This window comes from Argopecten irradians, chromosome 4, assembly GCF_041381155.1.
Source record: "Argopecten irradians isolate NY chromosome 4, Ai_NY, whole genome shotgun sequence".
Lineage (NCBI taxonomy): Eukaryota > Metazoa > Mollusca > Bivalvia > Pectinida > Pectinidae > Argopecten > Argopecten irradians.
Window position 1 is genome coordinate 27,641,617 of NC_091137.1, and position 127,136 is coordinate 27,768,752.

The window sequence follows — 127,136 nt, forward strand, 5'->3', positions numbered from 1 at the left end:
TCAGTAAAGAGACGAGAAACGAAGTACAGTGTATTGTCAGTAAAGAGACGACATATTGAAATAAGTTCAGTTGATATATTATTAATATAAGACCTAAATAAGAAAAAATAGAGGACCTAGGACAGATCGATGTCGTACTCAAAGCGATGTGTTCATGATTTTCTAAATACAGCAACATGGAATGATATAATTCTATTAGCTGATGTGTGCAAGAATGTTTTGGTAAAAATCCTGATTATAACTTGTAAATATTATTTTGGTTGAAAAAATGTAAATATGTTGTTGTGCTTTTTAAAGTAAAGTATAAAGATTTAATGGTCTGTAAAAGTTTTACACGTTTTGGTGGTAGAATAAAGCTCTATCACCAAACATGCAATAACAGTTCAATATTAATATATAAATACTACCTGCATTAGAGGGTGACAGTGCCTAGTGTCACCCCGAGGATATCACTGTAACCCGAGGCGAAAGTCTAGAAACAAAACTAGTTTTCATTAAGTGTTTGCAATCTATTGAAACATTTTTTACTGATTTTAGCAAAAGTCGAACAGTCACCGTCGGCAGTAGAATAGCATACCAGCTTCTACTTAGTAGCACTAACTATCACTGCATTATGGAAAAGAATACTCACAATAAGCATGTAGTGAAAATTCTTGTTATCATGTCTCCTGTGTTTGTTAAAATCTTAACGTTTTTTTGAATCTCAATGAATTTTGGTTTCGTCCCGTCGTCTGTTTACAACATTAGCAACGTCAAGAAGACGCTTCAAATCGCATGTCTTCCGTTCACCTAATCACCGACGGGTTCATAAAAACCAACATATAGCACTTGGACGGTAAGCGAAAAAGCGTAAACGGAAAGCTCCGTCCTTAATTTGAAAAAAAATCAAACAACAGACTAATTATGCAAAACTATTACTAAATAGATCCAGATAAATTTTGAAGCGTCGCTTAAAAAAAACAAAGATGGCGTCGAAAAAAGAAACGAGTGCGCATCTTTTTCGGGCGGTTAATATTTTGCACTGTCAAAAATACACTATCACCCGTTGCTAGGGGGTTGCTACGAACGTGTCTATTGTTTCCTATTGTTCTAATGTTACCTGCCGTGTGATAGTGTAAAATACCAAATATCTCTCGACCAATCATAATGCAGGATTCTCACTTGAGGTATAATAATGTCTAATGTTAAAGGAAATATCAACCTTTATCGTGCAATAGTAAGGTTGATATAGTTCAACACATTGTTTAGAGCAGTTACGCGTCCCGAGTTATTTATTTAAGTCATCTGGCATAGGTCTTACTCTAGGGCACTGGGTGATCGGGTGGTGTAGTGGTTAAGCCGCTCGTCTTTCACCTAGCCGGCCGGGGTTCGATCCCCGACAAGGACGTGAAAAGGTTAGGGGTCACCTGCCCGATCACGTGGTTTTTTCCCGGGCACTCCGGTTGCCTCCCACACTAAGACACCTCGCGCGATTACATCCGAGCCATTGAGAGTGATTTGCATAAGTTGTATAACTTGTTTCGTAATCGCTGTGAAAGAAATAAAGTTATATATATAACTGTTGAATAAGCTTTTAATTATTATAAATTATGTGTTCGGTTCAATTGTTCAAAACGAACAATGATAAAAATAAAGTAGAATATGTTATCAGTGCTGTAAGATACATAATGTCAGTTTATGTCAGTTACAATAGGTGACTGTAACTTAATTTGACATTAAATGGAAATTTGGTGCTGGAACATAAAGACTTTCATTGATAAATGGAACAACGTAAGATTTTAAAACACATGTACATGGACAAATATTACTACTTGTTAACCCAAATGTAACATTTCTTGTTTTATATTACAACGATAAGTCAGCAAATAAATGTATGTTTTACAGTCTATTTGTCGACGCAATTTTAGGTTTTTTTTTCTTTTGATAATATCGGCTAATGGGAAGATAATGTGATATATACGAAACTAGGTGAAAGGATACGATATTCAACACTAGATCTAAATTATAATAAAAATTAATCTTGCATATTTCTATTCCATGGTATATATTTGTTTCACACGTTTAACAACAGACTTTCACTTCACTCCGTATATTCCATATCAAATGAAAATCTTCACAACTGAGTGACCTCCCTTTGACTACTTATATCATAGCATCAACTCCTAATATAAGTGCATTGACATGAGCTGATTAAAATCATACATTCAGTGTGATATGATAATGACATCGACACGTGTTACCTGGTATATATTCATTACTCATTAAGCATTGTGTTAAGGATACTATACGGCTAATTCTGTAAATCTACAAAATCAAAAGGTACAGTATCATAATCTTTACATAAAAACAAAATTCATAATTTGATGGATTTTTTAATGTTATTGATGCAACTAACAAAACTTTATTAAGACTTCAAATAAAGATAATATATATCATCACATTAACAAATCATCAGACGGCTTTTGTCAATAATAGACCACTCTTGCAATTATTTATTCTGCATTTTAGTGCGGAAAAAGAATAATACTTCCACATCTGATTCTATAGTCTGCGAATTTTAGGTTGTAACTAGAAATATAGGGTTATTACCTCAACATTTCAGATTATTAACCCAAAATTTATATTTATTATTCAATGGTCGAATTTTTAGAAAATAACTAGAACTTTTGAAATAAAAAAGAGAAAGGAAATGACACCAGTATATTTCCGTACGTCATTTCATAAATTATTTCGGTAACAGAAATAATAAATAACAGTTTTAACCGATATATTGATAAAATATACTGATTGATTTGCTGTATTTACAATTTTAAAATATTACATCTTCAAGCTAATCCCAAGCTCAAGGTCACTATCTCGAGGTCTATATGGACCTTCGCCATGATCTTATCTTTTTCTTACTGCGATCTTCTCAAAGACTGAATCCTATCATATTCTTTAATGATCATTTACATGATCAGATGTCCTAAGAAAAATCACATATGATTAACAATTTTCTGCCCTAGAATTGTATGAAATAAATATTGATTGTTTTATTTTTTAATAAGTTTTATAATCGACTTCGTATATCAATATTCTCAAAAACATCACATAAAAACGCCTGAAGAATTAAGAAAAAAACAACACTTTCTTTTAAAAATGCCAATGCACGATTGTTAATGTAAATCAAAAGCTACACCTTCCATTTAGGTTTTATAGTCATCCATAAAAATAATATATATTAGGTAATTTTAATGGTAAATGAAACAGCCCTCTCGACCGACCACCAGCACAAACCATATACATAGCAAGCTTGGGGCACCAAAAGGTTATTTACCTGAGCAATATTCACCTTAACATGTCGAGTGAATACATTACTGGCAGAACCATTGCCAGTCATTGACGCGAACGCATGAGATGGCAGCTTTCTATAGTAGGTTCTCAAAAAACTATTGACGCGATGAAGGATGGTTTAAGTTATACAATCCACTTTATCATCGACAAAATAATTTTCTGATGCAGTATATCATGGAAACGACGTAACAAGGGGCGAAAATTGTGAAAAGGTAATTTATCAAATTTCTAAATCATTAATCTTAACTGACGCATTTTCTTAAAATCGATTTTTAAACCTGAATTTCACATTCATGTTAAAAGTGTAGACAACATATTTTTTTTCAATATAACTGATAACGTTGATAAAATAAACAGTAACAGTTTGCCAATAGCTTTTGATATCATATCAGACCTTTTTTCGTATGATATATCTGACATCAAATATGTAAAGCCTATTAAGAGTTTGACAATTTATCACTCTCGATGACACATTTGATTATATTAGGTTGATCTATATAATATGTATTTCCACAGTAATACTGACATCATATCCTTCGTTTACACGCTACAGGTCACTTCATAAGGATGACCGTCACTTTGAATATGCAATTTATGCAGAATGAGGTTATTTAAATTGCTAGAATGACTAATTTGTAGATTGTAATAGATGCTATTAAATGCATATAAATTTGATACCATCAAGTGCAGTTTTGGAAAAAAATCATATGTGTGAATTTGAAATATCGGATGATATAACGAATAATTGTTTATAATGATACATTTTGTACTTGATGTATAGCAAATGCGGTACTTTTATTTAAAAATATCAGACAAACAAAGTGTTATGGACATGTAGATAGGGATATACATCACACGTGTCTTAAGCACACATAAGCTCTGTTAGACAAATTAGCATTATTTTATATAGATCTGATGGATAGGAACAATTAACTCATCTGTTTAAGATGAATATATAAGTACATCTGTATCAACTAATTTCCTTCTTTGGTGAAACTAAAACATACAATGGATGACTAAGTACACAAGTTGTAAGTAATTAAACCTTTCGTCCTAAGTTTATTGATGAATCTATCTATGTTTAATCAAATGCACTTCATTTACAATGCATTATATATGGTAATATTTTATATGCGGAAATTAAAAGTAACGGACAACATTTTTTTTTATCTTTTCCTATCTTTATATGTATTACATTTGTGCCAAGTTGATAATATAGTGCTGTCTACCATAAAATATAGATAAACAACGGACTTTGGTTCAATTTTGTTTTTAATTGCTTTCCAAATATATTATCCCAACAAATATATCTACCCATGAAATACTTTGAAAGCTCTAAAACACAAACTAACCACAAACATTTTATGACATTTATGAAATTTCGTCTTTGTTGTTGTTGGACCAAATTACGACAAAGATTAATAGAGACTTACATGGGCCTGTCAGGTGGACAGGGATATCTCAACCCGAGTGAAAGATTTTGGCTGGTCAACCCGAGGCTTGCCGAGGGTTGATAGTCAAAATATTTCACGAGGGTTGAGATTAATAGAATCTTACATGGGCTTGTCAGGTGGACAGGGATATCTCAACCCAAGTGAAAGATTTTGGCTACTCAGCCCGAGGCTTGCCGAGGGTTGATGGTCAAAATCCTTCACGAGAGTTGAGATATCCCTGTTCACCTAGCAGGCCCATGTTTGATTCTTTTTCTCCCATACTTTAACGAGAAATGGTGAAAATTCAGTTGATATGAACGTTGCTGTGCGTAAAAATGGTCGCCGCATGTATTGATGACGTCACTGTCTAGCGTGTGTGAGCTGTCTTTTCCCCATCCCGGTAAAAGACAGAGTTACTGTCTTTTCCCCATCCCGGTAAAAGACAGAGTTATCTTTTCCCTAGCAACTGCGGGACAACCCTGTCAAGTATGGGAGAAATCCCTGTCCACATGAGAGGCCAGCGAAAGAATATTTTTCTCCCATACTTTAACGAAAACTGGTGAAAATTCCGTTGATATGAACGTCGATGTGCGTAAAAACGGTCGCCACATGTTTGATGACGTCACTGCCTAGCGCGTGTGAGCCAACTATCGGTGAAAGACAGAGTTATCTTTCCCCTTGCAACTAAGGGATAACCCTGTCAAGTATGAGAGAAAAATACACTTTGAATATTTCAATATCATTTCCAGGGTAAATCTAAAATAATCTAGGAACCATTTTAGAACTCATCACGGAATAACAAGTTTCTATGATAAAAATCCTTCGATGTCTACACATTGCCAATCAAGATTTAAAAACATGCTCAAACAATTATCAATGAGCTTGAGTTAACACACAAGGCAGGAAAATATATAAGTATCAGTTATTTTGCCGAAAGATGTATTAATGATTAGTTACCCATAAAATATCGTACGAAATTTCTAGCATTAATCTATACTAGTTTTAACATAGGTAGTCTGGGAATATGAAGACCAGAACAAACTGTTTGACACGAAGAGTATGGACATCACTTATACCTTGTATCTTCATCGCATTCCTAGTAGTTTTTGTCGGTGAGTTAATTACATTTGTATTGTGATGATATGGTTATGCTATATATAAACAAAATTGATTTAACAGTTAGCTCATTATCCTCTTTTATGTAACATTATACGATCTACCTTTCCAAATCTATGGAAAATACATATTTGTGCCATATCTCCATAAGATAAAAATATATGTTCAGATTGATCCTATAAATTATCTCCATATTCATTTTCTTTGAAACCGTTACGCCGTAATATCAATATATATTAACCAATTAGAATCGACTTTACAGATGGCGATGTCAGTTTTTGCTTTATGGGCTGATTTTAAGCCAATGGAAATGCTTGTTATATGCATAGGCATATTGAACTATTCTGTATTGTTCTTTTTGAAATAATTGAGTTACCTTTTTGTCCTACCGTTCTATCTCTACCGTTTAAAAAAATCTGAAGTACAGTCATTTCCCTAATGCAAACAATTATGATAATTGATATACCATGCTTATTGTTATTAACGTTTTATGGTAATTATGGAAAAGGATCATCTATGCATATCATAAGAAGAAATAATTAGCTTTTGCATGTATATGAAATTGATCTTTTGTTACATTTCAGCCTTCACTGGACATACAATAAAACATACAATCACTTCATTTAGCAAAAGCAAGCTAGAAAAATTAATTAAAGTCAAGTCGCATACAAACAAAATACATAATTTAATTGTTGTTAACAGCGTTTCCAACACGAAACAGAGACAACTGAGAAAGATTGCCGATATACAGCAGGAGTTAGAAGTTTTAGATGACAAAGCAATTTTAGTACCACAAAGAAAAGGTCCATTTATTAAAGGTACAATAAAATATATTACAAAATATGAACCAGGCAGTATTCCTAACACAAAAATTCAAAACATAATAGAACGTAAAGCCAAAATAAAAATGAATGACAGAGACATTGTTTCTTCAGTGAAAGTTTCCAAAATAACTAGTGATATATCTAAAGGCTCTCTATCCCTACATGGCAATCAACAAAATTACACGAATTTTGGAAATCCCGAGGAGACGGCTAACTCACATCGCATGGGTAATCATACCGATAGCAATGTCGGCCGTATAACGAATTCACGACAGGCTATCGGGAAGACGGGAAATGATGTATTATCTGGAGAAACAAACCGTACGTATTATGCTGGATTAATCATCTTTTAACATTTTCCCATACTGTACAATTGAATTTTATTTCTAGTGATCTTTCTAATATTGGTTATACCTAATAGCATTATACTGCATAATTTACCCCAGGCTGTAGGTGATCATTTACTATAAGATATCATTAGGTACGTATTCATTCAAGAAGAGTCTCCATTTTTCTTCGATTCCAATAATTTATATTTTAACTGAAAGTTCATTAAATCATAAGTAGACATATGTGTCCTTTCCAATATAATGACATATATGACATGAAAAGCAAAATTATATTGATAAGGTATGTTTGTAAAAAGATACTAATTTTAATTAATGTGGATAATCAATCAATATGTATATGCAATGATGACTTATTTATGGTGTTGTTCCTAAGCAATGAAATACCCAATTTCAACATTAGTATTACAATATCTGTCGAGAAAGGCTTTGAACATAGAATTATTTTAAAACAAAACATGCCTTCAACTTGGAGTGGATAACGTGAATACCCAAAATTCATTATTTAATGAAAATGGTGCAGGTCGAACCCGGCCTGGTTTGTCCTGTGGCGATCCTTTATAGTATTTGCTATCTTTATAGAAAAGTACACATAGTTTTTACACACAAGTGATATTAATATTACAACAACCGGTGCCTATCATTATGCCTATATAAGACAAAATAACAGAATAAATTCTGGAGAATTCAAATGTTGTTTTTTCCGTATGATTGCATTTTATATATCACCATTACAGAAACTATTGGATATACCATTAACGTTTTTCACAGTCAAATGCATATATACATATATCTACATACATTAGATGTCTCAAAGAATGAGTTTATGTACTTTGTTATTGTATTTTTACTTAAGGTACTGTGACATTTACTTTCTTTTTATAACGACGAAACAGATTCACGAGACATTTGTGACCGTTATAGCTCTGATATACCTATGTGATATAATGTCTGGACATGGAATAATAACAGATGATTATGCATTGGTAACATCTATGTAGCACACGATCAGTACAGTTCAGTAATTGGCTTTTATGATATTACATGATTTGTCAGCAGTGACTGAAATCTACCTACTAACCCAGGTTATGATAAAATAACTCGGATTGCACTATCATCCAACATACAACGTTCCTATCATCAAAGAGAGAACGGAGATGTTTGATAAATAGTCTTCAAATCTTGTTCCTGTCTGTCAGGTGGAGGCTAACCATTGGATTGTTTTTTATTTGACGTAATGTTTGAATCTTAATTAATATAATTTACAATTAGCCGTAAACAATACAATACACATCAGAACAAAATACGACTACATTAAATATCACATACCAGGTATATTTAGTCTATGTGTCTGATTTACATACTTTGCGTTACAGCTCAAACAGTTGTGCTCCTGTTGACCTATCTCCGAAGCGGGTCAACCCTTACAGCTGACATTATACAACAGGTTCCAGGAGTGTTCTACGCTTACGAACCATTAAAGCGTTACGTAGCAAATGATACCGGATATTTATCATTGGATGGGATTTGTTCCATGAATAATTTAACCTGCAGGTAAATGTATTTATACATCTTAAAGAAGTGTGAGTTATAAAATAAACAATACATGTATGACAAGTATATGCACTGTGTATTTAAGCAAAACAAAATCTTTCCAATCGAAAGGTGTGAAAATCAATTTGTGATCATCTTCTAATGGGTAGTTCCTTATATGGTAAAATGATCCCAATTAAATTAAAAGCAAATGTGACGAAAAAAGAATACAAAATTACTTCCATCCGGTTATAATTAAATAGCTAATCATATTTGCATGATGAAACAAGAAATAAAATGTTTATGCATTTACATTTTTTTGAGAAAAATGTGATGTTTAGTAACCATACCGTCGGTTTTTTTCCATCTTTTCAGACAACCTGTGCTACTCTCCGAACTACCGCAGGCATTTGTAGAAGATATAGTACGTTATTATGGATGTGATCTGCAACATCTAACAGGAAACTTCCTTTGGAGTCAAAGCAGTAGTTCGGTGAAGCAATACAAAGACTGCATCCGTGCCACAACACAACTCAAAGCAGATTCTCAGTTTTGTTTAAATCAGTGCGTAAGGTCGACAAGATACTTAAAAACCATTCGTCTCTCTATGGATGTTGTGGAGATATTAATGAAAATAATTCCGAAATTAAAAGTGGTCCACTTACTCCGCGATCCACGTGGAATGATTTATTCAAGAAAACGCGGAGGATTTGTAAAGAAGTGGATGTCCATGACAACAGTAGCCCAATCAGTATGTCGGAGGTTTGAAAGAGACATCGAGATAGCAGCTAAACTAAGACGGATATATCCAGGACGACTGAAGACATATTTGTATGAACAAATTGCCGAGCATCCTAAAATAGCCTCCACGAGTTTATTCAAATTCCTAAGTTTGACAGCTCCGTCAGATTTTGATGCATGGTTACATCATCACACTGCCGCAGGATTACAAGGTCATTATTATGGAACAGTTCGACCGAATTCTACGGTTACCGCCAACAATTGGAGACTGCGTATGCCATACAGTGAAGTCAGGGAAATTGACAATGAATGTTCAAAATTTTATAATTACACTGGAATTCTTAAAGCTGAATATGAACATTTACTCAGAGATTTGACTTTGCAATTGCGTATACCTAGCCCAGAATTCGGAGATTTTCTGTAGTACAAAATCCTTTTTTTGTTTGTTATCTTTTAAAAATATTGTCATTTCGTTGTGCATTTTATGTCAAAGAATCTTATTTTTGTTGTGTTACATCAAAATAAACGAACACTTTTGTGCGTTTCCTTTTTATATTTGAAACTGTTTTATATCGTAAATTATAGAGTCACTTTTTATTACCATGCATCTGCAATTCATGCTGACCTAAAATGACAAAATTTCCGTGTAAGAAAAGTATTTTATGTTCTTAAGGGTCAGTTCAAGAACGACGGAATTTAATTCAAGAAGGAAATGGAATAAACACGATAACCTCCGCACTAACCGTTCTATCTAACAATTTGTTTTAGTTGTGAAATCTTCACTTTCATGCGTTTAAAATATAATAAACACGAACTTTTAACCTCGCCTACACACTTATTAACCGAGACAAATTAATTTAATTCTTTAATTCTGTTCTTTGACAAGTAACGAATGAGAATACATGCATGAACAATTTTTAATTTAGGGCATCTGACAAGTTAACATTAAATATTTAGTCATTCTGTACGTCTCCAATGTATACATGTAAATTTCTTTACGGCTGGTCTCACTAATCTCATCAAATCAATGTGTATATCACCAGGTCTGTACAAACAACGTTTTTATTCACCAGAGGTAATTTTATATCTCTGTTTTATTACCTTTAACACTGATGGCCATATCAGAATATGAAGGTTTCTTTGTGGCGATGAGCGAAAACAAAAAATGACCAATGTCACTGGTTGGCCACTTTTTATAATGACCTCGATATAGCAGCGGAAATGTAGGGGTCAACGGTAGATTGTCGACTAACTTCTAATCCCTATGACCCTTAAAAAGGTAAATTTACATACATATTGGCGACGTTCATAATTAATCATTTAATCACACAGTCGATTCAAGTACCATTTAGTGGCTTTTTTCTTGTTCGTGTAATTTTGGACACTTTCGTTTCGAGTTTGATGCGATATTTCTACCTGGTGGTCCTACCTTCAATAGCCAGTCTCTTACCGCAATGCATCGCATACCTTTTCTAGTATAACAAGTAATGTATTCCGAACTTCTAGTATAACAAGTAATCTTTTCACGACTTCTAAAAAACATTTTATTTCTTCCAAACTTCTAATATAGCAAGTAATTTCTTCCTCACTTCTATTGTATCAAGTAATTTCTTCCTCACTTCTATTGTATCAAGTAATCTCTTCCTGACTTCTAGTGTAACAAGTCATCTTTTCCTAACTTTTAGTAAACAAGTAAAATTTTCCTAATTTCTAGTATAACAAGTTATTTATTCCTAACATATATCATATCAAGTAATCTCTTTCTGACTTCTAGTATCACTAGTAATCTTTTCTTAACTTCTAGTATAACAAGTAATCTCTTCCTGACTTCTAGTATAACAAGTAAAATTTTCCTAACTTCTAGTATGACAATTTATCTCTTCTTAACTTTATGCAATTATGGGGTAGCTGTCATTTGATGCATTTTGACTTGACTTTCATGATCAACACAAACTTTTAAACAAAAAATGACAAATAAACATTATAATATTCTATTGCTTGAATACTTTTATTAGCATACATGCAGATCAAATTTTGTTTATGACTCGGAGTAATGAAATTCTATAGGTAAAATGTGCTTTATGGAAGTAAAACTATTGTTCCATGTAAACTGTAAGTTGACACATGATTTGCCCTATCATAGATTGAAATCTGTTCAGGAAATACCGACCTACCATAACTGACCTAATCCGACAAAAGAACTTAACTTGAAAAATCAACTAATACATTGCCTTAATTCACATTAATCAGGAGATATGACGAGCGCAATCATGTATAAACGCTAGACTCCGTGCGTGGAAAGCATTAACGTTTTCAAGTCGTTAAAAACACTGCATTCATACGTATGCCATACTACCCATGGAATAAAGAGAGAAGCAATGACTAAAGTTTGAAGTCGATATAATGTATACACGTTAGAAATAATTATCTTTTTGTAACAGTCCCTTTTATTTGGTTGCTATGGTGACATCAGTATTGCTAAAAGATATTTTCCATACATTTGAAAATACATGGGCTGTTTACCAATATTGTTGATGCAAAAGAGTGAAAAATCATTTTGAAACGAATTACTGAATTTCCGTGAGAGCTAATAATCTTTGGAGTAAAGGGGTTAAAGCAGTATATCTTTATTTTGTATGGTTTATATTGCGACGAAATATTTGTCGGGCAACCCCTACAAAAATCTGTAACGCCATCATATAATCGACATGGACCATTTTCAACACAAGGCATTCATTTTGTGTAACTTGACCATTACGGGATTTTGTAACTGAAGTATTAAAATTATTTGGTACATTCAGGTCCAAGTATACTGCATTGTATAATTTGTCACAAGAAGCTACGTATTGTCTTAGATTTTTTATCAGATACAATTCATCAGTGTCGGAAGGGGTAAAACAAAGCGATTCTGTCATGATAGAGCTTCTTGGCGTAACTCATTATAACAAAAAATAATGAAGAATGAGAAATATAAACAAAATCTGCGTTATCACTGCATTTATTTTAATACAGGCAAAGCATCATATAAATATACAAATTATTTACAAATTAACGCAGTAACAATCTTCCTAGATGAATGAATATAAATACAGCTTATTTACATATTAATAATGTACAGACATAGACAATATGGTGCCTAAATACAAAAGCAATGCCTAAGAAACTTTGGCAGGCTAAGACTAATGAAAGCAACACGTGATAGAACGTTAGCTGATGAGAATGCACTACACAGTGATATTCATAAAGTCAATAAGTGTACTCAAAGTATCACCAGAAAATATCATGATTTTAAACGGCCTACATTTTCTTAAAACTTAAAATGTAATATCCGCTGTCTAATTTCCCACGCCAAAGTTTAAAGGCAACTACAAACGGATCGCGACAACTCATATCGCTGTCTAGGTAGCTAAATCATAGTGTTGACTATTTCGATTTAAGTTAACTAATTTAAAGGCTACTCAACAAAATCTCGTTTGGAAAGTAATGTCACCGATTTCGATAGATTTGTAAGCATCACTAATTTACACAGCATCTGAAACGTACCTTCTCGATAGTGGGGATATTTGTAGGCAAAATCAGGATCCTAAATCCCTATCTGGCGAAAAGTTATCGAGATGTTTTCTTTTGCATATTTTCTTAGAAACGATGTCATCTTAACATAAAACATAACTTGACTGAATACAACACATATGACATACTTTGACAGATAAAAACTTACAACATAAAATTTTAACTTGGACGTTAAAATCTAGCGTATCATTTAATTAAATGCATAGCAATTGTTACCAAAACCATCAATTAACTGTCATTAAAAATTTATATTGAATACACTCTCAACGTCTTATATACACATGAAGTTAGTTTCAAAGTACAGATGTATAATCAGGAAATAACTATAGACAGTTTTAATTTTAATATGTGTTTAAGATATCAATAAATTAACGATAAAATATTCATGATAAAAATCTTCAATATCATGCAAACTACATCCATTGCATGTTTTTTACAAACTTATATTATAATTAAATTACAGCTTTACTCCTCAAAGAAATAACATGTTAACTGCTGCCTTACAATGGACGGGGAAATAAGGTCTATATACTGTATTTCACTCAGGAACAGTGTGTCTTTCCTCAGAAGTGCTTAGTTTGTTTTGCTTGAAATATTAACTTGGTCAAGTTCAGCTGGACAACAGTTTCAGGGCTCGTACTGCAGGAATGACTTGGTCCAGTCGCTGTATGTCTACAAATAGCAAGCACCATGCAGTCACCATTACCACTCTTCATATTAGCAGTTATCATTATATCGATGTATATTATGTATAATATTAATTATGTATATTCATTCTCTACAAAGAAGCGTATATTCTGATTTAGAATTTGATATTATATAAGACATCAAAAGATTGTTAATTTATTCTAACTTACCTAATATATCCATGAGCTTGTTCATTATTTCTTTGAATGCAGGGAAGAAATTTTTATGCTCATCTAACCTTCGGATCACTCTATAAATGAGGAGTAAAATAAAAGTAAGGTATTTTCAACCCATTTTGATAGGAAATCGCAAAACATTCATACTAATCATCATCTAAAATGGTGATTAAGGAGATTTACACATTTACGCTTTCTTTATACTATTCATGCAACTCTTTAAGTAATATTTATCAAAAGAAAAGAAACTAACAGTTGCCAAAAATTGAAAACTAAGTACAGAATGTTCTAGCAAAGATTTTGACCCTACCCGTTCAATAATTATTAACTTTACAAGAGTTTAATTATAATTACAGAGATAACTATTAATACTAACTACTAAATTCTAAGTTCCTAATTCCATATGTGCGGAATATGAAAATGTATATAATACATGCATTCTATCTGTCAGTAAGTTACAGCTATTCTGCAAACCTATATTCAAAACATACCTATTGATTTAATTTACCAACTCGGCGAATTCGATAACAAATACCGTCTTGGCAGGAGAAATAGTACGTTGGGAAGCTTGAAATGAACTGAACGGATGAATGACAAAGCGTCAGCCTTACCAAATTAAAGGATCAAATGAAGTTAAAGAAAATACAAATAATTCGTGTACTTTTTAATTATCAGTTATCCTTATATTGGTTTGGCGGCTAGTTTATCATAGAAGGTCGTATTTTATAACTGCAAAAACGTCTTTAAAATCAAGGATGCAACTCATGTAACCCAAAGAAATATTTAATAAGAAAGGAATTCCCCAATTTGCCTTATTTTCATATAACTAAATTAATGATAATACGTATTAGTATGGACAAGTGTAAGTTTACAGGATAGCACTGCCCATCAATCAACAGAATAAGTCGGATGCTAATTAGGAGATTCTTGTAAAATCACAGGTGCCATATCTGCTCTGCATTAAAAAGTCCTCATTAATCACGTACATCCGACTTGTGAGGTCATCTTTATAATTATTTGTGTCACTGACAAAAATATCTATTTTTTGTGTAATTATCATTGTGACATAACATTACATCAATAACCAATACTTCATTTTATTAGAAAATTATCCTACTGTGTATACATAATCTATATTTAAGTTTTACCAGAAATGTGTGATAGAGAATGATAATCCTTTATTGACTTCATGAATTAAGATACCTAGATAAATAACACTTAAGCCTTTATATTTTGTATCTGAATAATGAAGATTTCTTGACAAAGAAGGTCCCAGCTCTTATATCTTGTGGCATTAAATCGTTAAATTAATGTAACATTTTTGCTTATTCTCAGAGCCCTACTATTTGTAGAAATAAACAGTATTTTCGTGTACTGTTAACCACTTTCTTTTCGTAAGATACAAAAGTTAGCACAATTTCTTGAGGGAGAGAGTTCATAACCTAAATAACATATTTTGCGAATAATTGTATAGACGCAATTTCGAAATGCAATTATATACTAGAGTTGTCAAACCGGTCGGAATTTGCTAACCGGTTATTCGGAAAATCTTCCAATCGAGTAACCGGTTAAACTTAACATTGCAATAAAGAACAACAATTTAAGAAGCTGTTATACATAACAAAATTAATCATTTAATGTATTTGCGCTACAGCTTTAGGTAACAACCGAGACCATCTCGCGAAATGACGGACATGTTTTACACAGTATCTTATAAAATGTACTTAATAACTACATCAATATAATGTTAATGTTACTGAAAATGTCTCATGTAAACTTTAAGAATCAAAGTTACCTTGCATAATTTTGCATTATAAGATATAACGAATCCATGCCCTGAAGTACTTCAGGGAATAAAACCTACACCAGATTAGAAGTTTAATGTTGTAAGTGTAGGATAGTCTACGACCACTATATATCTTAAAACTAATTAACCAGAAGTTAATGAAATCATTTCACCATTTATGCTTACATTAATGGTTTCAAAATACCACTTAAGTAAAGACTTCATACAGTTAGGCTAAGATAGATCCCTCACCAATTAATCAAACATGTATTTTATAAACTTATAACGATTACAGGTTGATGATAATGATCCTAGAGATGAATAATTATATATGTTAATATAAACTGTAGAAAAAATGAAATTATGTTCATGTATGCAAATTTATATAATTAAACCTTTGTTAAACATTCATCGTTCCTGTTGCATAGTTTTTAATATACATGTATTGATATATCATCAGCATAATGAAAGATATCTGATATGTGATGTACCATGCACATACTACTAGAGAAATAATAAAACGCTTGTATAATGTATTAATATAAACATTAAATAGATGAATAACGTGGAAATGTAATCCCAGTTACTAAACAAATCTTATGAACAGGGATCTTATAATATAAACACTACATGTACGTATCATATAAATAGCAGCTACGAAGATCAATTTCTCGTATATTTTAGCATTAATGTGATAACCACATATACTTTGTCTATACAATTTAATTATCAATGGCACACATGAACACGATAAGATTTGTCTTTTGGCCGTCATTTAATCCTTTAACAGATTAATGTGTCTATAAACATCGTATGTATGGCTTATACAATACGTTACTTGAACTACATGGTCTGACTACAATAGACAGATGTTCTTATCTTAGAAATAATGAGTGTGAAGTCGTTGGGTCGATATGAAGCCATCGGTTCTAATGAGAATATATTCATTGTTACGTGATAATTTCATGACAAAATTGTGTTACTCCCAAAATCAAATGATCTCGCAATGGAAGGAAAAACGCAGAAAACTTTCATTTTACAACACGTAATACAAATAACACGTAATACAAAAATGAAATCAACATGAATAAATCTACTCCTTAGAGGACAATTGAAATTGATCACATGGTTTGTATCCCCTGTTTAAATCATAAAATATGATGAATGTCAATATAGATATATAATAGTTATGAATTTTAAAACTGATAAATTGTAAAACCTCTTGTTAACAAACTATAAACTTTTATGAATGAGAATATAATAAACTAACACTCCTTTGAGAATTCTCGTAATACCAATGAACGTCATGTCCGGGAAAAATAATAAGGTCAAATGAGGATTTGACTTAACAAGAACAAAACATACAACAAAGCAGCAGTGAAGAACTCTGGCCTCGTGTTTCAAATTGAATATATCTGGAAAGGATAGTGATTCAAAGTGAATTGTGTACGATAATAACCAATTGTCTTTCGTCAATTATGTTTAGCATTGACAATAGAATCGTCCAAGTTATTTGAACATGTGACACAACAGCCGATCAGACCGACATAAAGATCGTCTGAATAATGCGCACGTTACAGCTTACCTTTATAAGTGAATCAAAATAATCACAAGACTGACAAAAGACACTCAAGACACTATGATGACATTTTTTGAAAATGAATTACCATATAGCAAAATACGAAATTTTGTTATAGTAGCAATAGTTTTGATTAATTAATCAGAGACCAACAAAACTAAACAAAACGCCAAATACGTGTAAATGAAAAGCTAATATTTCCTGTCCTGGAAGGGTAAAAAAGACCACCAACGAAATTCTAACAGCTCAATGATTTCCATATAAGTCAACACCTTGCCATAATAACCAATCCTTTGCATTCATATTAAGGTAATGTGTACTTTAAGAGTCACAAGCAATAAGTCAATCAACTCCCTTCAAGCCAAGACAACATATAGCATGTTTGGCTTAATCAGACTAGGGAGATGTATGCAAGATTCCGTTCTGGCGGACACTTTCTACATGTCTTATGGTTCCGGGAAAATTTGGAGACATGTATTGCTGTTAAAAGTGGAATATACATTAGCACTAATTACAGTGAGCCGGACATGGAAAATACATGCATGTGGGTATCTGTATCACCAAATAAGAGTTTGTATATACTAAAAGTCAAAAGTATTCAAGGAACTTTTTGCATGCAAGTTGTGGAATTATGAAAGACTTCTGTGATTGTGATTCTCAACCTTCATCACATAACCTGATTTCTAGCTGTGCAAATATACAGGTAGCATAAAATTATATAGATTAGATTACAAACTAAATTGATTTAAGAAAAGTGTATACTGCTTGTATTTTTATTGAGAATTTGTCAACATTGTTTCTTTATTGTAAACAATTCAATTTGATATAATTATTCTAGAAAAATATCAAATTTTTGACACACACAAAAATAGCATACAGAAAATTGAAACTTATTTCTATTTACTTTTTGAAACCAAATAAAAATGTATTCCAATTTTCATTCTGAAGCAAAATATATTCCAATTTTTGAGTGACAAATTAGAATTCAAATGAGTAATATTTAATTTTTTCATGTTCTAGGGAGCTTTCTGTTCAAAATTATATTTAATTTATCCGTGATTTTATTATTTCTCAGAGACAATACCAAGACCATTTAATAGGATTGTTTTCAATATTTTTCTCAAGAAAATAAACATCCATACAGTAATAAATTTAATTTGTGCAACAATTTGGTTATGTACATATTAATTAAATGCCATTTTCTTTTGATGGTAAGTAAATGTAAGAAACATGCGTGATTCTCTTTAAAATAGCACAGCAGTATACATTTTTATATGGAAATAATATAAGAATAATCTATAATGAAATCAACAGAAGGACAATTACCCATTGTAATGACTCATGAATCTGTAGAGGAGGAATGAGGGAAAATGAGACAACAATATATAGTTAAGGAAGTGTACGTGGACTATGTACTACCATAATCTCTCCAACATGTAATAATTCAGGGTCACAGTATATAATTATCTTCAGGTACTGTAAACCAAATTATCTTTATCATGATTAATAATTAATTTTGTTTATGCCTTCAATCTCACTTTGACAATTTAATCCCATGCCGTATAAATAAGAATAAATGAGACTGATATTTACAGAAAACACAGACTTGAAAATATTTTTTTTGCGATTCGCACCTTAAATATATAAATGAATTAATCGTGAACAAAGATCATCTGGTTTACAGTAATTTTTTCACTAATAGTAGATAAACTATGTAATATATTTGATCTTAAGTATAAGAGTGTTCTTTCACATTGATTACTTTTTGAAGGAGGTAGCAGATTCTATATACACACAGAATCATATAATATACACTCAGAGTATATATCAGTGCCAAACCAAATCCCACATTCAAATATGTAATTGTACCTCAAGATAGGTACTTCGAATTTAGAAAACAAAAATATTCATCCGTAAAACATGTAAATCTCAAATATTTCAACATGTCTTAAATTGATTTCTATTTTTAGGTGAACATAAAAAAAAGAAAAAATATGAGTTAGAATTCATGATTTGGAACAAAACGGAATTTCTTTTTCCAAATTATATGCTGAAATGACTTTTGACCAGCAACACTCTTAATTTTTCAACCCTTTGGAGATATCTCCAAAGGAAGTCTTGGTGTTACAAAAGAACTTACAAATAGGAAGTGCCTTATATAATGATTATGAGACTTTGGAATGTTGAATTGCTGATGGTATTTCTACTACAAAAATATCTATTTAAAGGCCTGCAGTACCCAACTGATACACATTGATTACGTCAAGACCCTGCATTGAATAATAAAGGTAACTGATCACTTTCTCAAACTGTTTCTTTTTATCATTTGGTGCATTATTAGCTCTGGCAATAATGATACATACTTGCTAAGCAATGCCATCTTTCAAAAAAACATCTTAGGAACATTGAAATTTCTAATAGAATTGAAAATAATTGCTTATTACTTTCATTGTCTTTTTCAGTCAATACTGTCCCAGGATTCTGAAGCTAAGACTATAGAACCACACAATTTATAATTTAAGTAAAAACCAAATTACTAAAACTGAAAGACCTAACAGATATTAATTCTCAAAATTGCATGTGCATAAAAGGTCAAAACAGTCTGAATACCACAATAAATAACAAATTTACATACTAATTACATGTAAATGTTTACTGAAAATTTCAAACTACAATGTTTACTGAAAATTTCAAACTACACAGCACATGCAATTTGTCCCTAACTAAGATAGTTAAAGGCATGCAATAAAGGGAGCATGCAGCACAAGCACAAAACATTAACGGTTGTTAACCGTTTAACAAGATTAAAATTAAAGGGATTGCAAAACACATCAATCACTAGTTAATAGCATTACACACAATCACAACAATCTTAATTGAGGAATTCCCCATTCAAATAACAGAAACTCAACCACTTCAGAATCTATGTCTCAAGATTAGAGAAATATCTAAATTGCTTTTGTTTTAACACTTTAGGACCGAGCAATAACTGAATCTTACCTCTTCTAATATGACTTACTTTAATATTTTAAATGTTTTATTAAAATGTTGAAAGCTTTCGCAACAGGAATACCTGCAATACTCTTTTACAATATATTGACATCATTTTCCAGAATTTCTAAATATAGTGTGTTACTCACCCCTCTAGATCCTCAGTTTGAAGCAATGCCTTCAATTGTTTGCTGGTCGTTGTAGAGTGAGATTGACAGAGGCGTCCAACTGCATCAACAATGTCTGTGGATTTTGTATCTTCATCTGAAAATAATTTCAAATATGCATTCATCAATATGTGTCAATGACCATCACATCAAGTGATTTGCAGTCTGCTAGCTAATACTACCCGGTACCCATTCAATTCAGTTTTTAATTCAGGACTAGTTTGCAATTTTAGAACATTAGGTTTGTAGCAAGTTTTAGGATCTACTCTGGTGAAAAGTCAAAATTTTCTATTGGCTAACTTTTTATATATAGATATTTGGGAATAGGAATTCATACTTAAATTAAAAATGTCATCAAATTGGTCATAGCTTAAAATTTGTGTATAAAAATTCTTCAAGCAAAAGATATATATTTTTTTGACATAATTTTTATATGGTAACTACAAATTGAGACAATTACTTTTTGAAATTTTGAAAATCTTTAACTTTAATAAAGGTTGGTTAAAACTGAGGTTCTCACCTAAGCCAAGTAGTGTCTTCAGAGTATTAAGTATGTTGTGGACTTCTCCAAGTTTTGTGTAGATCTCATTCATTCTAGGGAAGACTCCAGACACAGAAGGCACATCAAACAGTGTCTGGAAGTGTTGGACGATATTCTCCAGGACTGGCCTCGATGGACGTTCCTTACCATCCTAAAGGTGGTAAAAAGTTGTATGTTACATATCAAACAGTTAAGCAGCATATAATCTCATTCCAGAGAAATTCATTCCACACAACATATCAGTTATTCTAGCACAAATTTATTACTTTGGATTGTTCAAAAGACTATTTTTAATGAAGTTTGACTGGAATTAAACCTCGAGATCAAGAATAATATGAAAAATTGAGATATCTTTGTAGTGTACAACGAATTATCCAATTATAGATTGTTTTCAGACATTTGTAAAAACTGTAACCACTGACTGTAAGGTATCATAAACCAGAATAAATAAGTTATCGATGCCCAGATTAATCCCAAAGATTAACATTAACATACACAAAATCATTACGATAATAATATAGCATTTTTCTCACCTTTTCTACTGTAATGCCATCATCATACACTAGTTTGTCCACAGCAGAAATGATCCTGGGGACTGAAGCTGTACCTGCCAGTCTGATCTTTAGCCAGGGAGCTATTCTTTCTCCAAGCTTGTTCAGTGAGATTTGTAGTTCCTGAAATAATGACCGAGTTAACATTGTTATACCTATGGATCTTATCTATAATTACCTAGCTTCCATAAGAAACTCCTTTAGAACAAACCATTACAACCCGCAAAAGCTCCTCATCCAAGTCATATTAAATCATATCAATTGAATTTATTAACCAAATTTAAAGGACCACCACCTTTCCGGAATGGCTTTTTATTTTTAAAATGGGAATGAAAAAGGAGAACGATAATTTTGTAGAGTCACAAAAGTTATCAACTTAACTTTAATACTATATGTATCATCACCTTCTGAACAATTTGATTAAAACAAATGAAATCTTAATTTTCATAACGCGTGTCTTCTTATGTTTCCTGCCGTCATGCTAAATACCGCACGGTAGTTGACTATCACTGCACCAGACGACAAAACAACGAAATGTCTTTCCACTGTCATAATATATTACACAGGAAATCTTGCATATATTTGGTTTTGTAACCTCAGCTTAGGCCATCGGTATATATTTTCAGGTGTTATTACTGTTTTTTAAGGAACATTTATGTTTCACATTGAAAAGGAAGTGGGCCTTTATTGTTTTTTAAATCAGTTATCAAAAAGCCTTCTATAACCTGTTCATCACTGTTTTTTTTTTTTTTTTTTTTTGTGTATTCATAGAGTTCATTTGATGATCCAAGATTGAATAAAGCAACAACTCATCTCTTTGATCCAACTCTTGTGAGATGCTTTCAGATAAACTATCAATACTTAGACCTCTATACCGTATTCATCAGTAAGCCCAACACTCTCCACCCAAACCTACATCTAGTCCTTCCTGATCCTGTTTCCATCCCTCAAGCGTGGACATGTTTTCTTGAAGACGTTTCTCAGACAAAGCATTTTTTCTACGTGATGGACTAGTTGATCGTCGTCCTCTCTTTCCTTCTGATCCTGAGACAATATCCTCCACACATCTGCAGAACTATTTACAGAACAAAATATAAGACATGAATAAATCAGATACATAAAATTATATGATTCATGGTTACATATATGTCTTTTCTCAAATCATTAATTGAAATAATTAAAAGTAAAATTATTAGTGTATGATGTAAAATAAAAGAAATTATGTATATTAAGATATACTTGACCACATTAAAAATCTGTTCTAGAATAGTGAAATGAATATTAAAATGAAATCAATGTTATTTCAAAATTCATTTATAACAGAAGTAAGTATATCTATATGTTTCATGATACTTGCCAGAAATCTAACCAAAATCTAATGCACAGATTTTAAGAGCATGTGTTATACCTGTGACCATTTTCATTTCATGGTAAAAAACAATTAACATGAATTATTTTCACAACACCTACCTGTTCATATCTCTGTGCAGTGTCAATCTCATCTCGTAGTTTCTTTATACTTGGTAGGACCTGATCTAAGTCATCCGCCTCCAACTCACAAGTGATGTCCTGTTAATAGAGCAAATACTAAAGACATCTTTGTTAGGTTAAAAGGATATCAGCACCACCTCTTCCTTGACATCATCAAGGGATTGATCATAGAGGCATCTACAAATGTTCTCTGGGGCAATTTTAAAATACTGGTCATAATATTTTGGCAGCATTTTTTGTTCTAGGAGCTTGTCTTTCATTCAGAAAACAGACCAATAGTCATACACATGTAAGTATACACAGTGCTCCAGATAACTTTTGAAGGCCTGGGTAAATGTACTTGCAGTTTTGAAAAGGGAGGGGTACAACTTTGACTTCTGTGCGAACCCAAAACTTAACAGAGATATATGTTTGGAAAAGTTATATGGTTATAGTGTAAATTAATCGCTGACAAGCTGCTTCAGTAGAAATTGTGTAATTATCTATCTGAAACAAGAGCACAGAGATGCAGACTTTTGAGCACAAGTTGAATTCTTTCGATATCACTACATTTCTTCTGATTTTATTTCTCTAGATGTAAGCACTCATAATGATTGGATTTTGTATTACAAATATTTGCAGTGGTAATCAGTACCCGTTCATACAATTTTTAGGGGTAACTGACAGATTTCAAAGGGTATTTTACCTGTGTACCAGGTACTCATCTTAACTGCAGCACTAAATTAAATGCAAATCAAACAAAATTTAATTCTATACTCCAAGGATTAATAAATGTAATTTTTAAAATTAGATGATAAAAGAGTGCAACAAGTTCCAAATCAACCATTATCAAATATACAAAGGGAAATAACTCTTTCAACACTAACAATTCTATCTATTGTCCAGCTTGCGATTATCTGTTCAGCCATAGGTAAAATATTTTTCATATTATGTGGATCTATCAGCGATTGGTAAAATAACAGATGTAATGGTTAAAAAACAACTAGATTTCTGATATTAGATGCATGTATGTATCAAGTCATATTACCCTGAGCTAGTTTTGACAGATATACAAACAGTGAAACTTTGTTTTCATCAAATAAAGGAAGGGAAGTAACTCTTTTAAAAGTTGTTAAACAAAACAAATTTCAACGAAAGTGAAAATTGAAAGTATTAGTCTGTAAACTGTGCGAGTTCATGAAATTCTGTGTAAACGAACAAACTATATTACCCTGAGGTAGTTACGACAGATATCGAGAGGTAGATATTCAACATCCTCCATTTTTGTGCTGTAAGATTTCTTCAGTCGGTATGGATCTTTAGATGGTTTTTCTCCAGGCACACTGAAAGATTATCAATCATCACAAATTTACCATCAGCAATTTTCTACTGAAGTTTAAGGTTTTTACCTCAAACAAAAACAGAAAAATTATGTTCAAATGGTCAATATCTTATTAAAGCTTTGCATCCTGTAAGCCAAGTAAAACAGAAAATATGTTTAAATTATAGATATTGAAGACTGTACTAGTGACAAACCTTATGCTGTGGATAGCCAATAATTTCTCTAATTTCTTAATTCTCAGCTGTGCCACTCTGTAATCTCCAACTTCAGGTCTGAAAATTAACCAAACTTCAAATTAGGTGCTCTCACACTTAAGTAGAAAATGTTTCCTATTAAAACACTAGGAATAAAATAAAACATTAGTCATTGTTTTTCAAAGATTGATCGGTTGCCCTAGATAAGTAGTACCGGTATTTAGTATAAAATTCACTGATAGGCAGCTGACATATGAAACATAGAGGAATTCTTACTCAACCGTTACCCAATTTTGTCATTTGGTTTAGAAGATTTCCAAATTTTATTGAAAAGAATACTTTGGCATCGTACATAAATGTATGATAAACCAGCCATATTCCATTTTTGATAATGGACAACACAAAGAGTAATTTATATAAGTAGAAATCACCTTGACCCTAGGTCTAATTTTACTAATTCTTTTTCTTCCTCCATCTTTTTTATCTTCTTATTTGCATCCTTCAGCTGTTTCTCATAGGACTTCAAACAAAACAAAATGAAACATTAAACAATGAAAAAATAGTGGAATAAAGGATTTTTGAATATTTTGGCCATTGTTAGCACATTATGTATTACAATTTATTTTGACGGGTGTTGTTTTGTTTTTGTATATTACAGAGTTACCTCCCTTGCAGGTATGTATCCACCAGCATTTTAAAGATGCTCCACCGCCGACAGAGCATAAATGACATTCATCATTTGAACAATAATTGGTGTTTAACCGTTTATATATATGCCTAATTAACACAAAAAATAACATGAAATAATTTATTTCGCCTTTGGTGCATGCGCAATCTTTACTTCATTCCATATAAGATATAGTGCCACAGAATTTTTTCGGGATGCAATTAATTATTTTTCATTTTTTTAACTTTAAGTAAAATTAAAAGCTCAAACTTTTCAATGGTGGTAATGGTGTAAAGTAAGTAACTTTTGTAACTGAAGAAAAATACTAAATTGTCTGCTCCTGTTTTTGATAGTGAAGAAATACCATTTGTCAGCGGTGGAGCATCTTTAAGTGAAACTCACATACATAGTTTTCTCAGAAAAACAAAGTGTTACGATCTCGAAAATATGAGACACAATCAACACTTACTTGTCAGGACTGATAACTAATATGCAAATACAGAATATAATCATATTGTAGGAATTCATACACAGTGGTACAATAATCCATGTGGAGAAAAAGGGCGAGCCTATTGAGAACATGTGGAAAAGAATCAATTATTAAAGGATATACAAAGTACATATTGAGATGATCATTAAATCAAACCTTTATTAGAGCTTTCAGATTCTGGGAGGTCCCTGATGTGATTGACTGGAAAGGATTCTCATCATCAGATTCCTGTGGGGCTGGCATACTCACTCCAGATCTACTTAATTTAAATTTAAAATATAACACATGTAAATCAGATACAGTTCATGATGGTATTCACTTCTAATCTGCTGGAGATACCCAGTAATTGAAGATATTCATGCATCAAAATATGTCATCTATTTTATCTTGAGATATTTTTTCTTGAATTGTCCACATGTGTTACATATACTATCAAAGTAAAAAAATCTCCTATTTTTGTTGACTGTATTTGCTTACAAAATTTAACAGAACAAGCTTACAGTAAGTGTTCAAAGCAACACACGTCTTTTTTTAGTAACAATGACTTTTGTAGTTGACCTTTTGACCCCAAATTCAATCCCAAGCTGTATATTCTCATATGCTACCATTGTATGAAGTTTGATCAAAATCCATCCATTAGTTCTCAAGTTATCATCTGTTGTACACAAATCAGGACAGACAGAGAGACAGACGTAACAAACACTATAGTCCCCTCCTGTTTCACCAGCAGACGGACTAAAATAATTAATATATGACAGTGGTCATATGCGAATAATAGGTTACTGACATATCACACTGTAGGTAACTTCTCGATAAACAATACTATGATATTTGTTTGACTCACCTGTGAAAGTCTAACTCTTTCTGTAGTCCCTGAATTTGTTTTTCATATGAATCAATGACATCTAACAACCTAGAAACACGGAAATAAAGATCCTTGATAGAATACATATAATGTAACACAAAAAAAACCCAACCAATTTACCAAAAATACAAACTCACAAAATATGCTATAAAACTACTATTTTCAAACACAGTTTATAAAGACTAGTCAAATGTTTTGAAATCAATGTTGTCAGTATTTGTATAGAGTGTATAAAATAAAAGCTCTTTACTTGTCATCCATGGTGTTGTGAGCTCTAGACGTCCTCTTTTTGAACTCCTGGAAAATTTGTGACTGTCTACTGGTTCTTTTGTCCTCCTATTTATTACAGAAGTAAAACTTCTAATTTAGTTCATAAATAAAATATAAAATATGTCCTAATTATCTATTCTGTACAGGGTGCAGAAAATTTTAAATGAATATTGAGGACCATGTTTGGTATGAAATAAGGTGAGACAATACTACTATATTCTCTACATTACACATCCAAGTACAAAATGTTCAATCTATACTGGTAAGCCTTTTAGTGAAGCAAATCACAGTTACTGTAAATTATTAATTATTAAGTATAGTTATACCAAATTTCCAATGGTATTGAGTTTCTATACAAAGTCAAGTGTTATTAGTATCAACTTATTCATTCCTTAAGATTCATAATGAATTGTACTGGTCACATCATGAGAGTGGTTAAATGTGTTATCAATGGTATAAAAGTTTGATAACTGGTAATTATCTAATGTACATTAACTAGATAACTTATATTTCTTTTTGGTATACCTCTTCTGCCATGCGCTGCATTTTCTGTTTGAGACGTTCAATCTCTCGTTCTTGAGTTTGACATTTGTGCTGTAGGTGTTTACATTTGGCATGAATGGCATTCTTAGTGTTGAGTAATTTTTCCTCTTCGTCCACATAAAATGATGACCTCATGTCTTCACTTTGTTCCAACTCCTGATAGATAAATAAAACATATAATTATGTACCGAGCTTGTTGGATTAGCTATTTAATCTTTATATCTTATAACAGTAGTGCTACATCAATAACTATTATTACTTAACTTGATTTAATCCGTATTGTAGGCTAATAGATAAAAAATAAAAGTGTTCATCCTGAACTTTGTCCTTGTAATCACCCAATAAAAAATAAATGATCTGAGGGAATATGTTTTATTGTGAGTATATAAACCTATCAATCAGCTGTCTTTTGAATGCAAAGTGAAGAAATAGAAGGAAAAGAACTATGTGTTTATCATTCTTTTTGGTATTACAATTCATATACAAGCTACAACATCATATCATACAATTCACTTGTACGGTTACCATAATTGTATGCAATATGCTTACAGTACAAATTATACACCAAATGTGGTATACATATTTTGCATAAGGGACCTTAATTGTTTACTTACTTGCACTCTTGTTCTTGAACTTTCCAATAAAATTTTCAGTTCTTTCATTCGACTGTGATATTTCTCTGCTAAAGATGTCTGCTTTTCCATATCATCCCTGTAAGATAAAGAAAAATTATTGTAAAATAATTACAAGGGCTATTAGAGCTAAAACATACCGTAATCAATTCATTAAAGGGACATGAACCTTAAATAATTTGTTCTGTATGCTTAGATATGGTTTTCAGATGTTTATTAAATATTTTATTACAATGATTGGTTATCTAAAACGACAGGAAAATGTGAGGAATACCTAACTCAAAATGATAAAAATAGACCGTCATATTCTATTTTTGAAATACAAAACGAAAGCTGGCCGATCGAAGAGAGGTTAAAATGTACAACAACCTTGCTGACGTGACAAGGAATATTAGTTTTCCACATTTTAAAATTATTTTCTAATTTACAATGGTTGACTAACAAAGTTTAAGCAATATTTGTTATAAAACAATTTGTATTTAGCTTAAGAATGATAAGTCAAAAGTCAAACAGACTTTTCATTCGATCATGACAGGGCACCGCGAAGGGAGGTTTCTGACTATATTATTGCACATATGTACATCATGCAAGTATAAAGTGGGGAGTTGCTCCCGTCTCTTGCATTTTAGTGATCCAGTTATATTTACATACTTTCCCAATTGCGCACGTAACAGACTCTTGACGTACACTGTTTTCTATCAGAATTTGTTTGTGTTTGCTTCACCCACGTTTTTGACCCACCATTTTGTTTACATGCATTTAATTTGTGCAGTGCATTGTGGGAGGTTACTAAAGTTCAACACTACTATACTATTGTTACAAAATTTGACCGGGTCGGTTCAAAATACAGAAAGATGGAATTTCCATTATAATTAATTTTATTTGTCACATTTGCACAATAACTGATATATATTACTTAGTAAGACACGTCTTAAATATATATTTTACTCAAATTTACATGGTTTATTTAGGTTCATGTCCCTTTAATATTAAATACCACTTTAAAGGTATTAGACCGATATAAATCTATTTTATCTGTGTTGTTTAGAAAATAATCTTAGATAATTGTCTATGATAATAATACCAATAACAGTAATAACTTAACTTTAAGTTATTGGTATGAATGAGATCCTTGATTGAAATAGACTAGCTTTAACTTCTTCTTTTATAGATAAGAATAACAAAAGAAAAAAGGCATACTTTAAGTTTTTAACTTTTGTTGATATCTAAAGAATCTCCTTGATGGTAAAAGACTTACTTTAACTTGTTGTTGGTGAGAATAAGATCCTGGATAAGTGTCTGCCTATGATCACAGTCCACCATCAGTGATGTTATGTTCTCACGTACTATTTTACTCATATGTGTATCCAAACTAATTGTTTTTCCTACAACAAAAACAACATTTCATTTTTAATACAGGTTAAATTATTTTCACTAATTTCAAAATTGAAGCTAGCTCAAGTACGCCAGATTTCATTTCCTATTAAACAGACTTTCTCAATCAACACTTTTAAAAATTTATTTTGATGGATAAATCTTATCAATATTAATATGCCAGACACATTGAAAATTTTGTTTATGTTTGTGAATATTAAACAGGAGAGGATAAAATGCAGAGGCCAGACACAGGATCTCTGAATACTAGAATGCTCAGGAGAGGAGATAATGTAGCGACCAGACCAGGATTTGAACCCAGGACCTCTGAAAACTAGCAGAATGTCCTAACGATTGAGCTACCTAGTCAAACAGGATTGACCCAGTCCAATACTGCAACACCTATTCGGTCTTTGCATATTACAGAGTTAGCTCCCCTACGGGAAGGTATTGATCGATCATTATGTCATTATTTTGTGAGCATAATTCACGTTGTTATTGCAAAAAATTATGACGTTGCCCTCCCAAACACATGACGTCATAATTGCAATCAATACCTAAACACAAGGGCAGATAACTCTGCAATATTCAAATACAGTATATACTGACCTGCAAGAAGTGTGACATCAGCTGGATGAAGAAGCTTTATCCCGGGAAGACCAGCCTGTTTCAGTTTTTTATTTAGCTCTACCCATTCTTCTACTTCATTCTAAAATTAAAAAAAAAAACCCACAAAAATTGTACTATCAGTTTATTGTTACAATATATATGCTGACACTGAACTTAGCTTGTCCCTTTAATTGATTAGATCTAGACTAATCCATGATTCTTATCTACCAGCGATACTTCCCATTGTCTCACTCTGAAGACTAATATGATCTTAGCGGTCTTCAAAGAAAAGAAATATCTACTTAGAAGATGTTTCAGACAGTTCATAATCAAAAAAGATTCCATAAGCAGAAGAGCTAAAGATCTAGTGATCAGAACTAAAAGCTAGATGATCATGAGGGCGAATTGAGTTAGGATATCCTGTGGAATTGAAGGAAGTAACTCTGATGGACAAGAATGATTTAAGTAAACTTAAAACTCATTCTGATCTCAGATTATTCTCGTGCAGGAATTTTCTTTAATAACTGCAATTTTTTTTTTACATCAATTCAATTTCTAATGCTATATAATGGTTTTGTTATGCTAACAACTTAACATAACCATAAACATGCACTATTACTAGTTGGGGACAGTATATGCAGGATAATTCTGCATTGGAGTAATAGTCCTGTATTTGAGGGATAATTTTGTTACTCAAATGCAGGATTCTGTGAAATGAAAATGGATAAAGTTGCTTTAAAATTTTTTTATCAAAAACGGGTGTCATAATTTTTAGAAAGCCATATAACTGATTGAATAATTTATGTTTTTTTTGTACAAACTATTGAATTCTATTATCTCCCCTTGTGACAAAGTGACAATTTAAGTGCTCTCCATAGACTACAGTGTATAACGTTAACCATCAGGGGAATTTAGTGCATTTTACCTGTGTTTTATTTCTAGCCCCATAGTAAGTAATAGAGGTGTTTTTGTTTGTGAACTTTACAAACATTTAGATAATGAAATTTGTTTCCATTTAAAATAAACAAATTTATCAGTGATCATTTCACAGAATCCCGCATTTGCGAAACAAAATTATCCCTCTAATACAGGGCTGTTACTCATTTAATGCAGGACTTTCCTGCAATACGGGAGTATCCCCAACCTGTTAAATGAGTGTTAGTTTTCTGTTTTGGAAGACCACAATATCGTTGAATTACCATTTTCTGATGGATAAAATTTTTTGCTACTTCAAAAATGCATAAGTTAACAATGCTGCATGGATATCCTCTACTCCCATAACATGAGAGTCGACTGGTCAGCCGTTTTTTTATCGGACGTTATTTTGCTGACTGTCGACTCTCATTTCCGAAGGCCTATTTCTTTGATGCAGCTTCCGACGTCAGATGAAGGCGGAAGGAAAAGTGCAATAATATCAATATTTCTTGCTCTAACAGTGATAACATTGATGTGTACTTACAGTTTAGGTATTAATTATCCCATTTATCTAGGAAACCCATAATTTGTGGCCTCATAAAATAGTATTTTAGCGGATTAGATATGATGAATCCCTTCTGTAACATTTTGACCTAGTTTTAAATATGGCGGCTGGTTACTACAAAAAACGGAACGTGAATTCAAGCGGGCAGAATGCAAGTAAAAGTAAAGGCAGATCAAGCGTTTTGGGGACTTTGCAATTCGTTTTTTCTATTTACCGGGCGGATCGCTTTCATCATGAAGTTTTGTCTGGGTCATGAAAGTTTACGTTAGGAGATGTAAATATTTGTTTTAAATGGATTTTACGGCTGATTTTGTCAAAAAAATTGTTGATTTATGAAAAAGAGGTAGGTATTTGACATTGATGACGATTTAAATATGATTTAAACGTTTTATATTGTCACAATCCAAACTTTGAAAATGTTACCCTCAGCATCGGGTAAATGGCCTATCGGAAGTTAGAGGTTAGACACGACGTAATGTTCCAAAAGTGTCTCGTCGTGCTATATTACCTGCAATGCTACATGTACATTATATACTGTATCATGTATGTATTTATTGTATGATTATGAGTCCAGTGTAGAGGACCTCAATCCTGTACTGGAAAATAAACTTAACTTAACTTAACTTATACCTCTAACATTGTTGGAGTAGGATATCCTCTTAGCTCTGATAACAATCACAGGGCCATGTATAGTTTCTATATGAAAAAATAGCCAGAAATACATATTAAATGTTATTTTATATGTATTTCTGGCTATTTTTTCATATAGAAACTATGGATATCCTCTCAGCTCTGATAACAATGCCAGTCTGTCAGCAGGCAAATCAGTCGTTGACATACAAACCTGGTAGCCTTTTGTGTCAGCGTAGTCATCTGTTTGTGACCTCCAGTCCTTCTGGATTTCCTACAATGAAAAATAGGTCCAAATATTACGGAATATGTTATCATTCGCTGTTGTATCAACTATGAAAGCCCTTTACTAAATCATGACAATATAACCAAAACATGCCCATACAAGAGATTTCCAACTTTTGAAAAATCCGCGGGATCTTGGTATAACAATACATGTTATGGGGATAACAAGCAATCTGTATGAACCATAATGAGTTATTACTTTGAAAAGTACTTATTTAAAAACATGCATTATCAAACTTTCAAAACTACGACGAAATAATTGTTTTTGTTTATGTTTTTACCCATCGCAAGGAACTCCGGCCCCCAAAGTCCGCCATATTTGTTTACAACTCCGGACTTAATATAAAAATGAATATATTCTTTTTTGATCAGAAAAGCATTCTTTTAATAAACAATATAAATATTTTGAAAAGTTCTTTTCAATGAAATCCAAACATTTTTTTATTATTGTGAGTTATATTAAGATTAAATGTCTTCAGCTCGGTACTGGTTTTTAACAGGTGCCCGGATGTTGTGTAAATAGTTGCCCAGCAGCCGATTTTAGGATTGTAATCGAAAGTAAGAAAATATTGATGGTGCATCTTGTAATATCTCGTGTTTCAGAGCTCATGATATATATATCAATTTTGAATTCAAACTATAGTTTTGTAGTGGATTTATGTTAGCCTACAACTGGTTTTGCTCCGCAAAAATATGAAAGTTACATAGGCCCAGCATGTCAAATACATTGTACATCACCTGATGCTGATCATTACATAGGTATTAAGCACACTGATAAGTCAAAGACCCACTACAGCGGGTCTTTGACTTATCAGCGCGCTAAATACCTATGGATCATAATAAATGTTTGACATGTAGGCTAAACTGTCGCCTGCTACATGTACAATATTATCAATTTCATACTCAACAACTGATATCTTTATTTGCAGTCGGTAAACACCCCAAACAAGTCTTTTACAACCGCCTATATAGCCGTAAAAACAGATACATGTACCCTTGATGGACCAGTATTCGTCACGATATTAAAATATTCTCGGATATCAACAAACCAGCAAGAAATAAAATGTACCAATTTTATCAACACAAATAGACTATATAATATTTTGTCTTACTTGTACAATAAGTTGTTTATCAACTCCTTATTTATCTATCCCGGTACGGAAGATTTCTACCCGCCGGTCGCTGGGTGATGGCCGATACTATAGGGACCTATTTTCGTCAAGGGGGCTGTTTGGCTTATTGAGAAAATTGAGATAATTCCAAAAAAATGCTGAGCAGCAGGCGCTTGTGAGATCGTGTTTAAGCTGAAAATTTCTTGTTGTTACATCTATTTTAAGTCTTTAAACCTCTTGGTCATGGAAAGTGGCGAACACCTCTGTTTACATAGAATAATGTTATGTTTTCAACAGTACGGCACCAAAAATTTCGGGTATGTTGAATCGCCAAAATAATTTGTAATAACCCAAAATCTGGGCTATGAATCACATGATCAGACATGTGACTTCCGGTACTTTGTTGACATACTGCTGATCAGTGCATGTGGACAGTCAATCGCTGACGGTAGGGTTTTAAAGTTTCATTTAAAATTGACTTAAAAAAATACCTTCATTTTGGGGTATATTGCTACATTGTTTTTATAAAATCACTTGGTTATAGCACACAACCTTTTTTAAGCAAGACAAATTTTCTTTAATCAAATCTGCTTTACCAGACGACACTCTTTATGAAATCATAGTTCATGAGATATAAGCAAAATTGTAAACATGACGAAAACAGGTCCCTGACAAATTTAGGGCACTTGACCATACATGTAATATACATTGTACACCTACATTGTATGCAAGACAATTACACTGATTACATATGTAAGTCAACATGGTGTACATTACAGTAAGCACACTGACATTTTCTTAATTCAATAATTGTAGACGTACAGGTAGCAGGTGTTTGTATGAAACCTATATGGCCCACATCATGCAGAGTCAATGTAGGCCTAGCTACTCTTAGTTTGAAAATTTGGGCTCAAAACATTTTGAGTTGTGAATTGGAAGCCATACATGTATGTGATTAACAATTTATATTATGTTTTGAGTATCTACACAGCTAGGCCTATATGTCTAAAGTAAATACAACATGTACAGTATACAAATGTATGTATATGACTACCTTAATTACTAGTTGCATCATTTGTATCCACACAATTGTTTATATTTTGTTGTTTGTTCCTATATATACTGACAGGTGAAAATCTGAAAATGTCAAATCCAGATACAGTTGCTAGTTGGAAGCTTCCCCTTCCTGATGGAGTACATATTATTGAATTTGATCATGGAACAACTTCAGGCAAGCGAGTCATTCGAGTAGATCAAAAGGTATTTAATGCATCCATAGGTAAAGTGATGTGGTTTACACTATGTAATGCCATCAATTCATGAGTCTCCCACTCTTTTTGAAGTTTATAATAAGTTTTCTTCTGAATAATTTATTGCAAGTACAAAAGTAATTGATTTCATATCAAAAATAAGAAATGCATGTATGCACTATAAGGCTTTTTTTTGATATATATATGTATATACTTCTGTTTTACAAATTTAAAAAAAAAAATTTCAAGTTTGATTTACTATAAGGTAAGAGTGAAAATTTACCAAGAAAATGTCATACAATTTTGGCAGAATAAAATGTATTAGACAAGACCTGGTTTGGACAGGTTATACTGTGAGTATAATGTTATAAAAACTTAACAAGAATTAATCTTGACAGGAGCTGATGAGAAAAGACTGGATGTTCAAACTAGTGGGGAGAGAAACCTTCCAGGTTGGAAAAACCAAATGTACCATTAGTATTGAAGCTGTTAGCGGATTTGCCTATGAATACACATTGGAGGTGAATGGAAAACCACTGAAGAAATTCAAAGAAAATCAGGGGAAAATCCAACAGTCTTGGCATGTTGTAGTAGACGGGGAAATCAAAAGGATTTGTCTAGGTATGTACAATTAGTTTTCATAATAAAAATTGTATATGACATTGCGAAAAAATTTAATACTATACATTTATTGTATTTGGGACCATATCTTTGTCGTATACCAGAATGTTAAAATAAGAGGCTGCCTTTTGAGGTTTTCCTATAAGTTTTAGGAAGTAAACTTATAGCTGTCAGCACGTATAGCAATTAATGAGAAATAAACGAAAGAAACTTGATGAACCAGCCAGGCTAACCATTGATATCATGAATAGTTTCGGTAGCAGTTCATTGATATTAATAATCCAAACATACAGAAACAATTCGGTTTGAAATGTTTCAATGTTGAATGATTGATAATACAAACTTCCTTCTCCTTACAGAAAAGGACACTTTAGATGTATGGATGGATGGCCAAAAGTTAGAAACAGGAGTAAGTATGAATAACCTATATTATATTGGTATATTACTAAAGTATAGTTTGTATGTGCATTAGAAGTACATCCATGATTCTCAGGCAGTCAGGGGTTAATTACTGCCACTGTTATTTATATCAAAGTTAAACTGAAGGCATGCATTTCAACTGAAAAAAACCCCAAAAAACTGACCAATCACAGGTCTACAATGTCTTTCTTTGAAGATTGTGTGGTGACACCCAACTTCAATGTCAGCAGCAAAGGAACAAACAACCTCTTTCATCTGTTGTCGTACACAGAGCCTTCAGTTTTGCTATGCCATAGTCCAGAGGTGTATATAATAACAGTGATAGTAACTCAGATCTGGTGTTACAAGGGCAATAGAAATATAGCAGCTGTATATTGATAGTGTACATGCAGTTGAAAATTGATACATCTTAAACATTCTAGTCATTATTATAATTGATATGTAAAGTGATCATATATACATGTATATTTCCATAAGTACCATATACAAATGACTGAAATTCAAAAGCTGATTGGCACTAAGACAGTTTATTTTACTACAACTAGGGTGAATTTCAAAGCGATGGCGATGGAGTGGAGACACATTTTATGATAAATGAAAGGATGGCTGGAAGAATAGTTGCAACGAGTAGCGGAAAGAGGAGTAAAGGAATCATACACACACTGTTTGTTAATGACGATGAAATACGGGAAGCCACAAATGAATAGATCTGATTATCACACAACATTACTGCAATGTATACAAATGTCATATAACCAACCAACCCTTGAATATTGCTCATATAGAGTAGATGAAATTCAGTATTGGTTGCTGTAATTAAAATATTAAACTTTTTAGGGAGATAATTTAAAAAGTATTAAGGGGAGATAATTTAAAAAGTATTAAGTTTAATACAAAAGATAAATAATGTTGTTTGATGGGGGTTGTCGTCCTTGTTTGGGTAATAACTGAGTCTAAGACGCAATAAATAATCATATGCTAAGGCAAAGATATTGAAGATATTATTATTAAAGATATAATATGAATCTTGCAGGCACAACTTTTCAAATAATACCAATCTTACAAGGGAAGATATACATGTATGTGTAATATGCAAATAGATTATACATGTAGGTACATTTTGTGTCTTGATCCTGGTTGTTCCTAATATGTCACTTAACCTGATTGGCTGATTCTATTACAAGTTTAAAGTGCACTTTGACACTTTTTTTCTACTTTTTTTCATTGATAATTTTTTCACTTTTATTTAAAAAAAAGATCAATTGCTAAAATTCAACCTCCATGGATTGTGATATAGAACTATAGCGTGGGAAGCAACAGGTGTTGTGATGTTTTTAAGATTAAAAATATACAACTCTTCTGTTTTTTGAAAAATTTGATTACCATTTTTCATGTATTCATTGTATATAGTTGATGGTTGTTATTTATAAGATAGACACATAAGCTATTATCATTAACAGTTATTTATATTGTATATTTATATTCATTTATTTGGTTGTTGAGTATAGGGTTTCGATATACCATTAAAAAGATAAATACATTGATGTTTATGTAGTGTTAAATTCCGTCCCACTTTTCTACCTTAGCTTGAAGACTCTATTCTTCAGAATCTACATGTTAGATTTAACTCCACATGTTCAAACATCATCATTGACAAAGATATATTATTGTAAGCCTCTGACTCTCGTTATGGTAACATATTATTGTAAGCCTCTGACTCTCGTTATGGTAACAGAATACATATCCTGCCAACATTTGCACCTGTGATTGCCAAAATATACATGCATGGGTTTGTGTTTCATGTACATATGATACAAAAGTTGTCCAGAAAAATACTTGTCTATTAAAGCAAAGTGATTGATGGAGTTTGTTTGGCTGAGAGATCATTTTAAAACTATTCTTCTGTAATGCTTGCTTACTTTATTTTGTTGTGTCTTTGATGTTGGTTGCAATTTCAAAATTTTATAGTTAAAATAACTCTGCCTAGTCGTTTTTTGTTGTTTTTTTTGTATTTTCAACATTATAATTATTTTGTTGAAATCACAGAATTATATAAAACAGATAATTTTATTATTTTGAGTTACTTCCCTTGGTCCAAATTCCCCAAGATAATGTAAAGGTGATCCACATAGATACATTTGTAACCGTGTAATTCTGTTGTTAATAGTTACATTGAAGACTACACTTAAATTTGGCCGAAATGTTTCCGATGAATGATACACACCTGTGACCTGACATTTAGGATGTACTCTGTCTAATCAGATGTGATGCATGCATGTTCATTATATTTTTTATAAAACAATAGTTTTATTTAGCATAATATGTGTAAATGGTTATTTTTCTATTTGTATTGTACATATTTCATGCTTTGTGATCAGGGTAAGTGCATTTATCCAGTCGAACTACTAAGAGTTTTTGTTAACATTCCAGGATCAAAGATTTTATTTGCCTGTTTGCTCATCCTGTATGGATTTTTCTCTTTTTTTTTTTTCTGGTTCTGAAATTTTCACAAAAAATCATGATTCACTAACTATTCGAACATTCCTTGTTATTTCATGCGTATATACAGGAATCCACTTTCCTGTAGTCTAATTCTGGATTATTACAAATGCAATATACGTGTATATTCTTTATCAGTGTTTTAAAAATAAAACTTGAGTTTTATCACATGAAACACCTTGAACACATACCGTATTGAGCCTTCATTAGCTGGAGTACAGCTATTACACAAATACCAAATGTGATGACCTACAATGTATTTATTTCACGACAATGGGACAGATTGTGTCCCCCGATTTTAGCCTGTCTATATATCTCCTATTAATATATTCATGAATGTGTATTTATGATTTTAACCTTTTGTAAGAGCACTAGCTGTACATTTAAGTTGTAATGCTATATGGATATTTATTTTCATTATGTGTACAATTTGTTGTTACCTTTCTCCTCCACATGAAAATGTTTCAACTTTGTGATATTAATTTTGTATTATCTTAAAATGTAGGATTATATTGTAACGTGATCTGTATTTCCTTAAAAGATCTCTTATTTTTTATATTCAATCTGGTTATTTACATCATATGGTACTCCTCTCTGAATTTTACATTTTATCTAATTTTGAAATTCACATTAATAATATGTAATTAATTATCAAGCAGTTATCAAAATTACACATCCCTTATGATTTCGGATTACAAGGAGTATTGTCCATGCTGCCTTATAATGTTGTATACTTGACCCAAAGAAATTATATCTATTTCAGCATTTTACCTTACCCGGAATAAAAAAACCTCATGTGACTAAGTAACTTTTTACACATGTATGTAACACTGAACATTGTCAACACTATATCTAAAAATAAAGATTAATCGATTGTTGCAATTTGACGTATGGAATGTTTCTAAGATAGAAATAAAAGAAAAGAGTGATTTACTTACTGATATATGTAGTAAATATTCAGAATTAAAGAAGTTATGGTATCACACTTTCATTTCATATCAATAACCAAGAAACAGGTATTTTACTGACACACAGTTTAGAACTTAATTGTATATGGGTTAAGATGTGGTAAGGTGGTATGGTCAAATGTGTGTGCATGTTGTGAATGGTTATAGAATTTAGTGATCACACAGATAAAACGAGTGCTGAGAAAGATTAGTGAGCAGACGGATGAAATGAGCACCATTATAAACAAAAATTAGGATCAGATTATCATGCAGTGGATGAAGTGAGGGATGCTGAAATAGCATTGGATGAAGTGAGGGATGCTGAAATAGCATTGGAGATGAAGTAAGGAATGCTGAAATAGCATTGGATGAAGTGAGGGATGCTGAAATAGCATTGGATGAAGTGAGGGATGCTGAAATAGCATTGGATGAAGTGAGGGATGCTGAAATAGCATTGGATGAAGTGAGGGATGCTGAAATAGCATTGGATGAAGTGAGGGATGCTGAAATAGCATTGGATGAAATGAGGGATGCCGAAATAGCATTGGATGAAGTGGGGGATGTTGAAATAGCATTGGATGAAATGAGGGATGCCGAAATAGCATTGGATGAAGTGAGGGATGCTGAAATAGCATTGGATGAAGTGAGGGATGCTGAAATAGCATTGGATGAAGTGAGGGATGATGAAATAGCATTGGATGAAATGAGGGATGCCGAAATAGCATTGGATGAAGTGAGGGATGCTGAAATAGCATTGGATGAAGTGGGGGATGTTGAAATAGCATTGGATGAATTGAGGGATGCTGAAATAGCATTGGATGAAGTGAGGGATGCTGAAATAGCATTGGATGAAGTGAGGGATGCTGAAATAGCATTGGATGAAGTGATGGATGCTGAAATAGCATTTGATGAAGTGAGGGATGCTGAAATAGCATTGGATGAAGTGAGGGATGTGGAAATAGCATTGGATGAAGTGAGGGATGTTGAAATGGCATTGGATGAAGTGAGGGATGCTGAAATAGCATTGGATGAAGTGAGGGATGTGGAAATAGCATTGGATGAAGTGAGGGATGCTAAAATAGCATTGGATGAAGTGAGGGATGCTGAAATAGATTGGATGAAGTGAGGGATGCTGAAATAGCATTGGATGAAGTGAGGGATGCTGAAATAGCATTGGATGAAGTGAGAGATGCTGAAATAGCATTGGATGAAGTGAGGGATGCTGAAATAGCATTGGATGAAGTGAGGGATGCTGAAATAGCATTGGATGAAGTGAGGGATGCTGAAATAGCATTGGATGAAGTGAGGGATGCTGAAATAGTATTGGATGAAGTGAGGGATGCTGAAATAGATTGGATGAAGTGAGGGATGCTGAAATATAGTTATCAAAAGAGTGAAGTGAATGCTGTAAAAATTAAAATTACAAACTTGTTTTTTCATCTTCCTTTCCCAACATTGTGTGATTGTGTTACATTGAAAATTGCATTCAACAGTAAGTCTATGTCGCACTCAAATTGAAAATATATATGTGCCGTAAGATTCATACGCACAAATCAAGAACAGCTTTCAATATGTTATTCACCACAAAAGCATTACCATCAGCTTGGTAATTTCACTACTTACTACTGTACAATGCGTGAGTTTTAATTTGACAACAGTAAACCTCCGGTTAATTCGAACTTGTAGATAGTTCGAACACGTAATTTTTTTTCAGGAAAACTGTGATTTTTCAGCTAGTCATAGTTCGAACACTGACTCTTTATAACAAATCCTATTTCAAATAGTTTGAACATGTCAAATTATGATCGTAAGAGTAAGGATTTTTGTCGGCATATCGGAAGTCAAATATAGTTCAAAATGGAGTTTTGGCAGTACTGCCAAAAAACACTAGTCTACAGTGCAGTAAAATTAATACACAGGGTAAAACCATGAAGCCAAGTTTTTGTCTAAAGTGTTGTCAGTAATTATTGACTTTTTTAGATATGTTTTTATCCTAAAACATAGAGCATAAAAACAATAACTATTATGATGCATAGATCTGTTTCGTAACTAATGTCTATAGAGCATCATACATGTGCCTTCGAATGATTTTCAAAATTTTATTGATCAAAACTTATTGTTTTCAATATATTACTGAAGAAAAAAGCCATGTCAAAATTTTCGTCCAGTTATGGCACATATAACATACAAATTCACCAGATAACAGTTTGGTTATGTGAGCTACTAGTATAAATCTCGCCTTTATCTTACAGGATGTCCTGGCGGACATTTGTTGAAAACTAGTCATTCATAGAAATTATCTTATGGAAATTCTAACCTAAAGACAACAGACACTATGTGTACAAACCGACGAAAGAAAAAAAAAACACCTTAGTCCAATGTTGTGACAAAATTAATACCAATCCGTTGTGTAAGGTCTGTCAAAAGAAATGATTGTGATTATTGTTATACTTGGTGTAACATGAATACTTGAACTTTTGATAAACTGTATTGTCACTATTGAATAAATGTGTATGCTGGTCAGGCAATTAACTGAATATGCACTTGTGTATGTTTTCATTAAATTCCAGTTAATGATAAAAAGCGAGGAATGCATACAATTGAGAGTTTATATCGGTCTATAAACAAGAAGCAGAATTACAGTGCAATTAAAATTTACAGTAGCCAGGAAATGGAAAGTCAGTTGGAAGTTATCCAATAGTATTTTAGAACTGCACAAGATAGACGGCCTGATTCCTGTTACCAACATTCGTGAGCTTGGGAAAGAACTATGTATATATCATCGGAGAGGAAAACCTACTGAAGTTGATTTTTGTTGCGAACAGATTATTTAAAGATGCTCCACCGCTGACAAATGTTATTTTTTCACTTAAAAAACTGGAGCAGACGATTTGGTATTTTTCTTCTGATACAAAAGTTACTTACTTTACACCATTACCATCATTGAAAAGTTTGAGATTCTAATTTTACCTTAAGTTAAAAATATTAAAAATAATTAATTGTATCCCGAAAAAATTCCGTGGCACTATATCTCACATGTAATGAAGTACTGATTGCGCATGCACCAAAGGCAAAATAAATTATTTAACATTATTTTTTGTGTTGATTAGACATATGTACACGCGATTAAACACAAATTATTGTTCAAATGAGGAATATCATATATGCTCTGTCGGCGGTGGAGCATCTTTAAGGGGCAGGCGGTACAACGTATATAATAAGGGTGACGATCAAAACCCGACATCTTGTATTTAAAAAGCCTTTCGAAAGGTTGTCGACTCAATCTGCTGATGAAATGCCTATGTAAACCGTGTGAGAACTTTATATTCAGAATTGGAGAAAGCCTTTCACATGGATGTTCCGCTTACCAAATGCTAATGAGTGGTGAGACGGATGTCGGGCATCTTAGTACCACCAACATAGACACATTGAAGAAACTTTGTATATCTACTAGGATTATTAAAAAAAGAAAAAAGAAAACCTTCGTCCTCCTTCAGGAAATGTTAATGAATTTGTATATTAACTCATTGAAAGTTTACTTAACTAATGATGCAAAATTATCACGATAAACACTTAGTTTATATAACTATAACTTAAAGAAGTGTACTTAGAATTAGAAAATACCGTAATGTGAAATGTGTGTATTAAGGATGTCAATACGTTTGTGTTTAAGGTATATAATTATGTTTTCTCTGTACATTGTAAATGTGAAAGAAAATGAGAGTGCATTTTAAAGAACAGGAATGAAGAAGCTCCAGGTGCAATACTTAATCTCTGTCGTTATAGGTTGATGTGGGGATGTCAAATGGCAATTGTGGAAGCAGCGAATCCAATGGATCCGCGTCATAGAATGGCGACCAAGACAGATTTTGATCCTCTGAAACTTCTAATCGAAAAAATGCTTTCCAAATAACACATGAAGAAGCTAAATATTAAATTGCAAATAAACAGGGAGGGATAAAAACAATACAGAATGAAGTTGCAAGTACAATACGTGTTCGATATTGTCTAAGAGAGTGCGGCAAACGTTGATAAGTGTGCTTAATTTCGCGATTTGTTAGAACCTTTCGTAGTAGTGAAATTTTCGCGATAAGTAGAACTTCAGGCTCTCCGCAATATATAGTTTATAAACTGTTATAAACAAATAATGTTCGATGGATTTTTTGTTGTAAAATGACAATGCCAATATAAGTGTAAAATTGCTCTCGCGTGAATCTCTTTGTTTTCGGTAATGAGATTACTGCAATTGAATCACGCCATCATATCAATTTTAAATTAGTATGGCAGAATTAAAAAGTTTATGCTCACACAATGACTAAACAATACACACAATGCTGATAAAATTGTATTTACTAGATGTCAAAATCTTAAAGATGTGTAATAAAGCATCAATAATAGAGTTCCGTCAAAATCGATAAAGTTAAAAAGACAGAATTGAGACTGTAAAAGCTCCAATAGGAAACAGTTGGTAATCATAGACAGTCAGTGTTGGGGATAATGACAACGAGACAACGAGAACGAAGAATTGTGGGTAGCTCTAGTGGAACTTTGAACAAGATGGAATCAATATGAAGGAAATATACATGTACCCCGAAGCAATTTAAAGCAATGGTATGGACTATAACAATGACCTGCAATATAGAATGGAAACAGGGAAGTGGATGCCATGGATAAAAAAATATATGAGAAAAGGCAAGCAACAGCGTGGAGACGATTAATAAAATAAAAGGGAGACAACAATAAAATGAGGTAGAAGTGTACATCAAATTCTACAGTGGACAGATAGCTAGAATAAAGGTGTTTAGATCATTTTCATGTTCAATTTTCTCAAACAGTTCTAGTTGAATTGTTCCATTTATATCGTGTTGGAAAGTAGGTTTGATGTAAACGCTCTTACCTTGCTAATAAATGTCTACTCGGTGTCTGCCATGTTCTAATTTCTCCATTGCAAGACAACTTTTTCGGGATGTAATATATTTTTCTGTCGTCATTTCGTCATCGTCTTTCAATTGTCATCCTGTGCATCTTCCCGACATTTAAAGACGGTTAATGGACAGTGGATAGTTATTTTGTCAGTTGTCATTTTGGTGTAATTTGCATGGTGTTTTGCACTGTAAACATTACACACATGTTTAGTTCACGGAGTTGTCGACGTCCTTGAATGTCGCTGGTGCGATGTAAAACAAAATCAACCCATCATGTGAACTTGACAGTATACCTGTATTCAGTATTAATGCTCTCTAGTGGTTGTGTAACTGGCATTTTACACATAGTTCAACATATCCAAGCAGAATATTTGAACGAATTGTGCACGTTATGTTCACGAATCGATACACCTACCAAGAGCACAAATCTTTTAGAACTCTCTGATATAAAATACACACCAGTTACAATCAGCAATAACTATCAAAACAAATAACGAATATGGTTCTACAGCCTTCATTTAGTTTACGTAAAGTTAAAAGACATGTATCCTTTTATGTCGCGCGCTTCTGAGGCCAAAATGTTTTGATTTAAAATCTATAACAATATCAGAAAAAATGATATATTTGAATGTTTTTCAACGGCTAATTACACTGTATTAAACGATGCTGATAAAATATTTTTATTTGAATCTTCAATATAAATCTTCGAGATAGAAGAATCAATAAAATAAGAGGCGAGATATAGAAGAATATTTTATAGGAAGATTTATAGAAAGGTACAAATGTAGGTTTGCATTACTCACTGTAATAGGAATAACATTGCAATGGGAATAGGAATGTAAGGATAAGAATACAATGAAAATATGTATTTCGTTCACATATTTCGAGTGTAGATAAATGGATATTCAATATGATATGTTCAAGGTAGATGTTCTTATTGACAAAATAATTATTTTCTATTATATATTCTAAACATAACCTGTAAATAACATTTCTTTATTCAAATACTATTTCTTATTCATGGATAATGAAACAATTTGATTTTATAAATAGTTGACACGAGCAAACTTGTTATAGATCCCCTTAGTGTCTGAGAAATATACATTTTCACGGATGTTAACATTTATGACTACGCCGTACCGACACGTACTTATATCGAATCAAGAAAATATTTCCAAGAAAAACCACGAGACCTGCTAACAAGACAAGATGGATGATATATTGCCGCTCGCAATGTTAACGTAATTGAAATAAGCCGTGTGGTGACGTTCTGTTATTTCACAGTCACACTACGCTTAACAAGTGTTTTCGCTTAGTAAACGAGTGAATTCCCGGTGATATACACATTCTCTGTTTCGACAGCATTACCTTTATAAATACATTAGATATGGAGGTTACCTTCATACCATAACGTACAAATGTAATAGCAATTTTCATAGGTTCAAAATGTTGTTGGCTGGTTGAATAGACTTTGGCTTAGATAGCAACATGCAGACACACCCAGATACCATGATATGGAAATTTGTATGCAATGAAGTGCATGTTTTAATGTCTGTACGTTTCGGGAGGCTGTGGTATATTCGTGTTATGTCTCATTGTTATTGTGTTACTACTACCCTCTTTAGAGCACCATTTCAATGGAGTACGCATGGACAACAGCAAAACCGACCCTGTCACATTATTCTGATAGCGGACAAAACATTTATCCCAATTCCAATGTGGGAATGAAAACAATGGTTTTCTATAGTTTGCTATTTTCATTTCCCGTGTAACCATCATTATTTTGGAACTCGCCGATGCTATAGTAATTAAGTATTAAATGGTTCAGCTCTCTGCCACAAATCCAATTTGCTTACGTCCTAGTAAACTATTAATTAAGCCTATTTATAGTAACGGTTTGTTTACAGGCGAATCTCTTTTCCATTATAATTTTATTTTCTAAGCTAGATAAATATAAACTTTTTTATTATTTTACATCGATTGCGAAACAATTAAGTTATACAACTTATACAAATCACTTTCGATGGCCCGGATGAAAGCGCGCGAAGGGTCTTAGAGTGGGAGGAAAGCGGAGTGCCTGGAGAAAACCCACGTGATCGGGAAGGTGACCCCTGACCTTTTCACGTCCATGCCGGGGATCTAACTACAGCCGACTAGGTGTAAGATACAGTAACAACAACAGAGTTCCTCGTAATGAATCGACAATAATATTTGTTTCATATCATCGAACAATATCTAAAAACTACATACATTTCACATACACAATATTTCAGAAATAGCGGGAAAATAAGACATCGTAAAATTTTTAAAGGTTTGATTGTCTACTTGGTCGACAATGTTACAATTTTCAATATTGTCTTAAAAAGTACATTTGTGCAATAATCATAACTACCAATAAAGTTGAGGATGAAACGCATCTGCTATACATTACATGGAAAATTTTATAAAATAGTTAAAAATACCAAATCCCACCGCAGTGCTATCCCTAATAATTGATTATTTTCTTCTTGTGAATATTCAGTAAGACTGTGAATTATGATAATTTTATTGTTTTATGTTTTCCACATACTAACAATAGTAAACAGAAGTCACTGATGCGTGGATAACACATTGACAATCACGCAGATTCATGGTTGTAAAAAGCTACACATTTTGAGGTCATACATCACTTGTATTCACCTGACCGCGACCAGACAGGTAAATGTGAAATGTAAATTTATTTTTATCTAATACGCACTGAATTGTTTTATCTAATCGCTACAATATATACCTGTATAGTAAATAATGAAGTAGATATCCATGTACTTATGGTTTACCTGTACGGAAATGTGGGACGAGGATCTCGCACGGATACAGAAATGACAATATATGGACTTACTAAAACTAGAATGGATGTGTTTAAGAAGTTTCTGTGTTTAATTATAATACTGACATGTATTACTCCAGACATTGAGTGCATTGCTGAGTATAAGTCCTGTCGGGATGTAGCTACATCGCTGGGAAGTAACGCCACGGATGGGGATTATGTACTCTACCTTACTAAGACGTTAGGTGTTTCTATATACTGCTCAGGTAAGTCTGTTATCGTCACACGTCTTTCCAATTAAATTAAAACAATCCTATACATTTTAATTTAGGGTAATTACATGACCCACATTCTGTTGTAAAATGCATATCTAACTCCTGTGTTAAAATAGTGTTAAATTAGGTCATCGTTGTCTCGATACTTATCTGGATAAAAAATATGGATAAAACATAGTAGATTCATTTCATATAATACACATAAGTGTTAATCCAGAACGTAATTAAATATCATATATATTTATAATAAATCCTGCAGCAAAATAACACATAATACCATACAAATGAAATAACTTCACTAACGCGAAAATTAATTTCATGCCAGAACGATCACCAACATACAGTTATTATATTGTTGGCCGTGACTGGACACGTGTTTCGTGTTAGCATGGACACATTTGTATATCTTTACCATAGGTTCACTGAGCTGTTGACGGATAATGCCTTGTTCGTAGTGGTTTTTATTTCATAAATGGAACATTATGCAATTTAAAACAAAAACACCCAAGTGGCAGAGTAATGAATAGGCATATGTCTACTAGAGCATCGCCTAACTAGGTCTGTACCTGATACACATCACAATGCCAGTGACTGACCAGAGAGATTAAGCAACCTCTAGCATGGCGAGCATTTATAAGTTGTGTAGCAAATCTATGACAATATATATACCTTCTGTCCTCTCTAGACTTGGCTTACCAACGAGATAGAGACAATAGCAGATAATAATAAGGTTAAAGAAATCCTGTATGACTACACGAATGCCCATTTAACCAAACCAAACTTCGATATTTTAGTGCATACTTAATGATGCTCCACCGCTAACGAATGATATTTTTCTTTATCGAAAACAGTAGCAGACGAATAAGTATTTTTATTGAGTTGCAAGTCTTACTTACTTTACACCATTACCACCATGGAAAAGTTTGAGCTTCTAATTTTACCTTACGATAGAAATATCAAAAATAATAAGTTGCATCACATTCCGTGACACTAAGTCCTATATGGAATGAAGTACTGATTGCATATGTACCAAAAGCAAAATAAAGTATTTCATATTATTTTTTGTGTTAACTAGACATCTATATACACGATTAAACACCAATTATTGTTCGAATGATGAGTATTGTTTATGCTCTGTCGGCGGTGGAGCATCTTTAATTTTGCGATTTACCAAAATACTTCTTTCGCGTCGGAGTTAATTTCGCGATGTATTTAGAGTTTATTTTATCACAAAACGTTACGCGAGGTAGAAACTTACTTTCGCGTACTAAGAGAAGATTTTATAAAGAAATAAGTTAAACATTCCAAAAGAGCAAGCGTCTTCTGCTTCATTAATTACCCGGCCGTACAAGTCTTGTTGAAATTAAGGTCATATTGCAATTTCAGGCATACTCGTACCATTATACCATTTTCTGCGATATTTAAGTGGATCTCATATAAATAATATGGGGCCGCGGTGGCCGAGTGGTTAAGATGTCCCGACATATTACCACAAGCCCTCCACCTCTGGGATGCGGGTTCGAATCCCATGTGGGGCAGTTGCCAGGTACTGACCGCTGGTCGGTGGTTTTTCTCCGGGTACTCCGGCTTTCCTCCACCAACAAACCTGGCACGTCCTTACATGACCCTGGCTGTTAATAGGACGTAAAAATAAATAAACCAAAAGGATCAGAAATCGTCGCCATACTCTTCATTAAACCATAAGTCATCGGATATCTTAACCTGACACATTGAAGAAACTTTAATTTTCACTCTGGGTATTGTCACTATGAAATTCTACGAGTCTACAAAACGTATTATACAATGCATGGTAATGGAAAACGAGAGTTTAGTTAAAGCGAGATATAATGTGTGATTAACCGACTGATACACTCACTTATACTGTAAAGTGCCGAGGCAGGGGCTCTAACCTGCCGAGCGGTCACCGTCACTCATCCACACAACCACACAAGCTGGCTAATGGACTATACGGCTGAAATGCCCATATCCATGTATCTACACAATAAATAGCGAAAAAGTTGCCAAGTGAATATCATGCATGACCAAAACCAGATTAAAAAAGTAATATCTTTGTCTACAAATGTTATGTTACAATTGTGTTAATCATTTAATAATAGAATGTCATACATTTTTATGTGCTTTACATGAAAACAACATAACCGTTATGAAACATTTACACAATGGTTTAATCTCTATCTATACTTACGTTTGACCCTTGATTGTACATATTTATATATGTTATCATCAAATGTCTGTGTGTACAGATATGGAGCAAGATACGTGTATGCACCATTTAAGGTGGAGAACTCCCGTACTATTGACAATATAAACTTTGACCGCGACTGTAACAAGTCTTTGTTTACGCATTTGGCGTTTTGGTATCAAAGTTATATAAATAATGAAATAGTAATCCACACTCTTAGATGCTAAATTTACTATGTCTGATGATATCGGTTAACAGGTTCACGTATCTATACCATAGAATGAACGTCAACAGTGGTGAAATATGCAATATTGATGATGATGGATACGCATACTATCTGATGCAAGGGAATATGGATATTTTTTATTGCAAATGATCGAGCGGAAAGAAAAATCATGACTTAAACTATTCACATTTCATAAGATACATATACTGTATTGCTATGTATTGTTAATGATAATGTTATAAATCAATCTAGCATAACTCATTTCGGAACTGTTTTTAGTTTTATTGTAATTAATGTTACTTTACAATTAATAAGATAATTAAATTTGTCCACACGTTAACATATTAGACCTTTGATTTACAGAGGTTACATAGCCTCAGACGTATTATCAGATGTGATGAATAACCTATCGTATTAATAATTAATTCGACATACTGTACGTGTGTGCGATCTGTCTTGTAATTAAATAAATATAATTCGCGTCGTTTATCTTTTTCATATGATTAATGTATTTTTTTCCGAATAATAGCACGCATAGGTATATACAGGGAAGGTATCCCAATACACTTTGTTTGGTCTAATGTCGTTTATCTACCGTGATATCTGACAATGTAAATAAAACAAAATAGATAGACTAAAAATAAACCTCTATATACAACAAAAAATGCATTTTCACATGCCGGATTCATCTAATGCATGGCGAGCTATATTAGTGTAAAACATATGTGCAATGTTTACAGAATATTATCATCCTCTTTAAATTTATTATTATGAATAATATGCTTTTGTAAGGTTATTGCATGACGTAACAAGTTTTTTAAGATGCTGTGCACACAGTTACCGCGTCACTAAATATCAATGATCCGTTATTTATGGGTTTTTTAATGTTGACATAATTGTTGAAAAAAGGGCTGGTTTTTTCCTTTATATAAGACCTTAAGACGCATGTTGTTTTTGATATCAACAAACAAGATGTCATTTATTTCTTTTGCCTTAGCGCCATGCATTTCAACGTTGTGGTTATTTTTATTTATTTAGTTTTTTTAATCTATAAGATCTTTAAATTTCATAAACGAATATTTTCTTCCTATAACAACCCCCATTGTGTTAGGATTGCTTTCCTCGTCACGTAACTTAATGTCATAACAGGACATATATTTATGTTTGATGCTCGTAATTGTTTGCGTTTTCTACATATATATACGTTAGTAAACGATTATTTCATGCCATATATAATACAAATAATGAGGTAAAGGTTTCAATTGAATAGTATATATTTAAACAACAGAAATAGGAAAAACTATCAATAACAGCTATATCTTAAACATTTATTTCTGTTTGACTTTTTTCTGAATGAATTGTAATTTATACATCTAATGACCATATACCAGACCAGTTGAAATAAATATCAACAGATGGTTGGTTTATGATGCACTGTAGTGCAGGCAGTTCTTTCCCTTGACCAGAACCAATGAGAATTTGTAATGGTGTATTTGGATCATTACTTGTGTTAAGCCCGTTTACTGTGTTTTCTGGGACGGATAAGAGATGGATCCTCATATCGTAAAGTCAGACACATAATTCAAATTACACACTGATATTTTTGTCCTATTTGACATACCGGTATTAAATTGGTGTCTTAATGGCATGTACCACTGATTATAAGATCTCTTACTTATGATGACAGTGAAATTAATTTCGTCACCATAAGCAGAATAAGCAGAAATACAGAATTAAATGAAATTTGCCGTTTGAGAAAACGTTTTGTTGTCATAACAATAAACAGAAATTATCCGCTAGCATGACATATAATTATTTGATACTGCATTAATTCTGTCAACAGTTTTACTATTTTCCTTCTATATAATGCATACAATAATTCAGTATACTTGAACAATTTTTCAATTTTTTATAAACGATGAATTCAATTAATAGATTGGTTACAGTTATTCGTCATACAGTTTTAAAGAAGTTTTTCTTATTCGTTTTTAATTATTTCAGTGATTTTTTTAAATAGATATTATTAATAAACCAATTGATATTTCAGGTTTTTCAAATGGTAACCCAAGAGAATACCTAACGTTACAAGCTGGTAGATTAAATAATTTTGCAACTGTATATCCAAATATTGGTAAGTTGAAATCAAACTGACAATTTTATTATCAACATCTGAATACCTGATACATGTAACCAATAATTTTTAGTGTTTTTTATCCAGTGGTTTAATTTTCGATATTTCAGGGAAAAGTGAAAAAAAATCGGTGAAACAGTGGATACTTGTACCGTAGTTGAAAACTTCACATTCTCTCAGATTTAATCAAAATTTGATTTTGAGGTCAATTATGAAAATAAAAGAAGATGAAGTAGATAATAGTTGTCTTTTTAGATAAAGATTATAGTGAAAATGGTGCGTCCATAACTTCAAAAGTTTGTCGTAGTTTCCTATACTAGTGGGTATGTTTTCCTCTTTTTTGTGTAACATACAATTTATCTATGATATATGTGTTAAGAGAGTTGTATGTTTACTACATTGCTATGTATATATAATTAGGAACACAGAACACATCCTCGTGCCGTGACACTGACCCTGTCCAGCCTTACCGACTCGGTGGTCGTACAGAGTTTAACAAGATCCGTCTCGATCTAGTCACCCTCCATGTACTGACCAATGACTTCAGCTTCAGCGTACAGTCAGGGAGAAGTTCTGTCAGGTAGGTATTATCTATGAATATCTTTGAGTTCACTTGCTTTTTTATCATTTTGGTTAAATTGTCTGATCGCTTTCTGGAAAAGTACGTGTACATGTAGTTTTTGTTGAAATTATACTTTTGTTTCATTGATCAATTGATCGGTATTCCATTAAGGATTTAAGAGGCCCCAATCCACGCCAAAATCTATCAAAAAATATTGCAAAATGTTGATCAGTTTAATGAAGTTATTTGCGTTTTTTTTGTGTTTTTTTTTTTTTTTTTTTTTTTTGTTATAGCTGTGGAAACCGCAGAAAATCCAATGCGTTAAATTTTATCTAAACCCAAACTGACGATCACGAAAAAACACTAAATGAAAAAAACATGAAAAAAAACAACACTAAAATGTATGAAAACCCACTAAAATGTATGTTATCCTTATTTATTAGATACGGATATGCTGGTGACAAGTTCAGTGCTTTCCCAAGCTGTTCCCCCCGCGGGACCTTTAAAATCGACCTTACAGGAACGCCATTTACCATTGCCGACAATATGCAATGGACGTGGCAAGGTAACTTCACCGGAGGAAGTACTGTAAAAGGAATGGCACAGGTAACTAACCACAGTAAGTATCATTTTCGAAAATAAAGGTTTTTATGAAATATATACATAGAAGGGGAAAGTAAAGAGATAATCATGGATCGTTGTTCAGGCATTTCATCGGCTTGTTTTCTTCTTGTGATCGAAGCTATGACTATTCGGTTTTAATAGTAGTGTTCAATTGTAAAGATGGGACAAATTAACATATACTAATATTTTCATCGATTAGCTGTTAAAACTATTTAATGATTGAAGATGACAGGACATAATGTAAAATATAGCAATAAATTGGTCACATTGCAAAAACAAAAAGCAACTGTCTTTTTTATAAAACCTTCCAATAAGTAAGTATTGTCCTCAATAGTAATGTCCAATATTGTTTTGTTGTCAAGGTTACGTGGGCTGTTTTAATGACGCGGGTGATCGACTACTGGGAGGACATTTTGAAGATAACCAGCAACATATGACCACAGAACTCTGTATACAGCGCTGTAAGACGCTTGGATTCTGGTTTGCTGGCTTGCAAGTAAGATAATTGAAATTTGTAATATTACAATGAAAAAGAGAGATTGCGTTGAAAATGTGTAATCAACTAATATCTCCCAGAGTCCATTGTGGCCTCCCGATTTCAATATTTTGACTTCGGGGACCGCAATGAACCCTGGGAGAGATTACAACCTCTGCCCGATTGGCCGCAGCATTTAGCAAAATTATTGTTCATATTTAGATAATTTGGTAGACATTTCCGGCAACTAAAATTGACACATTTTAATAAATTGGTGCTCTGGGAAGGCAGTCTGCTTGGATTACTAACGCCATGTTGTACTATATAATATATATCCTAATAATTTTCTTTTTGTCTTGCTTCATCACAAGAACATCACTGTGTATTCTTATTTTGGAATGGCTACAACTCAATATATGCTCTTAATATATGTCAATTGCGACACAAAAATTGAGTATATTGTAGTTTTCTTTTCGAATGTCTTTAAAGAAATGTAACTCTAAATGTAACTGCCCATAAAATAGAAATAAGAATATTGAAGATAGAAGCACCTGGTTTAATGTAAACCATGATTTTCCTTCAAGTTCCGGACTCAATGTTTTTGTGGTGACAGTCATGACCGCCATGCGAGGGCACCTGAGGCCGACTGCAATGCGCCATGTTCAGGAAACTCTAAGGAAATATGCGGTGGGACGTGGAGAGTGTCAGTGTATGGCACAGGCAAGTCTTAAAAATGATTCCCTCAAGCTTTTTTTTCTGAGACCTGTCTGTTTTGTTTTGAAATGAAGAGAAAATCATTTTCTAAATATATTTTGCATTCCCATATTCAATGAAAATTACAAAAATATTATATTTTGGGAACAAACTTGTTCATTGCGGTGTCTCGAATTTGTACTGGAAAACTTGACAACGATTTAATTTCCTCATGGTTCTACATTACTTTGTGACTGTAACCATTTCGCAGTGATTGATTTTCGCGATTTTCAATCGCCTTCGAATACACGAAATGAAGACAATTTAAAGAATCCTCTTCAGTATCAACATACTTCAATATTTACAATATCGATCGTGTATGCTCGATGTGTTTTCTAAAATACATCTCTGAGTAGGAGATATGTTTAAATAGTTTGTATCTAAAATGAGTTTGACATAACTCATCCTATTGAAAAACAGTTTGGGGTTTGTATACTCCAACGTATATACATATGTTTTGTCAACATTTATTAATGTAGTATTCAATTAAGAAAAGACGAAAGAAATAGACTTTACTCCTGAAATGCATACCCGCAGATATTAACTCTATATCGGTTTTAAAGGTTACATATCTACACACGTGAGTAAAAAACACAGTGTAGAAAGTGGAGAAAACGTTAATAAATAAATAAACAGTAAGTGTTATATACGATATTTGTAAATTGTTTGAAAAGGTGTGCGGCAGATCGTCGATGGTCGATGTGGAGGATTTCCCGGAGGATGTTTCCCAGCTCTCACCACTAATCCCACAGTGTCCGTACTAGCATTGCAAATAGCCCCTTCTCATCCCTGTCTACAACCGTAAGTATCGTGTGATATTATACCATGCTGTACTAGCATTACAAATAGCCCCTTTTCATCCCTGTCTACAGTCGTAAGTACCGTGTGATACTATACCATGCTAACATTACAAACCCGTAAAGTAATCTTCGGTGTACTAACATTACATATAGACAGCCCCTTCTCATCCCTGTCTACAGTCGTAAGTATCGTGTGATATTATACCATGCTGTACTAGCATTACAAATAGCCCCTTTTCATCCCTGTCTACAGTCGTAAGTACCGTGTGATACTATACCATGCTGTACTAGCATTACAGATAGCCCCTTTTCATCCCTGTCTACAGTCGTAAGTATTGTGTGATATTATACCATGCTGTACTAGCATTACAAATAGCCCCTTTTCATCCCTGTCTACAGTCGTAAGTACCGTGTGATACTATACCATGCTGTACTAACATTACAGATAGATAGCCCCTTCTCATCCCTGTCTATAGTCGTAAGTATCGTGTGATACTATACCATGCTGTACTAGCATTTCAATTTTGAGTTAAGAAACAAAACATTGTGATATATAGGAAGAGTGACATTAAATCCACCAATATCACATAACTGGAAAGATAATTTTTTAACACATATATCATGAAAAACAATAAGATAAAGCACATGCGTATAATAATATACTGAACCACGCTTTTTGACTCTCAATTTCAACGGAATTCACATGTTACAGGTATTTGGACTGTCTTTGTAGATACATTAAACTGCAAATGAATGCTACTTGGCTATGTAATCGACATTTGTTTGAATATCTAACTTTTCCCAGTAAGTTTTATAGATCCGATTAATGTTCATTAGCCCTCATGAACTGTTGCCTATCTGCATAATTTTAGTTACAAGGTAGTGAAACCTAGCTGGTGACATTCAACAGGCAATGGCGTTGCCTTTTTTAAATACAAACATATGTTGCGTTTAATTCTTGTGCTTCATCGTTACAGAATCTTGCCATGTAGAAATGAGGGGAAATGTATTGCCACAACGGCTTCGGGGTTTAAATGTTTGTGTTATCCCGGGTATACTGGTACGATTTGTGACATGCCAGACCGTAAGTATTAACTTTACACTATTTGTGTACATTTATATACTATTAGGTTTTTATAATGACATTGTTGAATATTATGGAAAAAAAACAAACAAAAAACATAACGTTTTTCAAAATGAAGACCTTAGCGTCCATCTTGCATTTTAGATAGACAAAACAATGCTTTAGAGTCTAATATAACATCACTTCTGGGTACTATCAGCCAAGTACCGATACTAAAGGAATATTACTCGAATGATTAGAGATTGGAAAAAACGAGTAAAATTGTTTGTTTGGATTACCTACCATAGAGGTTGTTACAACAAATGCGACATGTCCAGCCGGGATGGTTGCGGAGCGGTGTACGTGTAGCCAGACATGTTCTGGAGCAGCTTTCAAAGGGGACACATGTAAAACATTTAGAGCACCAGGACTAGTACAGGTACTCACCTTGTAAATGACACTTAATTAATAAGAATAGCGTCTATTATACAATCTATGAAATTATTTTTGACGAAAACTTTCGTCTTGACGTCCTTTCATTATGTCTATTTTTTTTTTATTAAAATTACAAATTATTATTGAAACGATGTCACTTTAAAAAAGATTTGAACAAAGGTATGTTAAGCAACAAATAGAAAAGACGATTTCATCACACATTCACTACATTGGTCAAAAACGGATTAATTTCAATACCATCTTTAGTGTTAAAGAAATGCAAATTGCGTTACAGGTGTGTCTATTAGTCACATGCCGATAAAATCTAGGAAAAACATAGTGTGTGTTGTGTGTGTGTGTCTGTGTGTCTGTCTGTGTGTGTCTGTGTGTCTGTGTGTCTTTCTGTCTGTCTGTGTCTGTGTGTCTGTCTGTCTGTCGTCCGTCCGTCCGTCCGTCCGTTCGGATGACTGGGTATCGGTTTCCAAACTAAAAAATACAATTGATGGGTCAGTTGTTGTGGAAACTTCAGAAAATTGTCAATGGATCAATTATGAAGGCTTACGTTTACTAAAAATACATTATCTTCCATCAAAGTTGTTTCTTGTGTTTGTTTCAGCCGTTGACGACTTGCAGACCAGGGGATGGCGATCACATTATCATGTTTAATGTAGAAGGATCAGGCATGGTCAAGTGTCCTCCGGGTTCTAACCTCACAGGATGTACTTTCAGAGACAGGTAAATACTACTGGTATGGTCAAGTGTCCTCCGGGTTCTAACCTCACATGATGTACCTTCAGAGATAGGTAAATACTGGTATGGTCAAGTGTCCTCCGGGTTCTAACCTCACAGGACGTACCTTCAGAGACAGGTAAGTACTGGCTTGGTCAAGTGTCCTCCGAATTTTTATGTTATTACGCCTTTCAGGTTGAGTTCATTTTTGCTTTCCTTGTTTATTTTGAGTCAAGGATCTCAAAGTTGGTTTACAATGGAAAAACAAATTAATAAATCAAAGATTTATTTCATTCAGGAAGACTGAGCTTGCTTTAGTTTTAATCCTAAGTGAAAGTATAATTCCAAAGGATAACTACACCTTTCGAAATACATACATAATTTAGAACATACTTTATGATGAGTTGGCTTTAACTAGTCTTCCTCAACCTTTACTTGAACTCATTTGGCATTGATATTGTCAGTGTGGTAGAGATTCGTCTATAAACTAATATCAAAAAGGTTTATTCTTGGCTTTATATTTTGAATGATGTTCTAATCATTGTAAGAAGTCAGAAATGATATCACTTGTGTAACACTTAAAAGAGTTTTTGTAGTATATGTAAGATAAAAACAATATTGATTAAAGAAAATATTTATACTTGAGACTGTTTTAGCCTTTGTTTGATCTTGTAGAGGATACTACCGCCCAGGAGGTAACATGTTTACGACAGATACTGGAGAAGCCACTCAGATCCGATACAACACCGGTACCTGTAGCTTATTACATGACTGTCCGTCGTGTACCCTTCAGGCCAGGTGTAAGAGTGAGTTTACTGATATTTTGGAAATCACTTATCTACAAATTAGAGGAGGCAGATATTTTGTCCCATCCGTCCTCCATTTCTGACGCCACGTTATCATTACCTGAGACCACTTGGCTGTTTACGTTATAGCGTTGCAGTAGATTTCTTGCCCAGCATTGGCATAGAAAATCGTTCCAAGTCATATTACCCTAGTGACCAATGCTAAAATGTGTGAATGGTGAAGTCACTAGTTATCAGACGGATTGTGTGATGAAATACTGCATACTAGGTCAAGAAAAAAGTAATATTTTTTTCAGATAAATTGGTGTTTATCATCTATAGTCTTGCTGTTGGTCTGGGCTTAGAGGTGTCACATGGTATCAAAATACGTATTTCATAATAAGTATAACTTAAATATAAGTTTAAACCTATTTTATGCCCCCACTAACCTTTTGGTACCTTGGTTGTTTACCATTATCAAGACGGGCGAATCAACTGCATAACTGAATGATTTATTCCTGATTTGGAATATATAAAGCACCTTTTAGGCAAAACCAATGCACTTGCCGGACTTTTTGCATTTTGTGTTTATATCAAGCAATACTTTTAATGAATGGAATCTAATTTTCAGAATATGACTGTGGATGTAAAAATGGAGGACATTGTCACATGGTCACCGGAGAATGTGTCTGCACGCAGGGCTACTATGGAGACAAGTGTGAAAATTTTGATTATTGCGGCTATTACGAAACTCACAACAATGTAACAGCTTGTGGGATTGGAGGTAAGAATGTACTAACTGAGCCACAGGGGTCTGCGGGTTAACCTATCCGATATTTCCTAGACTAGATCCCGACATTTTCGTCACTAGACCTAACATTCTGTTAGATACCAAATACTTACTGCAATTGACATCTTTATCTGGCTTTGGGCTATCAAAACTTAGTGTGTTCATTCATTAGTATCAGTAATAAAAATGTGTTGTTTCTTAGAATTAGTTTTTATATGTCTTATTTGTAACTCCTATAGCCATCGTTCTTCCTGTAATTAACACATAAATCGAATAATTTTTTTGACTTTTGTCATAGGAACTACATATCTAATATAGAAATGGTCCTTTGATTCGGCCTTTGTGGTGTTAAAACGCCTTGGTAGAATCTAAAATAATAAATTAACCCTGCCAAGGCGTTATAACACCTTATTGACATCAGCAAAGGTCCATAATTAATAGATATTACCCAGAATAAGATATGAGATAGTATGGTTTTAGTACTGCGTGCAGTACATGTAACTTTTGTTTGAAGAATTAACGTCATATTAACAGCTATGTTCATGTAAGGACGGCCTCCCAAGTATGCGATGTGTTGCGTGTATGTTGGGCGAAGTGGGTGTTTTGGGAGACTGCGGTATATTCATGTTGTGTCTTCTTGTATAGTGGAACTGTTGCCCTTTTTATAGTGCTATATCACTGAAGCATGCCACCGAAGACACCAAGCAACACACCCCACCCGGTCACATTATACTGACAACGGGCGAACCAGTCGTCCCACTCCCTATATGCTGAGCGCTAAGCAGGAGCAGAAACTACCACTTTCATAGACTTTGGTGTGTCTCGGCCAGGGGACAGAACCCAGAGCCTTTCTCACAGGGGCGAACACTCAACTCAAGGCCAAAAGTGAGGCAGTGCCAAGGAAGGCATTAGGAAAGATAAAGTCAGTTAGGAAAAAGAGAAAAGATAAGATCCTAAATTTAGTCGCCTTTTACGATCATGCAATAGAGCAGCAGGTACAATTCTAACGCCCTACCTGCAGGGCAGAGTACATGTAACATCGTTTACTTTACCGCAAAGTAATGATAACACATATCTGTAATATGAAATGTAACCTAATTTTGACAGGTGTATGTAGCGCTGTTCCTCAGGATGAAATCAAAGCTTTTGGTGGTGACAATGAAGGCGACACATGTATTTTTCCATTTCAATACGGCGGAAATTCGTATGGATCCTGTGTTCGAACGAATCGTGTAAGTCTACATTTAGTAAATCATTATCTGGAGATAGATTAGGCTTAGTCAGTTCCTGTTTAACAGACCTGGAAAGACAATGGTCATTGTCCACTATTATAAAATACACTTTCTAAAATTATCTTTTTGTTCTCATTGTAGAAATTATGTCTTTGTCCAATATTTATTGATTATTTAATATTTATATTTATTGCGACCTTTTATGATTTGTAAAGACAAAGCGATACAAACAACTCTTTAAAACGAATACGTACCAATCTATTAATTCAAAGCATCAGCTTTGAGTATTGAAGTTGATCAACTAATTTTATTTTTTAATAATAATTATTATATATAAAGCCTGATTGGTAGATTCTTTTTCTTTATACTATTAGGAAGATAAAATCCGGAAATGGCGCGAAAACCCAACGTTATCATTACGTCACAACAGAGACGTCGACGTCGCGTATTAATTTGGAAAACAATAATCCATTGGAAAATCAATGAAATCGTACGTTTAAACGTATTTTATCTATCACGTATTCTGAAATATTAGTTATAAACATTAATGTCACTATTTTTTTAAAACTTTTGTTAGAGTCTGTGATATATTACTCGTATTCTTTGTTCCCAAGGTGGGACCTCCATTTGCATGTGGAGCCAAGTTTGATGGTCAGAGAGACGGGTATGTAGATTTAGGTCTGTGGAGCCCTGGACCCCAGTATACTATTGCTGCCTGGGTGAGACCGGATGTAGCTGATACTACTAGGCGAGTAAGTTATTGATTTGGTTTTCTAAATAAGAAATAATAATAAAAAAAATAGAAAATGATCACAGTTTCTCATATCAGTAATTCTTATTATTAATACGCAAAATCTACCTTTACTATTCCATTTTCTTTTCGTTCCAGTTCTAAATCTCATCTCATAGCATCTCGTAGAAATGACATCTGAATTGCAAGCCATAAACATATACAAATAATAAATAAGTATACTCAATTGGTTTTCCTCATCAAAATGGATATTTGAAATCTAAAAATAATCATTTTAACATTTTTTTGTGATTTATGAACTATATATTTCGATGTTGTATAAATCCAATCCACTGCACTCAACTTGTTCCCTCCTTCAAGACTATTGTTGGCGGAGTTGGAGACTGTAACGACTTCGGGTTGTACCATTTCGAGAATTTTTGGGCGTATTATCGTGGACAAGGCGCCGATAGCCAGTGTACGCGAGGCCTATCATCCGTTGATCGTATACAGACCGGCAAGTGGTATCTCATAGCGTCCATCAAAAATAGCACTCACGTCACACTCTATGTTAACGGAAAACTGAAGTCGATTCTGGTAAGGTTTTTAACGTATGGATATAATATTAGAAACACAACACAATCGTATGTTATCTAACTGTATAGGCTTTTTATCGTGATATTTTGTATTTATAACAGGAATCAATCTATTTTTTTAATTTGGTTAGACCACTATATCAATTCGTTGATGAATGAAAAAAAACAAATATTTGCAAAGAGTCGCAGTTTATTTGATTATCTACTCGATATAAGGCTAGATATATAAATATCATTTAATATCTCGTTATGAAACAAAGTAGTGACGTCATATCATAAGTAAATATAGAATTTTGTAGGATCCGGCTGCCTTTTGCCATATAAGGAACACTGTACATCCGGGTCATATCATATGCCAGAGATCAAATGTAATTGGCCAACGCAGAATAAAGTTTGGCCTCTGTTCAACACTATAAAATTGTTACATATACATGTATAAACGGTCACCAAATAAATCAAATATTCAATTTACAATAATATTTCATCTAGGTTAATATTACGTAATTTAGTAAAAGCAGTGATTTATTCAAAAAAGTTTAATATTACAATTAAACGCTACTAATTCTAGGTTGGTTTTGTAATATACATGGGTACTGCAACATATGTTTTACATGAATAATATGACACATATTTTATTCATATTCACAAACATGACCATGTTCTTATGTAATGAACAAATAATGGAATAAGTTATGTTTTCCCCAGGCTAGTCCAAACGCACTGCCTACTACGGGTGGATTGTGGATAGGAGGTGAAGAGTGCTGTGAGCAAGGGAGATTCAAAGGCATGGTCAAGGTGAATATACTTTACAGTAAAACCCCCACCCGTAAAGATTGTTTACTATATAACATGTTTTTCCATTCAATGGGTCCTTAATGTGATATCGAAACAACAAGTAAGATGCGTTAACTGTAAAACTGAAAAACACAATACGCAAAAGGATAATAAAATAAAACACTAATAAACAAATGATGTTGTGAGTTGATCGTGTTCATGTACGCCTTATATGTATTACAAAATATGTTCCGACTGATAATGATTTTCCTTACTTTTAGACAGTGAAAATTTGGAAAAGAGCTTTGTCACCAACCCATTTAAAAAGCAGCATGGATTCGTATGGAACAGCAAACTCAACTGTAAGTCAGATATTTAGCCAAACACACTTTTTGTGTTAATTTTTTTGTTATCAATTATAGTCGAAATTGAGACTAACACATTCAATAATTTTCCATTTACCACAGTGTTAAAGTTTTGGATTGTACAAATAACAAATAAAACTGCTGAATCAAATCAATAATCGTGTTCTTTATCTAAAGTCTATATTCTCTTAATACACAAGATATGGGGAAAGTAAGGTCTTTCAGCTCAAACTCGCACTAGATTGACATTTTGAAATAAGGTCTATTTCCGCATTAAAACATTTTGAAATTATTATGTTTTACATATTGTTAGTTTGAAACTAAATTTCAATATTGATTTTTTTCAAATAAACATATGTATGGTTACCTAGTGATTATAACTTGCCAGAAACATTTCACCCAAAATTAACTAGTACGCCCTGACAAAATGCCACACACATGATGGGCTATTTCGAAGGTCTGTTTTCATTTATTTGTTTGTTCCCTAAAGCACTTATTTTATTGTTATTGTAACGCCTTTGCAAATCTGTATTTGGTGTCATTAAAATCGAAAAAGGTTTCGAGATAAATACTGTTTTATACAATTTCTAGTTTTTTTTTAATGATTGCTTTACAGTCAAATACCAGTACTTATACGATCAACAACGTTTTGTAAAAGAAAAAAATCCATTTTATATTAAAAGTTTTATAATAAATGATATATGATAAATACTGATAGATGGAGGCACAATTGGATGGCCTGGTCGGACACTGGGAGTTAGGGGAAGTAATACAGCCGCCATGTGTCGGTGTTGATCACGGCGGAGAGGACTGGATCCTGGACCGCGCCAGTACCATGATCATCTCTGGTAAGCCTGAAATATAGCTTCTTTGTCGAGAACATAATAACTTTATTCCGCGACTATAACTGTCCCTATAACTGTAAGACTTACGAATTGAAAAGATATATTAACTGAAGACAATCTACTGTTTTGTTTGGTTTTCATTTAGTTGAAAGACATTCTACCATACAGAGATAGTTGGAAAAGAAATTGGGGTGGGAAATGTATGTATCGCATATCTATTTCGGCAATGCTCTGTGATATATGGCATATGTCTTAATGGTATATTTCACTAGTGCTTTGTAGTATATGACTTTTGACTTGATTGTAATATCGCCAATTCTCTGTGATATGTGACAAATGTGTTTTTTGTATATCATTAATGCTCTGTTATTGATGATGAAATCGTAACTATACTTACAGGGAGTCACTGTAACATCAGTCAGTTTACAATACCGGAAAATATTAATGTCCTGGTAAAACCATGGAACGGCACCACAGGAGGCACACTGCAGATCCAGGCCAAAGTTAGTGTCGATTGTTGTCTATTCCGTCTTTGCATAGAGTTTTCTGCCCATGCGGACAGGGAGAAATTTTGACGTCATTATTTTATAAGGGAAAACTACGTTGTTTTGCACGGCAAAATATGACGTTGAGAAATTATATGTATCTCATGCGCATAGAGAGGGATTTTGACGTCATCATTTTATGATGAAAACTACGTTGTTTTCAAGTAAAACACATGACGTTTCACTCACAAAAACATGAAATAACAATAAATACTTACCCAGCAGGACATAGAGATATATATGTTATATACAAATGCAGATTATAATTGGATGTGTAACATACTTATTCACGAAAATGTTACCCCGCAATTACATCATTATATTAAATTGATTATACACTTTAAACATTTATTTTTAATTCGTATTCATTTGAAGGTAAGACTGATCGCGATAACGTAAAATAACGTAACTGACATAATTTTATATTAATAGTATACATTGGACATGAAAATGGAAAGAAAATATCATGCTGTTAACATCCGTCAACTTTTATTTTGCTTTGGACTTCCTGTTTGTGTAACGTTTAATCAGATAAACGAAAACCAGACTGAAAAGTTGATATGATAAAATGGGTTTGAATTCTTCTTTAAAATCTGCGTTGATTGCTTGCTTTAAAATGGGATTTTAATGTTAAAATCGGGACTTTAAAAATAACCAAATTAATCAGTATTGGAAGTAACTTAATATCTATAAATATAAAAAAAAACTCTTTCATTTAACATTTGTTGTGTACAGAATATTCTGATTGCTGGCACTCTTAATGCCCGCGGTGCAGGATACAGAGGTGGAAAACGCCCTGGTGAAGGTGAAACAGGCCAGCAAGGGGAATCATACCCAGGTACGTCTCGGTCTGTTTTCCATATATTGTATGTTAGACTGAAACTGATGACCAACTGTTAGCGTCATTGACATATCGTAGAGCATGTTATTTTCAAAATAAGCTCCTTTGTCTTGCAAACCCCTATGTTTTTGTAGCACCAGCTGCGTTCATTATGTAAAAATGTAAAACTGTAATGATAGTGTGTAGCGCTTGGAATTTGCGGGGTCAATATATTCTTTGAACTTTTGTTCCAAGATACGTTAATAAAGGTGAGGGTTGCAAAATCCTTCCACGCTCAAAGTTTGCAGTGTTAAAGGTCTAGGTACATAACTACTTTATATGTGCTTTTTATCTATTCTATTTTTTTACAAGCATTAAGTGCCCAAAATGATGTTTTCTTACAATACCCATGGGTATATGGCAAGGAGACGCCTTTTTTATTACAAGATACTTCATTCTTTATTTTATGCCCATTTATAATGATATCTACTCTATCTTAAAAGAATACAAATTAAGATTATCAATTCTCCTTATGTAGATAAAAAATGTCTTAAATTGAATTTAAAATGCAAAAGAGGGAAATATTAGGGTAACATTCGATTTTCAAATATAGTATGTTCAATCTAAAGAGAACACCACCACCACAAACGGTCTTAATCTTAATTTTGACCGTTCAGAGGGCTACATGACAACCAATCTTTTTGAAAGTGATAACATGTTATTTAGCATACCTCGTAACCTCTATATAACAATTGTCTTTTAATTCTGACAATATTTCAATTTCAGACAATCAAAGGCCTCCGTTTTATTACCATGGCAACTATAGCATATGTATACTATTACAGAAGTGCTCCGTTACTATCTGCAATCTCTATTTTCCAATCACTCAAAAACTATTTTCACAGATTTTAATTTCGAAACTAATTTACAGAAAATGTCATGAGAGTATTTTAAATGCGGGGTGAAATTGTGGACAAAACCCATAACATGGTGAAAAGTACAATGTCCCGTTTTCGTTTTGTACCAAAAGTGTTACGAAGAGTTTTTAAAATCACAAATGGAAAAATTATTGTCATTTTAAAGGGACAACTTGTTGTACTTTCGATATGCAAAGTTTCAAAAAAATTGGTCTGTGGGAAGTTTCTATGGGATTTTAATCATTTGTCGTTGGTATGTAGGATTCGCAAGTTTCAATGAAACCGCGGATGTAGCGAGCATAAATTACCAACGGAATTAAACCGCTATACAGTTAGAGTTTACAAATGACCATTATATATTTCAGGTTTAGGTAAAAACAGCATAGACAGTAATAGAGGAGGAGGAGGCGGTGGACAAGGAGGTTCCAGTTCATCGAGCCATCGTGGTAGTGCCGGTGGCGGAGGAGGATATGCTATTACAGCGTCAGTGTTTAATTATATAGTTATAATTTAGAATAGATACAGTTCAAAACGTCCATATACTATCCTTTTTATTTCACTAGCGTCATAACAATATACACAAAAAGTCAAGTTCGGTATGTTTCTTTAGAATTTTCTTGAAATTTCAAATACAATCATAACAAATTTGTCTTTTAGTTTCATTAGTTTAACGTCATATTACGGCAAGGGTCATTTAAGTGTCAGGTGTGTTGGTGGAGGAAAGCCGGAGTACACGGAGAGAAAAAAACAACGACCAGCGGTCATTACCTGGCAAATGCCCCACACGGGATTCGATCTCGCAGCCCAAAGGTGGAAGGCTTATAGTGATATATCGAGACGTTTTAATCGTTCGACCACCGACTCTTGCAGTTGGTTAGCGATATAAGTAAGACGCTACAATAACAACAGGTACATATCAACTTATTCCGATTTCAGTACATATAGAAGAGTTGGTACTAACGCTGGAGAAGTGATGGGCAAGCCAGGTCAAGTGTACGGTGAAGTTACACTCAGCGATTTGTTTATGGGATCCGGAGGTGGTAGTGGCGGCAGTTCAACAAACCTCACGGTCACCCCCGCCGGTAAATAGAAAACAAAAGATAAATAATTGTTAATCTCATATTCAAACAATAAGTTACATGGTCATTGGATATACAGTAAAACACGGCTATAACGAACCTTATAAAACCAAAAAATCAATTCGTTATAAGCATAGTTCGTTATACAAACAATGCAGACATATTATTGGAACCTTGATGGGAATGAAGATCACTACGCTATAACATGACCATAAAGTCGCAATATGCATGCTCGTTAGACACATGTTTTGCTATATATACTAATATATATATCATAGTGAGAATAGCGTGATTTTTTTTATTGACTTGTGACCTGAACTTCAGTTTTGAGATTATCTATTTCCTCGATACCACATAACCCATATGTGCAGATTTATTGCACACGACACCTTCTACGAAATAAAATTGGTATTAGTTGATTTGATTTGCTTTGATTATCACTACAATTAATTGTAGTTGTAATTATGATTTCAAAGAAGAAAAGAATATCACATTTTTTCGTCAAATTAAAATATGTCCATTATGACGACGACCATTTATCAAATATGAACCTTTACTGGGTCCATATGGAATTATACGACCTGGAAGAATTTTTATATTAGACATGAGAATTATTTTAAAATGTTTGCTTCGTGCTAAGTAATATGGAAACGCATGCAGAATGGCTTGACTACATCTTCTCAAAAAACTCTGAGCCGGTGTAGTGTGGCTTCATAATAGCAATAGTTTCTGAAATTGAAACATCAAATCTATATGCTAAATTAATCAATGAGATTGGTGGAAAATGTCTAATACATCTCGATATCCAATTATTTATTTTAGATCAAAAAGTGATTAATGTCAGCTTATTTATCTTATCACCCAGGTGGCAGGGGTGGAAACGGTGGAGGTGCAATAAGTCTCAAAGCAGAATTGAATGTCAAAATTACTGGACGAGTCATAGCAGCAGGTGAACGTGGACAGGGCGACCTTGGATATGGGTAAAAAAATCAGAAAAATATATTTGTAGCTTTAAAATTAGAAACCGTATTCGACAATATTTAAAGACTCATTGGGCGACAGGTAACAGCAGCAAAAACTGAAAGTATGCCTAACTTAAAATGAGAAAATGTTTTCGTTTAACGATGTCCGTTGATTTAAAGTATTCAGAACATGCATAGAAAGCTTGGGAGCAAGTGGATATTGGCGAAGAACGTCAGCTATAGGTTTTCTAATAATTTTGTATATAGAATATATGACACAATCTTAATAACCAAAAAAGTTTTACACACGAATAACAGAAAATAGCTTTTAGTAAAATGAAATATTTTGTCGATCTGTATTCCGCAAAGATATATTGTATCTAGCGACTTTTTTAGATGGTTAAATTCACCATACGAATAATGTAGCTTAAGACTTATGTCACATCAAAACGAATGCTAGTTTTGAACGTAAGCTAAGATTTCTTTTCTATTATTTTAATAATATCAGCTGGTGCCCATCTCCCTGTAAAACCTCTACAACCGAGAGAAGATGTTTTAGCCTTAACAGCACCGCTTGTTGGGACGAGTCAGGGGCAGGAGGTGGAGGAAGCGGGGGCAGTATTTTCATATCAGCCAAGTCCGTCTTTATCGGTAATAAAAAGTCAAGATTTAAGGAAATGTGGCAGTAGCCCTCCACCTGACATATTCATCTTTAAAATTTGTCCTCTCAGCTGGTAGTCTTTGTTAGAATGGACGCATTTTCGTGGTATATGTAACGTGGCAAATGGTGTCTGTGCGTCTGAGCCAGTGATAAAGGAAGAACCTTTCATTATAATTCACCAGATTTGTGATGAGTGATGAAATAAAGGGACTTTTATTTGACAATGTTTGCATTTTACATAAATTACATTGTATAAATTTCGTGTCTTTCAGATCAAAAGAGGGTTCGTAGTGTAGATGGGTCGGGTGGCTCAGGAGGAACCGCCCCTGGGGGCAGAAACGGAGGATCGGGAGGAAGTGGTCGTATCCGAATAGAGTATGTCACCTACGTCGGGAGCAGCATATATGCCAGACCTGGCTCCAGGGTCTACAGTTCAGCAACTCTTCAAAACGAGTTTATGGTAAATCTCATCATACAAAATAAATCTTCATGAGACTGCAAAAGATATGCGTTTTATAATGAATATTCCGTCTTTGAATATTACATAGTTAGCCCCTGGCGGGTAGTTATCAATTGTGACGTCATTACTTTGTGAGCACAATTCACGTCGTTTTCTCCGAAAATTATGACGTTGCGATCTCAATCACATAACGTCACAATCAATACTTATGTGCAAGTGCAGATAACTCTGTAATATGCAAATTCAGAATATTACTATACTGTCGTAATTCTGGGACTTGCTTATGTCATTGAGAGGTAAACTGTGTCCAGCAACAACAAAACGTTAATGAATACACACACAATTACGACTTTAATTCCGTAATATGAAAGGAACATAAAATTATTTTGATTAATTATTTGTGATTTGCTTAATAAAAACGCGTTTCGTTATCATATGAAACTTCATAATTATGGTAATATATTATTTTAATATTTGATCACATAAACATAAATTTCGGTCCCAATATACATACCAGTTAGATTGGATATATAGTATATAACATATTTTATCAATTAAATTTTAACAATCAGGAATATGAATAAGCCACCAACACTCCATGGTTTTACAGGATCATAGTCAAGCTGGTCAGAAGGTAATTAATCTCGCGTCCACACAATATGGGAATGAGGTTTTCCGTGGATGTTTTGTGGATAACACTACCTACAGGATGTTATCAGTACGAATGAGCCTGTCGGCTGCCGAAAGCAGGAGTATGACATGGGCGAAATGCATGTCGAAATGCAGGTAATTATCAATAACACACATAATTATAATGAAATATCCACAACATTAATATGTATGCTGTAGTTAGCACTGTATTAGATTATCGACGTTCATTTCATAGGAGATTTCGGGTTTCGGTTTTTATTTTTGCGAGTTTTGCCGATACCGTTTATCACATAATTTCAACAACCCACGTTTGGAACATTAAGTTTGTAAACAATCTAGCGGAGGTCGCTATTTTGTCACAACGTCCCGCCATTGTTTACTGATGTCACCAATTAATATAACAATAGATTTTCAGCCAAGGAAACGATATCCAGTTTACCAGTGGCATATGCAAATTAAAGTACTACATGGACGACGAAGTCACTAGATATCGGACGGATTATGTGATGCAAATTTTGTGCAAAGTATGGATAATTTTGTATTTTACACACATTATCTACTAGCTGCTAAAAGCAAATTTGAACTGCAAAAGTTTCGAATATCTGCAGCATAAGTCATTTCATTTTGTTTATGTATTGTATAATTTTAATGCTAATCATATGTTAAGCTATATGAAAATAATGTTTTGATAATGGATAGGATTTTACATACAGTATGACTTGTGAATGTCTTCTGACATTTCAGAGCGAAAGGCTACAGATATTCAGGCACAGAATTCTACAGTGAATGCTACTGTGACAATGTCCTGAAGATGGAACTGAAACGACCAGATAGGTGTGTGTAATATTTATATTATCATTGACTCTAAAAACTTAAAAAGTTATAAGATGATAGATAAATGATAGTTAACGAATTCCCGATGTATATCGCAATGCACACTTTGTGGATGGTTACAACGGTCATCAACCATTAGCACATTGGTGCTTTGAATATCGCTAAAATCGATAAATTTTATTACAATTTTTTTACATTTTGCCAGAGAATGTGACACATCGTGCAGGGGAGACGCTTCACAGATGTGTGGCGGGACGAACCGAATTCTTGTGTTTGGGCCGCCCCCAGGGATTCCTGCTATCGGTCACGCTGGTGCGGTATCTAAATGTGAGCCTTGGTGCGTTACTGCAGATCAGTATTCAAAAACTGTAAGTTGCTTTACCTTTTGATGTTATTCAAATGTCTCTGGCATTGTGCAAGCATATCATTCTATTTGCCGGCTCGCACCAGCTGTACCGGTACAAATCTGTTGTATCTATAATGGAACACGAAAAGCCAGCAGAACCGAGCAGGTACAAGTTGTTCTTTTCTTGAAGCGTACGACTGGAATATTGATATTGAAGTTTTTCATCGAAATTTCGTTTCAATTAAAAATCGTAATCGATTTATTTAAGCTGAAATTTGATAAAAATATACCTCATTTCATTTTGAAATATTTTACGTGTTGCTGTTATATCCGTAACTGTTTAAATAGAATACAGTCAGTTTTGAATTTGGAGTGTATCTTTCATATGGGTGCCGTCATTTTTGAAACGTTCAAACGCAGCACTCAATTACGCGGCATCGTATCAATTCTGTACAGCATGTAGGGATCCGAAATCACTCAGTCTCCTTTCAAAAAACAAGCATAGACCCATAAATAGTCGGTTATATATATTTTTTATACAACAATTAGTACTTAAAGGCCCCTTGACACTGGATGAAGACTCTACTACGACCTCCACGACCTCCACGACCATTAAGATCGTACCGAGATCTTGAAACTTATTGAAAACAATCTTCAGTGTGACTGTTATAACGACACTGATACGCTCCTACCGTGCACAAAAGCAGCTTTGCGCCACATTCTTTACGTCAACAGTACGTTCTTGGTACGATAATACCACGACAAACCATGCTGCCAGTACGATATTATACGACTAGGCCCGGATGCTGCTACGCTCTAGAAGATCGTATCACGCTAGTATTCCGCTGCTTCCACGAGTATCACGTTTGCGCTACGTTATTTCCACGACTTTGTCAAGACCCACCGACGTTTACTATATATACGATGTCTTTGAGCCTCTTCTCTCAGTTCTATTCTTTGCTGAGGAGGAAACACCTTAAAATGGGAAATCAAGCTTTGATGCACTTTGCGCTATTGGAAGGTATATTTTAAGCAGGATGTGAGTTGGTCACTGGCTGCAACTAAGTTAAGGCTAGCGAAGTTGCAGGAGGTACTCTGTTTTAATGTGACTGCAATGACGGTCAAACGATAAATGATGGATGGCTTTGAAATAGTAACAACGTAAAACGGTCGTGAGGGCCTCGTCGTGAGAACGCACCATGGTTCTCTTGATCGTAGTAAGGGCGGGAATTTCCGTAGGAGGCGCGTAGCGTAGACTTGTAGCTATCGTAGTTAGAACGTAGTCGTCGTAGTGTAAGCGTCAAGTGATCGTAGTTCGAACGCCAGACCAGCGTAGGGAGTGTTGCATCATAGTTTTGACGACCAAGCCACGTGAGTCCTACTACGCTGCACCCGCTGCCACTACGCTCCGTCTACGATGTCACTACGGCCCTTAAGCACCACGACTTCGATACGTAAGTTTTGAACATGTTCAAAAATAGTCGTTGCACAACCACGCTCTACCACTTTATCGCGTGGAATGACGACCTACCTGCCAATAATACGCCCCTTAAGACCTCATCAACGGTGTAACGACCTGCTACGATCTAAATGATTTTCTAAGTCGTAACGCGGTCTTCGTCTAGTGTGAAGGGGGTATAAACGGAAAGATATTTGGTTTCTAAAGTACTGATTTTCATCTTCCTTTACACCAGCCGAAATGGGGTCAGTGTTCCATGAGCACTGAGTTCACGACCTCCTGGCAGATTCATTGTGACTGTCCCGCAGGATTTACTGGCGTCGGCTGTGCCGAGGTATGGTTACCGTAGTACTCAATTTTAATATTAAGAAATTATAAACATAAGCTTGTGATGACAACGAGTTGAAATAAAACAGCCAAATATTACAGTTTGGTAAATTACACCAAATTTAAAACCAAATTGCCAATCGTGTCAAAATGAATTTGTTGATCTTGATGATTTGAAATCATTCAATAGTTCATTTAACTTATTCATACTCGTTTAGTAAGTTTAAACATATATCCATCAATTACGAATAACGTAAATATATTTTGCGAGGTCCAAATGGTGTTAAAACGCCTTGGTTGAAAACAAATATACCAGGGCGGATAACACCATATAGACCGAATCAAAAGCACTTGCCTTTCATGTTAGGTATGAAGGTTCTTGGACAAATATCAAAATGATTATATGAACTCACTTCAAGAAAGGAAATGCCCATTGTGCTCAAGATTTGGGCAATACAGTTTACAAAGACAATTGGCTCGGTGTTTCTTAAAATGGAAACACCGAGACGATATGCTTTATATCGATTTCAACGTGACAATAAATTAGCCAATGGGAAACAGTGGTAAAACCAGCAGGACATATCTTTTATATAACGATATTGTTAGTATATTCAGTATGTTTTGAATGCCATTATATACATAAAACATTCAACATATTTCAAAACATATCAACTAATGTTTCGTACCTACGTTTAGAGAGCCATATGCCACTATCTTATGTTAACAGACATGCCCGCAATGGACCTGGGGCAGTGCCTGCAGAGGAAACTGTAGCTGTAATGAGAATAACACAGCCTCATGTCTGTCGCAGACAGGACAGTGTCAGTGTAAACCAGGATTCTATGGTGATCAGTGTCAATCCGCCTGTCCGGAGGGACATTTCGGACCCAATTGTTTGAGTAAGTCGTTCTATATACATTTTCATGCAAATGCACAAAAGTTAAATTCAGTTCAAGTTTTCCTAAATAAAGCAAAAACAAATCAGATCGGTCAGTTTCTAGTGGCGATTCACATGAATTTTATCATAATCTGACATAAAGTATAGATTTGAATACGAATGATAGCTCATCTGGTCAATTTGAAATTTTGTTGGTTTAAATTGCTATAAGAAGTAATCAACTTACACAACATTAAATGTTAGTGTTATTCCAACAGACATTTTCATTTTCAGTTTCCTTTCCATACAAATGGTAAGATCTTTTTGTGACATATTTTACAACATTGGTGCTTTATTTTGGTGCTTTGTAGATTTGTGTAACTGCACGGGCGCCACTGATTGTGACAAGGCTACCGGGAAATGTCTGTGAGTAGAATTAAATATAATACTAAATACATCGAAATTAACAAGTCCTCCCGCAGAATGTCTGAAGATCAAACGTTATGATTAAGTCAAAAAGTCACCGAGGAGTTTTGACATCCGTTGATCACAATGAAGCCATTTTGTTTCGATAGATACGTATAACAGATACTAGTTGTTGAGCAATGGATAATTCTCCAAAAGGATGAGTGTCAATTTGGGCCCTCTGGTGGCCATAACCGATAAACATTATTTTTTTGTTTACAGATACCCGGGGGTTAGGACATCATGATATGACGTATGATTAAAGTCAGGTCGGAGTTCCTTGTGACTTATGAGGGGGGTTAAACAGGACGGGCAATCTTCTGTTTTGTCCCGTTTTGTTGGAACCAAATTACATTTTTGAATGTTTTTTTATGAATTATAGTGCATTTATATGTTAAAAATAACACATTTTGGAAAATATAACTTAGTATAAAAATAGGTCAAATTCTGTAAAATGCTTATTATGTAAGAAAACATTGTATCTGGTACCATAATATACCAGAAAAAAAGTTATATATCATATTAGATTGCATCGAACAATACATTTTTATATTATACACTTAGGTAAAAAATATTACATTGTGGATGAGATGGAATTGGGGAGGGGGAGAAGGGGGGAGGAGGAGGATGATTTTTTTATGTTTTAAACTTTGAAACACCAATTAATGTATTGCTATGTTTAGAAGTAAGATAAACTGACTCGAATGGTATTATTTTTCTGAAATAAATCGCATTTGAGAGAATGTAATTATATATAATACAATGCATATTTAAAACATTAACAAAATCATTATTGCATTTGAAAATTTTATAGAAACGTTTTTGAGCAAGTATATGACCCTCTGAATACATAAGCAAAACATTTATTGGTGTTCTAAAGTTTCAAAAATAAAAATCTCTCACCTCTCCTCCCTGCTCCCCCTCCCCAATCTTTTCTAATCCACATTGTTCTTTGCCTAAGTTTATAATATGCAAATATATTGCTCAATGCAATGTAATATAATGTATATAGTATTTTGTCAGGTATATTATGGCACCAGATGAGCTTTATTCTTAAATAATTGACATTTATCAAAATTAGGTCACTGTGACCTATTTTTTGACAATAAGATATATTTTCCAAAATCTTCGAATTTTAACATATAAATTCATTATAATTCATAAAAAATAATCGAAATATATAATTTGGTTCGAACAAAACGGGGCAAAACAGAAAATTACCCCTCCTGTTTAACCCCCCCCCCCCATAACTCACAAGGGACTCCGACCTGACCTTAATAATATGTCATATTATGATGTCCTAACCCCCGGGTATCTGCAAACAAAAAATAATGCTTATCGGTCATGGCCACCAGAGGGCCCAAATTAACAATCATCCTTTGTTATCTATTTTTACTCATAACCATTTTGACCTTCAAATACTTTTATCTGGTTGTATTGATCGCAATAAAGAATCTTGCTCATTGTACAATCGAATTTATACTTATAGATTTCAAAACACATAAACATCATCAATGACTTTTTTTACTTGACTTGTAAATATGATTTAAAATAACTGTTAAAAAATAAAACAAAATTATCCTTATTTACACATATAGTGTTCTAAAACTGACCGAAGCTACATGTATGCACCAGATTCGATAGGTTTTATTATATATTACATATCATTATATTTATCATACTATTTAGAATATATCATTGATACATTTATCTCGTATATTTATTTAAAGTAATGACAAGAGTAAATCTGTATCAATATCATTTCAATTTTCTACAAAACTTTGTATCTATCACTAAAAAACATGAATGCAGCAGTCATGGAGAATTACTGAATCCTACGGGTTGATGACCACCAGCTTATTAGCAAACATGGATTTTCTGGTCTGTATCCTGAGGGTGAAGGTAATTCCATCATGATTACTGTGTTCTCATTTCTTTATTATTATACTTCTTGAAAAAACAAAATTACTGGCCTTGTATTGATATAAAATCTAGTATTGTCATTTCTGATGATTTTTTTTCTATATACACTTCCTGAAACTATACTGTTACACCATTAAAAAGTGTTCACTTAATTTGTATACATACATTTAGTTAGCAGGGAAAGAACTTACACAGGTAACGCCTATTGTTCACAATCCTTTTCAATTTAATTGAAATAAAATTTTGTTGAAAAAATAATCAATATATTGTAAACCGTCCTATCGCTTCAGTGATATGTTACATTGGTAGATGCAAACCCGGATGGTATGGTCACGGCTGTAGCTTTCCTTGTCCGCCGGGAATGTGGGGACGGAACTGTTCAGAGCAATGCGATTGTAACCACGGGTCATGTGACCCAGTTTATGGGACTTGTGACTGTAAACCAGGATACAAGCTGCGTAAGTAAAACGTTTTAGTGTTTCGAAATTATGGAGAATTATAAAATCATGTGTATGTTTTAGGCTAGTCATTGTTTGATAGTCATTTTGCTCTACCAATAATTATGTACATTGTAACACCGAAATTAGTATGCAATAATTCTTTCTGCGCTTTACGTTTCTTATTATAATGGAAGTTGAAGAATAAATGATCAACCAGGTCATCAACTTTCAGATAATATGTATTACAATAATCATGAATAATAAAGAGAATTTTCCTCGTAGAATTCTGTGCAGACAAGTGTGACCCCGGGGAGTTTGGACCCAACTGTATGTTTAGATGTGACTGCAATGGCCAAAGCTGTGATCCTATGTCTGGCGTGTGTGATTGCGATAGTGGCTTTACTGGTCATAAGTGTGACCAGGTCAGTATCTTTCGTGTATAAAAATTGACAAGGTTCGGAAATAACTGCACTTGATATTTCTCGGTTTCATAAAATGATGTTGTATTTCCCTAATACGCTGCCTTAATTTTGGAAAGTACATCGTCTACAATTCACATTGAATAAAATACAGTAGAGACCTTCAGAAGGAGGTTCTTCTTATATGTATTTTCCGTACTCCGTACGCCCGGAATACGTCCTTATTCTCATTTATGGTGCTGAGCTGACCTAAAATGTCAATTTCATAACTGTTTGAACAAAAAGAATTCACATTGAATAAAATACAGTAGAGACCTTCAGAAGGAGGTTCTTCTTATATGTATTTTCCGTACTCCGTACGCCCGGAATACGTCCTTATTCTCATTTATGGTGCTGAGCTGACCTAAAATGTCAATTTCATAACTGTTTGAACAAAAAGAATGAATGTTAACATTATGATAATGAAGGTCATGTTTTTCCTTATCAAGCCTTGTCCATACAACAAATTCGGTAAACACTGCCAGCAGACTTGCAACTGTCTGGCAGACTTTGATTGCGACCATCAGACGGGAGCTTGTATTTGTGGATCAGGCTATCTGGGGGCCCACTGTGATCAGCCGTGCCCACAGGGAACGTGAGTCTACTTGTTTTAAACAACCAGTGGTTCTGCTTTTGTTTGATATTTCATTAAAGTTGTATTTCTGGTAATTTTCACTGTAACGATATATTGCTTAAACATTTGATATTTGAACATGCACATGTAACTTATTAATTAAGCTCCCCAAAAGAATATGTCGGCCTATCAGAGCGCCGAAATCTAGGGATCATATATACCTGGTTTTGAATACAGCGCCTTCAATCACCGCCATGTTCAGCACTTTCGGCTTTTGTCGGCATTCCGAATCGTACCACGTGACTTATGTCCACACGTCCTGCACGTGGTGATCCAGGTAACTAGCGTAAGCGCACATGTGTTTGTTTACGTTTTCCTTCTGGTTAATATGAGCAAATCGTGCTGGTATATGTCCACAGAGCGAGTATTTGAACCATCTAATTCACACATTGCCGTAATTCAATACTGTGTGTATCAAATTTTGTAATGTGCAAGCATTATTTTCTTTGTAGATCCAGTCTGCTGAGGTCGACCGTATGTTTTGTTTATGAAAAAAATTGTTGCGTTTGGTTTCACAACTCTCGTGTTACTTCGAGATAGTCGCGACGATGTTCGGAAGAGTTCGGAATGATTCGGCATCTTTCGAGCTTATTTTTGACGTGTACACGTTAAAAAAGATTTTCTACTTCTATGATTAAAGATACTTCCAGTGCTGCAACTTTATAAAAAGTGGTAAAAGTAGAAAGTTTAAACATACCAACGTACCAATCGTGGCATAATTGCTCTGCAAGCAAGAGTCACATTGATTTCTTTGAAAAAAATATCGATCAGTACCGACTTTAAAAGACAGAAAACTCAGTAAAATCCAAATACAGATACTGATTTAAGGGTGTGTAACGTAAGAAATCAGGGTACTGTTTTACAAGAGTAAGAATTGATTAAACGGAGATGTTGGAAAATAATAGTTTGGGTAACATTAGGCATCCAACCCGTATGATCGGTTTAGCAATATAAACGAAGTAATTATTCTACACGTTATGTGCCATTATTCCTATTTTAAAATATATTTTTCATATGGAAACATCAAGCTTCAACCAACGATTTGTTACAGAAGATGAAAAAATATTTAATCGTTGGTTTTATATTTAAAATATCACTGGGAATGATTTATTGTTGTATAAAGTATAAAATCATTTATGTGATCATGCTAATAATACTTTGGGAAGAACTTCAGTTTTGTTATAAGCAAACATTTTTATCGACTTTACTATGTGGAATGACACCTACAAATTCAAAAAATGTTTTGAACATCTTGTTAAAACATGTTTTCGACGAGGTTTTGTACAAATTATGTTATCAATATTCTCCTGTGATTTGTATTACTAGTATTTAAGGTTTTTTTTTTTTTTTTTTTTTTTTTTTTTTTTTTTGTAATTATTGATGCATTTTAATGTTTACCATTTTGTGAAGGTATGGGGTGAATTGTCAGAAGCACTGTCCATGTCAGATGAACCAGACAGAGAAATGTGAGACGGACACTGGACTATGTACCTGCAAGCCAGGCTTCATTGGTGATGACTGTTCACTCTCCTGCCCTATCGGGTTCTTTGGGTCTGGATGCTCATCCACTTGTAACTGCCATATCAACGCTCAATGTGATAAGGTGCTTATACGGGAATATTTTGCAATATTTCGAAGGTGATTTGTTTTATTAAAAGAACATACAGAAAAATCGCCATACATTTCCTTGATTTATCAGTTTTAGAAAACTCAGAATATGTGATATGGCTATTATTTACCCATAATCAGCTATGTAATAATGATCAACGGAAATATAAGTAAATAAGTCAAAATTCTGAATGCGAATATCATTGATGAATCTCATGGTAGAATAATATTTGCAAATAAACAGTAAGCATATCATCCAAAAGTCGTTGAATAATTTTCAGGATATTTATAGTGTAAATGGCGTTTGGCATAAAATCAAACAATTTGATTAAAATAATTAATAGACATCTTCCTTAATATTTACGTACTTACTTTTTGTAAAAAAATCTCTATTATATCGTTATCAGGCTTTGTACTCATAAACTTGAGAATGGATAATTAATTTTTTTCTATGTATAATGATTGACCATGCTTTATAAATATGTTTCAGTTCTGATCAAATTTCGTTTTTGTATTTTTTTCTCGGATTGCTTTTTCTTTATTTCTTTAAAGGTTACTGGGGCGTGTACTTGTCCCCCTGGTTGGACAGGGTCAGGATGTGAGAACGCCTGTCCGGACCCTTACTACGGCAACTGTTCAACATCCTGTTCTAGTTGTAATATTGGATTCTGTGACAAAGCCACTGGGCAGTGCCGTTCATGTCCGGTATCTATATACACTTTATACTTATTTTTTATTCATAAGCATGTGATAGACTTAATAGCTATTTTATATTCATAACTATGAAATACACTTAATAATTATTGTACATTCATAACCATGAAATACACTAAATACTTATTTTATGTTTATAACCATGAAATACACTTATATACTTATTTTATATTCATAATCATGAAATACACTTAATAGTTTTTTTTATATATTTATAACCATGAAATACACTAAATACTAATTTTATATTCATAACCATGAAATACGCTTATATACTTATTTTATATTCATAAACATGTGACAGACTTATTTAATATTTAATATCAGTTTCTGTATAATTTATATTGTTTCAGATCTAAGGTCAGTACTTATATATTATGCTTGTCATATAGTCTCGGCCACCCTATGACATGATAATTGTTTTATTATTAATCAGTTAATTTAAACACATTTTGTACTTCTCTCTTGAGACACCAATTTTGATATAATTAGTCATTATCATATTTTTGATACTCAATTATCAGGGACCTACCTGTCAATGTTCCGAAGGTTTCTATGGAAACAGATGTCAACAACAATGCAATTGTTTCCATGGACATTGCTCTGACACTGGAGATTGTGTGTGTAGTCCTGGCTGGCATGGAGATTTCTGTGACCAGCAATGTCCTACAGGTATGTACTATGGAATATTGTGTAAGAATACGTTTGTTAAGGGTATGTGCGATTCAAATCGTTGTAGCAGGCAAGAGATTATTAATGTTTTCCAGTCTTCTGGAAATTTTATTGAAATTATAAATTTTGAAAAACAACACAAGCATATATCTATACCAATGCCAATTTATAACAAACACAGAGAAAAAAACCAGTGTATGCAGCAATGAAAGAAATGTTAATAATGATAAACAATACATTAATTCAAAACAAAAACACTTATTATATATAAACCTAATTCTCCTTACAATGTAAATAATGTTATCCATAATCGTTTAAAACAATGAACAAATTTCAAAACTTTATTGACAGACCACTACGGATCTGGGTGTAATCTCACATGTCACTGTGATCATGGGCATTGTCACCAAGAAATCGGTACCTGTATCTGTGATCCTGGTTACCATGGTGATCATTGTGATCAACCGTGTACTGTAAGTATCTACTATGATCAGTTACATCACGTTAAATTGAAGTGTATGCAGCTTTTAATGTTTATATTCATATTTGATAATGATTTTATGATAAAATTGATAGATTTGACATCAATAATGAAGTAACCGCTGTATGAATAGCCATTATCCGTGACCACTTACACGCTAATTGTAATGTCACAATGATAAAGACGTCAAAATAAGCAGATGTCAGTTCACGCATTGGTGAACGCTAACTGAGTTTGGTAAGGTTGCATAGTGGGCTTGCAGTAAAATGTAAATATATGCATTTGTTCGTTCTAACCTTATCTCTATATAGTTTATTCTTGACTATTATGTATTAACAGTTCGGGGCATTTAACAAAAACTATGATATTGTGATGAGAACCCAGATTTCTGCAAACATTATTGGTCAACAGCTCTATACATTTGGTTAAACAGAACACGACCTACGGACCTAATTGTCGGCGTCAATGTCTTTCCTGTGGTAGATTCTCCGACGGCACGTGCGACCCAGTTTTAGGACACTGTCATTGTAATCCCGGTTATACCGGAGTACTATGTACCCAGCCTTGCACTACTGGCAAGTTCGGTGTGAATTGTTCTCAAACGTGTGCGTAAGTAACACATGTAACATTACACCAATATCATATTAAAGGTACGAACTTGTATACTGTATTTGGATTGCAGAAGGCTATGAAATAGGTTACCGATTTAAGAAAAATATACAGATAAGAATTTACTATTTTTTACAAAACAAATATTTAATATAAATAGGTAACAAATGTTTGATATAATCACGTTTAACAAATATTTTATATGAATAGGTTCTAACTTACATTTCACCGAGGATTAGTTGTGTCAGTATAGTTAAAGATTGGTTCCCGCGTATGTAAAAAAAAAATCAACAACGAAACCGAAAAATTATTACTATGTACGTTTCTTGTGGATCTACTACACAAAATCAAACAATAAAAATGGTATCGAATTCTGCAGTATTACTCCACAGTCATTAGTTATCTCACGTGATCATTTCATTCCAGTCAGATATCGATAAGCGAAATTGGGTTCAAAAGGCCTAGGGCAGAGGTGATGGTTACAGGAGAAATATCTTGTTAGTGTTGTTACTCTTATGCATATAAATAGTGGACTTTATTACTGGACACATACCATGTTAATTTCACGTCGATAATCCTCAAATAATATGATTTTTCTATGATCCAGTAGATATTAGCTTCGTCTGGAGGCCAACAAGGGGTAATAATAAAATGCACAAACAAGGGGTAATAATAAAATGCACAAATAATTTTATAAAACATCAGAAAGAAGCTGCTGGAAAAAGTAATTATATGGTAAAATATACAGTTCGCCTTATTATGCAGTAATTATATAATTAGACAGCTGTCTGTACGAATATATACATGTACATAATTCGTATCTGCTTTCATGGACGATCAAGGAAGAAAAAACTAGAAATAGGCACTTATGTAGACGCCGTTAAAATAACTTACTAACTAACTATATTCTATTACGTATATGTATATGCACATAATGTATATACGGCCGGTAATGTAATGTAGTTTGTGTGTATCATCATTCTATTTATTAGTTAAAAAGTAATTGGATTATGACATACATGTACTTTCTGTCTTTCCTGTTTATGTTAAGGTAGCTCCATAATTTTGGGAAAATCCGTGTCATTTTTTTCTAACAGGTCTTGTTTTCTTGCATTTTTCTTTTTCTTGCAGATTTCAAGTCTGTAAGGAAAAATGGGTGTTCCCGAACGGTTTTTTGAGACATTTGAGCTTGATATATACCATCCGTGGAAAATTTCTTTACAAAAATATTTTCAAAATTATTGAGTTCCATTGCATACATGCCAAAAAGGAGTTTACATCAGTTGTTACAGTATATGTAATATAAAATTATAATTATCTAACGAGTTTGATAAAGTCCCTATTACCTAGCCACACTTGAAGGATTTTATTTATTGCGTAACTAGTATTGGTTGGAATATAACCAAACATTATAATTTTGATTCTTTATAAAATTGGCGAAATCAGGCTCGAATTAGATGTTTCCGTCTACCACCAAAACAATCGTGCGACGTCATATTTTGATAGTGACATAATTATTAGCTGTGATGTTTTAATTATGGTATTAGACAGATGTCTAAACGAATTGTATGTCATTGCTGAACGGACCAGATAAGTGATTATGTATTTTAATTGCTTTATAGATGTGAAAGAGGGACATGCCGTCCAACTGACGGGTTCTGTTATTGTCCTGATGGATGGACAGGCAGACAGTGTAACTTAAAGGTCTGTAGTATAAAGTTAAAATAATAGGACATTAATCTATTGGGTTTTTGTTGTTGGTTTTTTGTCTTCTTTTGGCTCTATTTTGTATATTTTTTATTTACTTCTTTTTATTAAAACTTGATGATAAAGGTATTCAGAAAATATTATGTCATATACTCACATGTATTTTGTTGCAAGTTCTCAACATATAAGTGCTATTGTAATTCATGCATCGTGTTAAAAGCTAATATTTAAACCAGAAAAGTCCGTTATTCCTTTCAGTGAAGCATTGACTACCGAAATAAATCACAAAGAATAATGATATCGGAATTTAGAAAATTAAGTACGGGATTTTGTACATTTCCATCATAGTATAATTGCTATCATATTAACACATAACTATCAATATGCAATATAAAATGACATATCCGCTGTACTTAGTAGCAATGTGTTAGTATTTTCTGTATTTTCAGTGTCCATCGGGTACCTGGGGCTATAATTGTACCAATAAATGTGATTGCGGTTCCAATAGTAACGGATGTGATTCCGTCACTGGCCAGTGTCAATGTTTGCCTGGGTTTAGTGGAGGTCGGTATGCTCGTCTATTAAACAAAACTAAAACAGTAATCAATATGAGAGATATTAGATAATAATGATATCTGATAAGTGATGTGTAGCTATTTGTTACTAAGGCTTAAAATCCAAACACTTCTATACTGTATTTTACAGGAGAAATATCAACAGTTTTGATTTGAAAATTGATAAATTTATCAATATGAAAATACAGACACCAAGGATTAAGGGATTTATTACAACTTATTAATACTATCAAGGAATTATGTTAATAACAGGTAATGACATTAAAACTGTTATATTTAATGGAATTGAGGGATAATATATACATTTCTGAGGTGATATTTTTTTCAGTTGACTGCCGCGAAAGTTGCAAAGACGGTATGTATGGACAGAACTGTTCTTCACCGTGTCGCTGCTTTTCCATTGGGTATAGTGTATGCAGTCCTCTAGATGGTTCCTGTCAGTGTCGACCTGGCTACACCGGAGACTTCTGTGAGAGCGGTACGTATATTACTTGAGCCAAGTTAAGGAAAGTCCATGCAGATTGTCACCTTATCTTCTTTTAAGTTTTACATTGGGGAATTCTGGTTTAATGAAATTGAAACTCGTTTCAGATCTGATTATACTCCTTAATTCTTAATGAAAAAGACATAGATTTAAGCATTGAACGTCTTTCAGTTGGCATTCATAGCCAATATAAATACCAACTGGACAGCGGAAAATCCTAGCATACTTCATATTGAAGTTGCCACTGTTCAGTTGGCATTCATATTGGTTATGAATGCCAACTGAAAGACGTTCAATGTCTATAAATGTATTTACATTTGGTTACAATTTTTGCATTTATAATGAATTAATCATTCGTTATCGTCAAGGATGGAACAGCCATTTGAACAGTCGTTTTCCGTGATCGCTGGCATGACAATTGTGACGTTACAATGATAATGACGTTGTAATAAGCGCTTGACGTTCATAGACTATATGAATGCCAACTGCGCTTGGTAAGGTAACATAGAGACATAGTGGGACTGCAGTGACGATATAAATGTAATTGTGAAAGTTTCAGTTAGCAAACTCTATGTGTCACTTTGTTCGAGATCTTTTTTTCTTTCTAATGCAATTATGTCTACATCATCTTCTATTAGGAACTACGTACAGTTGTATCTGTTATTATTACATTCGCTTTTGATTTTGCAGTTTGTAACCAAGGAAAATGGGGTCGAGGTTGTAGAATGAATTGTGAGTGCAGTAATCATGGTAATTGTAACCCATTTAATGGAGTTTGTGATTGTTATCCGGGATTCAACGGTACTAGCTGCCAGTTTTGTAAGTAGAAAACTTTTGTTTGTATTTACACCATCTTATAACCAACAACATAACACATTCAAACTTTATATATGAAATAAACAAAAGTCGATTATCTTGTTCTAAGTTGATCAATTGAAAAGAACGTTTGATAGACACTACATTGAAATTATATCGACATGACGCATAAAATCATTTGCATTAAATATAGGAAAAAAATACGAAATATTTGTCAAATGTTCGATTGCAAAATAATCTAGACACTACCAGACGGTTGCCCGGCCTTACATAAAGGTTCACTTTCTGTCAATGTTTTATTTCAATGCAAGGTTTTATTGCAGCCTGTCCGGCTAACACATATGGCAAGAATTGTGCACAGTCATGCGATTGCAATGGCGAGACATGCAACCCTATGAATGGCCTCTGTACGTGTTCTCCAGGGAAAAAAGGTCATCATTGCGAACAATGTAAGTACACCGTCAGAATATAATTGGTTTGTAAATCATGTTGATGAACTAAAGGTAAATTTTTCTGTTCCTCCTAAGTCTCTCCGAAATGATACAGTCTAAGTTGGTTTGAGTTGAGAATTTTTCTCGATAGTGACGCCTCTGGATTCTGTCGTTTAGCGGATACCCATCGGTGCATAGAAATGGCAGTAGCGTTTGGTCCGTCTTAACATTCAGCATAAAGTACAAGTGTAGTCTTGTTTATACCTTGGACATTAATTTCTTTATTCTAAGACGAGGAAAACATATTTCTAAAAAACACACAATTATCTACAAGGAACACATAACATACAAGACAATATATGAAAGAGAATCAAAACAAAATGCTCGTTGTCTTGTGAGCGCATGGGAACATTACCTGCTCTGTAGATTCCGATGTATGATGCATACTGCAGTAAACATGAATCGGGGTAGTCCTTGGTCAGATATAGTCTATATCGAGCGATGATACTATGACCGCTTAAGGGTACCCTTAAAGGACCTAAATTATTGATGTGACATTCAGGACTTTTAAATCATGAAATATTATGGTAAATAGATAAAAACAACATGTATTTTCTATTTCTTTACAATTTGATGCAGTAATCAAAAGTGCCTTTTTCTTTTACAAGCCTGTGAGTCTACCCATTTTGGCTTTGACTGTGCCCAGCCGTGTGTTTGTCAGAACGAAGGTGTATGTAACTCTGTTAATGGCGATTGTCATTGTCAGCCCGGCTGGTCGGGAGTACGGTGCGATAAACGTAAGTTCGTCACACTTATTTTACACATGAATACATTTAATACATGGATAAGCTATCAAGGGCACCAGGTGTATTGCAAGACGTATGCAAGATCATATGAGTGTTCAAAGGTGACCTCCGTATTCAATGGTATACTACTACATATAATGTAAATACCAAAAGCACACTTTGATTTTTAAATGGTATGCATTTACAATGGAACACTTTAGTTAACACCAAAGATGGCAACGTAATTCATAATTCATGCCACAGATTGGTCTTGACGGTTGTTCACGTAGCCATTAAAGATATATGAAATAACCCCTAACTAAGTTTAAATCATATTATCATTTCTCATATTCTATTTTTAAATCTACATTTCAATCTTTAGAGTATCATAATACCCTTCTTTCTATCTTGTTTTATCAGCCTGTCCTGAGGGTCAGTATGGCGTGGACTGTGGTCAGACCTGTCCACAATGTCAGAACGACGGAACATGTGACAGCATCACCGGGCAGTGCGCATGTCCGGCAGGTTTTATGGGTCCTTTATGTAATGACAGTAAGTGTTGTATAAGTATTTATTATCAAATATAAATATATTGATATTACGCATTCACGCCAAAGTATTCTCTGATGGATTGTCATCTGCCAATCAAATCACACATGGCTTTGCTTTGTTTATTCTGTAAGCCGTGAGTTGTATTATCAGTGCAAAATACTAGAATAAAATTAATACAATTTAATCCGCTATTTACTTACTGGTGTGAAAATGATCTGAGTCCCTGAATATACGATGTTTTGCAGCATGTTCTCCGGGGACGTGGGGAAGTAGTTGTTCTCAAAAGTGCCCTGCAGCATGTCCATTTACTTGTTTTATCACCACGGGTATGTGTACATGTCTTCCAGGAACTTGTCTAAATGGGGGTACTTGTAATATTAAGGTGAGTAAAGCTAATTAAAAATATTATATGATTTTAAAAGTTATAACAAAAAAAGAAATGCACGATCTGATCTCGTCCATACTTCGCCTGAAATATCCTTAGTCCTGAGATAATTATCGTACATCTGGCAGTAATGTCCCCAAGTCAATGACGGAGATCGATCATGCCAGCAAAAGAAGGTGGCTGTCGACTTATATGTCAGAAACTTGAACGACAAACCGAGTGATTTTGTTACTTTGTTCTTTGCTAATGTGGAACAGCTACTTTAAAGATGTTCCACCGCTGACAAATGGCATTTAGTATTTTTCTTCAGTTACAAAAGTTACTTACTTTATTCCATTACAACCATTGAAAAGTTTGAGCTTCTAATTTTACTTTATGTTAAAATATAAAAAATAATAATTAATTGCATCCCGAAAAAATTCTGTGACACTATATCCTATATGGAATGAAGTACTGATTGTGCATGCACCAAAGGCAAAATATAGTACTTTATATTATTTTTGTGTTAATTAGACATTTATGTACACGATTAAACACCAATTATTGTTCAAATGATGAATAACATTTATGCTCTGTCGGCGGTGGAGCATCTTTAAAGGTACTTTCAATCATTTTTGTTCCGAGGTAACCATAGAAACCGGAAAACATTTCCTTGATAAGTCCAAGCATTTCTGAACACCTACCCGACATGATATGCTATTTTGTCAAACATTTATAATTGCAGGGTACGTGCTACTGTACATCAGGTTTTTATGGTAACGACTGTTCCCAGACAACAGAAGAACAAGTTCCTGGCTTAGTGTCCGCACATACGTCCACTAGATCATCAGGTATTAGACATTAAGCTCATGTTGGGTCTTTCATACGTCCACTAGATCATCAGGTATTAGACATTAAGCTCATGTTGGGTCTTTCATACGTCCACTAGATCATCAGGTATTAGACATTAAGCTCATGTTGGGTCTTTCATACGTCCACTAGATCATCAGGTATTAGACATTAAGCTCATGTTGGGTCTTTCATACGTCCACTAGATCATCAGGTATTAGACATTAAGCTCATGTTGGGTCTTTCATACGTCCACTAGATCATCAGGTATTAGACATTAAACTCATGTTGGGTCTTTCATACGTCCACTAGATCATCAGGTATTAGACATTAAGCTCATGTTGGGTCTTTCATACGTCCACTAGATCATCAGGTATTAGACATTAAGCTCATGTTGGGTCTTTCATACGTCCACTAGATCATCAGGTATTAGACATTAAGCTCATGTTGGGTCTTTCATACGTCCACTAGATCATCAGGTATTAGACATTAAGCTCATGTTGGGTCTTTCATACGTCCACTAGATCATCAGGTATTAGACATTAAGCTCATGTTGGGTCTTTCATACGTCCACTAGATCCTCAGGTATTAGACATTAAGCTCATGTTGGGTCTTTCATTGACTTCTACACAATAGTATTTTATTAAACATTTAGCGCTATAGTTGGCAAATATAGATGAAATTGTGATATTTAGAAGCATATTCAAAGCGATTAAACAGCAACCAAGCAGTCATTTACAAGTTAATACACTCCTTTGATTCCAGATGCTGGTATATACATTAGTAAGGGATCAATGGCTGGTCTAGTTTTGGGATTGATCGTTCTGGCACTAATTTCGGTAACGACAGTGTTTTTACTGATGCGCAAAAGATATACCGGTCAATTTATACACGGACCAAATGGTTCAGCAAAAACAAACTTTTCTCCTGAGGTCAAAGACGTGAGTATTAATATGGAAGCTATCTGTTATCGTCAAATTTAGAATTAACTGCTATCTTAGCATGCATCTAGCCTCACTTTGTGTATTTTATAGCATTCTATAAAATATATACTTCATAAAGCTCTAAATACTACTTATAACAAATGTTCTTTATATTTTAAGATGACGACATGTATCATAATGTTGGTTTCTTTGATTACTAATAGTCTCAATATTTTCCAATAATTTGCCAACGTTTTCCCGGTGTCTTTTTTATTCAGACATGTAAATACATATTGCTTTAAAAATTGAACTGTTGCAAATTGATATAACACTTTAAGAGAAAGAAAGAAAATAATGGTGGAGGCACCCAGCTCAATGTATGAAGCATATGCGTATATTTCCACTAACTAAGTTCAAGAATGTTATTGTCTTTGTCAAGTTCGTCATTGTGTTTTGTGACGATTTCTTGTACAACAAAAGTTTGATATATTCTTCAACTTTTTGTAAAATTTAATGTCTTTATGACATAACGATAATGTGGTATTAGCTATTTGAAGCGTACTTACACTATGTTTACCTATTCTCCAGGACACAACTGATGGTGCCGCTGGTTTCTCTAATCCGCTCCATTTTACCGAGTTCACCACACCAAAGACTGATCCTGATGCATCTCATAAAGATAGTGCGGCTTAACAATGAAGTCAAGTTCATTATCATGTTGTAGTGATTATTAATTAGTTAACTCTTTCATCATCATGTCTACCAGTCTCCTGTCTCCACCTTATCCATAACTTGACATATCCTAGATCCATTCTCATATCCCGATGCTATGTTCACAGTGAGCTTTGCGATGGAAGTCAAAAGCGAAATATTCCTACCAAATATGGATTTGCTTGCCGTACAAGAGATTATCAGTTGCCGTTTATGACCTACAAAATTGGATTGTGTTCCTTCATACCAATCGCGAATATATTTTTCATCCACGTTTGTTTTTTATTTCGTGTATGTCTATGTATTTGTATATTAAAACTGAAAATACAGAGAGTCTTCGTGGTTTCCTTTATAACCACATCAAATGAAATATTAGTCCATAGATGAATACTATCATTAAATACCGTCTCCGTCAGCTGACAGAGCATGTTTACGATAAATACAATGAGTCGTGCCGTAAGATAGTTAAGCAAGTTGGTATTCTAAAACATTAGCTAACCTAAAGTTTTATTTAACGTAGGGTTTTAAAACAGCTTGTAACCTATTGAAATCCAAAATCCGATTTTGTTCAATGGACTCTAAACAATTATGATAATTCTTAAATATTTGAAATCACTGTAGAGACTAGAGCTGAAATATTCGTTACCATTTAATGTTAAAATATTCACCAGAATGTACAGTTATTGTACGCCACACTTCAGAGTTTCAATAAGTCCAATGTTGACTGTTTCTTCTCCTACTTGTTCACCTCGAACGTCGGCACAGAAGCACACGCTTCCAGTACATTGAATGGGAGCGTAGCTTCCGATTTCTGTACAGTAATGGATTTTACCATATATTCTTTTCTGTGAGTACTCGTATTGTGCACGTGCACATGCTGTATAGAAAAAAAGACATGTTTAGATATAATTATTACACGTTTTTATAAATATTTCTTCTATTATGACTGTATTATTTTCGGTAGTATCGTTCAATAGTATTTAACATGTTGATTTTCTTGATAAGATTATGTTTCGTTTTAGCTTATTCGTGTAACATAAAGTTATCTTATTTTGTTTGGATTGTTATTGTCTGGAATGCGGTAGCGGGGTACAATCGTAATATTTAGAGTCTCAGTATACCTACCACAATCAGTGTCAACAGCTCGAGCTTCTGTGAAGTCATTATCTGTCAGAATGGTTCCATCCGCGGCTACACAACGGCAACTAAAACAGTGATAATTATAGCATTATACATCTCGTCCATCATCAAACATGTACAATGAAAATATTTAGATAGCGACATTTTGTTAAGAACAAAGAAAACACAAATGCAGTCTCAACAAAGATGACAATGGTTGCCTAATATGTATATCAATTTATATGGTTTGCTATAATTTAATATTTAATGATTATTCTCAATATCTTAAGGGTTTATGACGTCATAGACAGAACTAAATACTAATTAGAATTAATATTAATTAAAAATTGATTAAAGATATATATGTACTTTTACAATAAAACAAGAGTTGACTTGTGGCGCATTGATATCTTAGCCAATAGATAAGTTTGGCCAATGACTGTCCCGCTTTGAAAATTCCTGGAGAAATCGTTCTGTATGGATGACGTCATAATGTACATAAACTGATTTTAAATGTTACTAAGATAAAATAAATCATATAAGCTTGAATAGAAGCTAAATTGACTCAATGGGACGTTATTTTGTTGTAAATACTGTACATTTTATATGTTCGACCACATGTGAAAAGAGTTTTTGAGTCAATGTGTAATCGAATGAAATTAAAGTATATTATTATTATATTATTATTATTTAAATTTAATTAACTGACTGAACATGGAAACAATTAGACTACACTAACTTTCCGTCCTTTCACTAACGTTGATCATGAGCATTATCCATCAGATACTGATGTTTATACTTACTGTCCGTACATGCACTGACGTGGAGCGTATGTACCGTCCTCCAGACACTGGGGTTTAGTTGTTTCAGCCGGTCGGACGCCCGTTTCCTCCCACACCTGGTTCTCCAGGTCCTGTATGTAGTCATACTCTTTCTGACAGGTTTCCGTAGCTTCCACCTGATCCGGAGCATCAGTGACAGCTACTGTTGACGGAAGCAATTTGGCAAATGTTACACGAACTATATAATATACATTAGATTGCTACAATGTGTTACAATGTATACATATTTCGTAGTTTAACTTAATCTACCAAAACTGTTAGAGTACATTAAAATTTTTTTTTTTCATTGTACTGAATATCTTCTCATTGTGCATAATGAAAATATATTTGCTAGCATAAATATAGATATATTATTAGCAAAATCTGCAGTAAGAAGAGGATCAAAATTTTGGTTGCAAATTCACTCTGCAATCTTATTTTGACAGGATTCAGTGAAAAAAATAATGTGTTTAAACCATAGGTTAAAATGCTATTATTTTCTTTGAAACTCCTACTTCTCTTTTATCATCATCTCAATATGTCTATGATTTGATATCTTTTTCGTGGACAACTGTGCGGCATATTGATTAATAACATCAATGAAAGGACTATGTATGTTTTGGGCCCTTTTAGCCCCAAATTTTCAAAACATTTGTTTAGTGATTTATTTGTTGTATTATACATATTTGTACATCTCTGATTCAACTATGATTACCGTTTTCTAATTTTGCAGCTGTATGTACAATGCTAACCATCCAAAATACACATAAATTATGAAAATGTGGAAATTTGGACAATTTTGGCCATTTTAGTGTCTATGAAACTTTAGAGCGCAACCTTTAATAAACTATTTATTGAGAATATGTATGCACTTCTTATACATCTTTAGAAGAAATATAAATTTAGTTCAAGGATGCACTCTGGTTTCGAAAGCATAAACAAAAATGGGCAAAATTGTAGAAATGTTCACACTTTCATAATTTATGCATATTTCGAATGGTTTCTATGGTATACTAAAACTATCTTAGCTATTAAATTAGGGATGAACTAAATATGTCAAATACAATGCTTTACATACTAAATAACGGTTTTGAAAATTTGACTCATTTGAGAACCAAATAGGGCCTAAACCATATACATTGGTATAGTCCTTTTACGCTAATCATTGTAAAACAGAATAGTATGTATCAAATCTACAAAAGAAATAAAAAACATACCTTCAATTACTTGATCAGCCTCATCCGCTATGACGGCTGCGTTAAGGGCGAATAACACTATTATAATAGTTCTCATTGTGGTACTGTGTCGGTCAGAACGTTCTGTAACGTAATGGTCAAAGTGATAGGTTGATGATGCTGTTGGTTGACCTTTTATATAGCCAATGTATATGTTAAGTGTAACATTCTTACTCGACAGGTGAATAGATAACATGTCATGTTATCAAATGTCCAACGCATGTATTGCTCATACGACATGTGACATTCTGTATGGTCTGCGAAAACGATCACTGCAATATTAATTTTCCGTCGGCGATACCAACGTCATTTGCAGCAATTTCCTTCGTTTTTACTTTTGAATCTAAAGTCAATCATTGCTAATTCATGGAAGTGAATAACACAAACATTTAGTTTCGCAAAAGGGACGCCAAACCAATATGTTTAAAATCACTGCAAAAGTGTTTTACATCAATATTACTTTATACCGTTTGTTCTGAGCAATATGTTAAGTCTATTTCGTACATATGTTTTGAAAATAAATACAACATACACGTTCTGAATAAGCAGGCAATTGATTTGTCCCATATGCGCACATAAACATTTCATTAATACACCGAAAGCGTAATATATTGCAAAAAATGAAAGTGTTTGCTGATGTACCTTCTGGCGTTAAATAAGGATTTTTTACTACAATGTCGAGAAATGGTTTCTTCCGACATATACATAGAGTTTTAAAATTTGTTTGTGGTAACAAACTTATGCATGGATCCATGTTTTTTATTCGATTACTTGCATTCATATCTGAAACGATTTTACATATACATCATTTTATAATTATTTTGTATTCTTTTTCAATATATATATTGAGATATTTTGTGGGGGTCTTCACTTGTCAGATCAATGCCAATCACTTAATGACTGAATGAGGTCTGTGGTGATAAAACGTCAAACCATCCTGATCACGTGAACATCAGAGCGCGTTATCCTTGCCACGCGCACTTTAACCACCTGTTAGGACCTATAATTGATACTGTCCGAACGAATATTTATCACGCCACGTATCAAGCTATACCTGTATCCTCCGGACATACAGTTGACCAGCAGAATGAACAGCGAAAGCCTAAGGTTACATACACCTGTTGTCCAGCAAGTGTCCGGATGTTATGCTTGTAAATTTACTTTAAGTCATCATTTGTAAAAAGCGTTGTTACCATATTCAGTAAATAAATGGTAATGATTGTGGATAAGAAAATAATAAATGGAATAATTATTATTACGCTCAAAATTCATATCAAACACTTTGTTAAAAATCGCCGCTTAAACTAATTTTGAAACGTTGGTTCCTTTGGTAACGAAACTTAAATATGCAGAAGAAACGCAAGAATGATAACATATTTCCCACCATTATAACGTATCCCCGATATAATTAAAGTTCACGATATATTGTTATAAGATTTATTTTGGTATTTAATTTTAACTGGGCATGTACACCGCGTGTTTCATAAGGTTTTGTGTCATGTTGATGTACATGTTATTGCCTCTAGTTACAATACTAGCTGATTGTAAAGTGATTGATATACTTACATGTCAAACTACAATTTTATGGTTTATATTGGGGTATGATACGTCATGAATAAAAGCCATTTTACATCAACAACTGGATTATGTCGTCAGGTTAACATAAAATAACCTGTCCACTTTGTATGGTCCGACCTAACGCCGAAGGATGAAACAACATCAAATGAATTAATTGAGATTTTTATTATCTTCGCTAACGTCGTAGGACAACAACAATGAGAAAGGGGTCAATATTAACTCTCATGAAACGATGGCAAGTTACAGTATCATTGCATTATAAAAACAGCGAAACGAAAGGCACAAACTAACCATTTTTAACAAAAGTGTTGAAAATAAAAATCTGAATAATAAGGAGGGTTTTTAGGTTTGAACGTGGTAAAACGTTTTCATTAATGATTGGACTTTATTTTCTTTATATCGATAGAACAACAATTTTTATCATAAAATATAATACGTTTAATTGATCGCTGTAAACTGTCAAAGAACATAATTCTTCTGATTCGTAAACTATATAAAGTAGCAACTCGTCATTGATCTACTCTCAGTTCTTATCTTACCCTTTGAGTTCACAGTTCTATATTACTTTTAATTTTACGATTCATAAACAAATCTAAAAATAGTATTTGTGCATGTTGTAAACCACTTTAGTATATAGTATTTTCTCGTCTTCGGTATTTTCAACCTATTCACTAATACATATATTCACAATCAAGGGCTCTAACTGACAACAGTTCATTTTTGTAATGTTTTATATAATTATTCACAAAAAATATGAATTCGTGTTTGGGCTCTCTCCAAACATTATGCAAGCATTTACATATGGTGAAATCAAAGTTTTCGATACAATGTAGGTTGTCTGATTTATAAAAAAAACTACATTAATTTTGTTGCAACTATTAATTTTATTATAAATTGTAGTAAATGTAGCAATAGTATCAATCAATTATTTACAGTAAATTTCATGAGTTATACGTAAGCTAAATCAATTAGTATACGGACACTCCTCTTGTACATAACATCAGTATATACCAGCTGCCATCTGTTGCTTTGGGTAATTAGTGGACAGGTTTGTATATAAAGGTGTTAGCAGTGTCCTAGAAACTAATCCACTAAAATAACCAAGATGAAGACAGTTGTATTATCACTTCTACTACTTGTTGCCATTGCCTTCGCCGATGAAATGGTGTCGGATACAGATTTCGAAGATGACGGTATGTTACATTTGTTTTCTCCATTTTTTCAAAAATTCCTTTTAATTGATAACCATTATTAGCACAGATTTATTACTGGTGCTACATGTAACATCCGAGAGAAAGAGTACAGAAATTAAAAAAAAACAATGATTTTCTAGCGTTGTTAAATAAATACCACTTGGCATCTACATTAATCATATCGCAATTACTGTTTTGTAGTTGAGCTGTCTATAGATCAACATATTAATTAGCAAATTTCGTAACGATAACAGAGAGTATATCATCTATTGTTCCTATCACTTTATATTTACACTTGCTTGGCTTGATCACTATACGTAAGTACTAGCCGATTTTGTTTACCATAACTGCATCTCCATAGAATATATTCTTAGAGGAATTGCTCCATACATTTCTATTCACAGTCTGGATACAAAATTTGAATTTTCTCCCAAGATATATTGGTGAATTTTGTATACAATCTAGACCAAAGTTATATATTTGCAACCTATTGGAATATTTAAGCAATAAACTGTTACCAGATTAGACATACAGTTATGAATATTTATCTTTCGGACGGATGGGCTTCATATCAACTGTATGTCCAATCTGGTAACAGTTTATTACTTATATTTCCATTACGATCAATCGAATTCAAAACTACACACGTATATCCTTTAAATTTCCCGCTTGTGCTAGTGTTGACGTCACCAAGTTCAATAGATGGAACAGCAATAGCATCAACTTCTGAATATAGTTCAACACAAAACAGTTTGAAACAAGCGAACAATTGAAAATTATGCGATGACGTTTTTTTAATACAAGTGATTTTGTCAACACGATAATACTATTAGATTTCATAGACTACACAACTTTAAAACCACTTTTGAAATTATTTGACCGTTATGTATAGGCGTAAGTATACATTGAATACATTGTCAGTGACGCGGCGGAAACGTTAGATATTCATACGCTTGACCAGATTGAAGTTCATAGCCAGATATTGCCCATCTGGTTTGACATAGATTAAACGGGGAACTGAAAGTAGAATAGAAACATAATTAAATATTTTGAATATAAAAATTAGAAAACAAGTATTATATATCCACATCGTTTAAGTTTTATGTTTCAAATGTATATTAAATGTGTAAATATTATTTCAATATAACTTTTGTGTTATTAAATTTCTATTGATTTTTTTCAAAATTTATTCGTTTAATGTGTTTTTGTCTTCTTTATTCATTACAAAAGTGGACACTTGTCAGGATAAACTGGACGCGATTGAAGCAGAAATAGCTGAAATTGTAGAAAAAACTGGATCTCACCCTATTGGTTCCCTCAAACCTCAGTGTCTAGAGGACGGTTCCTACGCTCCTCGCCAGTGTCTCGGATCTGTGTAAGTGCTTTTCAGCGTTTCCTTAATATATCTTTTCATGATAGTCAAAACTAATTGTTTATTTGGTGTATTTGGTCATAAACATCACTAAGAGATTTTATCTAAATCAGTTTAGTTGTAAAATTAGCAATAGTGATTTCTACTCCCGTTTTACACGGTGTTGTAGCTAGTTAGAACTGTCAATCTTTCTTTCAAGTTGTCGCTGAATAATAAAACGAATTAAAATATACAGCATTTTTAATGAATTAATTATTAAACAATTTTTGTAAGACAAAAAGTCCAAACGGACAATTAATATCTACAGTATACTGTTTGCATATTGGTGATTTACATGAAACTTTATTTTATTATTAGATGTAATTGCGTGGCTTCTAATGGTACGAAGTTAACTGACGACTTTAGTATTGGAGAAGCCTTCAATACAGATTGCTGTAAGTAAAATAAATCACTTTCGCAAACGTGAACCTTTTATAAAGATTGTGTTTCATTTGACTTTTGCTTTCCATAACGCTTCGGTATATATTTTTGCAACAATAATACTAATTTAGCATATGCATTCAAACAATTCTATTTTCTGCCGTTCCGAATATCACTGTTGTCAACTTGATATCTTGATATTAATACACGCATTTGTCAGTATGAGATATAACTCCGTAAAAACATCATTTATTTTCATGAAGTTTTGCGTATACATATTTCTACCACAATAAGCGGTGTTATTCAACTCTCATGACATTGAATAAACACTGCAGCTGTTGATATACACTTTGTTTATACCACACATGGTAAAAACTCTGTACGCATTCTGATTGGTTGACACGGTGAACTTTGACCGAACTACTTATTATTCAGTGTCACGTCATCATTGTCAACGTCATCAATAATCAAATGACGTCATTCTATGTTGTGAACGCCGCTTGACGTCCAAAACTGCTGTTCCAAAGCATATGCGTCATGGTCGTTTTGTCAAAATACGTGACGTTTTCATACATGTTTAATTGACCTTTATTATTAAAAATACGTATTGACGAACAAGAATTTTACTCATGAGTTTCGTAGATTTAACGTGTATGAAACGAAGTTGATCTTGATGGTAATTTTGATGATTATCTGGCGGGAAATAGACGATGCCGTGTCGTGCGAATGATTATACATGTATAATGTAGTCCGCCATTGTGTATTATTTTCTGGAAGCACCTATGAAGATTACTCAATAAGACGTTTAAGGAGCATTTTTTTAACCCTAAAGATGTTCCCAATTAGAAGAATTTGATATCAATGGATTCTTTATCAAACAATTACTTTTGAATAATAATTAGTGTATTTTTGCTGATGAAAATATTACTACACCTTATTAGCATATTTCTGTAAATACACGTTACCGTATCCCTGCCGTATTTCTATCGCCTAAAAAACGAATATAATTGTGGTAGAAACTGGTCACACTACTCGTGGTTGTTAAGTATTGAATTTATTCCACACTCGTAAGTTATTTTTTAAAGTTACAAAAGGCACTCGCTAAAGCTGGTGTAACTTTTAAAAATAACTCACTCGTGTGGAATAAATTAAATATCCAACAACCACTCCTTGTGTAACCTCTTTGTAAACCACAGGGGCTCATTTATATATATATATATATATAATGTTTTCGTGTTTTGTGTGTTTATTTGTTGTAAATATAATTGATAAAGCTTATATTTATCTGTTTCAGCATGTGCTCGTGCTAAAAATGATGCTTCCATAAAACAGATCATTGGTAAGACATACAGCTGCACTGATATAGGAAGTTATGCTCCTATCCAGTGCACCGGAAGTGTTTGTTACTGTAGTGACAACCATGGAGAACAACTCGGACAACAAACTGTCAACATCGGTTTTATTGATACTCTGAAATGTTGAAAATAAAGTACTGAGCAGTACCACTTGTTTGTGTCTCATTAATATTAATAATTTAGTCTACCTTTTATTATCAATATAACAGAGAATCGACGGCTTATATATTGGTATGTGTTATTTTGGGAAATATCTTGTGTTTTAATAACATACATAAGCAAAAAGGCTAAAATCGTAAATGCTTTCGTTGTGATTAGTCTATTATGTTCTTTCATACCTCTATGGAAACAATCCGGGAATTATACCAAAATCGTGTTATCGTGATGTCGCTATTGATGTTGTGTATTTATATGAAAATATAAAATGTAAACGAAAAACACATCGTTTTATAAAGGAATCCCAGAATTTAATTACAAGTTTTAATTGTTAAATATTCTTAATTTGATCGCTTTATGGAACAAAATCAATACTTAAAAGGTTTGCGCCACTGTAATCATTAAAACTCATAAAAAAAGTATGAAGGGAACATAACCCAAATAGATCCAGAGCCTTGAAAATATCCAATCTGGTTTGATAAAAACTACAAAGATATCCATTTCAGTTATATTTGACTGTGTTTTGTTTTGTTTTCAAAGGGAGAAGTATAGTTATACATTTTCCATGAAATCCGAAGGAAATATTATCGGAGTGGTGAAGGGAGAATGGGTAGTTCTAAAAGCTGCAATATTTCTCAGTCGAACCTATCATTACATTATTTAGGAAAAATAAATTGTTTTGAATCTACTGACAAAGGAAGGATATGGGAGACACAATATCCTTATATTTTGTTTTAACTTACCTTTGCGGAGAGAATTTAGATTCATCTTGGAGGCCTACAATAAGACGATATCGAAATTTCAGATTTTACGACGGAATAATAAATGCCCATTTAAGATTTTAATCGATGTTATTGATACATATATGCCTGTATCTCAAGCTAAAGCAGGAAAACGAATAATAAAATCAAGTATCTACAAGAATATGGGGTATTCCATAAAAGGTTATTATATGCATTGTAAGGGTACAATGTATATCGACTCTTTAAAGTGAATAAGCGGGCAAAGAAAACCAGTCTAAATGCGTTCATTGGCCTTCCAAAAGTTCTCACATATTAATACGACAGCCAAGTTCTGCTTACGTTTCCCAGTTCTGACCATTAAAGTAAAGGAAAGTTGAAAGCATTGAAAGCGAGGCTGCGTGGAAATGTAACCACGAACATAGTCAGCCGGGAGGACGTTTTAGGATTTCTAAACTTTAAATTAATTTCTTCGTAGGCAGACAGATTTTGGCGAGAGATTTTATTTTTCTATTTCATAAGAAATTACACTGGATACATTCACACCATTCTTATCGACTTTAGCCATCCTTTCCGACTGCTCACTTTAAAGCCGGTGAGATATGGTTTGATTTCTGGTCAATTATCCTGCGGCCAAAAAGACAATTACACTGTGTCAATATCTTTACATCAATGTGCACCTGTTCGATGATGTCACAACGCCGGACGTCGGCTGCTATAAAACGGAGTTCTCTCAGCATCGGTATCATTAACTTCAGCGACCTTCACTAAATACATTTGGGATCAGAGACAGTGTTTCCGGTATGACGACGGCTATGATTGCGTTCTTCGTCCTTGTCACCATTACAATGGGTGCAGGTGGGTATCACACTTGTTTCATACTTATTAATATTTACATGGACAATAAGATTTTAATTTACTGAGGAAGTGTTTTTTTGTCTCAAGTAGGCATATAACTATCATTGAAAGTGCTTAAACAGGGTCCAATCTGTGCTATTTTGTTTTGAAACATTTTGTTCTTTTAAAGCTGAAAAAAATATAAATTTCTTCATAAAATTCTACTTCATGTCATTTGTTTCTCTTAAAATTCATAAAATGTGATACATAAACAGAGATATATAGTTATTTTAAATGGAAAAAATAATTAATTGAAAAAAAATAAATTTTGCTGCACTCATCAATCCATATTTACTTTTATGATATTTTATGAGTGAAAAAAAATCTGTTTTTATTTTTTCCTGCACTTTAAATGTTTAGTAATTATTTTCGTGCTATTATATTTCCCTCAGCTCGAAAAACTCCCTGTTTTGATGAAGAGGACGCTATAGATGCCTATCTAGAGGTCATTGCAGGACAAAATGGCGGCATGCCTCCAATGGGTTATGACAAACCTGACTGTGATCCAGACGGTTCATATTCCCCATTGCAGTGCGTAGGAGCAAGGTGAGTAAATATGTAAACATATCTTATATACATGTAGTTGTTAATATCTGTGATAGTTTAAATTTCCATTTTTTTTTTAAATCTTTCACATTTTTTAGGTTTATTTGACATCATGTCACGTGCATGAAAGACTACAAAGTTGAGTTGCGAAATTGAAAACCATAGAATATGATGAAATGGTAAATTGCGGAATATTACACTCGCAACATGTCTTTTCTTAACAAATAAAAAAAACGAAACCAAAAATAAAACAAAAGTTATCATCTAGTGAAACATTCCATGGTTATCATACAGATGGATGATTTTTTTTTGGTTAAACGGTCTTCAAATCTCGAGAAAAAGTGCCACCTTTTTAGTAATAACAGTCTTATTTATTTATGTAATTAAAATATTCCCTTAAACGTAACTGTGATATTTTATGTTAGAGATGTGAACTTTTGCTTGTAGAATGTTATCCTGCTATTTATATGATATGATAAAAGGTAAAAGGCGATTTATCAATAAGAAAAGGTAATATAGTAACGATAGTAAATTGCCTGTTAATGAGAAATAAAAAGATGAAAGTTTTTCACTTTAGTTGAAAAAAATTATCTTGACATTTTACCGATTTAAAAGTAAAATCATTATTGTGTACTAGTACATTTTTCTGTTACACTTTAATTTTACCGTTTTCATATTGTTTTGTGAAAATCTGTAAAAAAGAGATCAATAAGATGAAAAAAAGTATTTTAGTCTGGAGAAAATAGGATGAATGTGTCTTTCAATTATTTGTTATTAAATTGTATTTGGGGCAGAATTAACTCACATGTAGTTTAACTTTTCACATACATTAGTACATGTTGTGAACATTTTATACATGGACAACATTATCATTGAAAATGGCAAGTATAAATAGTATTGAATTATTGTTGGGAAGGATTGTCATGAAGTTTTTTTTCCATTGTTTTCAGCTGTCACTGTAAGAGCGCTGATGGTATCCAAATTAGTGGTGAATTCGAGATTGCCTTGATAGACAAATCGAGTTGTCGTGAGTATAGAATTTAAATCTCTCTATAAAAGTTTTTTTATTCTAATCAATGTATATGATTAAAATGAAATACAATATTTTGAAATAACATGTTTCAATCTTACATGAATACCTTATATTGAAAAGAATCAACAAAGATTAGATATTAGAAAAAATCTAAATTTATATACGCATGCAAGAGTTATTTTGGATAATTTTGTACGTGGCATAACTATTGGTTGTAGACGAATCTGTGTTTTAAAGGACAATTATTAAAATTTTAGAGGACCATTTTCCATTCAAATACATTAAAAATATAGCTTTGTGATTGCTGTAATTTCACACCTCAATGAAAAACGAAAACGTGAATGGTGCAAAATCCGTGTGACACGAAAACATAAAAATATTCAATTATAAAATAAACTATAGAGCATGTTTCATAAAAAAATCAATATTTTACTTTTTTCCTTTATATTTATTGGGTAATTTGTTTGCATCGTAAAGAAATGATTATGTGTTGTATATTATAGGCTGTAAGCGTGATGAACATGAATTTATGATGACACAGATGGTTGGACAGAGCTTTGATTGTACCGCCACTGGTGGTTACACTCCTGTCCAATGTACCGGAAGTGTCTGTTTCTGTGTGGATTTCAAGGGAGATCGAACGGGCCCCGGAAGTATCAACATCGCCTTCGTCGACCAACTCATGTGTGACGACTTCAAATAAATTTCCACATGCTTTATCAAATTAAATGTGCTTGTTGTCTTTGGTATTATATACATATATTTACACTTGCTAGGCTTGATCACTATACGTAAGTACTAGCCGATTTTGTTTACCATAACTGCATGGTTAACATTGAACTTTGAACTTGCGTATGACAATATTCTATGCAACATAAAGCGGCTACTTTTCAAAAAAAAAGAAACACATGGCTTTGTTTACATTTTGACGTAACATTACGTTTATATTGCTGTTTTTCATAGAATTTGGGGAAAATGTAAACAATACATATATGTTTTATAGTTATATATGATACAAACACTTTTAAAATTAACAATTGTATAAAGAAACGGGAAAAATATCCCGACCGGGGCGACGTGCAGCGCTTTCATTTTTGTTAAAAGTGATGGATGTCAAATGTAAACATTACCTCTGTGCCTGTGTCCTACGATCGAGTCTTTGGGGTTGACGGGCGTGAGACCCTACAGAACTAGATCAGTTATAAACATATTCTCTTGTCTTTGTTCTTTGATAATTTAATCATGTGTATTATAAAACATGCACCGCAGGTAATCAACGTGTTGACAGTCACACGTCACCACAAATACATTGTATCCATCGAACACAAGTGAAGTTGTTCCATCTATAGATGGCGATGGATCTAAGCGTAGATTATATAATCACATGGCTCCGAAGGATATAATATCGTCAAGTCAGACGACAATCTCAAACAAATTAAGCTACTTAAACATCGGTGTATTGACAACTTCGGAAAACTCCAGTGTGTAAGCGTGCGTCAGCCTCGCCTCGCTTCACAATAACGTTCACCGAGTTCACACATGTGGCCGAGTACAAATACTTTATGTTATTACGCTATATATTAACTTTTAGCAAAATTGAATACCTATTTAAAGTTCTGATATGATTGAATATAATTGTCACTGAAAATTACTCTGTTTGTCATGTTTATTTTATATTAAAGTATTGAACTTTTTTTCGTCGCGGATGAATAATTCTATCTTACGTGAAAAGTCATCCATTCCCTGTTCATTTGAGTAAGCTCCTCCCACTTTTGACCGACTTTTATCGAATAATTACGTCACTTTCAAATGACGATTTTATTGCATAAAATATAAAAGAAAAGTCGTGTGAGTGGAAATATAGGGATTGGATTTCGTTTTTATATTAACCATGCTTGTATCGAGCAATTCCTCTAAGAATATATTCAATATGGGGCGCTAACGCGCCCCCATAGAATATATTCTTAGAGGAATTGCTCCATACAAGCATGGTTAACATAAAAACGAAATCCATTCCCTATATGTAATATCAACCTTTAGCTTATCAATAAAACATGTAGAATATAAGAACAATACAGTGCTTATACAGTCTTACTTGTCCATTTGATGCACTGCAAACCAATCATATTTCGGGTGCGATATTAAATCGCTGTGAAAGAGTACAGTTGAAGCTAACATGACACCCTGAAAAGCCAATTTTTTTTGCAACACAATTATTTATCTCTTTTTACATTGCCATAAAAGCCGTAACGGACAAATAGAGGCCCTTTGAACTCGAAAATATGTTAACGGAAAGATAAACAGGAAGCAATTAATTCTAAATTTTAATGGAAATAAACCACTGAATATAGCCCTCTTTGTTCACTTTTCTTTCTATGAAGCATAAATTGTGGTGTGTACTGAGAACTAACGCCCAAATCATTTCTATGGTTTGGTTTATTATAGAGAAGAGCAGGGTAAAATACACACGATACCTGTCGAGTGCCCAGACAAGAAATTGTTTTTTCACATTATCATACATGTTTGTCGGTCCATTTGGATTATTTTCACAGATTAATTTATCAAACCTGATTGTTTTAAATATATTACTAAAGAAAATGTAACTTTGTCAAAATTTTCTCCCAGTTATGGCACATGTTACTTTAAAACACCAAATTTTGCGCAGCTTGGCGAACCAGAAAGGCCTGAAAACATCGTATACATGTATCATTAATTGCCACGTATATATGCCCATGGTTTTAACCATCTGTTACACGTACAAGTATGGCTCCAGGGACAGGGACTCGACCATGACCATTCCACGACCTTTGCTTTTGCATATAAAGGTGTCCCTTCTGTAGCATACATGGATCAAATTGGTGGCAATATCAGACGAAGCGCAACAGAGAATGGAGACAGCTACACTCGCTCTCCTATTGGTCATCGGCATCACAATGGCTGCAGGTTGGTTATGTTGTGTCCTATTTCTGATTTTAATGAAACAATATTTACTGGAAATTTTAAATCGCAAAACACCTTTGAGCTTTTAATGTCAGCACATAAAAAATGCCACCAATATATCATGAAATATGTGTATTTACTCGCCAGACTCCCTAGTAAGCATACATTCTAAAAAGGTAATTACTTTACAACTAAAATTGCATTATTAATGCACAGACTAGTTTCAGCATAGCTTATTTTATATGCTGTAATTATCAATATACAAAAACTTACATTTTAGTCACGTTAGGTTTATCGTAACTATTCACATTTGAAAATTGGTCTTTAAAATCGGTATTTGACGTTATAAGGATAAAGTAATGTAAGCTAAAAAATGATAAAACATTTAGAGAATTGTTTCCATAATAAAAAAGATTATCCTCAGGTTCGCCTACTCCATGCCGCGATCAGCTTACCGCCGACCAGGCTTACCTAGCAGTCATTACAGCTCAACACGGCGGTATTCCTCCATCTGGTTACAATCTACCCGACTGTGAACCGGACGGTACCTATTCTCCAATGCAGTGTAAGGGTGCAAGGTAAGTCCATTCAATATATATCAAACGATTTTTATGTAAAGAATTATGCAAAATTATGACTCCGCAGCTAATTCTCTAGTGAAGTTTTCAGGTTAATTTTCTAAGTAAAAATAATAGAAAGCTGATTCAGTAAACACTGAAACACTGTAATCGTTGTGTATTCAGCGCAATTTCAAAAAGGGGGTCCTTTATAAAGACATGCCAGGTTTACGAGGTGGCTAAAACGGGAATATTCGGAGAAAACCCACCGACGAACGGTCATTACCTGGTAAAACATTAGTCAGTGGCTGCTAACAGCCCAAATAGAATTCGAACTCTAAACCAAGAAGATGAGACTTGTGGTGAGATGTCGAGACATCCTAATCAGTTGACCACCGCGAAGGTCAGACAGTTTATATATATAACTAGTTTCCCCGTGTGCCTGTAATGTATACAATACAATCTGACAGTGATATTCCTTGCAACAGTAAGCGGTGTCGTATATACATATGTATGGTTAAAACATTCTTTCTGATATCCTGTTCTCAAAAGTTAAAGTAATTAACCGAATCGAAAGATGATTTTTTGACATTTGTTTACATAGCAAATACCGACATTAAAAATTACAGTAACAATAAACTATTATTTAAATGTTAAACGATGATATCAAATCTGTACTTAAATATCTACAATGCGGCAGAGTGTGGAAAACAAGTATTAGTTGGGTTTTTTCAGCTTTTTTGTTGCTATGACGATATTCCTCATTATCATTATTATACTGTGTTCATAATAATACTATAACATATGTCTATATCTTTGCAGTTGTCACTGTAAAAGCGCTGAAGGAATCCAAATCACTGATAATTTTGAGATTGGACAGACGGACAAATCGAGCTGCCGTATGTATAGATTTAGTGTACTTTCCTACGTGATCTTCTAACTCACTACTGACTATAACAAGTATTATATATGGAGGCCATCCAAGTAAATATTTTAACAAAATATATCTTGAAATGGCACATCACTATGTATATGATATCTATATATATCTGCAACGTGTTGATAAGGATTTTTACGTCGGGATAAGAAAGGCTTTATAACCGTTTCTATATACACAAAAAACTATGTAGTAGTTGATGCTGCCTGAATTGTAGATGGCTATTTTGATACTTCATAATTTACTAGCATATCTAAAGGTCTCCACCAATACAAAGCGATTCATTGCTATTTTAAACTTCAATATTTCATTGTTGCTTATTTTAGGATGTGCTCGCGATGAGTACGAGTTTACACAAACAAAAATGCTTGGTCAGACCTTTGATTGTACCGCTACTGGTGGTTACACTCCGGTCCAATGTACCGGGAGTGTCTGCTTCTGTGTGGATTTCAAGGGAGATCGAGCGGGCCCCGGAAGTGTAAACATTGCCTTCGTAAGCCAGCTGGGTTGTGAACAATTCTAATAAACTTGTGCAGTTAATACACATATTTGTATCTTTGTTATATTTGACACTCACTCACGCACTTCACTTCTTAGTGGTCATGTAGGGCAAAGTTTCCACTATTACAAAGAGACACTACACGACCTTACTGCAGATCAAATGTCAAAGGGTGAATATTGAAATTTCAATTTTTAAGTAGATAACATTATGCTAGTTAAGAATTGACTCTATTATGGCGTTGCAAAACTGATGAAAACTTATTTCTACCATTTTGAAACCTTTATTGTAAATGTCTAAATGTGTTTTAGAATAATTAAACATATTGTATCACGAAACCCGTTCGTGAGATACTGGATAACACAGACTTTTTGTTACAATTTTAAATGTTTTGAAAGTGATTTTGAATAAAATTTGTATCAAAGGTCTAGGCAAATATGTGATGTATTCAACTTTAGTGTTAAAAAACTCAGTGTATTTCTTTGAAAATAAGAAAATAATGAAGTGAAATGAATGTATCATTGGGCAGCAAACCTAGCCTATAATGCGTGTTTTTTTAAGACAGAAATCAAATGTATTTTGATTTTGATAGCCACCAGCTGCAACATACAAGAATATCCCTTATCAAAATAAAATAAACGCTGTTTGAAGTACTTTATTGACGGGAGACTATGGTATGTTCGTCTTGTGTATCGTTACAATAGTGGAATCGCTCGCCAATTTAATAGCGGGTTCACATTGACGCATACTGCAATGTCGCCCAAACAGCAGACTCCATCCAGTTACATAATAGCAACGGACAAGCAGTCTCGTTTCTACCTTGAACAAAGAGTTTTTTGTGATTTTCAAAAAACATCATCTCTATTTGTAGCAAGTCTTCATATGAAGGAAAAGTCAAAACATTAAAGTTTTATTGTTTATTGACCTATATATACAAGAAACGACTTATTTGACTGCCATTATCAAAATATATATCCCTTTCTTATATATATATATATATATATATATATATATATTGTCAAATAAGTCGTACAGTCGAAATGATACCCCTTTTTTACTTTAAAATGTTCACTTAAATCAACAATGACACAACATTTAAGCTGTATAAAGTTCATTTTTCGTGGATTGTGAAGGGTTCACTGTGATAAAATTAATAAGCATTTTTGTGTGAAATTATGACTATCTTACAAATTCTATATCAGCATTTTTGTTGCTCCAAGTAAAAACCGCCAAATGACAACATTAGATGTTGTCACCGCCAACATGAGAAATGGCGTTACAGGAAATTCAAAATAGAAGGATATAATAGACTTCCAAGAAACAAATGGAAACACCGCCAAATGACAACATAGAAACCGCCAACAAATTTGCGTTGCGTCAGGACAATAAAGGCCAAATATAAAAAAATGGCATATCAAAAATGCTAAAATAATAACAAGATGCACCATACAAATAAGTGCCAAGCCATATCAAAAATGGCATATAAAATGCTAAAATAACAAGATGCACCATACAAATAAGTGCCAAAATAACAAATATGAGGAAGAGCAGATGTCAAAATGAGCCAATTGCTCTGCTGGAAGCGTAACCAAACAAATGTACGCACAAAAATTATGCAAATCGCATAAAAGAGGACACCGACCCAACCAAAATTTGGGCGTATTAGGGCGACCACAAATAAAACCAGCAATATCAAACTCTTCCTCCAAAAATATACAAATCAATGCAGCATAGCAAAACAAAATCAATCAATAAATTTTTGTATTCATTTTTTTTTTTTTTTTTTTTTTTTGATTTATGATTGTCCTGACTGCAAGCACCAACTTAACGAAACGTGCACCAAACAATTACCAACTACATTTGCTTAAAACTAAAGCAACCAGGCCCAAGTGCCTAATTCGCCAAAAGGAGAAGAAACTCTTTCTGTGCTAGTTACAAATGCTGCAAACGATACAAAAAACAGATTACTATCCGACTCAAGTGAACACCATCCGAAAACAAAACTTAGTTCTTATCAGTTATTTCTGGATGTCTCAATGTAACAACCACCTCACCTACCATTGCAAGACCCTATCTGGCTAATGATTCTCACTGGAATCAGTTTAACTGTAAATTAACTTCACCCCGCCAATTAATGCGAGGTAAAATGGCTGACACACCAGTCTATTGGTAGGGAACATATCCTGAAAATTCGTCAACAATCCTTAATATCAGCCTATGCCTTAACTCGCATGAATTAACCTGGTGCTACATCATTCACCCCACAATGTATAACTAAATGGGCTGGTGGTTTCAACAATTGTAAAAGGCGAGCTGAAAATAATACCGACTACAAACCACTGATAATATCTGTATTAACTTAACTAACAACTCTGGTAATCATGAGATAGGAAGATGGCTATCAACTCTATCAATTAGTCTTAACATGAATTACAGACATCTGTTTGTTTTTGACCAGACTTATTACCTACTACTCCAGAATTTCCATACATAAAAAGAGATCACAACTCCTGGTACTCCTGATACCCATCGCAATGACTTGTGACGAGACCTTTTTAAGCCGAAACTGATCGTCATAAGAGGTTCCCATGTCAGTCCCGGCCAGTTCTCCTGGCCCCCTACCTTAACTGTATGCATATACTTTAACAACCCAGAAATAGCCCTCAGGATGGGCAGATTAGATAGACAGAAAAGAAAATAGTAAAAGCATCCGTCCACCATATCAATGTCCAATTATCTTCCACACTCATTAGTTTTTCATACATTAACCTAATGCCCGTATAACAAACAGAAAATTGTTTTGAGTCTTCAACAATTGGGCCCGGTTTTGACAAAAGCCGCCCAAGGCCAATAACATTCCCTAATGTATATGCTTTTGTCATAATGATTCAAGAGTACTGAAACACCCAAAATCGTCACAAACGCTTTGAACCTGATGTAGGATTGGGTTAAAATGGCTTACATTTCATGCCAAAGATTGTAATGAATTCTGAATTACTAGTACCTTTCAGGCCGGGGAGTTGTGCAAACCAGCTCAGTTGCCTGATGGACTGCTTCCACTAGCTGTTGGGCAACCCTGGCAGACACCTGCTCAAACAGACTCTAGCTGATCCGCTGATAAAGGACCATGGACCGGTTCCCTGTTACCCTTTGACTTTTAAACATATCTTATTGTCATAAATGTACAAATGGATTAGGCAGTTATTTCAACTTAAGAAGCCTTCTTCAATCAACATGAAATATATTACAGGTGATGACATACATACTATAGGTATAAATAATAATTAAGGGTATATTTGTCAGAGTATATAACAACAAGATATATACTATGTATTATAATATTATGTAGAATTCCAAATCTTCTGCTGGACTTTATAAATGAATGCACAAGTTCAAATACATGACAGTTTACTTCCAAAGCCAAGTTTTCATTTCCATAAAGTAATAAATTTAAATTTACTTGTATATCTAAATCATTTAAAACTTGGAGCATTTCTGTATGGGCAGCAGCATAATTTTAACATACAAAAAAGAAATGGTTAGCATTTTCACAAGTGTAGCCACAATTTATACAAATAGAATTTGGTGCCAAATTTACACGGAAAAGGTCATCGTTTAGGGAACTACACTGATGACTTAATTTAGTATGTATAATATTAAATTTTCTTTCTCCATAATCAAAATAACATGGTAGACTCATAGATATAGGCTGAGAAAGAGCTAGTTTAAAGGAAGAAAAAGGTAAAGATTTAACTTTAACATCTAAGTTGTTCGAGCTTCTTTAAGTAGTGGGAAAGAAAGATTTTGTTTGTAGTGGAGTCGAGAATTGGAATTTGGAAACTTTCACAATTTCTTAAAGTAATAAGGAATATGATAGCCTAGTAGGAAGTAATTAGTTATTTATCTTATAAAGTAACTGTAGTTTTCTTTTAGCTCTTCTGTCTGAAAGGGTTCCAAATTTGTTTCAAAATATAATGATTCATTTCTAGTATAACACGGTAATCCGCTAATATAATTAGCCTGAGAACATCCGTCCCAAACTTCACATGCATATTCAAGAACAGGTAAAATAAAAGACTTATAAATTCTTAAAAGAGCATCATGCATTAACATATATTTGATTTTCCTTAGGATAATTATCATATTATTATTATTATTTTTTTTTTATAACTGATTTATAAATTTCATTGATTGTGATCAGACCATTTAGCATTTGAATTAAAATGACCTCAAAATGTCTATGAAAACTACTTAAAATCTAAAATTGTTCCATCAAAAAATTAAGTCCAAATATTTGTCAATGTTATCAAAATTGATATAAAAATTACCTCAGTTTTATTAGGATTAAAAGAAACAAGCCACGTTTTGCCCATCGATTTGATTTATCTAAATCCCTATGTAAATCTGTTTCTAAATTCACGACATGAAGATGATGACATTATAAGGGTAGTGTCATCAGCGAATAAACGTGTTGTTGATTGAAGTTCATCAGCTAAATCATTTATATAAATAAGGAAAAGAAGTGGTCCAAGAATTGAGCCTTGAGGGACATCTTCTCATATCATACCAATATCAGCAAGAAGAATTTTATTATATAAAAGGGTGAATGTCTTTTCTCAGTGAAGTTAAGTTTTCTAACCAGGACAATAGGTTACGCCAATCGAAATACCTTAGTATGTTAAATTATTAATAAGACATTTTGTGCAGACTCTGTCCTAGGCTTTAGAAATGTCACAGAATAATCATACAAATACCCGGTATGAGATTTAGACAAATGGGATGTATTATTTAATTCAATTAATAGGTATACTACATTGATTGACCAGGCATAAATCCGGAGGAAACTGGTAAAATAGAAATTATTATTTATTTTTAAATAATTAGGCACTGTGCTGAAACAGAACCCTTTTAAACACTTTTTCCCAACTGTGAACAGTAGAAAAGGAGAGTAATGGGACGATAGTTTTGATATAAGAATGTCAAACTCCCTTTGTAAAAGATAGGCATAAACTTAGGACAAAGAAGCCATTTTTCCATTGGATAGAATTAACAGTAGATGAAAAACCATAAGAGGTTTACAAAACTGTATCAGCCATGTATTTAAGTCTATGGTGACTTATACCATCTTCACCTGAAGCTTTTCCAAGCTTTAAATTAATTAAAAACATCACAAATTTCATTACAAGTAACAAGTAGATTATTTAAAACACTATTAGTTTTCAATTGTAAAATAGGCACTTGCTATCGTCAATATTAGTAAACCTACAGAAATATTCATTTAATAGATTTGCCTTGTCTTTATCATCTACAATGTTACCCCCACTAGTCTACTGCAGGAGCTGTAAACACTCGAAGTACTGGGACCATTCTCACTCCGACTGGCTGCTGCACAACAACGACATGGAACCATTCTTTGTTCCTTACATAGGGGCTGGTAGAGAGCCTAGGGTCGAGGGTCGTTGTGTTTTTTCCTTACCCCCGCACGACTGAAACTCAAATAAGGACATATAGAACACATGTCGACATTATCCGACATACAAACATGCCCCTACATCCTCGGTAACTCGGCATTGGACATTTACCTATCAGCGTTAGCATATATATAACGCCCGGGGCACCGAGGATGACACAACACTTACACATGATCAAAGGGCAGCAACTCCCATCAACGACAATACCAAAGTCCAAACACAACTTAAACGAATTAATTATCGCCACTTACATTAAAAATAATGACGACTTACAGTCTGAAAATATATCACGATACGAATAAAAATAGTAATACTCAAAATCAATACCTAATTCATGTCTCCGCTAATGCTAACTCCGTTTGCTATGAACTAGAAGTGCAAGATTAATTCTACAATAAAATAAAAATACCGAAATAAATTCCGGTAATGGGATAATGCAGTAAAATTCCGGCAAAATATTAGCGACGATGCAGGAACAAGACATTTCTTTTTAAAAACGGTGTTAACAACTGGAACCGGGACGAACACGTGTTCGATGGTAGGAAGAGCCATGGCCGCACCATGCGGAACGGCTGACCACACGCCAGAATCGAACGCCCATCAATTACAAACCAATTTCTGTATGCAAAGAATGTCCTATGAACGGCTGTCTGACCACAAAAACTTCGAACAAGATATGGCAAACAAATCAAATAGGGAGCAAAATTGTTGCATCTGAACGTAAACATTTTAAATAAGCTACTTGTTACTTCTAAATGAAATCTGAAATTTGTGATGTTTTTTAATTAATTTAAAGCTTGGAAAACTGCTTCAGGTGAAGATGGTATAAGTCACCATAGACTTTAAATACATGGCTGATACAGTTTGTAAACCTCTTAAGGTTCTTTCATCTAACCTGTATATTTCCAAATGAATGGAAAATGGCTTAAGTTATGCTCCTCTCTTTAAAAAAGGAGATAGACATTCTATATCAAACTATCGTCCCATTTCTCTCCTTTTCTAACTGTTCACAGTTGGGAAATGTGTTTAAAAGGGTAATTGTTTAAGCACGTGCATAATTATTTAATAATTAATAATAATTTATTTTACCAGTTTCAAGACGGATTTATGCCTGGTCATTCAATAGTATACCAATTAATTGAAATAAATATATACCATAACATTTGTCTAAATCTCATACCCGGTATTTGTATGATATTCTGTGACATTTCTAAAGCCTTTGACAGAGTCTGGCACAAAGGTCTTATAATTAAGATTAAAATCATATGGTATTTCGATTGGGTAACCTATGTGTCCCTGGTTAGAAAATTACTTAAAGAGATAAAGACATCAAAACGTATTTATAAACAATTTTTCTTCTGATATTGGTATGATATGAGAAGATGTCGTACCTCAAGGCTCAATTCTTGGACCACTTCTTTTCCTTATTTATATTAATGAATTAGCTGATGAACTTCAATCAACAACACGTTTATTCGCTGATGACACTACCCTTATAAAGTCATCATCTTCATGTCGTGAATTAGAAACAGATTTACATAGGGATTTAGATAAATCAAATCGATGGGCCAAAACGTGGCTTGTTTCTTTTAATCCTAATAAAACTGAGGTAATTTTTTATATCAAATTTTGATAACATTGACAAATATTTGGACTTAATTTTTGATGGAAACATTTTAGATTTTAGTAGTATTTTTCATAGACATTTTGAGGTCATTTTAATTCAAATGCTAAATGGTCTGATCACATCAATGAAATATTAAAAATCAGTTATAAAAAAAAAAAAATAATAATAATAATAATATCCTAAGGAAAATCAAATATATGTTAAAGCATAAAAAAAAATAATAATAATAATAATATCCTAAGGAAAATCAAATATATGTTAAAGCATGATGCTCTTTTTAAGAATTTATAAGTCTTTTTGTTTACCTGTTCTTGAATATGCATGTGAAGTTTGGGACGGATGTTCTCAGGCTAATTATTAGCGGATTACCGTGTTATACTAGAAATGAATCATTATATTTTGAAACAAATTTGGAACCCCTTTCAGACAGAAGAGCTAAAAGAAAACTACAGTTACTTTATAAGATAAATAACTTATTACCCTCCTACTAGGCTATCATAATCCTTATACTTTAAGAAATTGTGAAAGTTTCCAAATTCCAATTATCGACTCCACTACAACAAAATTTTTCTTTCCCACTACTTAAAGAAGACTCGAACAACTTAGATGTTAAAGTTAAATCTTTACCTTTTTCTCTTCCTTTAAACTAGCTCTTTCTCAGTCTATATCTATGAGGTCTACCATGTTATTTTAATTATGGAGAAAGAAAATTTAATATTTATACATACTAAATTAAATCATCAGTGTAGTTACTTCTCTAAACGATGACCTTTTCCGTGTAAATTTGGCACCCAAATTCTATGTGTTATAAATTGTGGCTAACACTCTGTGAAAATGCTAACCATTTCTTTTTTGTATGTTAAATTTATGCTGCTGCCCATACAGAAATGCTCCATATTTTAAATGATTTAGATATACAAGTAAATTTAAATTTATTACTTTATGGAATGAAAACTTGGCTTTGGAAGTAAACTGTCATGTATTTGGAACTTGTGCATTCATTTATAAAGTCCAGCAGCGAAGATTTTGGAATTCTACAAAAGAATATTATACATACATAGTATATATCTTGTTTTTATATAGACCCTGAAAAATATACCCGTAATTATTATTTATACCTATAGTATGTATGGTCATCACCTGTAAATATTTATGTTGATTGAAGAAGGCTTTCCTTAAGTTGAAATAACTGCCTGAATCCATTTTGTACATTTATGACAATAAGATATGTTAACAAAGTCAAAGGGTAACAGGGAACCGGTCCATCGGTCCTTTATCAGCAGATCAGCTCTAGAGTCTGTTTTGAGCAGGTGTCTGCCAGGGTTGCCCAACAGCTAGTGGAAGCAGTCCATCCAGGCAATGAGCTGGTTTTGCACAACTCCCCGGCCTGAAGGTACTAGGTAATTCAGATTCATTACAATCTTCGGCATGAAATGTAAGCCCTTTTTAACCCAATCCTGACATCAGTTCAAAGCCTTTGTGACGATTTGGGTGTTTTCAGTATCATGGCACTATAAGACAAAAGATAATCATTAGGGAATTTGTTGGCCTTGGGCAGCTTTTGACACCAAAACCTGCCCCAATTGTTGAAGATAAACATTTTTCTGTTGTTAACGGGCAGTTGGTAATGTAAGAAAATACAAAAGAGTTTATTATTTGGTGAAGATAAATGACAGTAGAAAATGTGGAGCGGCTGTCTTTTACTAATTGTCATATCTGTCTATTATATCTTCCCCAAACCTGAGAGAGAGTGCTGGGTTGTTTAAATTTTTATATCCATACAATTAAGTTAGGGGCCAGGAGAACTGTGGGACTGACAGGGTAATCTTATGACGAGCAGTTTCAGTCCTTAAAAAAGCTGCTCCACAATTCATTGCCATGGTATCAGGTTGTGACCAGGAGGTGTGGCTTCTATAATGTATGGAAATTCTGGATTAGTAGGTAATACTTCTGGTCAAAAACAAACAGATGTCTGTAATCTCCCTTTTAAGACTATATATAGAGTTGATAGCCGTCTTACCATCTACATGAGCATCCAGAGTTTGTTAGTTAAGTTAATACAGATATTATCAGTGGTTTTGTAGTCAGGTATTATTTTCAGCTCGCCTTTTACAATTGTTGAACCACCAGCCCATTTTAGTTTATACATTGTGGGGTGAATTGATGTAAGCACAGGTTAATTCATGCGAGTTAAGGGCATAGGCTGATAATAAAGGATTGTTGACGAATTTTCAGGAATATGTTTCCCTACACAATAGGGACTGGTGTGTCAGCATTTTACCCGCACTATTAATTGGCGGGGGTGAAGTTAATATTACGAAGTTTAAAACTGATTCCAGTGAGAATCATTAGCCAGATAGGGTCTTGCAAATGGTAGGTTGAGGTGGTTGTTACAAATGAGGACATCCAGAAATAACTGAATAAAGAACTAAGTTTTGTTTTCGGATGGTGTTCACTTTGGGTGAGCGTTCGAATAAGTAATCTGTTTTTTGTATCGTTTGCAGCTATTTGTAACTAGCACAGAAAGTTTGTCTTATCTTCTCCTTTGGCGAATTAGGCACTTGGGCCTGGTTGCTTTAGTTTTAAGCCAAATGTAGTTTTTATAATTGTTTGGTGCACGTTTCGTTAAGTTGGTGCTTGCAGTCATGGGACAATCATAAATCCAAAAAAAAAAAACAAAAAAAAAATACAAAATTGAATACAAAGTATTATACTTGATTGATTTTTTGTTTTGCTATGACTGCATTGATTTGTATTATTTTGGAGGAAGAGTTTGATATTGCTGGTTTTATTTGTGGTCGCCCTAAAACGCCCAAATTTTGGTTGGGTCGGTGTCCTCTTTTTATGCGATTTGCATAATTTTTGTGCGTACATTTGTTTGGTTACAGCTTCCAGCAGGAAGCAATTGGCTCATGTAGGACTTCTGCTCTTCCTCTTATTTGTTATTTTGGCACGTATTTTGGTATGGTGCTTATTGTTAATTTTTGCATTTTATTTGCCAGTTTTTTTATGGTTTTGCTCATTTTTGTATGGTGCACTCTTGTTTATTTTAGCTGTTTATAGACCTTTTTTGCATATTGCTGTACGCATGCCATTTTATTTATTTTTGGCCATTTTGTTCCTTGGAAGTGTCCTGAAGGTTATAACGCTTTTCTCGTTGGCGGTGAAAACAACAAATGTTTGTCAGTTGGCGGTGTTTCACTTGGTGCAACCGAAAATTGCTGATCTTGAATGTGTATGGCGTTTATATTCAACAGCTTATATTTTGTGGTATTATCTGTTCCCATTTTCCATTTTAATATTAGCTGTGTTTTAATTCTCATGTTGAAGCTTTGGCCAACTTCTGCCATTCCTATTAGGTTTAAAAATTATATACAAATATAGTTTAATATGCCCATTGAAGGCTAAGTATTAATAATGAAGGTTGTTATTTGATTGAATATTGATTGGATATTTTCAATTAAAATTTAAGTCTTGGTAAATATCAATTTTGTGTTTGTCTTCTATTTGAATAATAAGAAAACGAATGGTCTCTCAATTAGTTCATGTTTATCATGATGAAGACAAAAGCAGTTACGCCCCCTGTCCTTCTATAGCAGTGGAACTCTTCCTGTTGGGAGGTGAAATAAAAATTCCTTTTTAATCTAGTCTTACGTACAGGGATGGTGCACAAATATTTGCTCCCATAGATTTTTGTTTGCCATATAAAAAAACCCACCCTTTGCCCACCCATGTTTCTATTGCTAGTGTCTGATTGATATCTTGCGTTTCTGCTGTCGTTTTTTTAATTTGTATTTTATCAGCTCATCACTTCCTGTGTGAAAATCCTTCTCGAGGCGTCAGCATGATTTCCCAAGTCAGTTGGAAGTTATTCCAGGCCATCACATTAGTTTGGGTACATATGACGGTAGCAAGAATTAATCTAACTGGTCCCGTGAAATTAATTGGTCCGTAAAATTCCATTTGGCGGTGTTTCACTTGGAGCAACAGAATAATCTGATATAGAATTTTGTAAGTCTATTATATACAACACTTCTATTTTGTGAAATTTCCCTTTCCCTATTTCACATTTTAATATTAGCGTTTGTAATTCTCATGTGCAGCTTTGCCCAACGTCTGCCGAAAATCCTTTAATTTGATTGCCACATAATTTAAGTTGTTCATACGGCCATTCTTTGTTGTCTTTATACCAGAATGGTTTGTAATGAAGCGGATTCTTCGATTTTGATATATCGTGGTTCAGTCGACCGCATGTGCCGCCATGGCCTCCTACCAACACACGTTTCACCCGATTTTGTAACACCGTTTAAAAAAGAAAATGTCTTGTATCCTGGCATCGTCTCTAATAATTTTGCCGGAATTTTACTGCATTATCCCATACCGGAATTTAATTTCGGTATTTTTATTTTAATTGTAGAATTAGATCTTGCACTGCTATAAGTTCATTAGCAAACGGTAGTTGTTAGCATTAGCGGAAGACATAATTAGGTATTGATTTTGAGGTGACGATTTTATATTCTATCAGAGTTAGGTTAAGTCGAATCTTTATTCTTTAATGTTAAGTGGCGTATATAACATTTTAATTCGTTTAAGTTGTGTTTGGACTTTGGTATTGTCGTTGATGGGAGTTGCTTCGGCCCTTTGATCATGTGTAAGTGTGTTGTCATCCTCGCGTGCCCCGGGCGTTATATATGCTAACGCTGGATAGGGTAATATGTCCAAATGCCGATGTTTACCGTGCGATGTAGGGGCATGTTTGTATATGTCGGATAATGTCGAACATCGTTTGTTCTATATGTCTTATTTGAGTTTCAAGACGTGCGGGGGCGAGGGTAAGGGGGAAAGGCGCTCCCTCGATAAGGGCTCTCTACCAGCCCCTCGAATCTAAGGTACAAGAGTGAGTCCCATGTAGGTTGAGTGCAGCCCAGTCGGAGTGGATGAATGTGGTCCCTTGCTTACTTCGAGTGTTTTCTGCTCCAGACATGTAGCAGTAGCTATTGGGGGGTAAACATTGTAGATGATTAAACGACAAGGGCAAATCTATTATATGAATATTACTGTAGGTTTACTTATATTTGTACGTTAGCAAAGTGCCTATTTTACAGTTGAAAAACATAATAGTAGTTTTAAATAATCTACTTGTTACTTCTAATGATAATTTGTGATGTTTTTATTTTATTTAAAGCTTGGAAAAGCTTTCAGGTGAAGAGATGGTATAAGTCACCATAGACTTAAATACATGGCCCTGACTGATAACAGTTTGTAAAACTCTTATCGGTTCTTTCATCTACCTGTATATTTCACAAGTATGAATGGAAAATGGCTCTAAAGTTATGGCCTCTCTTTAAAAAAAAGGAGAGATAGAACATTCTATATCAAACTATCGTCCCATTTCTCTCCTTTCTACTGTTCACAGTTGGGGAGGAAAGTGTTTAAATAGGGTAATGTTTTATGCACGTGCTAATAATTATTTATATAATTATATAATAATTTATTTTACCAGTTTCAGGGGGGGGGGAGGGGAGGGGGGGAGGATTTATGCCTGGTCATTTCAATTAGTTATACCATTTAATTGAATTTATTAATTGAAAATAAATATACCCATTAACAATTTTGTCTAAATCTCATACCCGGTATTTGTAATGAATCGTATGATATTCTGTGACATTTACTAAAGCCTTTGACAGGACTGAGTCCTGAGCACAAATTGTCTTATTAATTTGAAATTATAATCATATGGTATTTCGATTGGGGTTAACGCTATTGTCCTGGTTTAGATAAATTACCTTAAGGTGAGAAAGACATCAAAACGTATATTTTAAAATCTAATATTCTTCTTCTGATATTGGTATGAATATATGGACGAAGATGTCCCTTCAATCGAGCTCAATTCTTGGACCACTTCTTTTCCTTATATTAATATCAAATGATTTAGCTGATGAACTTCAATCAACAACACGTTTTATTCGCTGATGAGCACTACCATTATAAAACGTCATCATCCTTCATGTCGTGAAATTATTGAAAACAGATTTACATAGGGATTTAGATTAAATCAAATCGATTGGGCTACAAACGTTGGCTTGTTTCCTCTTTTAATTCCTAATAAAACTGAGGTAATTTTTATAGATCAAATTTTCGATAACTTTTTGGAGACAAATATTTGGTCTCTTAATTTTTGATGGAACACTTTTAGATTTTAGTTGTTTTTCATAGTCATTTTGAGGTCATTTTAATTCAAATGCTAAATGGTCTGATCACAATCAATGAAATTTTATAAATCGTAGTTAAAAAAAATATAAAAAAACTAAAAAAAAAAAAAAAAAAATAATAATAATAATAATATCCTAAGGAAAATCTTAATATATGATTTTGAAAGCATGATGCTACATTTTAAGAATTTTATAAGTCTTTTATTTTACCTGTTCTTGAAATATGCATGTGAAGTTTGGGACGGATGTTCTCTGGCTATTATTTTTAGCGGACTAAATTTTTTACCGATGATTATAATACTAGAAATGGATCATTAATAATTTTTTGATATAAACAAAATTGTGGAACCCCCTTTCAAGACAGAAGAGCTCTAAATAGTGAAACAACTCAGAGTTATATTTTAAGTAAAAAACTTATTACCTCCTTAACTTAGGGGGGGTGGGGGGTTGGGGGGGGGGGGGGGGGGGGGGGGGGGGGGGGGTGGGGGGGGGGGGGGGGGGGGGGGGGGGGGGAGGCGGGGGGGGGGGGGGGGGGGGGGTGGGGGGGGGTGGGGTGGGGGGGGGGGGGGGGGGGGGGGGGCGGGGGGGGGGGGGCGGGGGGGGGGGGGTTGGGGGGGTGGGGTGGGGGGGGGGGGGGGCGGGGGGGGGGGGGGGGGGGGGGGGTAGGTGGGGGGGGGGGGGGGGGGGGGGGGGGGGGGGGGGGGGGGGGGTGGGGGGGGGGGGTGGGGGTGGGGCCGTCGGGGGGGCTGGGGGGGGGGGGGGGGGGGGGGGGGGGGGGGGGGGTGGGAGGGGGGGGGGGGGGGGGGGAGTGGGGGAGCCTGAGGGGGGGGGGTTGGGGGGGGGTGGGGGGGGGGACAGTGGGGGGTGGGGGGCGGGGGGGGGGGGGGGGGGGGGATGGGGGGGGGGGGGTTGGTGGGGGGGTGGGGGGGGGGGGGGGGGGTTTGGGGGGGGGAGGGAGGGAAGGGGGGGGGGGGGGGGGGGGGGGGGGGGGGGGGGGGGGGTGCTGGGGGGGGAGGGGAGGGAGGGGGGGGGGTTGGGAGGGGGGGGGGGGGGGGGGGGGGGAGTGGGGTGGGGGGGGGGGGGGGGGGGGGGGGGGGGGGGGGGGGTGGGGGGGTGGGGGGGTGGGGGGGGGGGGCGGGAGGGGGGGGGGGCTATCATATCCTTATACTTAAGAAATCTTGTCGGAAAGTTTCCAAATATTCAAATTCATCCGACTCCACTACAACAAAAATTCTTTTCTTTCCCCACCTACTTTAAAGTAGCAATCGAACTAAGCTATTTTAGAGTGGTAAAGTACTAAATACTTTACCTTTTTCTTCCTTTAAACTTAGCTCTCTTTCCTCTAGTCTATATCCTATGCAGTCGTACCATCTACCATTTGTTATTATGGGACGAAAGTAAAAAATTTAATATTATAACTTACTTAAATTAAGTCCATCAGAGTTTGGTTGTTCTCCTTAACGATGACTTATTTTCCGTGTAAATTTTGGGCACCCCATAATTCTATTTGTATATAAATTGTGGACTTCACTTGTGAAAATGACTAACCATTTCTTTTTTTGTCTGATTAAAATTATGCTGCTGCCCATACAGAAATGCTCCAAGTTTTTTAAATGGATTTAGTCTATACAAGTAAATTTAAATTTATTACTTTTATGGAAATGGAAAACACTTTTGGCTTTGGAAAAAAGTAAACTGTCATTTATTTGAACTTGTGCTCATTCATTATATACAAGTCCATGCAGAAGATTTGGAATTCTACTTTAATATTATAAATACATAGTATATATCTTGTTGTTATATACTCTGAAAAATATACCCGTATTTATTATTTATACCTATAGTAATGTATGTCATCCACCTGTTACAATATTTTATGTTGATTGAAAGCAAGGCTTCTTCAAGTTGAAATTAACTGCCTAATCCAATTTTGTACATTTATGACAATAAGATATGCACTTTAAAAAGGTCAAAGAGGTATACAGCGAAGGAACCGGATCCATGGTCCTTTATCAGCAGATCATAGCTAGAGTCTGTTTTGAGCAGGTGTCTGCCATGGGTGTTGCACCAAACAGCTAGTGGAAGCAGTTCCATCAGGCAACTGAGCTGGTTTTGCACAACTCCCCGGCCTGAAGGTCCAACTATGTTAATTCAGTAATTCATTCTTACAATCTTTGGCCTGATTAATGTAAGCCCATTGTAACCCAATCCGACATCTAGGCTTCAAAGCGTTTTTGTGACGATTTTGGGTGTTTCAGTAATCATGCAAACTATAATAACAAAAAGATAATCCATTAGGGAAATGTTTGGGCCTTGGGCAGCATTTTGTTCAAAAACCTTTTGCCCCCATGTTGAAGATAATTGAAGTGATTAAACATATTTCTGTTCTGTTTGTTAACGGCGCAGTTGGTGTTAATGCTCAAGAAAAAACAACCCAAGAAGCTAGATGTTGAAGGATATAATGACAATTGATATGTTGGACGGATGCTTTTACTATTTTCCATTTCTGTTCTATATTTCTGCCCATCCCTGAGGAAGATTTCTGGGTTGTTAAAGTATATGCATACAGTTAAGTTTATGGGCGCCAGGGAGGAGATAACTGGGGGGACTGACATGGAAATTTTATGGCGACGAACAGATCTTCGCCTTAAAAAGGTTCGTTCCATCAATTCATTTGCGCATGGTATCCAGGTTTTGTGTACCAGGATGTTGTGGCTCCTCTTATATGTATGGAAATTCTGGAGTAGTAGAGGTAATAAGTCTGCGTCTAAAAAACAAACAATGTCTGGTACTTCATGTTAAGACTAAATTCGACTAGTAGTTGATAGCCATCTTCCTATCTCATGATTAACCAGAGTTGTTAGTTAAGTGTAAAATACAGATATTATCAGTGGTTTGTCAGTCGGTAGTTATATTTCAGACTCGCCTTTTTACAATTGTTGAACCACCAGCCCATTTAGCTATATACATTGTGGGGTGAATGTTGTAGCACAGGTTAATTCATGCGAGGTTAAGGCATAGGCTGATATTAAGGGATTGTTGACGAATTTTCAGGATATGTTCCCCTACCAATAGACTGTGTGTCAGCATTCAATTTTACCGCACATTAATTGGCGAGGGGTGAAGTTAATTTACAGTTAAACTGATTCCAGTGAGAATCATTAGCCAGATAGGGTCTTGCAATGGTAGGTGAGGTGGTTGTTACATGAGACATCCAGAAATAAACTGTTAAGAACTAAGTTTGTTTGTTTTCGGAATGGTGTTCACTTGAGTCGGATAGTTAATTCTGTTTTTGGTATGCGTTTGCAGCATTTGTAACTAGCACAGAAAGTAGTTTTCTTCTCCTTTTTGGCGAAAATTAGGCACTTGGGCCTGGTTGCTTTAGTTTTAAGCAAATGTAGTTGGTAATTGTTTGGTGCACGTTTCGTTAAGTTGGCTAGGTGCTTTGCAGTCAGGACAATCATAAATTAAAATAATAAAAAAAAAAAAAAAAAAAAAATAATATTGAATACAAATTTTATTGATTGATTTCTGGTTTTGCTATGCTGCATTGATTTGTATATTTCTGGAGGAAGAGTTTGATATTGCTGGTTTATATTTTGTGGTCGCCCTAATACGCCCTCAAATTTTGGTTGCAGACATCGCATGCGATGGGTCGGTGTCGCCTGCTTCTTTTTATGCGATTTGCATAATTTTTGTGCGTACATTGGTCTTTGGTTACGCTTCCAGCCAGAGCAATTGGCTCATTTTGACATCTGCTTCTTCCTCATATTTGTTTTTATTTTTGGCACTTATTTGTATTGTGCATCTTGTTATTTTAGCATTCTTATATGCCATTTTTGATATGGCTTGGCACTTTATTTGTATGGCTGCATCTTGTTATTTTAGCATTTTATTTGCCATTTTTGATATGGCTTTACGCAGCAAAAATTTATTTATATTTTGGCCATATTTTTCTTGGAATTGTCCTGACTGTAACGCAATTTCTGTTGGCATGGTCGGGTGACAACATCTAATGTTGTCATTTGGCGGTGCGTGTTTCACTTGGAGCAACAGAGAAATGCTGATATAGAATTTGTAAGTCTATTATATACACAACAGCTCTCTTATTCTTGTGGGAATTTCCCTCGTTCCCAGTTTCCATTTTTAATATTAAGCTGTTTTTAATTATCATGTTGAAGCTTAGGCCTACTCTTCTGCAATTCTCTATTAGGTTAAAAAAATATAACAAATATAGTTTAAATGATTCCCATTGAAAGGCTCTAATTATTATAATGGAAGGTTGTTATGGGATGGAATTATTGATTGGATATTTTCAATTATTAATTAAGTCTTGGTAAATATCAATTTTGTGTTTGTCTTCTATGTTGATAATAAGAACTAATAAACGGTCTCTCAATTAGTTCAGTTTATCAGTATGAAGACAAATAGAGTTACGCCCCCTGTCCTTCTATAGCAGTGGGGAAACTACTCCTGTTGGGTAAGCGTGTGTAAAATCCTTTTTGAGACTAGTTTACGTACAGGGGAAGCCGTGCACAATAGTTTGCTCCCATAGTTGGATTTGTCTTGTCCAAAAAAGAGCCCTACCCTATTCACAACCCATATTTTCTATTTTTGTCTAGTGTGCTGGCCTGTGAATTGAAGATCTTGCGCTTTGCCTGTGACTTGTATCGGTATTTTTAAGTGTTTAAGCTATGTGTTTTCAGTACAGATAATCACTGTCCTGTCGTCGAATGATCCGTAGTCGATTGGCTGTTCAGCCTTTTTTATGATATTTCCTTGTGGTTTGCAGTGTGAAATGTTTTTCAAGGGCATCAGCAGATTGGTTTGGGAGACAATATTGCGGTTGTGGTTGCGTATGATAGAATATATCGGTGAATCTTTTGGTGCTGTTGAGAAAGATTTAAATTGTTCCTGTGTTCTCTATGATTGTATTAATTCCATTGTGGCGGTTTTATGTTTCACTTGGGGTCAAGCAGGGAATAAATATGTCTTGAATTGAGATTTGAATTTGTAAGGTATCTAATTATATACACAGCTAATTATAATTTTGTGGAAAGATTCCTTAGTCTACATCAAGTTTGAGTTGTCCATTTTTAATATTTAGCTGTTTTTTATTTACTCATGTTGAAGCTCTATTGGGCCAGTCTTCTGCCATTGCTATGTAGGTTAGAATATATATACAGAATCTTGTGTTAATATTGCCCAGTTTGAAGGGTATACTAATGTATTCTAATGGATAAGGTTGTTATTGATTGAATATTGGATTGGATATTTTCTAATTAAACATAATGGTTCTACAAAAATACAGTGGGACTTCGGCTTCTTCAGACGCTGAAATTATCATGTATAAAATAATAACGTATTTTTTTACCCAGGTGTTAATTTGCAAATTGATTTTTTACCGAAGTTTCCTCTAAGTTACTAACTCTATCAGTTTTTCATAGAGAAGCAAAGTAATTGCAGTTTAGGTTCTTTCATAGCCTACTGGTCACGATGATTAATTTAGTTTTGTTTTTTAATTAGCTGTCGAATTCATCTGGGCACGATGAAAATTTTGTTTACTGTTTAATTTAGCTAACAATTCATTATGCAGTACAATAAAAATGATTAAAATTACCCATTCCTTAGGGTGTAATTAGTGGATCGGAAAACTTCAATAGATTTTCACACCGGTACAGAAAGTCATGGATACGATGTGCATTTTCATATCGGTAAATACAGTACGTTGGACTTCTATTGGGTCATTAGGCCGATCGGGCTTTCAAAGACTGTTAATGCCCTGTTTCATTGTAAGTGTTCATGGGGAAAAAAACGGCAATCGTGACTCCAACGTTTTATCGGTATCCAGAGAGTTCGGTTTCACGCGAAATAAAAGTTTTAATTATCTTTACCCAGATATATTGAAATTTTTCCAAATTCACGACCCACTGCGTCTCGGGTTTTGTACTGGTGATCACTATATGCAGGCATAATTCAGGATCAGATCTGAGGACCAAAGATTTCTCTGCTATCTGTATTACGGTACAATTTGGTGTGTTGTGGAAATCTCTGATGTTGTACATTTATTGTATTTGACGATAATGTTACGCGGCCCTTATTGTTATTCTTCAATAAGTACAAAGGTTAAATTTTTATAAAAATTAGCATTTGGCAACTGGTATATGGTGTGGAGTGTAAAAGCTATGCAGTAAAAATCTCAACCTAGTCAGTATTTATTTTTGCAACAAAGCGTTAGACTGTTCAGATAAACGCGGCCGGAGTTACAATTATAGCATTTTATCGTACTATATGGCTCTTGTACGACAAATACTTCAAAGAATGGTTTAAGCAAATGCTGTAGTTGGAACTGTTGGCTCCCCCACGATACAGACAATCTGTGGAAATATTTTCATGCACATCGGTGATATATTTCTGCAACATGTATTGTCAAATAGTCAGTCTCGTATGAAAACTTGATGGAACTCCTATTGCACACGGGGCTAAATTGCTGGAAAATTCCATAATGCGTATGTGGGTACCACGCTGTCAACTGTTACGAACCAACGTCAACATTTTGCGGGAGTTAACTATTGTTTGATTAACAGCGATTTGGCACATTTTATACGTTTAAAGTCATATGGCTTTACTGTAACCTATACTAGTCACATTTTAAAAAAAAAAAAATTGTCCCCCAATTCCCTCACTAAAAGACACAGAATTCATATCTCACTTAAAAATAACTGGTTTTAATCACATAATCGCGACAGTTCATTTTGCCACACAAGGTCACTTTGTTATTAACCTATGCTCTGTGTTCAATATTAATTATAATGGACTAACTGTATGCCATTTTTACATCCTCACCGTATCATTCACAACTTTCTCTCAAAAGTTTACAGTTGGATTAAAAAAATTGCGCAATAATACAATGTACATATGACCTACAATAACAGTATTAATTTGTTATGGGACAAATTAATTAGCTTAGCTATGGCACGCTTCACACCGCGCGCATTGGTTGCTGGATCTCATCAGCCTCGGTAATTAAAATGCGTAATACGTACATTTTGGAATTAATTTTATTGTCTGTTTGCGGATTTCCTTTCTG

The 127,136-nt window shown here is 33.9% G+C and overlaps 9 protein-coding genes across 12 annotated transcripts; 7 read left to right on the plus strand and 2 right to left on the minus strand.

Moving 5' to 3' along the window:
• The first annotated feature begins 6,471 nt into the window (after positions 1 to 6,471).
• LOC138322451 (carbohydrate sulfotransferase 1-like) lies at positions 6,472 to 9,878 on the plus strand. The gene is made up of 3 exons (XM_069266477.1): positions 6,472 to 7,027; positions 8,430 to 8,607; positions 8,962 to 9,878. The coding sequence occupies exons 1-3, from the start codon at positions 6,790 to 6,792 to the stop codon at positions 9,749 to 9,751; spliced, it is 1,206 nt and encodes a 401-aa protein (XP_069122578.1). The 5' UTR covers positions 6,472 to 6,789; the 3' UTR covers positions 9,752 to 9,878.
• A 1,438-nt stretch (positions 9,879 to 11,316) lies between these two features.
• Positions 11,317 to 32,561, minus strand: LOC138321152 (centrosomal protein of 70 kDa-like). Of its 3 annotated transcripts, none has more exons than XM_069264607.1 (20): positions 32,508 to 32,561; positions 32,156 to 32,215; positions 29,832 to 29,931; positions 29,107 to 29,233; positions 27,831 to 27,927; positions 27,199 to 27,372; positions 26,654 to 26,739; positions 26,383 to 26,451; positions 25,695 to 25,794; positions 24,813 to 24,901; positions 24,382 to 24,459; positions 24,077 to 24,188; positions 22,846 to 22,944; positions 22,292 to 22,450; positions 21,358 to 21,498; positions 20,804 to 20,975; positions 20,266 to 20,380; positions 18,452 to 18,472; positions 13,755 to 13,834; positions 11,317 to 13,569 (listed from the first exon to the last, which is right to left on the minus strand). In XM_069264607.1, the coding sequence occupies exons 1-20, from the start codon at positions 32,541 to 32,543 to the stop codon at positions 13,508 to 13,510; spliced, it is 1,977 nt and encodes a 658-aa protein (XP_069120708.1). In that variant the 5' UTR covers positions 32,544 to 32,561; the 3' UTR covers positions 11,317 to 13,507. The 3 variants fall into 3 exon arrangements, with proteins under 3 accessions (XP_069120708.1, XP_069120707.1, XP_069120709.1); XM_069264606.1 differs by having other exon boundaries at positions 25,695 to 25,797; XM_069264608.1 differs by lacking the exon at positions 18,452 to 18,472 and having other exon boundaries at positions 25,695 to 25,797.
• Positions 32,562 to 32,716: 155 nt separating this feature from the next.
• LOC138321153 (fas apoptotic inhibitory molecule 1-like) lies at positions 32,717 to 39,006 on the plus strand. The gene is made up of 5 exons (XM_069264609.1): positions 32,717 to 32,784; positions 34,468 to 34,598; positions 34,987 to 35,209; positions 35,569 to 35,618; positions 36,175 to 39,006. The coding sequence occupies exons 2-5, from the start codon at positions 34,482 to 34,484 to the stop codon at positions 36,334 to 36,336; spliced, it is 552 nt and encodes a 183-aa protein (XP_069120710.1). The 5' UTR covers positions 32,717 to 32,784; positions 34,468 to 34,481; the 3' UTR covers positions 36,337 to 39,006.
• A 185-nt stretch (positions 39,007 to 39,191) lies between these two features.
• LOC138322208 (ribosome-binding protein 1-like) lies at positions 39,192 to 40,201 on the plus strand. The gene is made up of 2 exons (XM_069266256.1): positions 39,192 to 39,196; positions 39,406 to 40,201. Exons 1-2 carry the CDS (start codon positions 39,192 to 39,194, stop codon positions 40,199 to 40,201), a joined length of 801 nt encoding a protein of 266 aa, XP_069122357.1.
• Positions 40,202 to 46,783: 6,582 nt separating this feature from the next.
• LOC138321154 (uncharacterized) lies at positions 46,784 to 89,667 on the plus strand. Of its 2 annotated transcripts, XM_069264610.1 has the most exons (50): positions 46,784 to 47,072; positions 51,558 to 51,641; positions 52,062 to 52,221; positions 52,647 to 52,822; positions 53,190 to 53,323; positions 53,887 to 54,022; positions 54,730 to 54,856; positions 55,833 to 55,939; positions 56,227 to 56,357; positions 56,970 to 57,088; positions 57,758 to 57,888; positions 58,499 to 58,651; positions 59,765 to 59,889; positions 60,504 to 60,641; positions 61,001 to 61,216; positions 61,921 to 62,010; positions 62,271 to 62,351; positions 63,073 to 63,202; positions 63,599 to 63,702; positions 64,480 to 64,582; positions 65,847 to 65,964; positions 66,418 to 66,563; positions 67,426 to 67,540; positions 68,031 to 68,173; positions 68,456 to 68,643; positions 69,254 to 69,429; positions 70,039 to 70,128; positions 70,334 to 70,496; positions 72,169 to 72,267; positions 72,988 to 73,159; positions 73,509 to 73,563; positions 75,835 to 75,983; positions 76,248 to 76,387; positions 76,873 to 77,018; positions 78,468 to 78,660; positions 79,218 to 79,370; positions 79,904 to 80,051; positions 80,403 to 80,524; positions 80,966 to 81,141; positions 82,764 to 82,845; positions 83,298 to 83,412; positions 83,752 to 83,901; positions 84,598 to 84,726; positions 85,047 to 85,172; positions 85,823 to 85,951; positions 86,360 to 86,491; positions 86,737 to 86,873; positions 87,601 to 87,706; positions 88,470 to 88,645; positions 89,216 to 89,667. In XM_069264610.1, the coding sequence occupies exons 1-50, from the start codon at positions 46,808 to 46,810 to the stop codon at positions 89,318 to 89,320; spliced, it is 6,789 nt and encodes a 2,262-aa protein (XP_069120711.1). In that variant the 5' UTR covers positions 46,784 to 46,807; the 3' UTR covers positions 89,321 to 89,667. The 2 variants fall into 2 exon arrangements, with proteins under 2 accessions (XP_069120711.1, XP_069120712.1); XM_069264611.1 differs by lacking the exons at positions 46,784 to 47,072; positions 51,558 to 51,641; positions 52,062 to 52,221; ... (5 more) ...; positions 56,227 to 56,357; positions 56,970 to 57,088 and adding an exon at positions 57,119 to 57,221.
• Positions 89,668 to 89,828: 161 nt separating this feature from the next.
• LOC138321155 (thyroglobulin-like) lies at positions 89,829 to 92,634 on the minus strand. The gene is made up of 4 exons (XM_069264613.1): positions 92,496 to 92,634; positions 91,261 to 91,441; positions 90,464 to 90,543; positions 89,829 to 90,215 (listed from the first exon to the last, which is right to left on the minus strand). Exons 1-4 carry the CDS (start codon positions 92,569 to 92,571, stop codon positions 90,019 to 90,021), a joined length of 534 nt encoding a protein of 177 aa, XP_069120714.1. The 5' UTR covers positions 92,572 to 92,634; the 3' UTR covers positions 89,829 to 90,018.
• Positions 92,635 to 95,161: 2,527 nt separating this feature from the next.
• Positions 95,162 to 98,578, plus strand: LOC138322452 (equistatin-like). The gene is made up of 4 exons (XM_069266478.1): positions 95,162 to 95,284; positions 96,515 to 96,659; positions 97,014 to 97,090; positions 98,371 to 98,578. The coding sequence occupies exons 1-4, from the start codon at positions 95,197 to 95,199 to the stop codon at positions 98,556 to 98,558; spliced, it is 498 nt and encodes a 165-aa protein (XP_069122579.1). The 5' UTR covers positions 95,162 to 95,196; the 3' UTR covers positions 98,559 to 98,578.
• A 1,504-nt stretch (positions 98,579 to 100,082) lies between these two features.
• On the plus strand, positions 100,083 to 102,532 carry LOC138322453 (thyroglobulin-like). The gene is made up of 4 exons (XM_069266479.1): positions 100,083 to 100,185; positions 100,617 to 100,770; positions 101,721 to 101,797; positions 102,307 to 102,532. The coding sequence occupies exons 1-4, from the start codon at positions 100,131 to 100,133 to the stop codon at positions 102,504 to 102,506; spliced, it is 486 nt and encodes a 161-aa protein (XP_069122580.1). The 5' UTR covers positions 100,083 to 100,130; the 3' UTR covers positions 102,507 to 102,532.
• A 2,067-nt stretch (positions 102,533 to 104,599) lies between these two features.
• LOC138322454 (thyroglobulin-like) lies at positions 104,600 to 106,781 on the plus strand. Its single transcript, XM_069266481.1, has 4 exons — positions 104,600 to 104,746; positions 105,168 to 105,321; positions 106,123 to 106,199; positions 106,564 to 106,781. Exons 1-4 carry the CDS (start codon positions 104,692 to 104,694, stop codon positions 106,758 to 106,760), a joined length of 483 nt encoding a protein of 160 aa, XP_069122582.1. The 5' UTR covers positions 104,600 to 104,691; the 3' UTR covers positions 106,761 to 106,781.
• Positions 106,782 to 127,136: the final 20,355 nt, after the last annotated feature.

Coding starts and splice junctions, on each gene's coding strand:
- LOC138322451 (XM_069266477.1), top strand. CDS start 6,790: ATGAATGACAGAGACATTGTTTCTTCAGTGAAAGTTTCCAAAATAACT. Junction 7,028..8,429: donor ATTATCTGGAGAAACAAACC/GTACGTATTATG, acceptor TTTGCGTTACAG/CTCAAACAGTTGTGCTCCTG. Junction 8,608..8,961: donor ATGAATAATTTAACCTGCAG/GTAAATGTATTT, acceptor CCATCTTTTCAG/ACAACCTGTGCTACTCTCCG.
- LOC138321152 (XM_069264606.1), bottom strand. CDS start 32,543: ATGGCGGACTTTGGGGGCCGGAGTTCCTTGCGATGG. Junction 24,460..24,812: donor AAATTAGACCTAGGGTCAAG/GTGATTTCTACT, acceptor GTTAATTTTCAG/ACCTGAAGTTGGAGATTACA. Junction 13,835..18,451: donor TTCATGAGTCATTACAATGG/GTAATTGTCCTT, acceptor CCTCATTTATAG/AGTGATCCGAAGGTTAGATG.
- LOC138321153 (XM_069264609.1), top strand. CDS start 34,482: ATGTCAAATCCAGATACAGTTGCTAGTTGGAAGCTTCCCCTTCCTGAT. Junction 34,599..34,986: donor TCATTCGAGTAGATCAAAAG/GTATTTAATGCA, acceptor TAATCTTGACAG/GAGCTGATGAGAAAAGACTG. Junction 35,619..36,174: donor GCCAAAAGTTAGAAACAGGA/GTAAGTATGAAT, acceptor TACTACAACTAG/GGTGAATTTCAAAGCGATGG.
- LOC138321154 (XM_069264610.1), top strand. CDS start 46,808: ATGGTTTACCTGTACGGAAATGTGGGACGAGGATCTCGCACGGATACA. Junction 82,846..83,297: donor GCAGACAGTGTAACTTAAAG/GTCTGTAGTATA, acceptor CTGTATTTTCAG/TGTCCATCGGGTACCTGGGG. Junction 88,646..89,215: donor TTTCTCCTGAGGTCAAAGAC/GTGAGTATTAAT, acceptor CCTATTCTCCAG/GACACAACTGATGGTGCCGC.
- LOC138321155 (XM_069264613.1), bottom strand. CDS start 92,571: ATGAGAACTATTATAATAGTGTTATTCGCCCTTAACGCAGCCGTCATA. Junction 91,442..92,495: donor GGCTGATCAAGTAATTGAAG/GTATGTTTTTTA, acceptor TTCCGTCAACAG/TAGCTGTCACTGATGCTCCG. Junction 90,544..91,260: donor CGTCAGTGCATGTACGGACA/GTAAGTATAAAC, acceptor TCACTGTTTTAG/TTGCCGTTGTGTAGCCGCGG.
- LOC138322452 (XM_069266478.1), top strand. CDS start 95,197: ATGAAGACAGTTGTATTATCACTTCTACTACTTGTTGCCATTGCCTTC. Junction 95,285..96,514: donor TACAGATTTCGAAGATGACG/GTATGTTACATT, acceptor TCATTACAAAAG/TGGACACTTGTCAGGATAAA. Junction 96,660..97,013: donor CGCCAGTGTCTCGGATCTGT/GTAAGTGCTTTT, acceptor TTTTATTATTAG/ATGTAATTGCGTGGCTTCTA.
- LOC138322453 (XM_069266479.1), top strand. CDS start 100,131: ATGACGACGGCTATGATTGCGTTCTTCGTCCTTGTCACCATTACAATG. Junction 100,186..100,616: donor CACCATTACAATGGGTGCAG/GTGGGTATCACA, acceptor TATTTCCCTCAG/CTCGAAAAACTCCCTGTTTT. Junction 100,771..101,720: donor TTGCAGTGCGTAGGAGCAAG/GTGAGTAAATAT, acceptor CATTGTTTTCAG/CTGTCACTGTAAGAGCGCTG.
- LOC138322454 (XM_069266481.1), top strand. CDS start 104,692: ATGGAGACAGCTACACTCGCTCTCCTATTGGTCATCGGCATCACAATG. Junction 104,747..105,167: donor CGGCATCACAATGGCTGCAG/GTTGGTTATGTT, acceptor GATTATCCTCAG/GTTCGCCTACTCCATGCCGC. Junction 106,200..106,563: donor GACGGACAAATCGAGCTGCC/GTATGTATAGAT, acceptor TGCTTATTTTAG/GATGTGCTCGCGATGAGTAC.